The following is a 144,179-nucleotide window of genomic DNA, read 5'->3' as shown; positions in this document are numbered from 1 at the left end:
AGATCTACACGGTGAAATAATTCAGTTTGAACTGCTGTAGGTGTATCTGCATTATATGGTCTAAACCAGGCACAGGCAAACTTCAGCCTTCCAGGTGTTTTGGAATTCAACTCCCACAATTCCAAACAATACACACAATTTACTTAACAAAATATATTCAGAAGAAGATTGTCATTGCATTCTTCTAAAGCTGAGAAAGTTTGACTTGCTTGAAATCAGTCAGTGAGTCTCCATAATTGGGAGGGAATTGTTCTCTTCCAACAGTGACTGGTTTAAGAACACTTTTTAGTGTAACTGTGAAGTAGGCTAGTCTATCTATAGACACAGACAAATCTTTCAAAATCCTTAACCCATCTTCTTACAGCAACAACTCTTCTTTTTCTATTCCCTGACAGCAAACTTTACACAGAACAAAATCTTCCAACCCAGATTATTATCCTTGTGATTTTCCAAAAGTTCAGAGCCCAAGGGCTGATATGCATGATCAACTTGCTCTGGATGGCTATGTATTTTCATTGCCCAAGAGGTCTCCAAGCTCTAACTAAACAGAATGTATGACTGGTTGCCTATGGTGACTGCTTCCTTCATTCCTTTTCTCAAATATATCTTTGCTTAGCACTCTGTCAAGCCATTATTCTGGTGTCTTTATGGAACCATTATGACACCTGATATTTCTAAAAGAAAGAATGTGCAATCTTTACACTAGTGCCAAAATCTACTTGCCTTTCAAGTTGGCTCATTATGGTTTGGACATTACATTTGATGAGAGCTAGACACTGGGCTGAGAAGCTTCTAAAATATTCCCTCCTAATTTGTATCAATTGGCAAGATTTTATGGGGAGATAAAAAAGTACAATTTTCTTAAAACAAATAAAAAGGGAAACACATAGGGTGGATCTGCACTATGTGGTTAGAACAGTTTAATGCCACTTTAACTGTTGTGGTTACATCTTCAGGAATCCTAGCATATGTAATTTTGTGATGTGATCAGAAGATATCAACATACCTAAAAAAAGAACAACCAAAGATTAATTTGATTTATGTAATATAGAGAACCAGCATGGCAATGGTTTGAGTACTGGACTAGGAGTCACTGAGTGTTGTTTTTGAGTTCAGTTGTTCTTGAGTTCTCTTGTCCTTCTTTGGACCTCAGCTTTTGCACTGGTGTAGATCTTTTTCTTAGCAGAACAGTTGATGTCTCTCTGCCATGTTTGGAAGGCTTTCCTTTTCTTGTCAATTAGCTGTTGGATCTCGTCATTTTCGTCAAACCAATCTTGATGTTTCTTGGTTTGATATCCAATAGTTTCTTCGCAGGCTGTGATGATGGAGGTCTTCAGTTTGTTCTAATCTTCCTCAACATTTTTGGTGTGTTCTGTGGGTAGATGGTCCTTGAGTGCTGTTTGGAGAAGGGCTCATCTGGATGGCTCCTGAAGGGCTTGGGTGTTCATTTTGCGGTTTGTCTTTTTTACTTGGAATCTGCGCTTGGGGGCGATCCTGATAGCCATCATGGATCAGATTAGCCTGTGGTCTGTCCAGCAGTCATCAGCACTTGCCATGGCTCTTGTGAGGAGCACATCACGGCAGTCTCTGGCATGTGTGATTATGTAGTCTAAGAGGTGCCAAGGCTTTGACCGGGGGTGCTTCCATGATGTCTTGAGCTTGTTTTTCTGGCGGAAGAGCATGTTAGTGATGACAAGGTTGTGTTCTGCACATTTGGTGAGAAACAAGATGTCATTCGAGTTGTTGTTTTCAACCCTGTCTTTTCCTATGGTCCCTGGCCACAGGTCGAAGTCTCACCCGACTCTTGCATTAAAGTCCCCCAGGAGGATGATTTTGTCCTCCTTAGGTATCTCCGATAGGACAGTGTCCAGCTGACCGTAAAAACAAATTCCTTGATGTCTTCATCAGCATCTAATGTTGGTGCATAGGCACTTATGATGGTTGCCTGTTAGTTTTTGGCAAGATCAGTTCGGAGGGTTGAGAGTCGTTCGTTGATGCCAGTGGGTGCTTCGGTCAGATGTTTCACCAGATCATTTCTGATAGCAAAGCCAACTCCGTGCATTCTTTGGACTTCTTCAGGCAGCCCCTTCCAGAAGGTGTAGCCTCCTTTTTCTTCCTTCAGCTGTCCCTCTCCTGCTCTAAGGGTCTCCTGAAGTGCTGCTATGTTGATGTTAAAGCATCCCAGCTCCCTTGCAATGATGGCAGTTCTGCGTTTGGGGCGTTCACTGTTAGTGTTGTCCATCAGTGTCTGTACGTTCCATGTACCGAAGTTCATTATTCTTTTTTGGCCGCAGGGTGGTGACCCCACTGGACGCGGCACTCCAGTCAGGAATAAGAGAGGCAGACTATGTTTAGGGCACCTTTTCTAGCCCCTTCCCCATGTGGAGTGAGCAGAGTGGGTCCTAAAAAGGGCTGCTCAGTCATGGATACAGCTGCCGAACTACTCAACTGCCGTAAACCTTGAGGTAGAACAACTGAGTCCGTATCCACCGCCCATGTGCCAGTCTGTGACTAGGGGCTTCCAGATTTCACATTCCTGCCCCCGTCGCCACTCGCTGATCACCATGGGACTTTTGTTGGTTTGTTTTTATTTTCTTTGGAAGACGCCTGTGCGTGAGATTTTTTAGTGTGTGAAGGTCAGTGCACAACTGCTCAACACACAGTCTTCATAGAGTGAGGTTCCACTGGTGGTGTAGTTTAACCCAATGACCGTGGCTTCTCAATCTGTTGCAGCCTTCACAGCTGTTGTAACATGTATCATGTTATCCTCCGCCTGCACCGCCGTTGAGGTCTTTGGGTCTTCAGGCTGTGCTTGGTCTGGAACCTCCCCTGCGGCCACTCCTGGGAGTGCACGACTCCAGTAGTTGTGCCCACAGGTTCACTGGAACACGCAAGCCCCCTCACCACGACAAGGTGACAGTCCATTGAGGGGGTTTACTTACAATATAGAGTGTAATCACGTTTTATCAAGCCTTTTTGTTTGGTTTGGTATGCTGATACGACCTAAGGGCTAATCAATAAAATTTACTACTACAACAACATCTGAGTAGGTGAGGTCCTGGAGTAGGACAGCGGCTGGTAGTAGTGAATTTCTCCCTCTGAAATGACCAGAAAAAGATATAACAAGGTATAAGTTAGACCTATGTCTGTGGCTGCAATTCTGTATGTATGTAATGGGTTCACATGCAAGTAGATGCTTCTGAGATCCTATTTGCCTTCTATGAAGTATGGAGTCATCATAGGCTATTCATTAAGAGTGGGGCAAGGGAGAGAGATTTCTGTGGCTCAAGGAAGGGAATATAAAGCTTTGCAGCACCCTAAAAAGGGCATATATACATATATAAGTGAAGTGTTTCTAACAGGATGTGCCTAACATGAGGAAGTCATAGGGAGGATGGAGCAAGCTTGTTTTTTGCTGCCCTGGAGACTAGGACATGGAACAATGGCTTCAAACTACAAGAAAGGAGATTCCATCTGAACATTAGGAAGAACTTCCTGACTGTGAGAGCTGTTCAGCAGAGGAACTCTCTGCCCCGGAGTGTGGTGGAAGCTACTTCTTTGGAGGCTTTTAAACAGAGGCTAGATGGCCATCTGTCAGGGGTGCTTTGAATGTGATTTTCTTGCTTCTTGGCTGGGGGTTGGACTGGATGGCTCACGAGGTCTCTTCCAACTCTCTGATTCTATGATTCTATCAACATAAATACCAGTATTTCTTGTATAAGTCACCTCCCAATCTGCTACAACAAAAGATCATTAAAATTCTATTCCTGCAGCACAGATTTTATTTTGTTCCCCTCTTTATGAATTAGACTTGTCTCCTGACATTATTTCCTACCTCAGGAATAATCCAAGACATAGAGTGAATATTACCTGAAGAATAACTCAGTCAAGGAAGATGATTATAAGTGTGTCATGATTGGTTTCCATCAGGCTTGCACTGTAGGAGAAAAGTACAGTGGGGAAACCCCTGCAGACTATGCCCTTGAATTTCACTGTTCAAAATATGCAGTTTCTTTTTTTAAAAAACTTTTTCTTTGGAAATAGTCAAATATGCTATCATTTCTATTTTTTCCTGTCCTTTTAAAATGTTCTTACCTGCCCCATCTAAACGGCAATCAACCAGCCAGCATTTTTATTCTTGTTCTAAATCTGACGTTTTCACATTCCAGTTTTTAGAGCTTGATTGATCCAGTTTACCCTGAAGATTCCTTGGTGCAGTGAGATTAGACTTTTGCCTCTCTTTTTCTTGGTTCCATCTTTATCACAATATTATTCATAAAGATATCTTGAGGGCTGGCAAATTAATTTGATAGTGGGTTTATTCCATTCCTTCTTGGAAGATGCGGGATAAACCCACTACTTCTGGTATCTGGACTGCATAATACTACTGTCCAGAAATTATTCCCACAGCTTTCTGGGCTAAATTAGCCTGGAAAACTGTGGGAATACCAACCCCTCCCCAGAAGCTCTCCTAAACACAATAAAAAAAGCAAAGGAGCTCACCCTGGCGATGGTTGCCATTCTCCTGTTGCATGCAAATGATGTACCAGGAGAAAGAGGGGGAGAAAGGAAAATTCTCCTGCCCTCCCCTTTCCTGGCACGCTATTTGTATACACCAAGAGAACTTTGGCAGCCATCTCATGAGTTCCTTTGCTTTTTTTATTGTGTTCAGAGGGCTTCTGGGGAGGGGGTTAAGTGTCCCGGTGTTGTACTGGGAAGTCCCAATACAACATCTGGACACCCACCCCAGAAAATGCACCCTTCCTGGGGTGAGTGTGGACAGGGCCCCAGGAACATCCGCATTTTTAAAACCCGGATGCTCCCGGCATAAAGCCCTGTCTGAAAAGGCCCTAAATCAGTTCTTAACCATTTGCTTCAAGTCTCGGTCATTCACAAGTAGAAATTATAAGAGCAAAATTCATGATCTTTAAGTTATGAATATGCAACCTAGAATTGTGGATTTGTGACTGTTTCATATTCATTATTGTTATGTATTCACTGTAGTTTCACGAGGAACCATAAAAAGTCTCCTAATCCTCACTTATGAGGAAGTTGCCACTGCAATAAACAGGGCTTTTTTTCTCCTGCTGATTGGGAAGCAGTTGACTGATTTTTTTCACCCTTTTTCCAAGAGTAATCTATAGTGTAAGGGGGAATTGAGACATGGATCCACCTTCTATGAGATCACTCATAGGAGGGGGTGAAAATAGCAGCTGATTCCTGGGCATTTAAAGAACAGGATCCTGTTGCCCACAATGCCTTCTACCTAGTACCCAAGAATGTCATATAGAATAACAGCCAATGTTTTTAACTGGAGGGCAGCGGTACCTCCCCCTCTCTTTTTCATGCATTATTGATATGAAAGGCCTTCCTGGAAAAAAGTGGTCAAACCATTAGATCGTTGCTTCAGTACTAAATCTGAGCCACAAAGAAAGAAAAAGTTAAATGACAGTGGGTGTGTGACCTGAGAGGAAACACATTCTGCATTACTAGTTAGAATGTATGGACATAATAATGTTTATTGATTTATTATTCACTGTATTTATACCCTGCTCTTCTCAATCCCGAAGGGGACTCAGAGCGGCTTACAGATGATGGCAACATTCAATGCCGCATCATACAACAAATAATAAATATAACATATCAAATGATAAAACAATTAAAACATATAAATGCAATAAGTGCAACAACAAATAATAAATATAACATATCAAATGATAAAACATTTAAAACATATTAAAAATAGTTTTAACAAAGCAGATGTTCCATCAAGGGAAGAATGAGATGCCAAACCGGGGTGGCAGTGTTCACTCAAAGAGGGCTCAGGCGAATCAAGAGCCATGGCTGGAAGAAACAAATGTTAGTATCTCTGTGCTGACCCAAGGATGCTGAAAGGGAGGCAAGTCAAGATAGAGTCCAGCAGTACCAAGCAGTCCCTAGAAGCTCAGCCAGAGGCAACAGGAGAAACAAACACTGCCCCTTCCCTCAAAGCCCCTGATGATGGTACCTTCACTTCTTGCTTAGGCCTGAGGCCCTGTGGGCGTAGTTCATTTTATACCCCAGCCACTGGGGCAAGCAGGTGTTGTTGCTGGCCTTGAGCTGCAGAGTCAGGGCCTCAGTTCTGCCAGGAGTGAGTCCACGGGACTTCTTATTTTTCTTCTCGGGTTATAATTCATTTCAATCTGTAGTGTGAAACCAGTCGAAGCCTTGTGTTAACTTGAAAAGGACAGGAGGGAGGTCGCAACCCTCTCCTTCCTTGCAATTGAGTTGTTTGTGGAGAAGCCATGAGGTCAGAAAAAACCCTTAAGGAGCAACCCACTAGCTGTTATGTATTTATCATGTCAGAAGAGAATTGAGGGTACAGTTGTAATGTATTTAAAAACGCAAAGTTAAAAACTTGGTATTACACCAGATGTCTTTTGACTAGTAGCTGGCTACTTCGAGTGCCTCTGGTGTTGCTATAAGAAGGTCCTCCATTGTGCATGTGCCAGGGATCAGACTGCATTGTAGTAGGTGGTCTATGATTTGCTTTTCTCCACACTCGCATGTCTTGGACTCCACTTTGTAGCCCCATTTCTTAAGATTGGCTCTACATCTTGTGTCAGAGCATAATCTGTTCAGCACCTTCCAAGTCACCCAGTCTTCTGTGTGCCCAGGAGAGAATCTTTCATTTGGTATCAGCCATTGATTGAGGTTCTGGGTTTCAGCCTGCACTTCTGGACTCTCGCTTGCTGAGGCGTTCCTGCGAGTATCTCTTAGATCTTAGGAAGCTGCTTCTTGATTTAAGATGCTGACTGATATCCAGGATGGGCCAGAAATGTTATTGCCTTGATCTTTCATTATTGGCTGGCTGTTACTTCCTGATGGATGTCAAGTGTTGCAATGCCGGCTAAACAGTATAATTTCTCTAGTGGTGTTGGGCGTAGACATCCTATAATGATGTGGCATGTCTCATTAGAAGACACATCCACTGTTTTAGCATGGTGAGATGTGTTCCACAATGAGCATGCATATTCAGCAGCAGAGTAGCAAAGCACAAGGGGAAGATGTCTTCACTGTGTCTGGTTGTGATCCCTAGGTTGTGCCAGTCAGCTTTCATATGATATTATTTCTAGCACCCACATTTTGCTTGATAGTCATGCAGTGCTTCTTTTAAGTCAGAGCTACAGAAGAAAAGGAATATGAGGGAAAAATGCCTGATGTCCCACTTTTGTCAGTGTTAAGAATTTCATGAGTGTAATTCTCCTTCCAGGATTTTTGGATCCAAGCCATTGGTTTATAATGTATTCATGAATATGAAATCTTTGAATAATCTACAGTGGAAGTCTCTCTAACTGACTGAACTGAGAGAATTATTAAATGCAAGGGAAAACTATTTAACATCTGTCTAAGTATGGATCCTCTTAGCAGGTAATACCTAGAGTCAATCAATCAGCCAAAGGGGAAACCTGGGGATGGAAGACTCAATGTGCTACAGAAGTAGTGGAGTAGTAGAAACCTGGGATTAATGGCTCACTTCAGCTTTCATTTTTGTAAAATCTTAAAGCTAGAAGTGTCATGTTGCCGCTAAATGAGGAAGAAGAAAAGAATATATTTGTATCTATATATTTATAGGACTATGTGTTGTTGAGATGGGACAATGGACAATTGGTGGCCACCATTCTTGAGTAGAACCAAAAGAACAGGAATGGATCCATGATGGCAACTGGGATTGCTCAGTCTTATAGAAGGGTATACTGCCAGAAGTGTTCAGTGAAACTAATTATATGTGGCAGATTTTATTTGCCCAGGCATTCCATCTGATACATGTATTACACAACAGTACATTAATGGTATTTTCAGTGAGAGACAAATAGATACTCTTGAAGTGGACAGACCAATAAGCCGTATAGGGCTGTTTGAATGATAAATAATACAAGACAAAATGTTATGCCAGTTGTATTATGAACAGCCTCAAAGACCAAAGCAGCTTGTGGGGGAAATACTCATAGGAACCAAAAGAAGATATCATGCATTGTTACAAAAAACCCAGTTAGCCTTTTCATAGTTCCAAATTAAATATTTCCAATAATTTTGCAGTAGTCTACAAATAACACCTTTACAAAAATGTGTCCTTCATAAATGCAAAATGATGGATATGTATTTTTGTTTCCTTCTTTATCTCCCATCTGCAAAGAACATATGCCACCCACCACTATTCCAAAAGATCAGAACGAGGTTTAAAGTACACGTGCAATAAAATATGCAGTCTGTGTCCTTGCATAGAAAATCACATTCCCTGAACAGGGAAAGGAGAACCACTTGGCTGTTAATGAGGGTTTAATTAATTGCCAGCTTGGTTCAGTCATTTAAGGCTCTCACCTATGGCCTAAAATGTCATGGTTTTCAGGCCTACATCAGGGTCTGAACTCATTGCCAATGCTGACACTGCAGTGTTGCACTGGAGGTCCTGACCTTCATATAACAGGGTTCAGTTATAAGGTTTTTCTGGTCTCCAGTGACAACTCCAGCTGGCAGATGAAATGGGGCAGGCAGACATTTTTCAGAGAGCATATGGATGGAGCCAAGCTCTTGAAAAACCTGCCTAGTGATAATACACCAGGTTCGAATAAGAGCCAGAGCTGTGTGCCAAAACAGCACATTGTGGTGCATTGACAGCGGGTGGGATATAATATTATGTTCAGTCAGAGGATGTTCACATCCACTGCTCAGCTATGAAATGTCCCTGGATGGCTTTAAGACAAGTCAGTTTCCTAAAACTGATTCAGAGGCTATCAATCAACCTTAGTAAGCATTTTTAAATCACATAGAAGAACACTGAAAAAGAAATCTCTACAACAGCTTCCATAAACAAAATTTTCCATCCAGTTAGTGCGACCTGCTTGAAATACTGCCATCCTCCATGTGTATGCTTCTCAATTCATATAAGAAAGCATGTTGCATTAAATATAATTCAACATTCCTGTAAATATCTACTTCAATTTCTCCATCACTACCTCAAAATAATAGGGTGCACTTGATTATTACAGCCTAATGGGGAACAGAATAATAATTGTAATGATAAGAAACAGCAACACTTTTGTTTTAAAAGGGTCTTTTATATGGGATAAAATGTTGTGCCTGATGAGAGGAGCACATAAAGTGCCCCCAAAATGACCTCTAGGGCCTTGGAAAGTATTTCCACTGCATTTGGAGGCCTCTGAATCAACAAATCCATTGCCTGTACCATTTCTTCTCCAAAAAGTCCTTTTTATTGCTGATTTAGAGGAGGCTAAAGTGCCATTGATTCTTTCACCCAGCTGTGTGTGTTGTCTGCTCTGTTATGTTTTCAGCTCACAGAATTATGATCATAGGATGGCCTTCGTGTTGGACTGGATTGCCCTTGTGGTCTCTTCCAAATCCATGATTATATGAGTCACTGCTTCTATGACATATTTCGATCCCTAGGAGTCATAAAAATGGACTTTGGGGCCATGTGCTTCTGACAGACTATACTTAGCCTAATCTTGTTCTAGAGAAAAGAATTGGGCCTCAAATTCCATTTCGGAGAAACTCCTGAGAGCTCCATTTTAATGATAAGTGAGACTAAAATTCCAGCATATTCCCACCAAGTGATCTTACTTCCATAAATTAAGTCTTAGGAGAGACATTTCATCCTTTTAGAAGGGAAGGGAACTTGTACAAAATCTGGAGAGCCATGAAACTGGGATGACATGACATAATAGTTCTAAGTGCATTAGCTGCTATTGGGTTGAACACAAGAAGGCTGTTTTTAATCCAGGACCTGAGGGTTCCTATCTCATTCTTAGAGGGTCCAGGCAAATTTCACAACCTCTATAGTTTTTTGTTTTTGTTTGTTTGTTTTTGCAGGAAAGTACTAATAACAGAAATAGTGGGTGACCTTATCTGCTGTTGACTTTGGGCAAAAAAGTATGGTTTGCTGTTTTGAATGGCCTTTGCTTCTTTCCAAATGAATGACAAGCTATCATGATGATTTGTAGAGCAAAGGGATCCTGCCAACACTGCAGTCAACCTGTTCATGTTCTCCACTTAGTGAAGCTTAGCAAGGGAAGGAAGTTCTATAAAATGGATGACTAGCTACATAACATTTAGAACAACAGACAATTCTGGATGACAATACAGCAGGGGAAAAGCAGCTCTCTTGGTTTTCTGTTTATATTGGGGTAAATAAAATGCTCTGAAACTCTCTCTATAAATTAATTGGATTTATTTCTTAGATATTGCATCCTCTTTCATTAGGTATGCTGTCCCTAGTTCTCTGCTACAGTAAAGATATTGAAAAGATGCCATCCAGGTCATGAAATAATGTATACAGAATTTACGGAAGCTAGCTTCACTGTGGTGGATTTTTATTTTTCAATAAATCATCACACATCTTTAGAAAACAATTTTTACAGACTGAAAGGGATGGAGAGATAAATTTAAATCAGTGTAAAATGCCTGTGTCCATCTGTGCTCCTTTCACCCAAAGCACAACATGGTTTGGTTCTGTTGTTGTGGCTTGGAATTTGCAATTTCTGTACATGTGTATCTGATATAGGAGATCATCCCCCCCCCCCCCCGCCACCTCCCAGTGTGCCAATGAGCAGTGCTGTGTTCATTGACAAAAATTGTTTCTATCCTTCCTGGAAGCTCTCCAAGGACCAGCACTGTAACATGGACCACCACTTCAAGTGGCAGTGCATTAGAATGTGTTAATCTATATAGTAGGCTTGTGCATTTTGGCTGAATCTCAATCCGTTTCTGTTGGTCAGATTCTGGTAGACCCCCATATCTGTTTTTGTGCACCTCCCAAAATGATGCATAGCTGGATGGCCATTTTTGGACTGCAGCCAGAAAATGTGGCTAGATCCAGCCCATTGGCAGTGGGCGGGGGGGGGGGGTGCTACCTGGGCTTCCCTTCCTGTCATTTGTTTTAGGTGATGACATTGTTTATTCTTATATCGTTCAGTAAGACCTGGATTAAAAGCATTGGAGTTAAGATTCTACTCTTTCTGTGATCCTTTCCCGTTAGTCTATAGAGGAGACCTGTGTTTAAAGAAAGAGCTTAAGATACTATTCTTCCTGTGATCCAGGTCTGTAGAGAAGGCCTGGGTTTAAAGAAAGAACTTAAGATACCACTCTTTCTGCAATCCTTTCCCTTCAGTCTATAGAGGAGAGGAGACCAGGTTTAATGCTTTGTTAAAGCTTTTTCTACTCTAGAGGAGACAGGTGCTGCTCTCTCCCTGCAGCATGAAGCTTTGGCATTTTAAGAAGGCTTCCCACTTCCCAGGAAAGGAAAAGCGATTGACCCGGAGCTCTCCTACCCAAGGCTTCCTTTAAAAAGGGCTCTCTTTGCCCTTCTTTCCCTCTCATGCTTTTCCTTCTACTGGCTTCCTCCCTCCCTCCTTCCCTCCACTCAGGACAGCTACTGGGTTGCTGAGGCCAAAAAACATGGCAGCTAGCCCCTTTCTGCTATGGCCAGCTGGTCAAACTGATCAAGCCAGTTTGGCTGAAGGGAACTGACCAATCTGAACCAGTGCACAAACTGACTATATAGGCTGCCAAGAGCTTTGTTAGATGGGACTTTGGTCTAAGCTCTATGAAAGGAGATGTTCTTTAATTGAGACATGGCTTCTTCTTGTTTTATGTATACGGGTGAAAACCTGGCTATGGGGTTTGGCTTTCGACGAGTGAATCAATATTTCTGTGATCGGATAGATGACGATGAATGATGGACAACGAATTCACTATGATGACTGACCATTGTTATTATGTGATTGCATTTTGCTGTTATAACGTTTTAATTGAATATGTTATATGATGTTTTTAATGATTGTTTTGTGATTTTATTGTTGGAAACCGGCCCGAGTCCCCCGATAGAGGGGAGAAGACCGGTATACAAAATTGCTAAATAAAATAAAATAAATACTTGGTAGCATGTCCAGAGGCATGGTTTCTCTTGCAGACAGAAATAATATGGTAGAAATCAGTAGGAAAAAAGGAACTCCACAATACAGATAGATTCAATCAAGGAAGCTATGATGTTGAGTCCCCAATATCTGAGCAGGGTTATGGATGTCCGACTTGAAAGCTCATTCATAAATTCTCCATAAGTTTACTTGATGGCAATTAGCAGCAGCAGTAATAACAAAAAAGGGTTTTTTTGTCATTTCCTGGCCCTAGACTCTCAGAAGTACTAGGAGCAGGAAGCTGTGTTCTATTGTAAGCCAAGTCCATCCAGAGTTTGGAAGCAACCTTTTTATAAATAAGTAGCAATTGATTATTCCCTGATTCTTTTTTCTCCATAACAATGGCATATCATTGTAATTTACCAAAGGATAACTTTATTGCATGTTCTTTCTCACAAGGTGCAGCCTTACTAAATTGTGAAGGAAGAAAATCACATAATTCAACAGCTGGTTCATGCTGTACCATGTGCTGTCATCTTGCATTATGCTGTAGCTGCTCGGGAGATGATGAAGCAATTGGAAAGAGATTATATTTTGTACTATGGGTCAGAAACTTGTAGCATTAAGATTTCTTTTTTCTTTTAAAATATTTTTATAGGTAGAGTATCCCTAATTTGAAATGCTTGACACCAACATTTTGGGATTTTGCATATTTTTAGATTTTGAAGTGCTTGAATTCTAATGAACATACATAAGAATATATCTTGAAATATAAGCATGGCATTTGTTTATGTTGCATATATATATAACCTGAAAGTCATTTTATATGCAATACTTTTAAATAATTTTGTGCATGAAACAAAGGTTCAACCATCAGAAAACAAAGGTGTCCCTATCTCAGCCACTCAGATGAACAATTTTGAATTTTGGAGTATTTCAGAATTCCAGATAAGGGGTGCTCAACCTGTATTTCAGTTTTGAGAAATGGGAAAGCTTTATATTTAAAAATTAAACATAAAGTAGCAATAATAGTAAACTGCTTTGGGGACTTCAGAACCATAAGTAAGTAGTAATTTTCCAAGCTGCCTGAAATATAAACATCATGACATCGGTTAGTAGAGGAAGATGACTGGTTAGTAAATAATATCAGAAGTTGCACAAGAGATAAACCAAGTCACAGCTTCTATTGAAAATGGTGAGGTACTAAAAGAGAGCCACTCTTTCCTGTGATTAGGGTTGGAGGATCTATCCCAGACCTTTCAAATTTAAGCAGATCTTCCTGGGTTGTTATGCAATATATTTTTTACCAGTTGAATGCATTTAACTGGTTAAAATTATTGGATTAGGAAAGTCTGGCTATGTGTTAATCCAGCCCATAAATAATCTGGTTAATTTTCAAAAAATGTTCAAATGCCACATAATGCAATGAAGGCTGCAAATTTAAATTGGGTCTTGTATCAAGATGCTTTCTTGACTCAATGGCTTCTGGGCTGTTGTTATTGATTAAGTATTTGTTACAGTGCATCTGCTTAATGTGAAACACCCAACACCTGTTTAATGAGATGAGTATAGAGTTGCACTGCCTCATGAATTTGAACTGACTTTAACCTGGACTCGAGCCAGGCAAATTTCTATAGCAACTCTGATTCCTGACCTTACAGACTGAATTCATAGGAGCACCATTAAGAGTAGTTTTGTCCAGAAACAGACTTGAAGACCATCTGTTGAAGCAATTGATGGCATTATCTGGCTGGAGGCTATCATACTTTCCCCCTGCAACACTCCTTTGGGCAGGAGCCCATAAAAAGTAAGGATGGGTACATTTGATCCTACTGAGATGGCTGTTGACAGCAGAAACTGAAGTGCGCACTGATCAGCTCCCTGAATGAAGGAAGCATGTTTTCCCCTCAGGCTTGAATTGACAAGATAAGGCAGAGAATGCAATTAGAAAATGTCATCGTGTCATAGCTTACAATTATACTTACAAAATTCAGCATTGTAACATAAAGAAAGGAGTCTTGAAATGAAAATATGGGGAATCTAAAGAAGCTATATGTAGAGAAATAGATGTTCTTCAGAAGAAGTATTTATCTGAAGTACTGACCAGAGATTATTAGAGAGTCACCCTGCTTTAGTTATGATGAAAAAGCTGTCCAACAATGCTATTTCTTGTTATGTAGTGTACAGGCCACAATTCCTTGGATTTCCAGAGGCTTTTATATGGCATACTGCAACAATCCATCCTCCCTGTTCTCAGAATTATATGGCTTTGTTGGATATAGCCAAAGTATAAGCTCAGCCACAATGGTACAATCACCCTTTCATAGACAGCAACTTCAAAAGATGAAGAAGGATTGCGAGATCAACAGTCCCACATATAAGGGGAACTGCAGAGTATAACCCTGGAGCTTCACCCTGTTTGATGAACAGCTAGGGACTTGGTTTGCCCCATAATAAAGGCCATCCATTATTTCTATGAAGCTGTAATGTTTAGGGAAGCAGGGACATTCCTTTAAAATAAGTGTTGTCTGGCAATTGATAGTGGATGTAATGTCCAGACCTATGCTATAGAAAATAAAAGCATATAGAAAACTGAAGAATAGCATTTAAATGCCTCCAAGAGCTATTGAGTTTCTTATCTTTTATACCTTTTTCTCCATAGCCATCTGCCCTAGCTTTCTGTTTTGATGCATTTGAAATGGTTTAGCAAAAAACATGGAAACTATTTTACAAGGGTTATCCAGAAAGTAAGATTACAATATTTCTTTTAAAATTCAAAGAATGAATATATTTTAATAAAACTTGCACAGGTTGTAGCATAGGTATTATATTATTTTTCCATATAATCATAATTCAGTTCAATATATTTTGTCATCTGTGGGACAAGTTTTTGATGCCTGTGTCATAGAAGTTTCCCTCTGCCTTTTTGAGCCAGTTCGTCACTTTGATTTTCACCTCCACATCATTGGAAAAGTGTTTTCCACCAAGGTGTTCCTTCAATTTAGTGAAGAGATGATAGTCACTAAGTGTGAGATCAGGGCTGTGAGAGGGGTGGCTTAAAACATCCCAACCAAAAAAGTCAATAATTCTTGTGTGGCATGAGCGGTGTGCGGACTCGCATTGTCACGAAGGTGACAGACTTCTGCAGTCAGCATCCCACGATGTTTGTTTTGGATGACTCCACAAAGTTTCTTCATGGGCTTACAATATATTCCGTACCCATTTTGTCACATGCTGTCTTGACATTACATCCTTTCCATAAACTGAAATGATTTTGCAATGAACTGCAATAGTGTTCATGCCCTTAGCATTTAGGTAATGTATTACAGCATGAACTTCACACTTGGAAGGAAACAGAATGAGAACACTCATCTCTAACCTTCATCACCATGCCAGTTGATGAGCTACTGATGACTGGCACTGCTTGTTTGTTTCCACTGGCTTCCCGCTACACTACAGTGACACCAACTTCTCCCATGAAAATTCCCCACAAGAGCTACATATCTTGTAACTGCACTTTCTGGATAACCCTTACATTTTATATTAAAAGTAGCATCTAATTGTGCCTTTGTTGTAAGCCGCCCTGAGTCCCCTGCAGGGTTGAGAAGGACAGGATATAAATGAAGTAAATAATAAAGTGAATAACTAAAAGGATTTTTCTTAATACTGAAGGACATTTCTCTCCTTTCTAGTCCATATCAAATAATTCAGGAAAGTCACATTATCTTGTTAAATTTCCTTCAGGCACAATCCACACCCAAATTATCTGTGAGCAAAGCTTCTAAGTAACTAGATATAAATACTGAGCTATTTTTATTCATTAGCCACTAAGAGATAACTAAGCTACAACATGCAAGCAATAATCTAACATTTTCTACTAGGTAATGTAAGTACCGTATATAGGTACATGAATATTTTCTATATACAGTTACATTCAGATAACATTAGGGAATGATAGGCAGAGACGTGCGGAATGTACACCTATGTACATAACTGTAGCTATAGTTTTCAAGTAGGCTTTTACTTTCCTGTTTCTCAAAACAAACTAGAATGGTTACTTCTTTATTTAAAATCGCTGCCATGGCCTTTCTAAATGGCAAAGCAGGAATATCATGCTGTAGTAAGCAATGCCCTGTGCTAGTCTCTATGCTACTGCCAGAGGCAGCCTATTACTATGTTACTTTGTGGTGATGAATTCATGCTGTAGTCGACCAGAGCTATTCTGGATTTAACATATTTATTGAAACTATTCATGTTGCCAGACCTATTTTGGGAACTGGATGCAGCACCTTGGGTCTCTCCCATAAAACAATTAGTTAAACCTGGAGTAACTTTTTTAACACCTAGCTAGGATCCTGTACAACAAAGTCATAAAGCCACAAACCATCTCTGGCTGCTGCGTACTGTATGAATTCTAAAGTGATAGAAAAGCACATACACCGAAAGTACCTTAGTCAAGTGGTTTGAATTATTTAGCAGTGATTTTTAAGTAAAGTAGTAACCATTCTTTTTGTGTTTGAGAAATAGGAAAGTAAGGAGTTACTTGAAAATTTGAAGCATCCATAGTAACTATAATTATTTTTTTCATAACACATAAGCACAATTCTTTATCTATTATTTTCTAAGCTTATCTGAATTTGTTGTTGCTTATTTGTTCAGTTGCCTCCAACTCTTTATGACCCCATGTACCAGAGCTCCCTGTCAGCTGTGGCCACCCCTAGCTCCTCCTAAGTCAAGCCAGTCACTTCAAGGATACCATCCATCCATCTTGCCCTTCGTTGGCCCCTCTTCCTTTTTCCTTCCATTTTCCCCAGCAGCATTGTCTTCTCCAAGCTTTCCTGTCTTCCCATTATGTGGCCAAAGTACTTCATCTTTGCCTTTAATATCCTTCCCTCCAATGAACAGCCAGGTATTATTTCCTGGAGTGTGGGCTGGTTTATCTTCTTGTAGTCCAAGGCACTCTCAGAATTTTCCTCCAGCACCATAGTTCAAAAGTGTCTATCTTCCTTTGCTCAGCCTTTCTTATGGTCCAGCTCTCGCATCCATAGGTTGCAAATGCAACTAGCTTTATAGAGAAAACATTTATGCACTTTCCTTAGGAACAGAGGTGGCCCTGGGTAATTTTCAACGGTAAGCAAACAGTATTTTGGCACACCCCCCCCCCCCCAACCAATCACTAATATATATTTTCTGTTTGTCCTGGGAGTTCTGTATGCCATATTTGATTCAATTCCATCATTGGTGGAGTTCAGAATGCTCTTTGATTGTAGGTGAACTATACATCTCAGTAACTACAACTCACATATGCCAAGGTCTATTTTCCCCCAAGAGCGCCTCAAGAGCGCCCCTGGGCAAAATCAACTATACTGCAAATGCTTACTTTGTGTAATGGGTTGAGCCGCCCCTGATTAGGAAGCAACTGGGAACATCTTGGATATAAAGTATTTGCAAAGTATCACTTTTGTTCATTATTAAGTATGGAGCACATCGAAACAAACCTATATTTTATATATTCAGACTTGCTTCCTTACACTTGGCCATGCCTAAGCTGTCCACATTTACTTAAATTCTTGTGGATAGAGCTCCAAATATGGACTTTTCCAAATGCCTGTAATTCTGTAAATGCAAAACTGTAAATGCAAAACATTGTTTTGTTAAGGCATCTTTTATTTTCCCACATAGCAACTATGGTCCTTATAAGATTGTCTCTCTTCTGTAACATCTATCTATTTCTGGTCCTAGAACATAATTTTCTAATATATTATTCTATATTTATGGTCTTGTTCTTCCATTGTGATAGCAATATTCAGTATAGCATACAAAATTAATTAATGATTTTTTAAAAAAAAAACATGCAATAATCCAATTCAAACATCAGATGGAGAGAATTGTGGCAGGGAAAAAGAAAACTCATGAAAGTTAGGTCATTAAAATAAATACTTCAACCCAGCATGTTCTAATCATCCAAGAATAAAAATGGCCTAAAGAACCAGTAGATAGCAGATTAAATACATTTAGGTAGGGAAGAAATACTTCTGTCTTGATATAAACAAAGTTCTTCTTATACCCCAACTAACTCTGTGTTGGAAAATATGAAAAGTGGTAGTGAAAAGTGGTAACTATCTGAGTAATCAAATTGGCAAAGCAGCAATGCAACACCTCATACCCAGAAAGTTGGGGGGGGGGGGGGGGGATCTTGCAGAGACAGACAACAACTTAGTTCCCATTGTAAAAACATTTGGAAGTGCCTTTACTTGTTCAAATTTCAGCATAATCAAATACATGATCTAATGGAGAAGCAAGAAAAAGAGGTAAGGGGAAATGGCTGCAGATCAGGTGATGCTGAAAGACAGTGAGTGGAGATAACCAAGCACACAAGAAGACAATATAATACACGATAGCAATTAGTGAGTATATATATATGCAAAGGGTGTTAATAGAGGGCATCCACTGTTTGAAATCACAGAGAAGCCTGCAGAGGTGGGTTATACACCTCCAACTCTCCATAATTAAGCAGGAGAAAGGTTCCTCACCTATGTCAGCTAAAGAAACAGACTAGACTATCAATTTAATCTTATTTAGCCACCTCTTCTAAGGGGATGCAGGCCAGAGCATACAGAAGACATTGCTCTATCCTGCAACAAAGGCTAATGGTTGTCTCTTCCATACCATTCACTATTTGCCACTTGAAGGAACAGGAGCCACAGTGGTGCAATGGGTTAAAACATTGTGCCAGCTGGACTGCTGATCTGAAGTTTGGTAGTTCAGATCTGTGAGATGGGGTGAGCTCCCGTCTGTCAGCTCCAGCTTCCCATGCGGGGACATGAGAGAAGCTTCCCACAGGGTGGTGAAACATCTGGGCATCCCCTGGGCAACATCCTTGTGGACGGCCAATTCTCTCACACAGAAGTGACTTGCAGTTTCTCAAACTGCTTCAGACACACACAAAAACTTGAGGGAATGGCCTCTCTGCCTAATAGTATGGCTGGTTCTGCTTCCATTGAAGTTTTTTGTACATTTTTGGTCAATGAAAGAAAATCTGAAGAAATGATCATATGGTGAGCTCTGAATATAGGTGCACTGCAGCTATTTGAACTTGATCTGAATGCAAATGTCTGCTAAAAAAAATTGCTTTTAAAAACCTGCAGCAACAGAGCCCTCATGCAAAAAGATTCTTGAAATGGAACAGATTTTTGCTCTCATTAAGTCATATCTAAGGATATTTTCATAATGTACAATTATAGTGTTATACCTTGAGCTTGTTTGGAGGTTCTAGCAGGGGAGTGCAGCTATCGTAAACCCGGGACCGAAGACTGGAGACCTCGGTACACTCCTTCTATACCTGGACGTTGTCCTTTTCCACCGAGCGCACAGCTTTGGGAGGGATGCCATGGAGCGGTGAGGGAGGAAGGGGACACCCGCCTAGCCAGCCAGATCAGCCGAATCAACCCTGGCGATCAATGGGGTTACAGATGTCGCAGCCAGATTGCCCTCACATCCAGTGTTATACAATATACAACTCCACTTGACATAGGCTACCATCCTGTTCAATATCTATTACATCATAAACCAGAGTAACGATCTCATAACTTTTGGCACATTTAATAACTAAATGTGACCTCAAACAACTTCCTCTTCAGCCAAGTATCATCTCATATGAAGGGCTTTCAACATGTTGAAAAAAGAGAGCTACAATACTTTCCGGGTCATAGGGTGTTGTGTTGTTTTGCCAACCAACCTGCGATCCCATGGAGGGAAGCAAGCTGCATGCGCAGGCAACACGGGAGGCATCCCGTGTTGCCAGCTCCATGAGGGGAAGCCGCATGCACTACGCAGACACCTCACTTTCCCCCATGGGATCGCAGACTGGTTGGTGAAACAACATAACTTGAAACAAGGTGAGACAACGGCCTTCATGCCTCAACATTAAGAAGAGCACTGCCACCACTGGCCATGTGACAAGGTCCCTAGTGTTTCTGTAAGTTTGAAGTGACTGTAAGATACACAATAACAATAGTAATAGCAGCAACAGTAAATCAACACCAATAATAGATTCATAACATTGTCCAACACACATTTTAGTGCCTCAAATGTTAGACCTGTTTCTGGATGTATTTGACCTAATGATTCCAAAAAAATGGCACCAGCCAGGCATGTAGCCAGGGGGGGGGCTCGGGGGGCTTCAGCCCCCCCCGAAATTTTCATGGTGGTTCGCGAAAAGGCCTTAATGGTGCATTATTTAAACTGTTATGTTTATTCATATCATGATCTGATCACCATACTCAATATATCCCATATGCATGGGGGTATTGGGGTAACGATACAAAAGGTTTGCTAGGCTAGCCCCTCTTTCACTCAGACTCAGCCCCCCCCGAAACTCAGCCCCCCCCCGAAACCCCCCCTGAAAAAAAATTCAGCCCCCCCCGAAACGAAATCCTGGCTACGGGCCTGGCACCAGCCTTCCCTTCTCAGCTCTAGTTCTTGTAATACAGAACATATGCCATAGGATACAGCTATGGCGGTTAAAGGACCCTGGTCTTCATTTGATCACCACTAAGAAATCATGATAACCATGTGTAAGTATTAACAAAAGCTGATGCCATCTATTCAAGGCAATTTTCTGACTCAACTCCCTAAATAACCCCAGAAACAGGCCAAAAACCAAGACATAAAAATAAAATTATAAAATGTTCTGAATGAGGAATAAATGTTTGCCCCAAGCTGTTGTTATGTGCTATAGTATGCACTGCTATAAAAACAGGTCTACCCAGTCCCCAAATCTCCTGGATCTTTGTGTTATTTCTTTCAACACCATCACAAACAAAATCACACTCCCTACCATTGCTTTCAGTACTTCATAACAAAATTGTTCCAAATATGTGCTTCTAATAAAGCCAGTATGTTGACATACATGCTAAAATACAATTGGGTCAAAATATTCATTATAATACGGTATTAGGCTTCCTAAATTTAATACATCAAATAAGATTGGCAATTAGGTCTAATTTGAACGAAAAACTTAATATGCTGTGATTAATGTGTTCTCTGCATTTTTATTCAGTTAAAGTTAATGGAAATTACTTATGCTGATAAATAATTCCACGAAGAGCTCTCAGTCACACAGCATAACAGGTGTAGCCCATGTTCCTGCCATTGCTGTTGTCCTGGGGATGTGCTGTTAATTTTCCATTAGCAATTTATGCAGCATCCTCTTATCTCTGTATTATTCATTTTCTCCTTAAACATCAAGCAAGTAGTCCCCGCAGGGAAAAGATTAACGACGGATACAAGGAATGAACCCCCTACCCCTGGCGCCCCACCTTGCAGAATCCAACAAGAGAGCATGAAAGGGCACTTGTATTGATTGACAACAGTAAAGAGGGACTCCAGCCACTTGCTCAGTGCAACTTTATTCATCAATGCAATCTAATTCTGAGACTTCTCTTTTAATAGCCTAAAATCACACAATGCAACTGTTTGTAAGTGAAGCACTAAATGGTGACTAGACACAAAACTGCCATATTCACATGTGCCAGAAATGTCATTTCCAGCCTGGATTCTCCAATATAGGTTCCATATACACTGACCATTCAATGCAGTTCAAAGCTAGCTTCAAACTGTGGTGACCATACAACAAACTCCCATAACAACATGCCTTTAATATACAGCAGTGCTCTGTGACTTGTGTAATCATGAACAAAATCTGGCTACCAGTATTTTTTAAAAAAACCCTAAAATTATAACAGTAAATAAAGAACAAAACTCAAACACAAGGGAACTCCCAACAAGAAACAATCAGGAACACCTAATCACTTCTCAACAAAGGATTTTCCCAGGCAGTAACAAGCCACACCTAAAAACTGTCAGGCCATCAAATGCTAATCAAGGTGGCCAATTGAAACATTCAATTGGACCACGCTGGACCTTCCACAGATATATAAACCCACTTTTCCTAGTTTCCAACAGACCTCAAAAACTCTGAGGATGCCTGCCATAGATGCAGGTGAAATGTCAGGAGAAAATGCTTCTGCAACATGGCCATACAGCCCGTAAAACCTAAAACAACCCATTGATTCCAGCCATGAAAGCCTTTGACAATACAGCATTCATATTGATTCAGTTGGGGGTGAAAATCATTTGCAAAGCTACAAGTTATTTAAACTGAATTTTATTTTTGGTCATTTTTCATTTTTTTTAATGTCAAAGAAGATGCAGCCTGAGGCAGGTCCTGTTGGGACAAAACTGATCAATGGACTTGTTGAAGGTGCTCTCAAATGCCAGTTTATACAATATCAGTATGGATTCCTCCTACACTACTGAAAAATGTAAGCCACAGCGGGGTATAAATAAACTTAAACATAATAATAATAATAATAATAATAATAATAATAATAATAATAATATAATAAATGTTTGTGACCATTTTTCAGGGTTCATACATACATATTTGCCATAAAAACCTCACTTCTTTCTTACTGCTGACAGTATTAATGTGGCCATGGAAAATTGGCAACTGACTGGAAATGTCTGCATGACACATGAAGATATGAGACTTAAGCCCTGTCCCAGAAACTGACACAAATGAGTTTGAAATATAAAAAATGAAACCAGTAGAGGAATTTTATGAAGACACACAGTCTTTACAGAAAGAGGTTCTAATCCAATGGCATGGACAATTGGTTGGCTTTTATCTGTTGCAGCCTTCGTCCACCCTACAGCCATTGTAACACGGACCATGCTATCATTTGCCTATTTTGCCATTGAGGACTTCCTCGACTGATTCTATTTAATACAGAGAACACAATGTAGCTGTGATTTGCTGGGTGGCTGCCTCCCACTCAGTTGCCAGGAGAATATCAGCACCAAATGCAAACAGCATTGCCCCACGCGTAAAACAAATTCATGCACAGGTGTCTTCCAAGCAAACCAAAACTGACAAAAGTCCCATGGCGATCAGCCCCATCCTCAAAAGCCATCTAGTCGCCAACTGCCTTCCTAAATTAAAATACTTTTGCCAATTAGCAGAAGGACCACAGTAATGTCTCTTAGAAGAGAGTTTCAAGGCCTGGAATAGCCTCTGAGAAAAACATGTTGACCTTTCAGTACATGACAAAGACATATTTATTCCGTATAACATACTGAAGGGGGATATATGCACATCCTCAGTGCAAACATGCAATGACAATGCAACCACTAAAAATCATCTTAACTTCTGAGGAGGCAATTGTGATTCAATGCTACTGTCAGATAGGCACAAATGTCAGTGGTTGTACTCTCCACATACAAATAAGGGACCAAAACAACTTAGCACACTATCACCCCTGGACAGTAGAGCATACAGGAATCAGTGGGATCCAGTTTAATATGAGGCTTCTTTGGAAAAGGGTATTTGCCGTCTTGAATCTATAAAATTATCTAGCATTTGATCCAAGATGTCTGTTGGTAGAAAATACTCAAGCTCCAATATATAGCACCAAGTTTCATTCTTTTGGGAGATAGCAAGCCAACTTTTGTAAAACTGAATTGCCAAGTGCATTTAAGTCAGTCTTAAATATTTTCACTTTTTTAGTGTACATTGGAAATTCAAGAAAAAATAAAACACTGGAAATTCAACAAGAAATAAAACTCTCTCCCAGTACTTTCCACAGCTCTTACTGCTCTGTCATCTGAGAGTGGGAAAAGATAGTTGATAGGCATCTGATAGTCATGCTGTGAGAGGATTGGAGCCATGCAATCCAAAATTCTTCTAATTCCAGATCAACCCATTACAAAGGAGAAATTCATACAAACTTGGAGCCGGAAAGCAGTGAGATATTTTCTTTGTTTCTTTAGGAAGAAGAAGGGGGGATGTGTTACTTGTTCCTTTCTTATTCCCTTCCAAGGTTATGTAAAGGTGTTTAATACATGCTATATGGTCACTGTCAAAGCAGGAATCAAGAAGTTGAAAAGTCCTGTTGCAGGCCCGTAGCCAGGATTTCGATTCGGGGGGGGGGGGAGGGGCTAAGTTTGTTTCGGGGGGGGCTTAGTCTGAGTGAAAGAGGGTCTACCCTAGCAAACCTTTTGTATCGTTACCCCAATACCCCCATGCATATGGGATATATTGAGTATGGTGATCAGATCATGATATGAATGAACATAACAGTTTAAATAATGCACCAGTAAGGCCTTTTCATGAACCACCATGAGAATTTCGGGGGGGGGGGGGGCTGAAGCCCCTCAAGCTCCCTCCCTGGCTACATGCCTGTCCTGTTGGCATGGCTGGCACTTGTACAGCCATGTCTTCCCTTCTGATTTGCCATGGCCACTAGGTATTCAGAAGCCTGCATTTCCATTATTGATTTACCTCAGTTTGTCCTGCTTAAATCCACACAAACTGTGGTAGTTTATAATAAAAACAAGCTTAGGACCTGCATGAACACACATACCACTTCATTGCGCTCGAGAGAGAAAAATCCACTTAAAATCCATAGTTTACTGAGGCTCTTAAAGACTCCTCCCTAAACTACAAACCCCAGAATTCTTCAGGAGGCAGAAACCACATTTTAAGTGGAGTTTTTCTCTAGTGTGATGAGGACCTATAATGTATAAGATGGGAAAATGCAACTACTTAGCATAGTGCACCAGCAGGAACATGGGCACGAATTGCCATACTGCCTAGAATTGTTTTGCATGCCACAGAAAAATAAAAGAAATACAGGAAGTTTCAAAGTTATGAACAAGATAGGTTTGTAGGTTTGTTCATAAGTTGACTTTGTATGTAAGTCGGAACAGGTACTTTTTAAACTGTAACTCCAGCCTCTCTCTCTCTCTCTCTCTCTCTCTCTCTCTCTCTCTCTCTGTGCATAGCAGAGGGAAGGGTTAACATCCATGTTTGTTTTGCTGTCTGTGCCTCTGTTCAGAAGACTTCACCTTACTTTCTGTCCCTGTGATAACTGGATTTTGGGGGGAAAATGGCCCTTTCCACCATAATACCTCCTTCAGGGATGACTTTACCTTCCCAGTGGTAGATTGCTCTCACTTCCTGTTTGTCTCATCCCTCCCTTTCTTAACTACAAGTAATGTGTAAGTCATTCTTTGTAACTTGGGAACTGCCTGTAAGGAAGAAACTAGGAATGCTAGGGCTGGCATATACAGTCTTGAATTGAGAGTTCTTGCAACCAAAATAATATAACTAATAATAGTACTGTATCTCATTGGATATTTTGTGTACCTGCATACACACACACACACATTCATTCTAAGCTCTACCAAGTATATGAGTATACTGAGTGACCTTCTGTACAACGAACTGACAAGTACAGATCCCACAATTATTAACCTTTCCACTTGTTTCCATAGTTTATTGTGACAAGACAATGCAATAAGCTTGAAGGTAATCAAAAAGCAATTTTGTAGTAGTGAGCTCAAAATGACAAACCTTCTCTTTTCTAAATAAATCACCATTATTCCCACATGGCTCATGCCTGACAAGTTTGTTTCCTTAGTAACAGAGTACTTAAAACAGGGACTAGGTGCATCCGCATTATCTCTTTAGCCATGAATGCGGAAGGGGAGACAATCTGTGTAATGCACATACATAGGAACATGTATCTTGGAAGTGCAATTGATGAATCCCTCAGCCCTTAAGGACTATAAATTGGTTTAAATGGTACAAATACAACTTGAACCTAGATTTCTACTTGTGGCCTTAGCAGTATTCATGTGCTCTAAAGGCTTCTCTATGAAAACTGTTTAAAAGAAGTTTAATGTTTTACAATGTTTGTTCAATAGCTTGGCTAATATTAAGGTCGGCTGTCTTATAAATTATTAATCAGTCTTGAGGTCTATAGTATGGAATTACAAGGATAGGCACAGGGCAACGTGGAATACAAAACATGCCTCTCTCAGATTCTGTGAAGAAACATAGAATAACTGTTCACAAAATTATCATTATTTTAAACAAAACCTGCCAATTTAAGAACAAAATTAAGTCTGCTTCAAAGATAATCTCAAGTCTCCATAAAAACGGTGCTAGAAACAAAAGCTCAAGTGATAAAAAATATAGCCCACAACCAGTTCTGATGCTGTGTAAATTGTATTTGCCTAAAACATCTCCAATTCACTTTGCCGGGGTCTTTCTTGACATTCAAGGAAGGTGGAGTTTATGGGACTCCCACCATGCTGTATTTCTGGCAGTGTTATTGGTCCGAAATGTGGTGTATATTACCAAGGTGATAATGGACAACACATTTCAGGTTGTCAGTTGAGTAAGTGTGATTTTGATAAGCAACATAATTGTGTACAGTTTATAATGGTGGACTTTTTCTCAATGATTGTGACTTTTTCTAAATAAAAGGGCAGTGTATGTATGTACATTCACTTCACTTCACTTTATTTAATTAGTCATTCTCCACCAAGGTGCTCCGAGCAACTTACAATTTAAAATAGTATTTACACAATATAAAAACATTCAACATAAAAACATTCAACAGTGACTATTTGGCAAATTAGATCTGATCACTTTACTTAAATGCACAACCAAACAGCCAAGTCTTGAGCGCCTTTACAAAAGGTCGCAACTCCGACATTGCTCTAATGTATGGAGGCAATGAGTTCTGCAGAACTGGAGCATACATGTGTGGGAAGAGAGAAGGGAGTCTTCAAGTTGCCAGTTAATATATGGTAACCCCCACTAATATATGGTAACCCCCACTAATTTCATAGGGTCTTCTTAGGCAAAGAATATTCATGAGTGGTATGCCATCATCTTTCCCTGAACTAGACTACAGCCCTTGGTATTATTTGGTCCATTAAAAAACTTCAATCACTGTGTCATTAGACTGAGGGCTTCATGTTTACCTATGGTATGCAAACACTTTAGCTGGTAGTACATGGCCATCCCATTTTTTTTGTACACAGTCTACCCCAGTGGGTGACTTTTAAATGGGTTGGACTACAGTCCTCAGAAGCCCAGCTATTGGGGAGGAGGAGATTTATAGTCCAACACAACTAGATTGCTGATTTAACTAATGTTGTTTTGTTGTGTGTTTTCATGTTGTTTACAATTATGACAACTCTAAAGCAAACCTATTGTGAAGTCTCGGCCTAGTTTTTACTCCTCTGTTCATTTCCCTGTTTGCTCTCTTGGAGGTGGACTGTTCCATTTGCTTAGTTTTAGGGGAGGAGCTTAGGATCCCCCTGGAGGCCAAGCTCTGTTGGTTCAGCCCTTCTGGCTCAGAGCTTGGTGGAAGGACTTTTTCCCTCCATTCTTCTTTGGCAGCGCTTTTAGCTAGTTGAGCCAGAAAGTGTCTGGTCTGGCTTGCGATCTGAAACAGGCAATCCTAACCATGTGCATGCCATAGATAATAGATGTACATGTCATAGATAATAGCAGTATTTGTCCCTTAGATCAGAACATAGATGTACTTGCCCCATAGATGAGAGCTGTACCATCATAGAGAGTATTTACCTCATAGAATATAGTTCTGTTTTTACCTCAGAGCACATACCATCATTATACCTCATAGTCTCCTGTTATCTATACTTACCTCAGAGTTTATACTTTATATCAGTACTTCACTATTCTAATTCTATATCATTCAATAATCAAACTGCGCCTTTGTACTACTTTGTTTGATTCACCTTGATTGCTTCAGTAAACTTAATTGGTTAAATTTAATCTCGTCTCCAGAGTCTTATTTTGGGGGAATTAAAGTACATATAGGGCATACCGATGGTCACTGGGAATATAGCCGGACACATATAGTTTTCTTTTCAATTCCTGGCGTGCCATCACACCTATCACAGTGATTTCCTAGTAAGAATTATTTGCAAGAATTGTCATCATTGAGACAGAGAGACCCAAGGTCACCTAGTGGATTTCCATGGCTAAATGGGGATGTGACCTCAGAAGCCCAGCTATTGGGGGAAGGGGTATCTATATCATGCTAGTTACACTTCTGCTCATCTACAATTTGAATACTCTTCTTCATGGGGCTTTTGCTGCCTTCTAAATTGACATTCAGTTCTATAAATGTGATTTATTCAAACGCTTATACACACTGAATAGGCAGGTATTCAGACAGATTGGTTGGGGGAGGGGAGAGAATGACCATAGCACTAGCCACCAACCTTGTAGTAGCAGAATGAAGCACACCATCCCCATCGAACATATGAGTTGCCATGGACACTACATATTTCTGTATGTAGATCTTCATTAATCGAATATAGGAATGAGTGAGTTCAGCAGGTCCTGGAGCCAATTTTCTACGCTGGGAAAATGCTAAATCCACAATGACACCCTCCCCCTTATAAAATGATTCTACCAAAACAAAAACAAAAAACCTAACTGTCTGAAATCTGATTCTATGTCTGATATTTATATATATATATAAATTGCTATGCAAGAGTGCAACCGATTAAAAAGGTGAATTGCTGTTCTTAGAGCTATCAGGAGTGGTGATTCATCTTTGTTTGCCTTAAATGTGTATTGGATGATGGTAGAGTCTGAGTCACTCAGAAGATTGGTGAGGGACACAAAAATAGCCTTGGAAGACCCACAGTTCAGACTTTGCCAGTCTAAGAAATACACATAAACATTTTTATTACAGGAAGAAGTGTGGTGTAACTGATTTGTATTAATTTTCTTCCATACCAGAGCATGGACACATCAACAACTGCGTAAACAGCACCTTAATGTCCAATGGACAGGTGGTGGAAGTCTCCCAAGCAACCATCATCATTGCTACAGGTAGCTTAAAGTGACAAAATATTGCTGCTTCAATAGGATCTCAAAAACAAAAGCCCGGTATTTTACATTGCCAACAAATACCTGAATAGATTTGTGGAGTTAGTTTCCAAAAAGTACCAAATGCCCCTCCCCCACCCCCTCCCCAAAAAAGAAAAAAATTAGTTATGCACAAATCATAAAATGTATCAAATCATTTTGATACAGGGCTTGGAAAATTGCATTTTATAGCAAAACAATGCATATTGTCATCATGTTTTTATTGCTGTAAAAATTGTTCAGATGGATTTTGTACCTTTTGGAAGTAAATTCCATATTTGGATATATGAACCATTAATAAATTGCCAAGGAACATCAGAAAAGCAGAAATACTGTTCCCAGGTCTGCAGTGGAATATGAGGTTTGAATTATTGAAAAAAGTGAGAGATAAGAGTGAACCTCTCAGCTAAAATAACCAAAATGGTAAAACAAAAGCTGAACAGCCAGTTCCATCACACACACATATACAGGGTCTAACAGAGATAGAAAGAGGCTTACTTTTTTGAAAGATTTGTTCAAAGCCAAACAGATGGTCTTATAGAGGAGAGAATGAGGAAAAACTTGGCTGCAGGACAAAGTGATACAGAAAAGTGTATTATAAAGCAAACAAACATGAAATCTGCAAACATGCAAAATAGCAATTAGTGAGTGTGTGCATGCAAAGGTTGGTAACTTTAAAGCAAATGGTAGAGATCTGCTAAAAATAAGCATTAGTTTGCTCTTCTCGGTGTCTGTTGCTTTTGATGACGGGCATAATTAAAGATTCTTAAATTAAGATTCTAGCATTGTGGTGGGAAACTGGCTTGTAACACTAGTCTGAATTTGCATCTCTCCAACCCCATATGAATCACATGAGCCTTGCCCATGACTCCTGACATCACTTATTCCTGTGGATTAGAGTTTCCCATCAGTATGAGAAGTCAGTTATGTTCCTTTCTCACCTTTCCCACATAATGGAAGCAAGGCTATAAAAATTCAGCCAATGAATGTTTGGAGAAGTGGCTGAATTCCAGCTCAGATCCTATAAAACCAATTTCAGTGGCTTTACTCCCTTCTCTTCTCTTATTTCCAAGCTATGTGCAGATGCAATTGCTAGCTGAAGAAATGTAATCTACTGAGGGAAACAAGAGGAGGGTCCATCCAGACAGGCCCAAAAGCGCGTGCCCTCTTGTTTCTTCAAGTGGGGCGTCCAGTTGATGCCCCCCCCCCCAAAAAGTGACTGCATTCGGCACAAAGCAGGAAAACCCTACTTTATGAGAAGATTATTTGTTAGTGGGAAAGAAGCGGGTCTTGAAAGAGCCGCATCTTTCCTGCTTTGGGCAGGATCTGGACTGCCCGCTCAGAAGTCTTGGGACTTCTGAGGGGTCCATCCTCACAGGTCTTTTGCATTTTCCAGGCTGAATTAGGCCGGAAAATGCAAGAGGGCTCTAGCCCCCACACCAAAACCTCTTAAAAATGGGGAGGAAAATAAAATAACTTACCCAGCCATCATGAAATTGCCGCTAGTCCTCTGCAGGCATGTAGGAATGATGTGCCAGGAGAAGAGAGAGGAGGAAAATTGCTCCTTAACCCCCCCCCCCTTCTCCTGGCACATCATTCCTATGTGCCAGCAGAGGGCTGGCAGCAGTTTCATAGTGGCTGGGTAAGTTATTTTACTCTCCCCACCCCCACCTCATTTTAAGGGGTTTTGGGAGAGGGTGGGGCTGTCTTTCTGTTCTCCCAGAAGGTTCCAGGAGGGCATCTGGACACCAACACCAGAAAGCACATGCTTTCTGGGGCGTGTGCAGGCTTCAACAAGGGTGGAATCATGTTTTTAAACGCATGTTCTCTCAAATTACAAGGCTGTGTGGAACTGCCCTTAAAAATGCTTCCCTGAGAACAGTAAGATATATGATTCTGCCTCACTACATTCCAACTGAGAACAAATATGAAGGGAATAATGGAGTATTTTGCTTCCCATTTTTCTTCATAAATGGGTAACTTAAGCAGGGATAATGCATGAGAGTACAGTTTTAAAGAACAGGAACAGTTTGGAGGAAAAGGAGAATATTTACTGGTTTTATTGCAGTTTGGTCTGGACCAACAGACTGCAGGTTGTCCTCTCTGTCTTAATTTTGGTAGTTGAATTTGAAGAATCCTGCTTTACCCCCCACTTCTTCTGTTTTCAAAAATGACAAATTGGTTCTGAAACAGAGTTGAAAATAATAAGTAACCAACAATATCTAAAAGTATCAAAATCACAAATTAAAGACTCATAAAAATTACTATAATCAGTGTATCGCCAACATTACAGTGAAACAAAATAATAGAGAATGTGCACTTGAAGTCAAATACAAATCAGGTTAGAAAACATTATGCAGTTTTCTTAGTACAGCAATGTTGACAGGAACTTGTTCTAGAAACAATGTGCTAGTTTCTTTGTGTTTTCAGTATCTTCTACTATTTCTGTAAGAATGAAGAACTTTCAAGCTGTAAATTATAGCTTTAATAACATTTTGCTCAAACTTTCTTTGTATCCAATTGGGAAAGGGATCATAAATCAGATTACATTCTTCTGAAACATGTTGCAAAATAAATACAAAAAATACTGAAATGTAAAATGTTCTTCAGTCCACAGATATCTTTGAATTATATAAAAGGGTCTGGTTCCTCAACTCAATAAATCAGTGGTGTTTTGTTTTTACTTTTCTTTTCAACTTTGAACACAGCATTTTCCTCAGTCAGTTCCTACTCTTTATTCATGTATCCTTATAATGAAAAAATTAAATCCTCTTTTCAGATGAAGAAATGAGCATGGCTGATTAATGCCTGATCTCCCCACCAAGTCTAGACAGGAGCACTCATGAACTCCAGTCACAAAGAGCATGCCTCTGGTTAGAAGTTGTCAGTTTCATACTGAAGTATACAGAACTAATTTTTCAATGTGTCAGTGCTAGCTGCAGTGTGGGAAAACATACACTCTTATTATTGCTCCATATATTCAAGAGTGATGTCCTGGATCAATAACAGGTTTCAGGGCTATGAGTTTCTACACTTTATCACATGAAGCCACTATTCCATGCCAATTGTGCTATTGTTGATAGTGGATACATACCGGGATAGGCACTTTCAATATTGTACTTCTTTTCCTTTGTACAAATTCGGAAATCTATAGTTCTGTGATTGTACTTCTCCGTGTCTTCATAACCCACTTACTTTCAGTTCTGCTCTCCAAAATTGCATCTATCAAAAACCAAAAAAGGGTAAATATAACTGTAAAATATAAAATCAACAGAAAATTTGGGAATAATGAAGGAGAAGGAAGAAAGGGGGAGGGAAAGAGAATTCCACTACCTCACATCACTTTACTTCTGGTATAGAAGTAAAACAAACCCATCACACAAAGATAGCTGATGGGGCTTGTGAACTATTGTTAGGCTTTGTGATGAGTTAATCACGAGGAGGAGGCAGACCAGCAGTGAGATGCACATGATGCTATGTGATGGGGACCTTTGGAGATGACACAACTTCAATGCTAATTTGCCTGCTTCATTATTAAAGACCTCTATTCTGGGAACCTTTAGCCCTAAGCCAGGTATACTTTCACGCTAAGCAAAAAGCAACGTGCATATGGATTTTCCATTAACACTTTATACCAGAATAGTGAAGCTTTTCTCTGTCAAGGGCTGATTATCTTTGAAATAATCCACCATAAATCACATGGGAGGGTAGATCCATTGAAGAGTCCACAGATGGGTAGTCTCTGAGCCTCTTTGGGCAGAGCTACATCTTTTCCCTTCCTCCTTCCCTTCACTTCCACTCCAAGTTCCAGCATTTCTCACTTTCCCTCCATGGGATGGTGAGCTTTTTGTTGGTGAGATCTCAACTGCTTGCCCACAGAAATTAGTTTGAAAGCCATGTGTAGTCCTAAGGACTGTATTTTCTAACTTATGCTTTATCTGACTTAAACCAAGTTCTGTCATTGAGAAATATGTTCCACAATAAACAAATCAGACAGACAGAATGATGTTGTTGTTTGAATGATAGACTACAACTCTGGATACCAGAGTTTAAATCCTTGCTAAAACATGAAAACTTACTGGGTGACTTTAGATGAGTCATGCTCTCTCAGCCACAGAGGAAGGCAAACTCCTTTGAACAAATCTTGTGAAGAAACCCAATGATAGGTTTGCCTTATGTTAAGAGATGACTTGGCCTAATGCAACAACATAAATAAATTCCTGGGAAGTCCTTGTTCAAACTGAGCCTTGGTTAGCTCACACTGCATTGAGTTTCATCCTATCCACTTGAACATTAGAAAGAGCTTCCTGACTATAAGGGCTGTTCAACATTGGAACTCTTTGCCTAGAAATGTGGTGGCAGATTCTTCTTTGGAGGCTTTTAAACAAAGGCTGGATGGTCATCTGTCTTAGGTACTTTGATTGTTCTTTTCTTGCAAGGCAGGGGGTTGAGCTAGATGACCCATGTGGTCTTATCCAACTATGTTTCTATGATTCTATCATCTGTCAAACTTTTGAAATCACAGAAAGTGTTGCTATGCTATATATGCAAATTGATTTGTAGCAACATTGAGACTGATGGATTGAAAGGAGTTTGTAGCATAAGCTTTCACAAGCTGGATTTAATTCATCATATAGCTTTTCATAGTTATACAGACTAATTTATTTATTTATTTACAGCTTTTATATTCCGCCCTTCTCACCCCGCAGGGGACTCAGGGCGGATTACAGTGTACACATATATGGCAAACATTCAATACCAATTTTGACTTACTACATATACAGACTTACACAGAGGCTATTTTAACTTTTTTTCTGGCCGCCAAGGGAGCTGTTGCTTTCATCGTCCATCTGCGACGTTGATGAAGTACCTCCGCATTCCTCGCATGCTTCCCCGCTGGAGTGCTTCTTTATGGCCTCATAAATTAGTTAATTTTAGCCTCCCCACACTTTTAAGGTGGTACCTTATTTTCCTACTTGACAGATGCAACTGTCTTTTGGATTGCAAAGGTCGACAACAGGCTACACAATGGTTGGAAACCCACTCCAACCCGGGCTGGCTTCGAACTCATGACCTTTTGGTCAGAGTGATCTTAATGCAGCTGACACTCAGCCAGCTGCGCCACAATCCCGGTGCTACGTCTTTGGATACTACTGTCTGTGGTACATAGTTAAAGCTATCATCATCACCACCACCACCATTTATAAAACGGTATCAGTGTACATGATACTTTCAAGTAAAAGAACAAAAAGTCAATTCTGTCAAAAGGTGTATGGTCTAAAATATCTGCCACCTAGATACTCTCAAGGCACCAGATCCCATCTGATATTGAGACCTAAACACGGTTAGTCCTAGTTAGTACTGGGATGGTGGACCACAAACAAATACTGAAAGTTTTAGGCCAGGGCTTTTAAAACTTTTTCAACACGCAAGTCCTTTCTACCTGAGAAATGTTTTAATAGCCCCAAATATATAAAGGATGGAGAGAAGGGGAAAGAGGAGAGAGATGGGAGAGAGATTGAAAGAGAGAGATAGAGAAAGAAAGCCTGGGGGGGGGGGGAGAGAGAGAGAAGGAGGAAAGCTGAAAGAGATGTGCAAGCGAGAGAGAAGGGAAAGCAGAGAGAGACAGAGGAAGAGATCACTATTAGACTATATTTCAAAGGAAGCCACTGGAAAAATTACCTCTGAGTATTTCTCGCCTAAGATGTCACCATAAGTCAAAAGGTGGCTTGAAGGCACTTTGCACACATACATGATAGAAAGGATAATGCAAATATAAAACTATATAATACAACAGTGAATCAAATTAACACACACAGACATTCATATATATCACAACAAAATACACAAGCATGGAAGAGGATCAAGTACTGCAAGATTATAAAACAATATAAAAGTAAGATATGGTGACACTGATACCATTGTAACAGTCCAAAGTTCATGAAACTGGGTACATCTATCTGGCCTTTTACAGGCCTTGTACTATCTTATCTTTGTTTTCTTTGTTATCTCCCCCATCCCCCACCCCACACACACCCCAACCACACAGGAAATTTTAATATTGTTATTTTCTTGTCCTTATTTTTTCAGGGAAATATAGAAATAACAAAGTACCTATAAGACAGCTGAAGTTTTTCAGGAGAAAATATCTTGCAGCCATTTAATGAATCTGCTACAGTGCAAAATTTAAATGTTCCAAACCATATGTATAGCTATGATGAAGCCTTAAATTAAATGTCTTCTGAAACAAACACAATGCTTAACCAGATATTTAAGATCCACTGCAATGGCAGATGAATTAGTGTTAAGTCAATAGGAGTGTGGCAATGATGAGGGGGGTTTTTTGCACACAAAAAGCAAGTTTTCACTAAATCTATTCCTTTGTAAGTTTGCTTTTTTCTTTGTTGTTTCTCTTTTTTTTGGCAAGGAGGCAGATGGCTTGCACGAGAGAATAGCACTTTTGTTATCCTACATTGGAAAAAAGATGCTTATTAGTTTTAAGTTGAATTGGTACTTTCTCCTGCACATTTATTTACAAAAGCAAAAGTAATAAATACTGGTAACATTAAAAGGCCACAGGGAAAGAATATCACTCTGGTTTCTATGCAAACTTTCCAATTGTAACATCGACTGAAGATAATATTGTAATATTAAAGATATTTTTCTCTCTTTTGCAGAAGAAATGGGTGGGAGTCTTATGTATAAAGTATAAGAAAATCACTTTTTACAAAAAAGCATTTGAAAAATAGAGGCCAAGATCCTGGATGATTACATTGTCATAGTTTTATTGTCATAGTTATGTTTGATGCTACCACTCAAAAAAGAAGACCCCAACCAACACCTCAAGTAAAAGGTTTCTGAAATATTGCAGATCAGGGTTCTGGGAAATGATTATCCCAGTCACAAGATACATGGAGAACAGTCATCTGGGGAGATCTCTCGAGCTCCTACTACCTTACCTTTGCTTGACTCAATGCACTCTACCTAGAGCAGCACTGCAGACATACATTTCCTTCACTGCAATGTGTTGCACTACAGAAACCTTTCAACCAAGGTGTGGGTTTGGGGATAATGTGCGATTGATAAATATAAATGCCAGTAGTTACAAGATTGTTATGTCCACTGGGTTATTGTAGGTTTTTTGGGCTGTATGACCATGTTCTAGAAGCATTCTCTTCCGACGTTTCGCCTGCATCTATGGCAAGCATCCTCGGAGGTTGTGAGGTCACAACCTCTAAACTCTGGCATAGACACTGAGAACTGGGAAGCCCTGGCCCTTGAGTGCTCCAGCTGGAGGTCAGCTGTGACCAGAAGTGCTGCAGAATTTGAAGAGGCATGATTGGAGGGTGAAAGAGAGAAAAGTCCAAGAGGAAGGCGCGTCAAGCCAACCCCGACCGAGACCACCTTCCACCTGGAAATCAATGCCCTCACTGTGGGAGAAGATTAAGAATGGGGCTCCACAGTCACCTACGGACCCACCTGAATACTGTTCCTGGAAGACTATCCTACTCGGCCAACGAGGGATCATGTAAGTAAGTAAGTAAGTAAGTAAGTGAGGATGCTTGCCATAGATGCAGGTGAAATGTCAGGAGAGAATGCCACACAGGCACCCTTTTATTCCAGTTTCTTCTGCATTTTTGGGCACGTGTAGAAGGGCCCTCAGTCAATGGTCTAGCTTCTGCTCTGAAGTAGAGATCTCAAGCAGCTATTACACACTGATTTAAATTCCTTAAGACCCAGTAAATCAGTTGGAAGTTGTTGATTTGCACATTCTCTATCTCTGCCTCCACAGATACTTTACTTCCCCTTCCTTTGGGAAATGAGAATTTTATGGGCAATATTTACACAGACACCAAGCAAAAAGATACATGAAAAGAATGTGAGAGAAAAAACTTTAAAGAAACTATTTATTCTAATTAAAAATTGACTTTGGTAAAAGAGTGTTGTTTTAAATGAAGATACTTTTCTTCAAGTGTTGCTTAAAAGATAGTTACAAACTTCTTAACTGCTGAAGTTAAATTAATCTGAGATTAGAAAGCATAGCACTAACACTAACGAAACATTTCCTATTCCACTCATAATGAAGATGGATTTCTGAGTTTGAAGAGGCTGGGGAATTTTGAATGTTTTTGTTCAGTCTTGACAAAGCTATGTAAGACCCCTTCTATATTGCCATATAATCCAGATTATCAAAGTGGATAATCCAGATTATCTGATTGAACCGGATTAATATAATCAAGTTCAAAGCAAATAATCTGGATTTTATATGGCAGTGTAGATGGGGCCTAAAAGAGGTGAGGCATCTTGTTTTTCTTTGTTACTCTCTTTGTCATATGGCACCTGAAGTTCATTTATAATCTCTTTCTTAGAATTATCAAAAAAGTTGGTTGTCATCACTGGATGGTTGTCTCCCTTGAGCTCATTATTCCTCTGTGACACTGACACCAATAAATGCAACTTAAACCAATACAAGATTTACTCTTTCTTTTCCAGGAAGTGAGACTACACCCCTTGGTTGTATTGTTCAGATAATGTCTATCATCACAAACTATCAGTATCTTCTCCCAGTGAAGTTTATGAAAGGTGATCTGAAAAAAAAAAACTTTACCAACTGGGAAAAGTCCCCGCTGCTATGCTATTCTTTTGCTTCACTCTGAGCATTTTATTATGCTGGTGAGCAATAGTGTAGCAAGTGCCAGAAGGCAAGGCGGGAGAATACTGTATGGATGCAGAATTACATTAGCTCTTTTGATACCCTACAAAGGTATTGGAGTATGTTATGCCTTCAGCACTGATGGAATATTAAATGTATGATCAAGCCAGCCATCAAATGTGAAACTAAATTGGAAATAAAACTTTGGGCCTCAAAATGACTTTTAAGGGCAACACTTTCCATACCCCTATTATACTTATTTCTTCCTTTTACTTTTACATTTATCCTTCATTAATGCTATCTGGTTAACACAGATTGTTTATATTCACCCATGTCCATATTACGACCCTTGTTAGTGACTGTTTTATTATTTTGATCCATAATTTCTATTTCACAACATGCAGTAATACACTCCAGGCAGCTCATTTGAAAATGATTACTGTACTCTGTGGACTATAAACCCCACCTGGTCTTATTACACAACTGTAAGTATGCTGGGTTGGCAATTGCCCATAAATGGAATGCTGCCTATTGTGTTCGAGCACCTAATTATATTTTCTGTTTTAATTCTCCAACTCAGGAAGTGAAGGCAAACCATTTTTCTCCAGGGAGGTCATTTGGCTAATCCTTCCACCTTTTCCTTGACAAGTACTTCTTTTTATGTTGTCAGTAGAAGGTATATCTAACTAGTCTCTAGATGGGAAAGTGCTGGAAGCCACATGGCCCTAAGCAGGACCTATCATGTGTGTTCTTGGTTTGGAAGAAATTTTTTTTTGTCACTCAGTCAGCCTCAATGTCTATTTAATCACTGCTACGAAATTACCAATTAAATTAAGCAGATCTCTCTTTCCTAGTGTTGCACCCTAGAACTGGAGCACTCTTTCACCACACACTACACCACAGTCCAGTGATCTAATATAAGAATGTTTATTAATGAAATAATATAAAAAAGGAAAAAAGGGACAAATCCACCAAAGTCAGCACAGATATAAAATGCAATTCTCAAAAGAAGCTAGAGTTCAGTAATCCAAAAATGCCAGAACAGAATACAAAACCAAGGAAACCCAAAAACACAGAATTAATCCAAAGGTATATCCATGAACATGTGCTGCAGGAATAGAATTTTAATGATCTTTTGTTGTAGCAGATTGGGAGGTGACTTATACAAGAAATACTGGTATTTATGTTGGTAGAATCATAGAATCAGAGAGTTGGAAGAGACCTCGTGGGCCATCCAGTCCAACCCCCAGCCAAGAAGCAAGAAAATCACATTCAAAGCACCCCTGACAGATGGCCATCTAGCCTCTGTTTAAAAGCTTCCAAAGAAGGAGCCTCTACCACACTCTGGGGCAGAGAGTTCCACTGCTGAATGGCTCTCACAGTCAGGAAGTTCTTCCTCATGTTCAGATGGAATCTACTTTCCTGCAGTTTGAAGCCATTGTTTCGTGTCCTAGTCTCCAGGGAAGCAGAAAACAAGCTTGCTCCCTCCTCCCTGTGGCTTCCTCTCACATATTTATACATGGCTATCATATCTCCTCTCAGCCTTCTCTTCTTCAGGCTAAACATGCCCAGCTCCTTAAGCCGCTCCTCATAGGGCTTGTTCTCCAGACCCTTGATCATTTTAGTCGCCCTCCTCTGGACACATTCCAGCTTGTCAATATCTCTCTTGAATTGTGGTGCCCAGAATTGGATACAATATTCCAGGTGTGGTCTAACCAAAGCGGAATAGAGGGGTAGCATTGCTTCCCTAGATCTAGACACTATGCTCCTATTGATGCAGGCCAAAATACCATTGGTTTTTTTTGGGGGGTTTTTTTTTTTGCTGCCATGTCACATTGTTGGCTTATGTTTAACTTGTTGTCCACGAGGACTCCAAGATCTTTTTCACACGTACTGCTCTCGAGCCAGGCATTGTCCCCCATTCTGTATCTTTGCATTTCGTTTTTCCTGCCAAAGTGGAGTATCTTGCATTTGTCACTGTTGAACTTCATTTTGTTAGTTTTGGCCCATCTCTCTAATCTGTCAAGATCGTTGCGTTCTCAAGTCTAATTCTTCTCCCTGGAAAATTCCCCAGCTTCCCAAGGCCTTTTCTCAGGGGAACTTAAACTTTCATTTTCCCCCGTTGCCTGGGAACGAGTCGGAGAATCCAAAACATCAGTCTTAACTGCCTGCAATTCTCTCTGATCATTCATAGACTCCTCACTTTGAAACCCATCATCCCCCTCATCCTCTAAACATTCAGAAAAATCCTCTGATGCTTGCCAGACTGCAACACCTAGTATGAGCAAAGTGCCACTGTCTTGTTATACGCCTGGTTTGAATCTTAGAAAGAGTGGGAAAAATTGGAGCCTCATATTTCTTGTTATTTGTACAGCAAAGCTGATTTTGTTTGTGTTGGCAAAAAGAAAAAGGTACTCTCAGAGAATATTTATTTATTTTTCTATACAGTTGTATTGAGAAATGAAATTATTGTATGAAATCCAGACTTTAGCCACTGACTGACTAAGGAATGATTCTCAGGTGTATCTGGTAGTTTACTGAAGCTAAACATTTACAGCTTCCAATTAGTAGGAAATTCCTGTGAAAGTTTTGACTCTGAGAAATTGGTTTAATGCATGTAAGTTATACTTGATGGTGCATTGATCTAGCAAAAACACTTAAAAGTCTTGGTCCCTCATTTCCATCTTTCCATCATGGATTAAATCCCAGCATCATGGGAGTTGTGGTTTTACAAGGTCTTTAACCTTCTCTGTCAATGATGTCCCACCAAACTACAACTCCCATGATTCAATAACATTGGGCCACAGTAGTCTTTTTATACTGAAAAAGAGAACAATATGTTAACTATAGATTTTGGTCATTCATGTTTTCTTGTGTTAAAGTTTACAACATGTATTTCTGTTGGAGTAGTTATGATCCACACTAAAACATATAACAATTGTTAGGAAAGTTGGAGGTCAATTGTAAATTTCTTTCTTAATACTCTTTGCTGTTGTTTTTTTTAAGTTTGTTAAGGGCAAGGATGGGGTTGATGAGGCCCTCCAGGGAAATCCAATAAAAAATCTCACTCTCCCTTCTCTTAATTGACATAAAGCTAAGTTGAATAGACCCAAGTTGGCTTTGAGACAGCAGATGAACTACAACTCCCAGCATTCCTTGTCAATTGTCATTCTGGTTAATACCTCTGGGATTTGCAGTCCAACAATATTTGGAAGGCTATGATTGCTATCCAAGTGCTTGGTATGTGATGTGGCGTGAGGCATTAGCTCCCAATCTCAAATGTTTTTGCAAAAAGAAAAATGAAGAAAAGCATCCTAAATCATAGATCATGAAGACAGACACAGTGACATCAATTCAAAACAAGATAATTGTGCTCAAGCCTTCAACTTATTTTCTGGGAGCAGTAAAAGTTAGATTTTACTTGAGTTTCATAAGATTATTTTGAAAAGTGACTTTCAAATATAAGTTTATTGTGACTCTACCTTCAGTTCTGTTACTTGAATGGGACTTCAGGATTGCCTATTCTCTGGACTGGATCAGTCAAGCTATATGCTGTGCAAGAATTAAAGCACCATTTGCTACCTGGTCCTTCCCAGGTAGTGCTGATGGACAGACAAGGGTTAATAAATCTATACTTTACTTGCTTTGGTCCATTTGCCTCCATTTGTCATCCGAGTGTCAGTTTCTATTCTGGTGGCAGATTTCGAGCAAATGTAATTACAAAGGAAGATAGGCTTGCCCATGTGAAGAATGGCACAACAAAGAAATGAATTAAGTTCCTGTAATTGTACTACATTATGGTTTTCAATGTGTTCATTCAGGGGCTAAATACCATAACTATAAAGATTTATTTTCTCTCTTACTGAAGCCTTCATCAGGGATGATTTCTTCTTTAATGCCATTTTGGTCTGCTACTTGTCACGTGGACCTTGTTTATTTATCTATATATTACCTTGCACCTCATCAGTAACTCGTAAATATTCATCAGGATGATCCCTAGCTCTTTCTCTCTCTTTTGTTTGCAGATCTTTCTTGAGACAGAGATCCTATAATCTATATCTCCTCTGGTTGCTTTCCTACCATTGCCTGCATAATTGGAAAGTCAATAACATACAATTTAGAAACCCATTTCACTTAATCTACTAGAGGTTTGCTCTGGCAGATTGTGAATGTCACACTAATGGTGAGAAGAGGATTTTGCATAATTGTGAGCTCCGAAACAGCAGTGTGCTCCAAGCTTCTTCATATCTCATGTGTGTCTTTTAAAAAATAGAGATTAAAACGTTGATAGTATATCCTCAATATCAAGAATTTCTTTCAGGACTGCTTACAGAATGCTGTTAATAGCATGCTTGTTGATAGCAACTATAGAGGGTGTCTTTATACATAGGTAAACAACACAATGATGATAATATTGACATAAACCCCATCTAGGAAAAAAGCATCTGTATATTTAGCAAATAGGCTGAGCTAAACAATATTTCACATCTTGTTTCTGTATTGCTTTTGCCAAAGAAGACTTTCTGTCATTTGTGTAAGCAAAACATAGTTTTCTTCAAAGACACATTCAACAAGCCAGTAGTTTTGTTCACATGCATCATATATTAGTCTAAGACATTTATTGTCGTCAAGTCAATTTTGACTTATAGCAACTCCATGAATGAAGATCTCCAAGCCATCCTGTTATATCAGAACCCTTCTCATGTCTCGAAGACTTGAGGCTGTGGTTTCCCTGACTGAGTCTACTCATCTGTCATATGGTTGTCCTCTTTACCTGCTTCTTTCTGTCTTAACAAACATTATTGTCTTTTCTAGGGAGTTACATCTTCTGTTGATATATGTCCAAAGTATGGCAGTCTCAGTTTTGTCAGGAAGAGTTCAGTTTGATTTCCTCTTGGACCCATTTGTCTTTTTAGCAGCCCAACTATCTATAGAACTCTTCTTCTGCACCATCTTTCTGATGAGTTGATTCTCTTCCTATTAACTTTTTTCACTGTCCAGGTTTTGCATATTTATTATTATTTATTTACGACATTTATATGCCGCCCTTCTCACCCCGAAGGGGACTCAGAGCGGCTTACAAATCATAAGTACATACAACATACTACATAATACATAACTAGCATAGTACTATTACATCATTCATAACACTAGTACTACATAATATTACATTATTGCTAGGGGAGGGGCGCTGATGTCACAGGGGACAAGATGGCAATGTCCTCCCGGCTCCCCTTCTTCCATAGAAATTGGAAGTATGATAGCAGCTGGACATAGGAAGGCATAAAAAATTATTATGAGAATGCTGAAGAACTAGAGCTTTTCCAGCAGATTAAAAGGTGAAGTCTAACTCCAGATACACTACAGATCACAGAGGACTGGATAGTTAATAGCTCAATTATCCATAGGATAACCTGAAAGGTTAATTTTGCAGATTTCAACATCCAGTATCCCCCAGCTAGTATAACCAGTAGGGCTGTGCGGAATTTCATGTGTGCCTCATTTGTCATATCTATTTTATTATAAATATTAATAATAAAACTTTATTTACATTCCACCCTATTTCCCCTGGGGGACTCAGGGCGGGTTCCAACAAACAAAAAGGCAAACATTAAATGCCTCAATAACAGTAAGATTCATACATACAGCTCAATATTAAGGAATGCAAGGGGTGCCCATGCAAAAAACTTAAGATTCAAAACACTGGCCTATGACCTATGACTTTTGGAAGAATTATGTAAGATTCATAAATGGCTCTAGATCTCTGTCATAGGTACCACTTCTCCCCCGAAAGGACTGGGTTTGATTCCCCTAAAGGGCCCTGAGGAGGATAGCGAAGCCAGAATGGAGGGAGAAGGGGGCAGTGATGGAGGCCTGGGACAGGCTGTTGGGAGGGAGGGAAGGATGCCTGGCTGGATGGCCAGGCAAGGAATAAGTCTTTCTGGCATACGGCTGGCCCAGGGAGAGACAGGCAGAGACCATCACACTGAGGCTTAAATATGGAAAGTGAGCAGAATTCTGGGAAATAAAGTTTAGAGTGGGGTCTTTTGAGTTCTCTGCCAAAGGAGTCTTCACCATCTCAAACTTCATTTCCCAGAATTCCTCCCTGAAAGTTTGGGGTTCATTCTTTAAAGGGATTTCACGATAAAGGGGGATTGTTGAGAGTTGAATCAGCCCTGTGAGGTAGGCAAAGTTAAGAGGCAGTAACTCCAAAGTATACCTAGTAGGTTTCCTATTATTATTATTATTATTATTATTATTATTATTATTATTATTTCAAAGTCTGGATGAGCATCTGTTGGGGTTCTTTTAATGTGCTTTTCCTGCCTGTTAGAAGGGGATTGGACTGGATGGCCCCAGTGGAATAGTACTGTTAAATTTATGTTGGTTAATATTCCCTAAAAATCCATGGATGTCCAAACCTTTCTAAAAGTTGGGGAAGGGGAGGGGGAATGGTGCCCTAGTTATGTTGTATAATTGAAAATAGAAATTCAAGGAGATAGCTCATGTGTGTGTGTGTGTGTGTGTGTGTGTAGTTCATGAAGCATTTTAAAACTCCCATTAGTGGATGAGTGAAACATTCTGAAAGTTGGGGAGGGGGGCAAAAGGGGTAAATGTGTTCTACCATTGTAGCATGTTTGGTCTAGATAGCTCTATAAAAAAAGGGGGAGAAAGAAGCCCCCAGATGCTTGCACAATAATGAAAAAGTAACAAAAATTTCTGGGTTGTTTTTCGGGCTATATAGCCATGTTTCAGTAGCAGTCTCTACGGACGTTTTGCCTGCATCTATGACAGACATCCTCAGAGGTTTGTTGGGAGGTCTGTGAGAATGAAGCAAGTGGGTGTATACACATTGAAACATTTTTTTTCATTGATTGCACAGCCCTAATAACCAGTAGACATGCTGATTTATAATTAATGCGATTTTTTCCATTTGTTTAAACTGCTAAAGCTGCAGGATTGCTTTGGCTATCACTGTACAACAAGCTTATAGCACAACTGTAATTTTGTCTTGAAATGTTGTTCAAAATAGAACTACAGTTGTGCAAACTTGTGTATTACATCCTATGTGTAAAGTCAGTTCCTTTATATGCCTTGCCTCCTGAATAAGGCAAAGGAAATCTCTTTGTCTTCTTCAGTGGAGTGCTTTCTAGCTTTCTGTACATGCATTATTTATTACATAATTGACAATTTCATAATTTCCTGGCCATATCTCAGGTCAGTACTAAAAGAAGTATTAATGCTCACACAGTTACAGCTACTTTTTCCTCAAAAGCTATGAGTACTTTCCTTTTATAGCCCAATTAATTATTTCAGTGGAGACCAATGACAATATTGTTCATGATGTTCACCCAGAAGAAAAAAGACAAAATTCCCAATTACCCAGGATGGTAGCTCTCTTTTGTCTATATATCATTATGAACCACTTAATACAAATTTTCAAATTTCATTAGCTAAAAGCCTATTTGTCCTTAATGAGCTGCTAAAGACAAAGGGCAACATTCTGTTTTGACTTGCAGGAGCATTCTCTCATTATCCAAGGCCCTGCAAAATACAGGAGAGCAAGAAATGAGAGCAGCCCTAGACCTCCATGTTAGCATTTATATTGAAGTAGGATTGCCAAGTCAACAGCCTTTGACCTTTTGACCTCAAAAAGCAATGCCTTTACTCTTGAAAAGCATAAGAGCTTCCCTGAGATGTAAGTTGAGGGGCTCCACAAAAGGCCAGAGGAACTTCAAAGGACAAAAGTGTTGGGAATCAGCTTATGTTTGTGTTTCATGATACTCAGGATCATGATGTTCTTGATGTGGGACATGATGAGGGAAATGATGGTGCTGAGACTGAGGTGCAAGATGGAGATGGTTTGGTCAATTATTTTCATTCAGACAATGACAGAGAGTCCCCAGTGCAAAGGGCAGTTTTTGGAAAACAATCTGACACCTGGAAATTTTAATGAGCATCCAGAAAGGGAGTTGAAAAATAGGCGGCTAGAGTTCAGCCAGGATCGACAACAAACTCAATGTATTTGTTGTTGTTGTTCATTCGTTCAGTCGTCTCCGACTCTTCGTGACCTCATGGACCAGCCCATGCCAGAGCTCCCTGTCGGCCGTCACCACCCCCAGCTCCCTCAAGGTCAGTCCCGTCACTTCAAGGATGCCATCCATCCATCTTGCCCTTGGTCGGCCCCTCTTCCTTTTGCCTTCCACTTTCCCCAGCATTATTGTCTTCTCTAGGCTTTCCTGTCTCCTCATGATGTGACCAAAGTACTTCAACTTTGTCTCTAGTATCTTTCCCTCCAGTGAGCAGTCGGGCCTTATTTCCTGGAGGATGGACTGGTTGGATCTTCTCGCAGTCCAAGGCACTCTCAGAACTTTCCTCCAGCACCACAGCTCAAAAGCATCTATCTTCCTTCGCTCAGCCTTCCCTAAGGTCCAGCTCTCACATCCGTAGGTTACTACAGGGAATACCATGGCTTTGACTAGGCGGATCTTTGTTGCCAGTCTGATGTCTCTACTCTTTACTATTTTATCGAGATTGGACATTGCTCTCCTCCCAAGAAGTAAGCGTCTTCTGATTTCATGGCCACAGTCTGCATCTGCAGTAATCTTTGCACCTAGAAATACAAAGTCTGTCACGGCCTCCACGGTTTCTCCCTCTATTTTCCAGTTGTCAATGTATACATCACTCCAAAAGGCTTCATCAGATAAGAGGCAAGTGTGGGGGAAAATGAAACCAATTTTTGGTTTTTGGGATATAAGGCTTGCTTCAAGGGGAAAGCCTGTTAGATCAGGCATCGTTTGGAAATCTTGTTCATGTGCCTTGGAAATCCGGTTTAAGAGGTCTTGTTCTTATAGAGAATTTTAGCATTTTGCTGTGGTCTAGCACCTCCTGGATTATCTTTGTAACCTGTTGATTTCTGTCTGGATAAATACTGCCTTGGATTGTTTTTATATCTTTTGTGGACATTGCTTTGAATTACTGCACTTTACTTATCTTTTATATTTTGAAACTTTCCTATTTTTACAAGCATTTCTCTCTACTGGCTATTTTACTCAGCTTCAATAAAAAGGATTGGTTTTTCACTTAATGTGTGGTATGTTTTAAAGTCAGAGGGTATTGTTTCTGTTCTGGAGTGCAACAAAAAGCAACATTTGGACTAGCAATATAGATTAGGAAACAGATTAAACCACATTTTGTTCAGTGGGGCAGAAGTGGATTTGAATATTGGGCCCCTTCTACACTGCCATATAAAAACCAGATTATCTGCCTTGAATTGGATTATGCAGCAGTGAAAGACAATAATCTGGAATTTATATGGCAGTGTAGATGGGACCCTAGTCTCCTAGAAACCTGACTAACGCTCAAATCTCTACACCACAACATACCTAAGACTAATTCCATATTCAGGCATGGTGATCTTGGGTCAGTCTCCCTCATCCTTTCCCATGGACTTGTCATAAAGAGTACTTTGAATTTGTGGAGGCCAATAAATGAATTAGACCACCTTGAGATCCTTCACAGAAGGGTTCCTCAAACTTTTAAAGCTGTGGGCCACAGTCCCTCAGTCTGTTGGGGGTGGATGAGCAGACTATAGTTTGAGAAAAAGAGTATGAATTCCTATGTGCACTTCACATATCATATTTGCAGTGCAAAGAAAATATGAAAGAAAAATACAATATTTAAAATGGAGAACAATTTTAACCAACATAAACTTTCAATGGGAAGTGTAGGCCTGCTTTTGGTTGCTGAGATCGTCAAGTTAATGAGGATTGTTGTGTGTATTCAAGTCAGTGCAGACTGAGGACGATTCTAATTCTAAAGTTTTGGGCCAGCTAAATAACCTTGGAGGGTAGCATCTGGCCTGTGGGGGGGGGGGGGGGCTAGTTTGGAGACCCTGCTTTACAGAGAAGTAGGGATAGCAATGTAACTTATATCTCACAGCATCAATTCAACAAGAGGCATGAATATTCCCAGGAAAGACATCTGTGACTGAGCAATATTTCCCAGCTCACATTTGTATGCAAAGAGCTCTTGTGGCAGCTTTGAAACTAACTGTATCATATCAGTATTATGGCATCAGCATCAGAGTAAAATGCTTTGTTGCATAGGCTATACTGCTAAAATAACTGGGAACAATTTAGTCTAGGGTTTAGGTACATGCTGTGTACAATTCAAAGTATTTCCAGTACAAGGTAAAAATAATGGCAGTGATCTTGGTAAGTCAACACTGTTTTGGCTGTTCAGAAGGTCTAGTTGGGAATACCATTTGAATGTGGACCTTAGAATCTCACTGGGTACACTGTTTGGAAACTGGAAAGTACAAAAGAGTAACTTCTCAAAAATCTAGCTTTTTTGAGTTGTGGAGATAAGTGGCAAGGGAGGGAAGGCTTAAGTCACTATCTATTTATTTATCTGGCCAATCATACTGGAAGCAACATATTAACATCATCCAGTAAAGTCCTTTCTGGAAGAGAGTTGAAAAAGGAAATTACAGCAGACAGAAAAATCACTTCCCAACCCCCTAAAAGATGACAGCCAATCTAGAGAGTCCCTGCTTTCTCTATTATTTTTTATGCTTATTAAGAGATTAGGATATGAATAGGTAATAAGAGATTAGGATAAGAAGGTTTACTTGGTCAGACTCAAGTGTAATATTTTTAAAATATTCCCAGAATGTCCTCTACCCAGTAATTTTCTTCCCCTTCTTTTTTAACCGTTAATGTTATACAAAATGCATATGTCTGGAAGCAAAGATAATCAAAGGCATAGGATTGAGAGCTGAGAGAATGAAGGCAGGCAGGTGAGTTTGCTTCAACACTCGTCAATTCTGATTCACACACTAACAATTAATAATGTTAATCAAATGTATTCACACAGGGCCTGTCAAACAACTCCCCGGGGGATTTAAGCTATCAGATCCTGTTAAAAGCAGCATTAAACATTCACCTTTTCCAATGGAGACTTAATGAGAAAAGCCACACAATGTATATGTGATGTGCAAATAAACCAAGGAAGCTTTAAGCAGGAAGGTATAAATTTATAGGAAAGAATAACAAGGTCAGTGTGAATGAAAGGAAGGTCAATTATGATGTGTGTGTGCTTTTAGGTTGCTTGTTGCCTTATGGCAATCCCAAGAATTTCTTTTTTTTTTCTTGGAAAAGGAATATTCACAGGTGATTTTACCAGCACCTCCTTCTGAAATGTATGAACTGAGAATAAATTCAACTCCACTCATTCAAGAGAATAATTAAGCTTCCTATGTTTATTACTCATGCTCCAAAAACACAGAAACGGGTCTCTAAAAACTGCATTTAAAAGATACATATTCACAGAATGATTGAAACACATTTCCTTCACATAGCTGAACTTAAGTGTTTGTTTCAGAAAAAAAAAACAAAATGCTGAGAAACATAAGGGAAAACACATGAAAAGGGAGAAACTGTGGTTGGATCTACACTGCTGTATAATGCAGTTTCAGGGTGCAGATTAACTACATTAAATAGAATTATATGGCAGTGTAGACTCATATAATCCCGTTCAATGCAGTTAATCTGGATTCTGGAATTGCATGATATGGCAATGTAGATCCAGCCTGCATCTAATTTTTAAGAGGTGTGATCCATCTGATGTCATCTCATTTCTGGAAACCTGGAGCAACTTGTAGCTATCATCCAAGTAATCCATTGCAGCAGATTTCATATCAATTGAAGATACATATTCAATTTCTAATCACATCCCCTTCCTTCTTATAAACCTCCAGGAAGGACATAACTCACTTTTAGTGGGACAAAAGGCAGGCCCGTAGCCAGGATTTCGTTTCGGGGGGGGGGGGGGGCTTTATTTTTTTCAGGGGGGTTTCGAGGGGGGCTGAGTTTTGGGGGGGGGGGTTGAGTCTGAGTGAAAGAAGGTCTAGCCTAGCAAACCTTTTGTATCACTACCCCAATACCCCCATGCATATGGGATATATTGATTATGGTGATCAGATCATGATATGAATAAACATAACAGTTTAAATAATGCACCAGTAAGGCCTTTTCACGAACCACCATGAGAATTTCGGGGGGGGGGGGCTGAAGCCCCCCAAGCCACCCCCCCCCCCCCCCCGCTACATGCCTGACAAAAGGTATTGGTTCACACACACACACAACCTTGGAAGTCAACAGTCCTGTTGCCCTGTGTCCACTTGTGGAATACAAGCAGTTCCAAAATTATGAACAAGATAAGCCTGTAGGTTTGTTCTTAAGTTGAATTTGTATGTAAGTTAATATCCCTGTGGTGTTTCTTTTGCTGCCCGTGTCCCTGTTCAGAAGATTTCATTTCACTTTCTGCCCCTGTGATCATTGGATTTTGAAAAAAAAAATGGTTTGTTGAAACAATGATTGGCAAGAAAGCTGCAGCGGAGACAGCTTTTCCCCGTGATAACTCTTTCAGGAGTGAACCTCCCTTCCTAGGAGTAGATTTCTCTCACTTCCTGTTTGTCTCCTGTTCTTAACTACAAGTTGTTTGTAAGTCGAATGTTTGTTTGGGACCGTCTGTACAAGACTACAGTCTTAAGGTACAGACTTCTTTTCAGTATTTATCAAAAATAGAAAATATAGTTGCTTTCATGTGTCTCCTATATCAGCCTTAAAAAGTTGGTTACATTGTTTATCATTGCCCCATTAGATCCTGGAAGGCCTGGGTCTAATGGGTTATTGTGCTTCTGGGGACTACTCAGGGGTGAGTCCCCATTGCCATCTCACACCTTTTGGGCTCCTTTTTGCCCATCCCCTCTCCCCCACCCCAATGTACCCCTAAAAATAAAGTAAAACTTACCTGGCTGCTATAATCTTCCTCCTTGCACCATCCATGTGTGAGGAAATGATGTACCAGAAGAAGGGGAAGCTAGGAGGGATCCCCCCCCCCATCTCCTTGTGCCAGGAGGAGGAAAGTTTTGGTGGCTAGGTAAGTTTTATTTTATTTTTAGGGGGACATTGGAGGGCTTTAGGTGGCTGCATGCCATCCTGATTTTAATCAGGATGGCATGTAGTCACACCCACCCCAGGAATACCTGGGATTTGGGGGAGTGGGATGGGAATCCATGACAAAGCAGGTTTTTAAAACCCACTTTGGCAGCGGATTTTGGCACTGTCTGGAAGCACCCTAAGAGGAAGGCAACAGCAACAAAACTTGCCAAGAAAGCCCTTCGGTTTGCCTTAGGGTCACCATAAGTTAGAAAAAAACTTGAGGGCACCCAACAACAAAGGGACATGAAAATCATATTTAAAATCTAATTTCAGGTTTTTATAGAAAACCCTGTGGTTTGGCTATTTTTCCCTGATATTTTTCTTTGTCGGTGAATTTTTAAGCATTCTCATTGGGCTTTTCATCTATAGCTATTGAAATACTCCTCTGGAGCTTTTTTTTTAAGTTTTGCTATGAAGTATGGTGAAATAGATGGTTAAGACAGCATGTTTTTAGTAGTAGTATTTCAATTTCCAGAAAGCTTGCATGACTTGGAACCTTTTTATCTGTTTTTGCTTTGTTTTCAGTCCTGGGTTTTTAGTTTTCCCTGTTGATTTGTGATATGTTTGTGAAAGCTATTGCAAAAGTACAGTATGACCCTGTTTCCATAGGGGAGACATTCCAACATACACCCCAGATATCTGAAATTACAGATAATAATGAACCCCATAATCTGACTATGCTTGGGATAAAACATCATAGAATCACCCTGGAGGACCTACGGAGGCTGCCAAACATTTCTGGGAAGGAATATTTTAGGAGTGTGGGTAAGTGAAATGATGGATATTGAATCCATGGATAGGGAAGCCATACTGAAGTTTGATTTGATATTCAAATCACCACATATAGTTCTGATTTTTGAAGCCATATCAAGATTTTATTAAACTTCTGTTGCTAAGAGCCTTCACAAACTCTTTCAAGTCACTTCCCTCACCTCATTTATTTCATGTCTAGCTCTCCAAATAGATTGGAAAGCAAATTGCATAGGTGACAATGCTTTCAGTTCATTCTGTAGGTTCTAGCCATCATTTCCCAACAGGACTTTAAGATAGTTACTTTAACCATAGCCAGCTAGAAGCCTATTATTGACAAGCTAGAGATTTATAAGAGGAGAACTCAAGTATACAGCTTTAATTTATCTTGGATTACCACCCTACGTATACTCTATTCAATATTATGTCCTTTGACAAATGCATATAGACACAAAATCCCAGGGGTGGCTTTAACAAATGTTTCTATTCTTGAATTATCCTGGCAGTGCTCAAAAGTATTTCTACATTAAAGTGGATTTATATGTTTGTGATATGTGTTTTAATATTCTTTGATGTAGCTTTTATCAAGCTGGGAAGGAGATTCCATTTTATAGAATTTCATTTTCTTGCAGACATGAAGCTGGGCAATTGGGAAATATTTTTGTCATTCAACTTACAATAGCTTCTCTCAAAGGATCACACACAAATCGTGTCTGCTACACACAATCTACGATTGATCAGGACCAGAATTCATAAAATCGTTCTTTTATTTAAGGTTCATTTAATTCTTATAAGGGGGGAGGTTTATCATAATCAGAACACAATGTAGGGGATAGGAGCACAATCCCCCAAATATACTTTCAGTATTTGATTATAAGAAGTCAGGCACATTTGATACAATATTATAAAAATAGTTATCCACTTTATTTACTCTTCTGAACTGGAACTCAAGGCAACTTACACAAGACAGAAAATTATAATCAAAACACTTAATAGTTAGAAACATAGACAAGTTGGAATTAAAACAGCACTAAAGCCATTTAAAACATTACTTTAAAACAAAGAATAAAACCAGCAGAGCATCATAAGTATAAATGGCACTTCTGACAGGTAATGTGCCATTCTTTTGCAAATCAACAGCAAGCATGCTAACAATATTGCTATTTTCATGGAATTCATATTCAGTTGTCCAGATTTAGGTTATGGGTTTATTTAGAGGTGTAGTTCTTCACAAAGGCCTCATCTACCGTAATGTATAATGCATTATGAAATTGTATTATATGGTCAGCGCACATTCATGGAATGCAGTTTAACTGCAATGAGCTATATTATATGGGAGTATAGATGGTGCCAAACTTCTTCTTTGATGTAGCAATGGATAACTTCAGCAATTTTCTTTTCACTGTGAGAATCACGCAGTTTTCGTAAGACTTATTCTGTGTAAAATTTGAACATAGTTGCTTTCCACAGAAAACAACATTTTCTACACAAGAAAAAGCATTTTCTGTGTGTAAAATATTATTTCAATGATGCAATAAATCACTGCATAGAAAATATTTTGTGTGCAAAACTATATATTTGGAGATGTATTCTATGCAAAATGTGCACATAGCTATTTTGCAGAGAAAAAAACATTTTCTGTGTGGAGAAATAACATCCTCTGTGTGGAAAGTAATATTTGAATGCATGAATATTAATTCCTATGCAGGAAATGCTGGTTTCTGCACATAAAATTTAATTTTCTAGGTAAATCAAATATGAATTCTCAATTAAGGCACTTTTCTAAGCAGAAAACAAACATTTGTGTAGATATTAATATTTCCTCATTGAAACAATATTTCCTATGCAAAAAAATGTTGCTTCTTGCACAGAAAAAGCTGTTTTCTGCAGAAAACATCATTGTGCGAATTTTGAACAGATTAAGTCTCATGTTACAAAGATTCTCATGAGTCCAAGATTCTTCTTGTTAGAGTTTCCTGGCACTTGGAAGGTTTTTCAACCTTTAAAAATGTTTTTGAATCTTCTCCACCCCTAAATGTATACGTGTTATTTTGGAAGTGACCTACAGGAGACCTGAATCCAGCCCTTTTGTGACACATGCAGAAATTCTCTCAAATATTTTTTGTTATCTAAGAGTTGCCACCTGGAACAAAGCAAACACAGTAGACTTTCCCAGTTTATTCTCCCTCTTTTTCCATGTGTTCCATTGCCCAAGATAGAACTGGGAATGACCAAGGGAAAGGGAGCAGTTGGGGACAACTTTTGAAAGCAAAGATACTTAAATGGTCCCATCACAACTCCTTGGCACACCATCATTCATTGGCCAGATGGTTCTGGGTGTGCTGTACTCACCAGTGCTGCAGAAGCCATTTTACTCCATATGGCTGTCTGGATTTTAAATTGGGCTTGGGGGAATTTGTTCTTGTGGCAATGATGCCATGTTTGCAAATGTGAATACCAAGTTATGATGTCAGATGTCTAGCTTACAACAGTGTAACTGCCTTAAAGAATCTAATATGAACCAGCACACACTTCCAGAATGAGTTTGGAGAAAAAGCAAAACATGTTTAAAAAATAACCAAGGATAGTCTTGTGACAAGGATGCACTTTAGATGGGTCCTTTGTTTTGAAAAGGAACACAATATAATGGGGAAAGGAGGCATAGAGGGGCCATGAAAACAGAACCATAAGAGAAATGGAAGGAAACAATAGTGTATACATGAGACACAGAGCCATGCGTCCAGCCATCTTAATGTTTCACCCAACATAGCATTTTCCTTTTTCAATCATGACTTGTGACATTACTAAATTTTCAGAATAGTAAGAATGGGCCTCTACTGAGATGATGTCATTGTATCTGAAAGGAAATGAGACAATTTAAATGCAAGACTGTAGAGACACTGGCAAAATGTGAAAATGAAACTAAGTCAATGCATCTCCACAGGGAAGATGTTATGCTCTGCAAGAGAAATAAAACAATGTAAATGCATGTCACACTGGACTTAAAACAGTCTGTCAAGGATGTTGTCTGCACTCAAATTTGTGTGAGACATGAGCACACACCCTTCATGTAGTATATTTATTTCTGCTAGTTATCTGAGCATATATTTTAATAAAATTAACATGCAAAAATGTATGCTAATGGTTCACTGTAATTTAAGACAGAGAGACATATTCGGGGTTAATGCTAATGAGCACTGCCTATACTGGTTAATATGTAGGCCTTCGACAATGTCCCCCATGACCTTCTGGCAAACAAACTAGTCAAATGTGGGCTAGGCAAAACTACGGTTAAGTGGATCTGTAATTGGTTGAGCGAAAAAACTCAAAGGGTGCTCACCAATGCTTCCTCTTCATCCTGGAAAGAAGTGATGAGTGGAGTGCCGCAGGGTTCTGTCCTGTTCACGGTCCTGTTCAATATGTTTATTAATGACTTAGATGACGGGTTAGAGGGCATGATCATAAGGTTGCAGACGACACCAAATTGGGAGGGATAGCTAATACCCCAGAAGACAAGAACAGAATTCAAAATGATCTGAACAGATTAGAGAGATGTGCCAAAACTAACAAAATGTAGCTCAACAGTGACAAATACAAGATACTCCACTTAGGCAGAAAAAAAATGAAATGTAAAAATGCAGAATGAGGGGTGCCTGGCTTGACAGTAGTACCTGCAAAAAAGATCTTGGAGCCCTCGTGGACAACAAGTTAAACATGAGCTTCTGTGTAGCAGATATTGGAGGAACTCAAATAAAGAGATGCTCTTAAATTCAGTAGAGGTTATAGATGAGTATGAATATAAAGTGGTACAGTGTGCAAGATCAGTCCTTAGTCTGATCAGCCAGATTTTCCTATGTTCTTAATGATATCTCTGTTGTCACAGAAAGATGTTAAGAAGAGGATTGGGAATTCATACAAGAGTAAAACTATTAATGAGCCCAAGGAGTTGGCATAAGAGGAAGTGACAAGTAGTAGACTGCATAATAACCACACCTCATGTATTGGAGAGGCATGGCAGTGTGGATTTTTTAAAAAAAATAAATAAAATAAATCTAATTAGCAGCAATAAGAGAGACATGGAATATAATTAGCAGTTTTTAAGAACATTAAGAACGACCTTGAATTTTTATAATTATTACTAGCTGTGCCCTGCCACGCGTTGCTGTGGTCTATAGTAAAACTTATCAAAGTTGAGGTAGATATCTGGACTATTATGAAAGAGAGGTACCCTACCTACCTATTCCTACCCCCTTTTCCTCCCCCTTTCTCTCCTTTCTTCCTTCTCTACCTCTTTCTTTCTTTCTTTCTTTCCTTCTTTCACTACTTGGTTTCATCCTTCTCTCTTTCCTTCATTCCCTCCCCCTTTCTTCCTTTGCCTTTCTTCCCTCCCTGTTTGCTTCCTTCTTTCACTTTTTATTTCCTTTTATTTCACCACCATCATAACAATAACAATAATGGAATGCATTGCCTCTGGGACCTGACACCTCTCCCATTCCCCCTAAAAGGGTCTCATAGGAATAATAGCATAATAATAATAGAAATAATAACCTTTACCCGCCACGTGTTGCTGTGGCCAACCTTCCCTCTTTCTCTCCTTCTTTCTCTCCTTCCTTCCTTCCTTCCCTCCCATCTTTCCTTCTCCTCTTCCTTCTCTATCTCTTTCCTTCCTTCCCCCTTTTTCTTTCTCTTCTGGTCTCTTTTCTTCCTTCTCTCTTTCCTTCTTTCCTTCCCTCCCTCTTTCTCTACATCTTCCCCCTTCCTTCACTCCCTCTTTCCTTCCTTCATTCCCTTTTTTCTTTCCTTCTCTCCTTCCTTCCTTCCCCCTTTTTCTTTCTCTTCTGGTCTCTTTTCTTCCTTCTCTCTTTCCTTCTTTCCTTCCCTCCCTCTTTCTCTACATCTTCCTCCTTCCTTCACTCCCTCTTTCCTTCCTTCATTCCCCTTTTTCTTCTCTCCTTCCTTCCTTCCTTCCTTCCTTCCCCCTTTTTCTTTCTCTTCTGATCTCTTTTCTTCTCTCTTTCCTTCTTTCCTTCCCTCCCTCTTTGTCTACATCTTCGCCCTTCCTTCACTCCCTCTTTCCTTCATTCCCTTTTTCCTTTCCTTCTCTCCTTCCTTCCCCCTTTTTCTTTCCCTCCCTCTGTCTCTCATTTCTTCCTTCTCTACCTCTTTCCTTCCTTCCCCTTTTTTCTTTCTCTTCTGCTCTCTCTTTTCTTTCCTTCCATCTTTCCTTTTCTTTCCTTTTCTTCTTCCTTCTTTTTCTAACTTTCCTTCCTTCCCCCTTTTTCTTTACCTCCCTTTCTCTTTCTTCCTTCCTTCCTTCCTTCCTTCCTTCCTTCCTTTCCTGGATTTTGACAGGGCGGAAAGGGGCGGGGTGGGGTTTGGAGGTGGCGTGAAGTAAAAGGAGATAAGATTGGGGCAGGGGAGTGATGGAGCGTGGAGTTGTGTGTGTGTGTGTGTGTGGCGTCGGGGGGAGTGATGGAGCGTGGGGTTGCGTGTGTGTGTGCGGTTGCAGGGGGAGTGGGGTTGCGTGTGTGTGTGTGGCGGTGGGGGGAGTGATGGAGCGTTGGGTTGTGTATGTGTGTGCGGCAGCGGGGAGTGATGGAGCGTGGGGTTGCGTGTGTGTGTGGTGGTGGGGGGAGTGATGGAGTGTGGGGTTGTGTATGTGTGTGCGGTGGTGGGGGGAGTGGGGTTGCGTGTGTGTGCGGCAGTGGGGGGAGTGGGGTTGTGTGTGTGTGTGTGGCGGTGGGGGGAGTGATGGAGTGTGGGGTTGTGTATGTGTGTGCGGTGGTGGGGGGAGTGGGGTTGCGTGTGTGTGTGTGGTGGTGGGGGAGTGATGGAGCATGGGGTTGTTTGTGGTGGCAGGGGGAGTGGGGTTGTGTGTGTGTGTGCGGCGGCGGGGGGAGTGATGGAGCATGTGTTGTTGTGTTGTTTTTCATTTTGAGTAGATATGTTTGTACCTTGTGGGTTGTGTTATCGGCATGGGAATTTTGGTTAAGTTTCGTTGGGGGGTTTGTGAGTTTTGTTGTTTTGCCGTTTTGTGAGTGTGTTGTTGTGTTGTTTTTCATTTTGAGTAGATATGTTTGTACCTTGTGAGTTGTGTTATGGGTATGGGAATTTTGGTTAAATTTCGTTGGGGGGTTTGTGAGTTTTGTTGTTTTGCCGTTTTGTGAGTGTGTTGTTGTGTTGTTTTTCATTTTGAGTAGATATGTTTGTACCTTGTGGGCTGTGTTATGGCCATGGGAATTTTGGTTAAGTTTCGTTGGGGGGGTTGTGATTTTTGTTGTTTTGCCGTTTTGTGAGTGTGATGTTGTGTTATTTTTCATTTTGAGTAGATATGTTTGTACCTTGTGGGTTGTGTTATGGGCATGGGAATTTTGTTTAAGTTTCATTGGGGGGTTTCTGAGTTTTGTTGTTTTGCCGTTTTGTGAGTGTGTTGTTGTGTTGTTTTTCATTTTGAGTAGATATGTTTGTACCTTGTGGGTTGTGTTATGGGCATGGGAATTTTGGTTAATTTTCGTTGGGGGGTTTGTTAGTTTTGTTGTTTTGCCGTTTTGCCGTTTTGTGAGTGTGTTGTTGTGTTGTTTTTCATTTTGAGTAGATATGTTTGTACCTTGTGGGTTGTGTTATGGGCATGGGAATTTTGGTTAAGTTTCGTTGGGGGGTTGTGGAGTTTTGCTGTCCGGTTGAACCAACTTAACAGATTTATATATATAGATGAGGTTGCTCACTCCAAGTAAGAGGCATACTGTTTTGTCTTGCCACTCTACAAATTTTTCCCCTAGATATGATATTTCATTACTAAGTTGGATGGTGTTCATGCAGGCTAATACTGCTTAATTATTGCTTCAGAGTTCAACAGAAGGAAATAAAATTGTGCTGTATTTTGTCATCTCATTTGTTGGCACTGATATACTACATATTTGTTTCATGCTAACTCCTCCTTGAAAGTTAACCCACTAACTAAATGAGTCAGTAATGCACAACCAATGTGTGCCTAAGTGTGTATGTGTGTGGGGGGGGGGGGAGGGGGGAAGGGAGGGACAAGACTTTATTCCAGCAATGAAGCAATTAATTTTGTAGCCTGAGACCAGTGGCAGTTGGTGGTTCCCATTTCAATGGGAAGGTAAATCCACTCCATATTTTAGTCTGAATTTTAAAGCAGCTAAGTGCTGAACCTACTTTGGATATATCTGCTTTACCATTCATATGAGAACAGGAATTGATTCACTGTCCTACTGACACTATTATCATTGCATGAGACAAATAGGAAAATGGCACTCTCCCTGTCAAAAATGGATTAGTGCATCTAGCGACCTCTTCACATGGGCTGTTTTTTGGTGACAGCAATAGGTTTTTGGCAGTTGGAGAAGTACCTCCAGGGTGGATCCATGGCAAAACTGGCACAAAATCCCTGCCACTGCCAAAAAATTGCTGGCAACGCATGACAGAAGGTCTCCCTCATGTGATAAGGTAGGGGGGAAGGGGGGATGTTAGGGGGGAAGCTGGGATGGTATGTTCCTAGGCCTCCTAAGTTGATGCCAACTTAGTTGATGCCAACTAAGTTAATGGCAAAACTTGGCTATTCGGCGACAAGTGTGAAGACGTCCTTTGAGCAGTGAGCTGGGTGGAGTGAGCTGGGTGGAGGACAGAACATGTGGCACCAATGGCTACAACTTCCAGAAAGTGAAATGACCGCATAATGGAGAGACTCCCACCACTATTTCCATCTCCCACCTGAGGAAGCTGCCTCCAACTATCTAATACAGTGGTTCTCAACCTGTGCAACTCCCAGAAACCAGAAACAGCTGGTAAACTGGTTGGGATTTCTGGGCGTTGTAGACCAAAATACCCATGGACCCACAGGTTGAGAACCACTGGTCTAGTAGAAGGGATATTTCTGCTTTCGCTCTTTGTCCTGGTATTATTCTGCACTTGGATCCAGTACAAAGTTTTTAGTGATATTGACTGACGGTTTCTTTAGAGTGAACAACAGCTTGTTATTATTTTCTGGAGAAGACTGGTTATAGTATATTCAGAAGTGCAATGAAAGAGTGAAATACTCATAAACTTCAGCATGGTAACCCCCTCCATAACCTTTTATTTTAAACACCTAGTTTGAAATGTAAAAAATAGATTTCCAAGCAACATAAAACATTAGTTTGTGGGGTACACATCCTCATTTGTGACAGCTTCTCAGATGTGGAAATCTGGAGGGGGGGTCTTTGCCAAGGGTCTTTGAGAATTTGAAAGACTGACATTTAGGTTGGTTTTCATGGATTTTAAATGAAGCATGGAAAATGTCCTTTTTTGAATTGTAGTTCCCAGAATCCTTGGGACTGACTGGAGGACTCAATTAATTGGTTTTCTAAAGTTTTCTGGATTTTACATTATTTTATTCTGCTGTCTGAAGGATTTTGAGATAGCTTGCTCTTAGTTCAGTTGTTTTTTAAAAGCTGCATACTGCTTGGAAATGCACTGGTGAAACATGAATATTGTAATAAACAAATATTATATAGTGCAATATACAGTATTGTTAATATTGTAACTTGCTAACTAAACCAATAACGGTAACATTCACTATTCATAGTCAACTACCCTATGTAGAATGGCAAAAGGACAGGATAAAATTCTCTCTGTGTTTCCTACTACAGAAGGCACATAACAGAACACTGAGCACAATGGAGAGATTGTTATTCCTAGTGGAGCAATGCTATGCATCATTGCACCAGCAGGCTGCAGGGACTCCAAAAGGAACATTCACTGGATTAGTGGTCTCTTAAGACATATTGATAAAACTGAGCAACTATCAATATATGCTTAAAGAGCTTTCAGTCTGTGATAACCACCCTAAATGGAAAATCCTCTGCAATTGCTCTTTGAAAATATGGTGGCCCCTTGCTGAGAGAAGAAAACACTTCAATAAGCAGAGTTGTTAGTTAGTTCCCTCTCCCCCTCCCACCCCATGCAGAGATCTTTTAGAAGGAGAAAACAAACTCGGAAAAGCAGAAGAAAGAGGTTGAAGATCAAATCAGAACACAATAATCCTTGCACATCAAGAGTGAGAGAGTGGGTGCTCCAAGCAGTAGCTTGTTATTTTTTCAGTACAATAAATATAACCTTCAGTTCACTATAATGCAGTGGGGGAGTGAAAACAATCAGAAGAATCCAAAGTCTGCTTACAAGCTTTCCCAAACCACACTTGTATTCCTTTTTCATTTTAACTGAGAGGAACCCCTATACACCTGTTTCAATATTTGTACACAAGTGAAAAAATTCTAGTGCTCCAAGTAGCCTCCAAAAACTCTAGGGATGGAACCCCATGTTCACACAACAGATTAGATCCAGAAATTGTCTAAATGAAGTGTTTTTTCATTAAACCAAAGCAAATCCCGCCCCCCATCTGTTTAATTTTCCTCCCCCCTCCAAAATTAGTCTGCTGTTGTTGTTGTTGCCAGCTATTTTGTTATGTTGTTTTATGCTGTTTTATGTTGTTTTAATTGTTATTACTTTATTTTAATTGTATTATGCCTGGGCTTGGGCCCCATGTAAGCCGCCTCGAGTCCCTTCGGGGAGATGGAGGCGGGGTAGAAAAATAAGGTTCTTCTTCTTCTTCTTCTTCTTAATAAAACTGTTTACAGCAAAGTCTGAGTAACTAGCTGTTTGAGATTATCTGGGAGTCATTTTTTGGAAAGTGGTAGGGTTACACATATTTTTAAAGATCAGACCTTAGTTCAGAAATATGGTACAGCATGAGGAATGCAAGAAGCTGGATTGTTGCTGCCTTAGGTTAACCCCAAAATTGGGATAGAAAATGCTAAAGAATATTATCCCCAGTGAAGAGCCATTCTTTGTGGCAACCATCCTGTTATCATAAGAGGCTGTTACATTTTAATACATGATGATATTTTAAGTTTTTTTTAAAAAAAAAATCTGCTAAATCATAGAAGTAACAGAAAATGGAAGGGAGGAGGTAAAGGGCAATTTGGTGAATTGTGTTGGTATACATTAGATTTTGGATTAGCAATCCATCTTTCCAGTTCTAAGCTAAGGAAATCTCCACATAGGGGAGCTCTTAGGGTCCGTCACAGAAGGTTGATGGATCTGAATGGATTCCTGTTGACTCTTGGAGATTTTTCTGTCACCTCAGCAGATGATTCTGCCAAAACTCTGGCTGACCTCTGGAATGGAGAAATGGCCAGTGCAGTAGACACAACCACATTTTCCAGGGAGTTGGCAGTAATTAAGAGAGTGAGATGGAAACTAGAGCAATGTCAGAAGAAGGCTCAGTGTGAATCTTACTGAACAGGGGCGAGATCTTATTTGAGGGCCTATACCAAAGCAATGAAGGAATCAAAGAAATTGTTTTATGTTAAAAGACTGTGTATTCAGTGGTTAGAGATTTGGATGTAAGCCGCAAACATGCCAATGGCTTAGAGAAAGGAAACTTTATTTTAGGAACTCTAAGATGGGTAAATTGCTTTGGGAGTTAATTGAGACCAGCTATATCTTGGAAGGTCAAGAAAGAACTTTTGGGAAGAAGACATCTGAGAGTATCTGAGAGTATCAGACTGTATTATAGAGGGAGCAGGATAGGTTGTCAGAGATGAAGGACACCTTAGGTCATTCAAATTGTTTAACCCTATTACAAATGCTCACCACTGTGAGGCACTCTTAGTTCTTCAGTACTAAGCATTGCACTTCCAGCATTTTTGCTGCCACAATTGTTTCTGCAAAGAACTGCCCAGCAGAGGTGTTTTGAATTGTCAAAGGACTATTACACAGTGATCCTCAAGGGGAAAATGCTGACCACTCAACAGGCCACTCTGAAGAATTTTCATGACATTTTGCAGATAAAGTCACTCAGATTCCCTCCAACTTGGATACTTTTCAATTTGTGCAGCCTGAAAATGTGGACAGGCTCCTTAGACAGGTGAGAGGCACCACATGTATTCTAGATCCTTGACCTTCCTGGCTGAATGGGAGAAAAGTGTTGTCAATGCCACTGTAGAAACAGGCAGAATTGTGAGGTCTATATTTTCAAAGGCCATCCTTGAACCCCTCTGTAATGGACAATTATATGCCAGTATCCAACCTCCCATTTTTGAGCAAGGTATTGAAGAGTGTGGTGGTCTTCCAACTCCAAATGAAGGAAACACATTATGAAGATCCATTTCAATCTGTTTTCAGGCCAGGTTATAAGACAGAACTGGTTTTAGCCATCTTGCTGTATGACCTATGCAAAGAACTGGATAAGGGTGTATGTCTCTGTTGGTTCTACTGGATCCCTCGGCAGCTTTCAATACCCTCAATCATGATACTCTTCTGGACTGCCTCACTGAGCACTGTTTTACATTGGCTCCATTTCTTCTTGGAGGGGTGAACCCAAAAGATAATGTGGAGGGATTCCTGTTCAAGACCCTGGCCTTTGGCCCTTGGCATTCTGTTATTTTCCCATTCTATTTAACATATACATGAAACCTCTGGGAGAGTTTATCCAAAGTTTTGGGGTGTGGTGCCATCTATATGAAGTTGACACCCAACTCTAGTACTCCTTTCCACTCAAAGTCAATGACACTGTCCTTGTCCTAAACCAATGGCTGACATCAGTAATGGACTGAATCAGGGCAAACAGACTGAAGCTTAATCCAGACAAGACAAATGTGCCTCTTGGTCAGGGAATAGGAATTCAGTCTATGCTAGATGGGATTATACTTTGCCCTGAAGACACGGTTCCACAGTTTGGGGGGGGGGGGGCGCACTGGACTTAGTGTTGAACTTGGAGGTCCAAATTTCTGTGGTAACCAGGGTTTTTTTTAAAAAAAAAACTTCTGTATCAACTGCTCCCAATCCAGATGTCAAATCTGGCCATGGTGGTACATGCCACTTTAATGCCCTCTAAGTGGGGCAGCCTTTGAAGAGTGTTTGGAAACTTCAGCTAGTTCAAAGAGTTTTGGCCAGATTGTTAACTAGAGAGGGCTATAGGGAGTGCATGACTTCTTTGTTGCAATAGCTCCACTGCCTTTCAATTTGTTTCTAGGAACAATTCCAGACACAATTCCTATGGAAATATGAATTTTTCAGGTTCTGGTTTTTTTGTTTTGTTTTTTTGTTTTTGCATTTTGAATACTGTTGATTATCCACAAACATTTTGTGCATACTCTGCAATGCTGTACATTCAAAGTCCTTTGGGGTCAAAAATATTCTGGAAGTCACTTCCCTGCGCTCTATAAATCCACCTGGATCCAAGTTAATGCTTCTGTATTCACATGATAAAAGGATGAACCAATTTAGATCGGTGAGGTCACTGGGAAATTAGGATTAGCCCAAGGATATATATTAAATACTCATAGATCATTAAAGGAGTTAGGGTTCCACATCTACATCTTAAGAAAGCAGTAATGACAATAATTTTCAGTAATAAATTAGGCTTATATTCAAACTGGGTCTCTCTTGACTGCTATAATTAGTGCTGTAAAACTGTGCAAATGCTCTCAAAGACATCTTCAGAAATTTCAATTGGCCCAGAATGCAGCAAAACAGCTTCTATTTTGAGCTGGCTGTTGAGCATATATAGCATCGATTCTTTATAAAACCTAGTTTGTTTCTGGGTTGCTGACATTAATACATCAGTACTGCCTTTAAATTTTAAAATTTTGTATTTGATTTATTTTTAATGTGATTTCCATGTTATTATCTTAATCAGCAGCAAACCACTTTGAGAAACTGATCCCAAAGGTTCTAATGTAGTTCAACGATGGCAATTGCATATCCTCCAGGCATTGTTAACCTAAAACTCTCTGGAAGCCAAGCCAATACAGCCAATGGTGACGAATGCTTGGAACTAAAGTTCAACCATAATTGGGGGGGGCTTACCACCCAGCACAATTTGAAATTTATTTATTTATTTATTTATTTATTTATTTATTTATTTACTATGCTTCTATACCACCATTCTCAGCCCGAGGGCGACTCATGGCGGTTTACAAAACGGCACAATTCGATGCCCACAACAGTACAAAAATAATTTAAACATTGAAAACATTTAACACAGGTAAAAAAATTCATTACAATTTACATCACAATGTGGAAATTTGCTTTGACATATTTATTTACTTCATTTCTATCCTGCACTTCTCATCCCTCAGAGGACTCAGAGCGGCATACATCATACATCTACTTTTATCAATTAGTACGCACATACATATGATTGTTGTTGTAGGGGGGGGGGGGGTTCAGATATTTGAATTTCACTTCATACAGTGTTTCCCAACTATCTTCAGGAATAGATTCAGAACAAGTAATACAGTGATTCCCAAAATGAGGTCTTCCAAGTATTTTGGAGTTCAACTCCCAGAAACGCAGCTGCCTTTGCCAGTGATTAGATTTTTAAAGAGCTGAAGTCCAAAACACTCAGAAAACTAGAATTCAGGAAACATTAAACTAATGTATTTCATCACACCACCTAGATCACATATGTCAAACACAAGCCCTGTAGGCCTAATCTGGCCACCATGTCATTTTATATGGCCCGTGAGGATTTCAATGCAAGGGCAACATACCATAGTTCATTGCATAATAATTCCACTCCTCCCTCCTTTTTTCAGAAAAAAAATGGGTACCACTAGGATGCAAGAAAAAATATGTTGGGTTTTTTTTAAAAAAAATCTGTTACCTCTGAAAGGGGAGGAGGATTAGGGATGATCCAGCCTCAAACAAACAGCTCTGTATCTGATTGTTTGGTTTTCTTAAAAACTGTAGAGCCGTTTAAGACTGATTTTCTCTTTCTTCCTTCTTTTTCTGAAGGCAAGGCAGTTTAAAAACTATAAAATTGAGATTTCTAGAGCTGGACTTTCCCTTCTTCCATCCTCCTTCTTACAAAACCTGAAACATCCCCTGACCAAGATTGAACGACAATATTCCAGAAGCAACTTCCATAACAACTGTTGTTGGTGTGTGCATCCAAGTCACTGCCAACTTATGGCAATCCTATGATGAACCTATCATGGAGTTTTCTTAGCAAGATTTGTTCAGAAGTGGTTAGTCTTTCCCTTCCTCTGAGGCTGAAATGGTATGACTTGATCAAGATCACCCAGTGGGTCTGTGGCTGGAGACTTAAACACTGGTCTTCAGAATTGGAGACCAGTGCTCAAACCACTATTGCTCTGGCTCACTATTCCATAGCTACAGTATTAGAAATTTCTTACTACAGCCATTAAGCTCCAGTCTATTGAGAGTTCTAGATCCTTGCCCTTATATTGCGTGATCCTCTGATTGGCTAGGACACATTATGCAGAACGACTTCTAAATGTCTCAATGCATTGCAAAACTAAAATTTAAACCAAGCAAATCCAAGTCCCATAGTTGGGCCTAAATCCTCTCTTAGGGTTTGCTTTCAGGCCATGAATTTCCTATTTGTATGCACAAGGTTTCCAAAGGCATTCTATTTCCAAGCCATCAAAGGATAAGAGTCTCAAGGATGATTCTGATCTCTGGGTATCTGACAGTAATAAATGATATGCGTTGCTTCTATGACAGGCCGCTCACTTGGTAACTGATGAGCTGGGGTCCCCGAGAGCTGAGCCCATGTATTTAGCAAATGACAAACCTGCTATACAGATCAAATCTGTATGGACAGAAAGAAAGGCAAATATGGGTTTTTACACTAAACGTGTATGATGGATAGATTCATCTTACTGTGTGCTACTCTGACTCAAACATGCATTCATTCTGAGAATACATATGTAATTTGATGGATCTTTGTCAAAAGGTTGTTCCTAACATAACAGCACTCTCTCAGAAGTCCTGTTTTTAAAAACTGCCTCCAGACTGTAAAAATAGAAAATAATTTTAGTTCACATTTCAAATCTAGACTCCAGCACAAATATCAGTCAGTGTATATATAAGCAAAAGACTTCTCAACCAGGCAGCAACATAAATCAAAATGGGAAAAAGAAAACACATCGCATACCCTCCAACATCACAGACAAAAACAGGGATACATAGGAAACTTTCTTGATCCATTTTGTATGGTGGATTTTATCCACTTGGAAATGTGTAAGCACTGCAGAAGAGGAATTTAAGATGAGAATCTACAAATAGGAATAAGACAAAATGGTAAGCTTCACCTGTTGACTATATACCTGAATGCAAGGATTACTGGTCTGGGCCTAACTGAGGGAGACAGTTATCAGCCATATTCCATATGCAGTTATTCAGGATAAGGGGCTCCTAAAAATTTATTAATTCATTTACTATATTTGTATACCACCCTTCTCAGCCCTTAGGCAAGGAAATACAGAAAGGAAATACAGAAAAGTAGGCAGTGTTTATCAGAAAAGGTGGAGAAGAAAATGACGATATGGTAGTAAGGGGAATGGAAAATGCTAAAGTGGTAGAGGCATGAGAAAAGCCTTTGTCACTGTTATGTGACACAACTTATACCAATACTATCCTAGGGTTTTCTTGGCAAGATTTATTGGGAGCATATTTGTCATTAGCTTTCTCTATGACTGAGAAAGTGTGACTTGCTCAATGTCACCCAATGAGTTTCTATGGCTGAGCAGAGATTCAAACTCTGGTCTCACAGAGTCCAAGACCAACGCTCAAACCACTCCACCATGCAGACTTGGCTTTAGGGTATACTAATCCCAAATCACCCCACATAGGGCACATTGGCTTATAGCAGAATTTTGAATTGTGCCCAGAAAGTCTCTGGCTGTTACAAAGATTTTGAAGTCAATGGTTTTCAGAAACTGCTTTTCCACAATTCTTGCTCAAGTCTTTAGACTTTGTTTTATAACAGATTTGTGCACTGCAAATACTGTCAGCTTCCATCCATTTCCATAATCTTCTCTCCTGCTCATAGCTGTTACAGAACTTCAGTGAGCTCTGTTTTCAACAAAAAAGTCAAAATCTTTTTGTTTCATGTGTCCAACATTTTATTCGGATTGCAGGTGTAATGCTAACATTTCACAGCCGATGAAACTAGAGGGTGTCTGGAATTTCACAGAAATTTGAAGACCATTAAAAAGGTAAAAACAAGTTCATGGAGTTTGTCCCCATGTAGTCATCTGTTTGAACACATAGCACTGTGCTGAGAAGCAAAGCTTCTGTTTTTAAAAACTATTTAAAAAGCCCCAGAGAAAGATTATCTCCACGTTTTGCTCAAAGCAGACTAAGAACTAAGCTGTTGCATGACATTAATTCTGAGAGTCTAGCCGAGGCAGTCAAACTGCCATCTTGTGGTTAACAAATCTTGTTGCTGCGACTCCACTACATTTATTCTTCCTCATTTATTCCCCACACGTACAGAATAAATCTGAGGGCAGCATATTCCAGGCAGGAATAAAAAGCTTTGATTCTCTGGAGTCTAAATATCCAATATAGATCAATGTTGCTAGAGAGAGAAAGAGAAAAATTTAATTACCTCAAGCCTTAAACTGAATGCAGAAGACAGTGGGGGAAGGAAGCGTTTGAGCCGAGGCAGGGGCCACCTAAGTGCTACCTTGTTCACTGTTGCTACCTGATAATGGGGTAAACAGGTGACACGATAAGCTAGAAAGAATTACTGAGCTGGAAATCACTAAAGGATAATATTGGCAGGTATAGAAACAAATGGGAGTCTTATAGAGATACCCTAGAAATAAGTCACCAGGACAAAGCAACATTTCAACCTAACTTTTTTAATTGGGATTTTAAAAATATCATCAATTTTCTGCATATTTTTGAATACTTTTTATTAAGGACTTGGTTTTACATAAAATGTGGTAAAAGGATAAGGGGAAAGAAAGATAGGGAGTTCCTTGAGGGAAGGGGAGAGGGGGAAGGGATGTGTAAGGGGAGGGAGGAAAAATAGAGAGGAAAGGGAGGAGGGGGGGGGGAAGGGAAAGGGGGGGGGGAAGAGAGAAAGAAAAATAAAATAAAAAATAAACATAAAATAAATAGGAAAAGGGGTGGGGTGGGTGGGGTTGAAGAGTTTGACTTCCAGTCTTCTCAACTGTGGTTATCAACTTCTGTTATATCAATTTGCTCTGTTTAGAGTTTGCTTTCTCCTTTTCAGTTCTCTCATGGCGTGACATTATCTGCTAGTCAATCATCTTAAATGTCCACGTTCTTCATATTTTGAAGTTGTCTCTTGCCATTTTGAGGCGAGGAAAGTGTTGAATCTCCCAGATTAGTTGGATTGTTTCTTCTTCTTCTGGAGTACACAGAATTTTCTCATATTCTCAATGTATTTAGCATCTGCTAGCTATTCCCTAAAGCAGTGGATCCCAACCTGTGGTCCATGGACCACCAGTGGTCCGCAAGAATTAAAATATAGTCTGCAGCTTCACCATTATTACATTGTTGCCTCCAAACTACGTGGCAAAGAGAGCAATCGGGATGTTGGGAGAGGAGAGGCTGGCTATCCATGAAAGAGTACTACTATATTAGCTCTAGATTATTAAATATGATTTTCTGTGGGCGAGCAGATGGCGACTGCGAAGGAGAGTAAAGTTACTTGTCACCAATTTGCGAAGTCTCTCCCACCTCTGATACCAAATTTGCGAGGTGTGCACGCACCAGTTGTACAATTGTGCCAATTGCTAAGGTGCTGCAATTCCAACAACAGACAGGGTATAGTGTTTTTACTTTAAAGAACCCACCCCGTCACCAATTGTAAAGACTGTTCTTAAATCCTGCCACCAATTATACAGGTGTGGATGATTATGGATGTAATTAAGGTAACTGCCACCAACGTGAGGTATTGCCGATGAGAACTGGTTCCCCAGACGCAGATAAATGGAGATGACACGGTCTTCAACAAAAGTTAATAAGTTTATTTTGTACAAAGCGTATGGTTGCAGGCTGTTAAATAACTTGGATTTACTTTGAATAACTTATAGAAATTGGAATGTAACTTGATTTGCAATACAGTTCACTCTTCTCGATGATACAACTTGTGTCTGACTTTTACTGTGGTGAAGCACTTTCTTAAACAATGTTTCCTGAGGTAGATAGCCTTCCTATTTGATCCTTTCTTGATCAAATCCTAGATCTCTAGTTCTTTCCTAATTAGTGATCTAAACAAGCTTCCCTTAGTCCTAATGAAACTAACTAGGTTTCCCCCTTCAGCCTTCCTAGACTGAAGAAACCTCTGGCTATTCACACACACTGCTTCTCCACTCTCCACACTCCTCTCTCAACTACTAACTCCGACTGCTAACTCTCAACTCCTAAACTGAACTGCCTCGTTTCAAAGACGCAGATAACACTCTCTTGCTAGGCTCCGCCCACTTCTCACTCTCTTCTGCCTGGTCTCCTTGGCAACCGCACTATGGATACAACCAGTTAGCTCTAGCTTCAGCTACTGTTACCAACACGAATATATTCTAACAGTTAAACATATACACAGTTTCAATAACTTCTGCACAGCGACTCCTGGATGACATATGTTCTGTATTAGAAACTAGAACTGATGTGGTCTATTCCAGTTTTCTGCATGCAGTGATGGGGGCCAGCGGGCTCTGTGCCTCAAATGAAGCCCGAGCAGCACAATTCTGCCCATCTGATGGGGTGGGTAAGCATCCCTTACCTTTAAAAACTGTTTGAACTTTGTGAAATTGTCGTTAGTTGACAAGATAACTATAAAGTATATATATGTACAGTTATTCCTTCTGGTTCCATGTGATGCTTGGATTCTCTTTTTCATTATCCTAGGTCCCATATACACTACCATATAATTCAGTTTGAACTGCATTATAATGGTCAGTGTATAATAATATAATGCAGACTGAACCGCATTGAACTGGATAATGTGAGTCTACACTGCCATATAATCCAATGCAGTTAAAATGCATTTTGAAATAGGATTATATGGCAGTGTAGATGGGGCCATTATCATGACTGTAATATTGTCTCCTCTTTAATATAGGAAACAGGTGCCCTTCATGACTTCAATGTATCTCATACCCTAAAACTGTTCATCTCGAAGCTTTATAGTATTATTCTTTAGAGATTCCTCACCTGCCAAGAAATCTTTCCTACTTATCAGAGATTGTAAAATGAAACAGGTTTGTGAGCACCTATGTGTTGTGAAGAAGCTGGAGGATAAAATCCTCATACTATGATCTTTCAGCTCCCAGCCATTAGCTATCTTCCCCATCTTAACTTAGAGGGATTTTTTCCCTCCAAAGCTATGACAAGTCTCCCCACAGAATCTTACAAAGTCAGCATACAACAATCCATGATTTCTTCAGATGTATCTTAATTATCTAAACAATGAAAAGTGATTAAGCCACCCAACCTTGAAATCCTGATTTCTCTTTACAAAATGATGCTGCCTTTTTTGGGAAAACCAGTAATTGATTCTGGCAATCTCCTTTTTGTAAATCACTAGTTAAGAAGTGGAATGAACATGTCTTGATGTGTTGGGCTACTTTTATGAGGGAGACCACCTACTGTGCTCAAAAAACTCTCAAAAGAAATTATCTCAGTCCATTTAACTATGAAGTGAAGAACCGTTCAACACCCTCAGGTGGAATAGCCCTTACAGTGCTAGGTAACAAACAAATCAAGCTGCTAAAATGCAGCATACAATGAAGTGTTGGCAAAGAGAAAGAACGAGCCTACAGCAGTGAAATCTCCCAGCCAGCAAAAATCGGAAACCACTAAGGAGTGGACATTCGGAGTCTAAAGAAGCCTCAACAGCCACAGAGTAAAAAATTACAAAGATGAAAGAGATGTGAAAAAGTGTTGTTTTTTTGTAGTTAAACTGTCAAATGGAGCATTATTTTAGCAGTGATTCTGTCATATCTAAAACATTTTATTCTATTTTATGGATTCACAGACCATCTTTTAAACCTTCCACCCACAACCAAACACCAAAATTGTACAGGCAGTCCCCGAGTTACAAACATCCGAATTACAAATGACTTCTAGTTAGAATCATAGAATCATAGAATCAAAGAGTTGGAAGAGACCTCATGGGCCATCCAGTCCAACCCCCTGCCAAGAAGCAGGAATATTGCATTCAAATCACCCCTGACAGATGGCCATCCAGCCTCTGCTTAAAAGCTTCCAAAGAAGGAGCCTCCACCACACTCCGGGGCAGAGAGTTCCACTGCTGAACGGCTCTCACAGTCAGGAAGTTCTTCCTAATGTTCAGATGGAATCTCCTCTCTTGTAGTTTGAAGCCATTGTTCCGCGTCCTAGTCTCCAAGGAAGCAGAAAACAAGCTTGCTCCCTCCTCCCTGTGGCTTCCTCTCACATATTTATACATGGCTATCATATCTCCTCTCAGCCTTCTCTTCTTCAGGCTAAACATGCCCAGTTCCCTAAGCCGCTCCTCATAGGGCTTGTTCTCCAGACCCTTGATCATTTTAGTCGCCCTCCTCTGGACACATTCCAGCTTGTCAATATCTCTCTTGAATTGTGGTGCCCAGAATTGGACACAATATTCCAGATGTGGTCTAACCAAAGCAGAATAGAGGGGTAGCATTACTTCCTTAGATCTAGACACTATGCTCCTATTGATGCAGGCCAAAATCCCATTGGCTTTTTTTGCCGCCACATCACATTGTTGGCTCATGTTTAACTTGTTGTCCACGAGGACTCCAAGATCTTTTTCACACGTACTGCTCTCGAGCCAGGTGTCACCCATTCTGTATCTTTGCATTTCATTTTTTCTGCCAAAGTGGAGTATCTTGCATTTGTCACTGTTGAACTTCATTTTGTTAGTTTTGGCCCATCTCTCTAATCTGTCAAGATCGTTTTGAATGCTGCTCCTGTCCTCTGGACTATTGGCTATCCCTCCCAATTTAGTTAGTTAGTTATTTATCATGTCAGAAGCAAATTGAGGGTACAGTTATAATGTATTTAGAAAAACACAAACAAAGGTAAAAACTGGACATTATACTAGATTTCCTCTAACCAGAAGCTGGTCATTTGGAGTACCTCTGGTGTTTCTGTAAGAAGCCCTGCCCCACTGTGCATGCGGCAGGGCTCAGGTCACATTGTAGTAGGTGGTCTGTGGTTTGCTCTTCTCCACACTTGCATGTCATGGACTCCACTTTGTAGCCCCAATTCTTAAGATTAGCTCTGCATCTTGTGGTCCCAGAAGGCAGTCTGTTCAGCGCCTTTCAAGTCGCCCAGTCTTCTGTGTGTCCAGGAGGGAGTTTCTCATCAGATATCAGCCATGTATTGAGGTTCTGGGTTTTAACGTGCCATTTTTGGACTCTCGCTTGCTGAGGTGTTCCTGCGAGTATCTCTGTAGATCTTAGGAAGCTGTTTCTTGACTTAAGTTATTGACATGCTGGCTGATATCTGAACAGAGAATAGGCCAGAGATGTCAATGCCTTGGTCCTTTCATTATTGGCTGCTATTTCCCGATGGATGTCAAATGGTACAATACCGGCTAAATAATGTAATTTCTCCAGTGGTGTTGGGGGTAGGCATCCTGTGATAATGCGGCATGTCTCATTAAGAGCCACATTCACAGTTTTAACAGGGTGAGATATATTCCACACTGGGCATTCAGCAGCAGAGTAGCAAAGAACAAGGGCAGATGTGTCTAGTTGTGATTCCCTGGTTGTGCCAGTCAGCTTTCGTATATTATTTCTAGCAACCACTTTTTGCTTAATAGTCATGCAGTGCTTCTTATAAGTCAGAGCATGATCCAGAGAAATTCCCAGGTATTTTGGTGTGCTGCAATGTTCCAGTGGGATTCCTTACCAGGTAACCATCAGGGCTTGAGGTGCTTGTCTGTTCTTAAGATGAAATGCATGTGTCTGTGTTTTAGATAGATGAGGAATCAGCTGGTTTTCCCTGTAATAGACATTAATTGCACCTAAACCTTTAGAGAGCTTCTGTTCAACCATTTCAAGCTCCCTGCTTGAGTGGTGATGGCAGAATCACCAGCATAGATTAAACTCTCTGTCCCTTCTGGTAGTGGCTGGTAATTTGTGTAAATGTTAAACACTGATAGAGCAAGCACGCTTCCCTGAGGCAGGCCCTTCTTCTGTTTTTGCCATCTGCTTCTCTGACCCTGGAACTCAACAAAAAAGTTCCTGTTTTGTAGTATATTTCTTATGAAGCGGGTGAGGAGGTAGTCCTTGGTGATATTATAATTTTTTCTCAGGAGAAGGCAATGATTTCCAGTATCATATGCTGGTGACAGGTCTATGAAGACAGCTGTCTTCATAGACCTGACTCATAGTTAAGAATAGGGGTTAGACTAACAGCAAGTGAGAGAAACCTATCCCTCAGAAGGGAAATTCATTCTTGAAAGAGTTGTTATACGAAAACATGTCCCACTGAAGCTTTCTCACCAATCTGTGTTTCCACAACAAGCCAAAATTTTCAAACTCAAATTATTTTATCCAAAACGAATACTAATACATATACATGTACATATATACATATACATATATGGGTGGAGTTACACTTTAAAAAGGACTTGTTCTGACTTACACACAAATTCAACTTAAGAACAAACTTACAGAATCTATCTTGTTCTTAACTTGGGGACTGCCTGTACCTAAATCTTGGCTATTTAGAACATATGTTTGACACTCCTCACACAATTCTGTTCGACAACTGAGCTTCTGGCTCTATGTTACCACATCCATTGATTTCCAACTATGTCCAGGACAGCCTTTGACATGGTGCCAGAAAACATTTTATTATTTAATTTTGGATTTTCAATACAGCTTGGCATCATTTTGAAAATAAAAACCAAACTGTCACAAATCAGCTCTTTTATAAATATATATATAATTTTAATATTTAAGCGCAATCAAAAACCAACATCTGGAATGATATCTCCTGGTAGCCACTATTGTGATATTTTTCCTCGTCAGTTCCTAATAATGAACTGTAGTATTTGCAGTCACAATTCATCAACAGCAACTATTTATCACTAAAAATGTTTCTACAGCGTAGCTGATTCTTTCCTGAAAAAGTGTTGTTTCCCTTTCTGAAATGTAACAAAAAGTCTCACAAAGAAATTCTTAAGGACCCATTTTCCTAATCTCCAAACAAAACCAAACCCACAGGCATTTTACATCAATTTACATTCACTTTTGCTACAAATTTATTACAAACTCCACAGGCTTTTGTTATACTCAGCCAAACAGATTGTATAGCTTACACTACAGACTGCCAGTGAGAGGCAAATAGCATGGAATTTACTCCCCACTGATAATGTATAGTAAAAACTATGCAATTTGCTTGGGTAAAAAGTAAGATGTTCTTACCTGCCTCTACATGTAAAAGTCTCCCAATATTTTTCAAAAACAACGTTAATGCTTTCACTACAAATAGAAAATGAAGGCGCAACCAGAAGTGGTCCAAGTTTTTTACCAGTTGTCAAAGATGACCTCCTGATGTAGCATGGACAACATGCATTAAATGAAGACACCCAGCCAGGTCTAAAACAGCCAACCTTTCTTAATAAACTAAATAGAGGCAGCTATTTTCCAGGAAGTTTCGATTCTGCAGCTGAAGTTAATAAACAAACTGCAACTTACAAGTTTGTTATCTGACTCCGTCCAGTCAAGAGTGAATGCTTTCTTTTAGCCAACTCAAAGCAAATGACAGTTTAAACAGAAAACACAGTAGTTCGCTGTAAATAGACATGGCAGGCCTATCCTTCACAAGAGGCTTGCTACAAATTCCAGCACTGTTTTTAATAAAATACTGTAGTCTTACTTGGTACTGTTCATATTTACACTTCACTTAAAGCCCAGCATTTTGACACATACCCTGTTTGCTTCTAACACTTGCAGGAGCAGGTAAACAAACCATGTAGTAATAGCTTAACACTGGGCATGAAACCAGCATTGTAATTTATTGGTCTCTTAGGCAAGGACTGAAATATCAGCTCTCTTGTATCTCTCAAATAAAACATGGAGCTGGTATGAGCCATAAAGCTGAGAGGGGAAGCAGATTATTATTATTATTATTATTATTATTATTATTATTATTATTATTACTACTACTATTATATTTCTTACTCGCCTCTCCTCATGGCTCGAGGTGGGTTACAACAGTGCTAAAACACAATCAAAACACATAATCATTTTAAAATACTCCATAGAATACAAATATTAAAACATATTTCCATACAATACATATTAAAATACACAAGTTAGACATAAAGTTGAAGTTTAAAATTTGTCATTAGAACTGTCTGGGTAGGCCTGCTGGAAGAGATAGGCCTTCACTTCTATCTTCAATTCTGCCAGAACTCTACTGGCAGGTTGTTCAATAGTTGTGGGGCGGCCAATGGAAAGGTCCTCTGGGTGATGGTTACCAGTCGAATTCTGGCAGGCTGGAGTAGATGCCCTCCACAGGACATGTGTTCAGAGCAGATTGTACAGGAGAAGGCAATCCTGTAGGTAACCTGGACCCAAACCATGTAGGGCTTTAAAGGTCAATAGTAACACCTTATACTTTGCCCCGAAACTAATTGGCAGCCAGCAAAGTGACTTTAGGATAGGTATAATATGCCGACTCCTAGATGTTTCTATTACCAATCTGGCTGCTGTACTTTGAAACAGCTCGAGTTTCCAAACTTGGTACAAAGGTAACCCAATGTAAAGCACATTGCAGAAGTCCAACCTCAAGTTTATCAGTACATGCACTACCATCTTCAGATCCTCTAAATCTAGGAAGAGCGGAAGTTGGCATATCAGCCGAAGCTGATGGTAAGGACTCTTGACTGTCATGTTTACCTGGGCTGACATTTGGAGAGACAGATCCAGGAACACTTCCAAACTGTGAACACAGTCTTTCTGGGGTAATGTAATCCCATCCAGGATTGGTTGACTGGTTGACTTATCTTCACCCCCAGATTAGGATCCTCGATGGCAAGCAGCTCTGTTTTTGGCTGGATTCAGTTTCAATTTGTTTTTGTTTTTTTCTCATCCATCCCATTACCTCCTCCAGGCATTCATTCAGAGGAGATATGCCAACCTTAGCTGAAGCTGTTTTTGAACATTAACTTTGGCCAAAGGATCTATGAAGTTCCAGCTCAGCTTTCAGTCCAGCATACTCACAGTTCTAGGTAAGATAAAGCATATTTCAAGTGTCCTTATTTTATAGAACTTCAAAAGTTACAGTGGCAATGACAAAATATACATGAGCAATATCTAAAGCATATGTGGTAATCCACACCTGAGGTCTAGAACAGAATAGAATATAGTCAGAGCTTGTTTGTTGATAAGGCGTATGACACTATATGTAGCCAGAACTTCTGGTTGTTGGCCTTGGACACACAATATTTCAGTTACAACATTTCTAGCAAGCAATACAGGCCATGAGATGATGTCAGCTATTGTTAAAATGGAGGTGATCTGGCTCACTAAAATGGATCACCATACAATTCTTATTTTGCAACAACAGATATGTATAAACCAGGATATAAGATCCAACAATAACCCCCATTTTTAAAGTTTTCACAACCCTGATTGGCCTGGGCACAATAAAGTATAGTACAAGGTATGAGAGCAATGCTAATCAATCAATGCTTGTTTGTTGATTTATTTATGAGAACAGGAATACCAGAAAAAAAGGAACTGGCTACATGCCCACCAAGGTTTAATGAGCCAGGATTACTGGTTTGAAGTGACAACCCAGCACATACAGAAGCATCATGACTATTTCCATTATTTCAAATTTATTTCTCAAAGGAACATATAAAAGAGTCATAGTTGCTCACTCTGAATTTCATATTTCATGTACTACAGAAAGTAGAACATTTGCATTAATTAAAAATAAGATTCTCAACTCTTTGGCAGCTTGTTCCTTGAACATATGCAAAGAATTTGAAACATTCTTCCATTTATTTTACCTGATATTTAAGACAGAGATATTCAAGACATATGAAAAGAAAGAGAAGTCGGTTTCTCTATTGTACAAATATGCTGCCACCATATTACAGGAGTACTATGTTTGGCAGACTCCTAGTTTGGACCAAAAATGCACGAATTCTGTGGCACTTTAAAAATACTTTCCCATGTCACTGGTTTCGTAATCCAGACTAAGCTCGAATCTAAAAGGTCTGCAACAACATAAATTATAGTAATATTGCTTCAACTAGCTGTTAAAAAATCACTGAGCCATGAAAAACATTATATAAACTCCACTTCCCTCTACAGACACACACTCCTGAAATAAATTCTTCGAAAAATAGAAGACAGCATCCTCCACTCACACTCTGAAATTTACCAGACCTTCATATTTCAGGTAAGGACTCACAAATACTATTCAAATGTTATACAAAACATGCAGCTAGCTAATGGAAGACGTATAAGGACCTCCAAGAAGTAGCACTTACATCTTGTTTTTCAAAAATATGTTTATAAGATTTTTTTCTGGAAACATTTTGAGAAATTACTCTTTCATTTGGAACATACTTTCTTTCCCCTCTGCTGCCCTTGTTGCTAAAATCTTACTCTAGTAATTCACAATTGCCCCATGCCCAAAGGGATGTGGTGGCGATTGAAAGAAGGGTAAAATATAATGGGCAGAAAATTACAGCCTTCAAAGTAGAATATTCTTGACTTCAGATGCTGACTAGTAACTTATTAGGCTCAGCATTAAATATCAGATTTCAACTAGTTAAATTTCACCTTATGACATACAGATGTTTGTACACAGTAAGGTTAACTGCACAATTCTCTGGAACTGATTTAAAGTAAAGTGTTGACTCGATCTCTCTTTTTACAGTACAAAACCAAAGCATCTCAGCAGCAAGTCAAGCAATTAGGAGGCGTCCTAGCCAGCCCACTAGCCAATTTATTCCTTTCTATAACAGGCAGTGAGTTCTTCTCATTACGTTCCAAATAAGATGGACACAGCTAACTGAATTTACAGTAAACCCAGGTGGTAACAGTGGCACGGAAGACTATTTCATTCTCTGTAGAAATCAACAGATCTGTCTCCAACATCAGTCAGTGGATTAAACTTTAAATAACTTCAAGGACTGATAAGCAGTGTTACTTTCCAGCATCCCTCAGCTATTTGCATAATTTAACTGGAAGAGGCTAAGATATATCAATCTGGAAAAACAAATTGATGATTATAGCATGATCTGAAAGGATTTCTCTGTTCCTAGATCAATTTGGACAGTCAAATTATAATTTATCTGGACTGAATACCACACCAGACCTCTGTAGGCAGAATAACAGAATCTAGGTGCATCAGAGATAATCTCCCTGTTCTGCTGCTTCCACCGCCTGTACATAACAAAAAACTGTTCCAAAGGGTTGGGGAACTCCTCCAGAGCCAGTTTTCGGGCCTCTTGAAGGGCTGCAGAAAGAAGGGGAAGGAAAGGAAGTACATAAAGGTAGCACTGTGCTATTAGAGGCACTGCAGATTTAGGTGTCTCTGTTTGAGGATCTGTTATGTTGACATAAGGTGCTAACAAACATACCATATAAACAAGAGTTTTTGGATTTTGTCCTATGAAGGCAAATTGATCCAAGAAAAAGTATGCTTCTGCAAGTTTATGCTATGGTCAAATTGCACATACATATTGAGGTCTCCATACTGCAGTCACAATTCTTTGCTTTCTGTCCATTTTGCTATTTTCTGCATAAAATCAGTATATATGTCTTCACTTTGAAAATTCTTTGCCCGCTATATTTGCAGGCATCTTCTCTTTTTTCATAAAAGAAAGATTCACTTTGGTGTTGTCATGACCACGAAGAGTGACATTTGCAGCTTTCTCATCTTCCGATTCTTGAAGGAGTTGCTGCACAGTCAGTTTAAAAATAAGACGTGGATCCTGACCAGGCAACTTAGGGCAATTGCAATGTTCCCTTATTTTAATGGCCTGGAAGGGAGGAAAAGACAAACAAAACATCAGAGAACTGCCAAAGAGACAAATAACCGATTTCTAAAATGGAATATATACACTTCTAAACTATACTGTTGCCAAAAAAAGCAAAAGAAAAGCATTAGGGAAGTGTTATGAAAACAATCAATTGATGTAGATCTTAATGATAATAAGTATTCCCACTGAATAGGTAGGATTTGTATATTTACTGTACACTAAATAATTCAATTGCATATTTTTTTTTTAAAAAAAAGAACCTGGGTCTTTAAACTTATTGAGAATGTGTGTACAGAAGTAGAAGTAGCTTCAGCAGTAAACAAGACATTAGTATATAAAGGCTTTAAGTGTCAGAGATATCTATCAGAAGCAGAAGAATAATCTCCTTTAGATAAGATTCACAGCTGGTATTAACTGACAATAATTTTATCATTAGACTGTAATGCAATGATATGTTTGCAGCCTTCCGTGAGTGAAACAAAATGCCCCCAACCACCTTTCCCCATAGTAGGACTTCATGCTAGGATATTTCATAGCCCTATGAACACATTTTAAAGAACAAGGTGCTGGGGGTGGGAAGGAGAAGCACTGCTTCTTATTCCCCTGATGGAATTTGCTCTGTCACAGCAAAATAAAACCAGACAAAACTAAGCCAAGCTTGTTTCACAACTAGGATATTTACTCCGTGTTGCCTGAGCTCTTGAAGGTGACTTTATTAATGACTTTAAAGAAACAAAACTTTGACTGGTAGCACCTTTGATCCTTAAAAATTGTTTCACATCTGGAAAATAGACCTAAACTAAAATTTTGCAAAAGAAACTAAATTTTTACTGCCAACCTTGATCTTGCATGAAAATGCTTGGGATGTCAGATTTTGTCTAAATAGTAAGTTGGATCAAAATTGGTTCCTATACATACAGACTTCTCAAACTTGATGATATTTGAGGGGGCGGCATTTTTTCTTATTCTAATGCAACAGGGATGGATGCCGTATTTGTGCTCATTACCTACAATTGTTTCTTTTATTTCTGGAAGCCCATCAGGAACCAGCAGCCAATAGCTCTGGGACTGGCACCAGTCCAGAGATTACCACTTTGAGTAGCATTGGTATAGAACAGAAAATAAAAATGTAGAAAACATAAGTGCTTGTTTGGAAGGTATCCAAAGATGATGACAAGTTCAGCCCAAAGCCTTACATCAGTCTTCATTTTGCTCCTACTAGATATATCCTGTATGAAGAATGGTGTTCAAGCATAAGATGAAAATCTTACATTATAGTAGAGACTTATACATTTAAATTTAAAAATTAGAGAATGCACATGGAGGAGTGATCTGGAAATAATCTACAATAAAGAATCACAAGATTTTTATAATCTTGTACCTGGATCTTCTGCAATAATTATTTCACATGACTGAATTGTGGTACTGTGGGTTAAGTATACTTTTCTTGATAAGAAAAACCCAGTACACAGGTTACAATGAGTCCATGGATATATTTTGTGTCAGGAGTGACTTGAAAAACTGCAAGTCGCTTCTGGTGTGAGATAATCGGCCATCTACAATAATGTTGTCCAAGGGATGCCCAGATGTTTTGATGTTTTATCTTCTTTGTGGGAGGCTTATCTCAAGTCCCCGCATGGGGAGCTGGAGCTGATAGAGGGAACTCATCCATGCTCTCCCAGGATTTGAACCTCCCACCTGTCAGTCTTCAGTCCTGCCGGCATAAGGGTTTAAGCCACTGAGCCACTGGGGATTCCATGGACTTATATGAAGACATATAACCAAAAACTAAAATAAGTTTCCAATCCTATTCACATCCAGGGCCGTAGCCAGAAAATTTTTTTGGGGAGGGTTGAAAGTTTCGGGGAGGGGGGGAGTTTTGAAAATTTGAGGGGGGGTGTGTTGAAACCTGCCTCTTAGCTCACGCTGAAGCAAAGAGCACAGCAGGGGCAGAGCAGCCTTCAACAGCCTGCAGCTCCGCCCGTCAACCACCTCCACCAAGTCTGGCCTCCTTAATGAGAGCATTCAACACCACCCCCCAACTTGGTTGCTTCGCTACATCAGCTGTTCTGGAACAGCTGTTCCAGGAGCTACAGATTTATTTGCTGTGTTTACATGTTTGTGTGCTATCCCATGCTTGGGATTTTGTAGCAGGGGGTTTCCTGTTATACTTTGCATTTATAGGGTAAGCCACCTGCCAGTTATAGTTAGGTTCCCTGGTCCCGCCCCTTTTTGAGTTTTGGAGGGGAAAAAGCCATTTTGAGTTAGTTCTCTCAGAGAAGCCTTTCGCACAGGACATAGAACGAAGTGGCTCCTGTAGAAAAGCTTCGTCTTTTACAGCTTGGCCGGGGTTATACAGCCCTACGGCTTGGCCAGGAGACATACAGCCACAGCTTGGCTGAGGGACTCCAGCCAGCCATCACAGCAACCTGAACTCCTTCTTTTTCCCTGGAGGTCTACAAAGCTCTGTTGAGGCAAGGGTCACTCGCGGAAGCCAGACGCAGTTGGTACCGGGTGCAGGGGCTCCACGTCAACAGAGGCAAGTACAGACTGCCCAGATTAGAAGCTAGGATTTCCCCATCGGTTAGTTACAGTTAAGAAGACAGTGCCTGTTCCTAGTGGACAAGATTGAAAGAGCCTATAGACTGTAAAGAAAACCGTTAAAGTACCTGTTTGTTCCTTAATAAAAGAACTTTGTTGGACTTACTTTAAGCATTCTAAAGACTCTGTTTGGGGGAATCTAAGGGCCTTTATTCTGAGGCAGCCCCGGCGTCCCGTTGGGCACAGAGAATTTATGTCCTGTGTACGGTCTAATGTACAGGCCCAGTGTGCGACAGCACATCAGCTATTGCTGCAAGTGATGACAGTTTAAATAAATTGTTAATATTTGCTTGAGATAGTGCTTGCAGTTCTGGAGGAACTCTTAATTTTTTGCATCTCATACACTTAGCATGGGGATTTGGTTAAAATTCATGAGTAAACCAGGTTTATTTTTTTAACCTGAAATTTTTTTGGGGGGGAGGGGGGTTGAACCCCTAAACCCCCCCCCCCTCCACTACAGGCCTGTTCACATCCATGTGGGTTCAATATCGGTGTTGGAAAAGTAGCTTTCATCCACACTGTACAATTTTGGTATTTCAAGTAGATACAATTAAGATCCACCCCCTACTCTCCTTTGTTCTTGCTTTTTCAATTGAACAGTTGATGGTTAATAGATTTACAGATAGCTTATTCCTTACATTTTACTAAAAACCTTGACTATGTTTGACATACTACCTATTTACAAGTAATAATTTTGCTTTCAAATCACTGTACTGTAACAGTTTGTATTGTATAACTACAGAATATGAGATACAACATCTACTACAGAATATGGTTCAGTGCATCTGTTTGCTGGGAAGAGTGTTTGTGTTTCTACGTGCCTTCAAGTCACCTGTCAACCTATGTTGATCCCATGCATTTCATATTTTCTTAGGCAAGGAATACTTAGAGGTGAGGCACAAAGTAAATAATCATCTTCAAGTTTTATTTGGAGTGCTTTATATGAGCACAAATACCTTGTAGGCAGAAAAACATATGCCACACATAGCTTCATAGAAAGAAAAAAAATAAATTTGAAGTATGGTGAAGCCATGTTACTTCAAAGGAAAATCTCCCTATCTTTTCTAGTACACTAAAATAAGCCATTTTCTGGAATGAACCAAGCCAAAGGGTGGGGGGAAGTCACCAACAACTTTTTTTTAGGATGGAGGATTAAAGAAGCATTTTCTTATCCATGCTTGATACATTTCTGTTGCAATGAAATATCTAAACTTTCAGAAAGAGAAACAGTGTTAAAAGTTCCATGTGCCTCCTCTAGTATAATTATTTTTAATCATGCTTCAGTCTTTCTGTGTACTTAAAAAACCCTGCAGTTTAATTATGGTTATTTCAATACTACTCATAAAAATACACCAGAGGTGTATATCAAGCCATTTTCATTTTAGCAACCAATCAATGCCTAAGCAGGTATTTACAGTGACAAGAGTTTTCTCTTGTTCTCTCCCTGAGCATAAGCCAGTAAAAGACATTGCATTAACGTCAAAGAGTATTATGCAAGCCAAGTAGACATATAAAGATTTCATTTGTATCTTGGAAAGAGAACACGTAATCCTCTTTTAAACTAATTTGGCATTTTTAAATCTCTGGTCTTTTTGACTATATAGTGCCTATCTTTCTCTCCTCTGGTTTCACTTATCTAAAATAGTAGTGGCACCTCCACCAACAAAAAAATTAATCCATCAAGGGCCATGCGATAGCTCAGAGGAACATTTCTATCCTGTGGAGTTTTCTGCTTACTAAGTCTACATCAAGCCGCTTGAAAGAACATGAAGTGCCCGATTACACACCACACTGATTTATACACCATTATATACAAAATGGGGATCACAGAAATGATAGATTGGGCTACACTGCTTTAACCATATGCCAGTCAAAATTATATTTTGCAGCAATTTTTCCTATTGTTATGCGAAAGATTAGTTTCAATAAAGATGAACCATTTCCTAGTTTTAGTGGTTTTATTTAATGGTCATAATATCCAAACCATTGCTTTTCTATTAGTAGGCCAAGACTGTGCTATAACTTTATGTAACAAAATTTGAAAAAAATCTGTTCCTGGTTTGAAAGTGTTATTCCTGTGAAATTGTGCAGTATTTACTTTTAAAGTAGTTACTATACTCCAGAAACTTTGTTTTTGTGGCTGCCACAAACTATGTTGTATTGGTTGAGATTCAATAAGATATTCATTTAAAAACTATAGCAAAAGTTTTTGCAGTTAATGATCTCCTTCCATATTTTCATGACAGAATCAATTAGGAAATGACAATTATAACCCAAGAACAAAAAAATATGTATTACATTGTGTAATTTGTGTTGAGTTGTTGCAACAGTACTACCACTGTACACAAAAATGGTTAGCTCAATGATGGTTAGGAGTGCAACTAATGAAATGGGTTCCCAAGTATATGTTTGGATTGTAAGTCCCAGATATGAAACAGATGAAGACTATTCATAAAATCATAGAATTAGAAGGGACCACAGAGACCATCTACTCCACATTCCTGCTACACAAGAATATACAACTAAAAGATTTCTGAAAATGCCAATCCAACCTGTTTAAAAACCTCCAAAGACAAGAGACTCCATCACCACCTACGTAGTCGATTCTATTTTCCAACAGCTCTTATTATCATAGACTTTCCATATTTACAAAGACATTACTACCATAGAGATAGTTATAAGAAGATATATTTTCACTCTTGCTTTGGCTACAATCATAAATATTTTGGGCCTGATATTAATAATGACAAAATTATGGTATCATACCAGTTCAGTTCTTGTTTTTGAGATGCCTTCATATTATATAGACAATTACTAAAGTGAATGTAATATAACTAGGTGTGAAAATACATTACCCTTTTCACATCTGCCTGCCAGTAATCATCAGTACTCTGAATTTTCTGCTCATTAGTAAGTATATTCTTGTGGATTATTATTCTGTACTTGTACATCATCCTGCTTTACATATTCATCTCAGCTTGCCTGATTTAGCATTAGATTTAGAGAAGGGTAGTACAGTTTGAAACCCTTTGAATCACTTTTTGTGTGCCTTCAAGTCATTTCTGACTTATGGTAACCCTAAGGAGGAAAGATTTCTTCAGAGGAAGTTTGTATTTGCCTTTTTGTGAGTGTTTAAATTTGATTTTCAGATTCACTTTTCCCCATGGTATATGTGCTTCCGTTCACAGGACTGATCATTATGAGATGATCTTGATTTCGTTTACCTATGTTAGAGTTTTAGAATGCAAATGCCCAATTGAGAAGTTCCTGTGGGTGACAATCTACACCAGGGGTCCCCAAACTTTTTAAACAGGGGGCCAGATTACTGTCCCTCTGACCATAGGAGTGCCGGACTATAGTTTTTTTTAAAAATAAACAATGACCAAATTCCTATGCACACTGCACATGTCTTATTTTGCTACTGTTATGAATTTTAATGTAAATATCTGATATGCAGGATGTATTTTTATTGTGACAATATGAACATAAAGCATAGTGATTAATCACAAAAACAATACGTAATATACATTGTGAAATATTTATTTCTAATTACAAATAAATGAAATTTTGATTTCAAGCATGTCACAGCATGTGTAACAGTCTTAATATAACAGCAGGGAATCCATGAATGTGTTTACTGTTCAGCCCTCAGTGAGGACAAAACTACATAATTTGTTTGTAACTTGGGGACTGCCTGTACAAGTTGGGTCACAGGGGGTCACAGAGACGACTGTACAGAAGAATAATAACTGGCAAAGTCAATGAAAGATTAAATGTCTCTGACCTGGAATGCTAAGCAGGGCCAGTTCTGGTTAGTATTTGGATGGGAAGCCATAAATGAATAGCAGGTGCTCTATTTCAGAGAAAGAAACAGACAAAACTATTTTTGAGTATTTCCTCTCAAAGAAAACCCTATTAAATTCATGGGGCCGCCATAAATAAAAGCAGAACTCTACACACACCCAACCATGGGCTGCTGAAAGCAATATAGGAATACATAGAAAAAGATAGCTTTAGCATTTCTGAAAATAAAATAATTCCAATGAAAATGAGGAAAAAAATTATATTTTCTGTCGTTTTGAAAGTGGTTTTTTTAAAATATGTAAGCATGAGTCCCCTTTCAGGGGGAGAAGGGCAGGGTATAAATATAGGAAATAAATCAATATAAATAAAAATGTAATGTTCATTTGTGGGATTAAGAGAAATCAAAAACCACTGGACACTTAACAACCCAATGTATGTACTTCACTCAAAAAAATTGATTTTGACATTTGGGAGCTGTAGTTCCTGGGATTTATAATCAAAGAACATTCTGCCTCCCCCCCCCCCCCAAAAAAACGATGGAATGGAACCAAACTTGGCACACATGACCAACAGAAAATACTGGAAGGGTTTGGTGGGCAGTGTCCTTTGGTTTTGGAGTTGTAGTTTACCTACATCCAGAGATCACTGTGGACTCAAACAATGTTGGATCTGGACCAAACTTGGTCGGACCAGGCTTCTCCCTCTTTCTTTCTTTCCTTCCTTTCCTCCCCTTGCCCCTTTCTCTTCCCCTCCCCTTCCTTCCTTCCCTCCCTTTCCTTCCTTCTCCTTTCCTCTCCCTCCTTCCCTCCCTTCCTTTCCTTCCTTCTCTCCGTGGGGACACCGGGCCAGGCGCTGCCTCCGCTTGTTCTCCTGGCGTGGCTGGGAGGGAAGCAGGAGGCACCTCGTGGCCACGGAGAACAAGAGAGCGCAGCAGAAGAAGATCTGCGGCCATGAGGCACCTCCTGTTCCACTCCCAGCCACGCCAGGAGAACAAGCAGAGGCGGCGCTGGGTGGGCGTGGCCAGGCAATGCTGGCTTCCCCGGGCCGGCATCCCCACCCAGTAGGAAGGAAGGAAGGAAGAAGGAAAGGAAGGGAGGGGAGGAGGGAGGGGGAAGGAGAAGGGGAAGGGGAGAGAAAGGGGGAAGGGGAAGGAAGGAAGGAAAGAAAGAGAAGCCTGGTCCAGCACGCCCCTGCCTGAAGCTGCTCCGGAGCGAGAGAGAGAAACGGCGAGGGGCTTTGCGCCAGCCCAGGCCAGGCCACGCGGACCGGATAAATGCCCTTGGCTGGCCGCATCCGGCCCGTGGGCCTGAGTTTGGAGACCCCTGATCTACACTAATAGTCTGACACTCAAAACTATGCTGGATAATACTGATTTTATGTCCAGCATTTTATTGTTTTAGGCTAACCAACAACAGTAAAACCAGTGGCCAGTTTTCTCCCCTAGTAGATGCAGGAAGTGGCCGAGAACTGCAACATGGCAGAAACGAATGAAAAAATGACAACCGATTAAAATTGGTTTTGAAAACATTGAAACATTATAGGGGGCCCTTACTTAAAAGATGAACAGATCCTTCTAGTAGTTTCCAAGATACACAATTCACTGGGCGACAGGATAGAAAGGGGAATTTGGATGGATTAAAGGCTATAAAAACAGCCATGGGTGTGCCATGACCACACTTTGCCCACCACTGTTTAAGAATGAGGAGGAGGAGGCCATCTAGCCAAGGGGGAAAAGATCTACTCTACAAGAGTACTGACAAATAGTCTAAGGAAAGAGAAATCACAAGAATTATAGCAGCCTGACCAGGCTTTGTGGCTTTTTCACTCCTGCCTTTATGATGACACCACAATACGTTCAACATGGCATTCATGGCCTGTGTTTTGGTCAGCCATGGAACGAGACATGGCAATGTAATTTACTTAAAGTGCCTAGAGTTACCTTCAGACAAGGTTTAGCAATTACTGGACAGATGTGTATTTGGCTTTGGGCAATGTAAGTGGCAATTTTCTCTCCCACTGACATTGCATCACAAATGTACACAATTTTGAGTTCTTCAGTGGTAAGAGCCCTAGCGTTTATGAGAAGATCTCTGAGAAAGATGCAAGTGTACCGTATAAATGGTTCCTATGTAAAGTTCGACTGTCTACTATTAATTAGCACTGATATGACAAAACCTGGACATTATATTATAACCTTCGCAAAGTAGATGCCACCAACACATGTTAAAAATCACAACTAATTTTGGGATTTGCTAGTAAGTGGATATGATACTCTCCTTAAAGGCCATCATATAAGTGAATACAATGAAAAATATGGTCAAATCATAGAAACATTCAACAGCATGTAAATATCTCTCTAAACACCGAAAACCCAATTTAAAATGGAAGAAATGAAGTAAAATAACTGAATTTTAAAGAACACATACAAACAAAAACGTAATAGTTTAAGAATTTTTGCATATAGGACTTCAAATATATCCTACAATATATTCATGGTGGAAACTCCAAATGCTTTTAATATTTCTCTTATCTAAACATAAAAACACATAAACAAACTGCAGTTGGGGATATCTATCTATGGCCAATAGGTGTAGTGACATATGCAGTGATGTAGATTATTTGGATATATTAAAATGGTCATGAATATTTGAGTGCCCACTTAGAAATCCTTGAAAGATAAAGCTGAAAGTAATGCAGTTAATATAATTCTTATACCCTGGACTTTGACTCATGGGTGTGATATCAATTGAAATTCATCTCAGAAAGTACATTTATATTCTTGCTCCTCTGAATTTTGTCTTTGGTTATCCATGTGTTAAATTTCCCATCTGACTTTCTTCCTCTCCTAGACCCCCTAAAACCTAATGTTACATTTTAAATCTCTCCTCAACCATCCTAAAAGCAAATGTTCCTTCTTTCCCATGCAAAATTTAAGATCCCTTTCTATTTCATACTGCAAAACTCAAGGTAGAACTGTAATGGCATTTCTCTACATAAATGTGTCAGTGCTTTGAAAACTGTCATCTGCCAGCCTTGAAAGATTAGAAACAGGAAGAATGAATTTTATGGCTTCTCAATGTGAGAGTCAGCAGTTGCTTTTTTAATCCGGGAAAGCTCCAACAGCATAAGCTTCAAAACAGTTAAGAGTTTTCTCTACTTGCATAAATAACATTAACATATAATTTCGGCCATTTTTAGGGAACTCAGAATAAAATGACTCTCCCTATGCTGAGCACTTAGACCAGTAAATGTATTTAAACAGATAAATGCAGTTAATATATTTCATTAATGAAAGTCTTTTTGAACAATACATTTTATATGCATTGTGATTGCTAACATATGTGCACCACAATGTAAGTATTCTGAATTCTTGCATATACACTCTGAAAAAAAGATGGGCAACCCACACCCCACAGACGTGCCATTCTCAAAGGGGAAAAATACACAAGTTATGTTTCCTAGTTCCAAGAACAACTTTACCACTTCAATAATCTGAACTATTTAGACATGAGTAAGTTCACATGCTATTGAACTTATTAAACATCTAATTGGATAAGTAGATGGGAGGCCAACAATACAAAAAACCTTCAAACTCTCCAAAGGTGTGTCAACATTAGTCAATTTCTGTACCATTTCTGCCACAATGTGTATCGCTATTATTTTATAGAGGCTACCTCTAGAGAAGGGCTCTTTAAACTGTGAGTACTAACCCCAAATGGGGTCCCTTTAGCTCAATGTCGGGGTCCTGAGATATTCAGCAATAGAAAAACAGTAAAGGTTTTCTGAATGCCACCTAGTGGCTGTTTTAGACATTTACAAAAATCTGTGCAGTGCTTACAGTGGACTCTGCAGAAGATGTTTCAGCTATACTTCATAAAGAGAAAAATCTGCTTGCTTAGCAAATCTTTGCAAATGCTGATTTATTATCAGTAACTATTTGGTCCTGCTCTAAAGTGTGAAAGTGGCCATTTGCAGTTGTCAGGGGCCCGGTATTGGTCTCATTTGTTTCTTTTGTGCTTTTGTTTCATACTGTTCATTTGGATGTCATGGAACATCCCCCCCCCCCCCCCCCCATGGAAATATCAGTGAAATGAATGGTAAGTGGGAATAGTAATTGTTTGGTTGGCTGACTTTTGGCACTCGGTGCTCGACTGTAGGCCCTGGCAAGGCCTAGCAGGACCTAAAGCCAAGCATCGAGCGCCTCGGCGTACTCGGATGTAGGCCCTGCCAGGGCCTACAGCCAAGCACCTCTTACTCAGTGCTCAGCTGTAGGTCCTGGCACTTTGCCACCAATGGACCAAAATATTCGGGTTTTTTTTTTTTTTTTGGACCTTGGACAAAAAGGCTCATTTGGAAAGGCGGCCGTTTTCGAGTGAAGTGCTCAAAAATGAAAAAAAGTGCTTACAAATGAAACAAACTGGAATGGTTAGTGATTCTGTACAAATGCACAAGACTAATTTGCAATTTATTCTGAAATTCTCTTCAAAAAAAGTAAAACAGAAAACTCAAAGTCTGAAGATAAGTGTCTTGCAAAACAGCCTACTTAGCGTTTATCTGCATACAGAGCAAAATGCAGAAAACAAAGTTTTATTTATTCACTCAGTCTACTCATTTTATTTATTCAGTCATATCCCACTTAGGGAGAAAAGGTCCTTATTACAGAATAAGACAATAAGACTTTATTACAAGATGAAGGCTAGAATAGACAAAATGGTTTATGCACCATTTACAAAGTGATTGCTTTATGAGGATGAGGATCAAGACATGAAAACATGTAGGCGAGATACACTATTAAGGACTCTTTCTATGAAGACCATGCAAATGGAAAGATGCAAAAAAGGAAGTGTCAGGTTCTTTTAAATGATGCTACAAGAAAAATCAGGAATCAGATGTTCTTCTGGAAAACAAAACTCACTCTCACTTCAAGAGCAAGGAAGTGAAACTTTGGTTCAGTTTCTTTAAAAACACATTTATTATTCCACTTGACAGATAGGAAACCAAAGCTTAGGAGAGCTTCTTCACCCCAAGATATCCAACAATTTTGTGTCTGGTGTTATAGGATTTCTCAGAACCAAAACTTCAATGAATATTAACAAAGCAACAATACTGGCAAAATATACTGAATGTGCACCTAGAAAATTTTAGATCAATTGTCATTTCTCTCAGTCATAACTAAGACATAAAGATCACAATGGTATGTAATGTCAAAGACTCTAAATGAATTTATAAATGTATAAATAGATCTCCACAGAAAGTCATGTGCCTCCAGACAGGACAGGTGAAAGGGTAAAGCCCAAGGACAGAGATAAATGTCAGTATCTTTTACTTAAAGCATCTTAAGAAATAAAGATGTTCACCCAGTGCACTGGAGCAATGGATTGGTGGGAAAATGAAATCAATTCCATGTATACCACCTTGAGGAAAAACATACATGAATACAAAAGGTTGCCAGGATGTGATAAATATGTCATGAATTCAAAGAGCTATCAGCGTAATTCAGCTTTCAAGAGAAAAGAAAATCGAAAATTTCTTTAGAGTTTTATCTTACCTCTGGTATTAGTCTGTCCAAATGTTCAGCTCGATTCTCGTGTGAAGGGTGTGTAGAAAGCCATTCTGGCAATCTTGGATATCCCTGAATAGTTTCTGCTAGTTCCATTTGCTGCCAGAATACAGAACTTGCCCTTACATCTATGCAAGCCTAGAAGCAAAGCAATGGAGATATAAATAATGCCGCATAAAGAGGTCTTCAGAAATAAATCACATAGAAACCTAACAATTCATGTTAATGATCACCTGTAGCAGAGAAAACACAAATAGAGGTTCAGCATCTCTAATCTAGAAATCCAAAAAACTCTGAAATCTGAAACCTTTTGCCAATAGTTGCCCACTTTTGCTTTCTAGGTGGTGGCTATTTGTTAATTTGCAGGCTGTAAAGTATGCGGGCTTGGCTTTTAAAAATATAGACATTCAAATACAAATTAACAGATACCCTCAATCTCTCAGATTCTCAGTCTCTCTCCAGCCTCACATTTTATATACAGCACAAGTAATGTGTCAACAATTTGTGAGACTGGGGAGAGACAATAAGATGTTTAAAACAGCAGGAAATGTGAATTTGTAAAACATTTCATTGTGTATATGAAAATATACATATATAAAAATACAGGTATTCTAAAATCTGAAAGTCAAAAATCCAAAACACTTCTGGTCCCATGCATTTCAGATAAGGGCCATTCACAACCTATAACTAGAGAACTGCACCTTTGCTAGAGCTTCAATCTGCTGAAAGTTCTTTGCTTCTTGCTATATTTAGAGATTTATTTATTTCTTTTTGCATTACAGAAATAGACATCTTGCCATAGAAAATTCTTAAGTGCTCTAGCCAGCTGATAGACTTGATCAAATAAAAACCAAATTCAGGGATAACATAATATGTTCTATAGGTGTTACAATCTTCAACCTAAGTACAGCCAATACTGTGCCATGAAGCTGCTGCCAGAGTTGGGAGCAGTAAATGAAGGGGAAACAGAAGGGAGCACGATTTAAGGGGAAGCAGAACAATGACATTATCTGCCAGAGTACTAGGGTAATTGATTAAGTCACCTTGTTCTGGCAAGAGAATAAAGTGATAACAAGGCCTTGAAATTGCACAATTATTTCTGACAGGAGGAAGTCAGAGAAAGAAAGAAGTAATCAAGCAACGGATAGATTTATTTTTGGTTGAGAAAAATCTTACTCATGCTAGCACTCCAAACCAGCCTTCCACAATCAGATGTTTAAGATGAGCGCCACATAGGATTACTACAGGAATGGTGGGTCACATCTAATACCACAAACTTTCATGATCCAAATAAAAAGAATTATAGCTTTAATTAAAATTCTCCAAGATACCTCGAAAACTTGGAAAGACCACCAAGCTCAATGGTCAAAGATAACCAAGTTCTATGCCAATGGTTAAAATACGTTTTCTGAAAATTCCCATCTCAAGTTGAAGACCAATTGGGTTGCTGTGAGTTTTCCAGGCTGTGTGGCCATGTTCCATAGCATTCACTCCTGACGTTTCACCCACATCAATGGCAGGCATCCTCAGAGGTTGTGAGGGCTGTTGGAAACCAGGCAAGGGAGGTTTATATATCTATGGAATGTTCAGGGTGGGAGAAAGAACTCTTGTCATCTTCTGGCAAGTGTGAATGTTGCAATTAGCCACCTTCATTAGCACTGAATGGCCTTGCAGCCTCAAAGATTGACTGCTTCCTGCCTGGGGAAATCCTATGTTGGGAAGTGTTAGCTGCCCCTTTCTCCTTCATTCCACAGATATATAAATCACACTTGCCTAGTTTTCAACAGACCTCACAACCTTTGAGGATGCCTGCCATAGATAGGGTGAAACATCAGGAGAGAACGCTTCTAGAACATGGCCGTACAGCCTGAAAAACTCACAACAACCTAGTGATTCCAGCCATGAAAGTTTTTGACAACACATTGAAAACCAACTGTTAGTCCTAATAAGTGTAGATGGGAATATAATTTAATATAATATACATGTGTGTATAAGTGCTGATTTACCAAATCCCAAATGTATTTACTGCATTTAGGACAATTGGATTGGTGTCTATATTTAAAATTAAACAGAAAAGCTAATGCTTCCTGAATTTCAGTACTGGGTCAAACTGAAGAATAGTTACTTGGTCATAACTTGACATATGCTTGAACGCAGAGCCATTGGAGGAATGACTTATTAGTACCAAACTCACATTCCTTTAATCCTCATATAACTTTCTGAAAATAATAAGTTGTATGTGAACAGTAGCTTCAGTTGTAAGCAAAGCACCCAGTGTCTGAAAATGCAAACAGCTCTCTAAATTGAACAGGTGGCATCTGTGCACATATGTTAACGCAAGAGGAGAAGATACCAATTATGCTAATAGAAGCAAAACCATCTGGGTTAAGTTCTTGACCTTTACAGGCAAAGGAACTGCTGCAGCAATGTGGAAACAGACTTTGAAAATGCTCTAGACAGATAAACAGGGCACTGGTGGAAGGAAAGAAGGACCTTTCAGAGAAAAACAAATGTTTGCATAAAAAGCACACAATACTTCTCTGCTCGACAACAACTTCTCTGCTCAAATATCTGTTTAATATACTATTAAAATTATGCCCTATAATAACAAAACAAAGTATTTAATATTTATCCATGCAGTTATTTATGAATGCTTATACATAGTATCTAAATATTTTAAAGAGGAGTACATCAATTCTGAAACAAAACATAATATTAATATACAATATCTGTATTATGCATAAATGTAAAAGTCATGGTAAACTGGATTATTCCAGGAAGGCTCCAAAATATGTATGTTTCTAACACGAACCTAAAATAAGAATCATTGGAGCATATCTGTTATTAAGTGGAAAGTGCATGTAGCTTGACTTACTGAAATCTGGGTACAATTAATGATGTGATCAATGGATATCAATGACCAAAGAATTCACCTGAAGTTTTTCACATTAGTATTTTTCAGTGTAAAGCCATAAAATGCAGTTTAATTACATCATATGAGTCTACACTGATCATATAATGGATCTACACTGCAGTGTAGATCCAGCTTCAGTCTGGAATATCAATATGCAAAGGGATGTTGCAGCTCCTTGGAAACTGTGAAATGAAGTTGGTAGCATAAGCTTTTATATACACTTTATCTCAAAGTGGATCCTGAATGTTGAATTCCAAATTGGCTCTGGACTGGGACTGGCAGGAAGGAATCCTATCTGCCCAATGGCACTGAACCCGGTTCAACACTGCTGGACAGCCAACCTTACTATCCACCTCCTGTTATCAATAAAGTGGTGGCCCAAGGGTACAGCATTGCTAAAGCCTGTCACAATTTATCTGGAGTGTTGTTGACTAGGGTACCAGGATGACACAGGAATTGAAAAATCAGAACTTCATTCCCTCCCTCCCTTCTCCAATTTCCTTTGTCCCTTGGCCAACGTCTCTCCAGGTGACAAGTGATGGACACTAGTCATGTTGGCCCCCCACTACAACAAGAACAGGAGAAGGACAGTGAGTGCTATCCCATGTCCTCAGGTCTCCAAGACCCAGGGATGATGGGATGGTCATGTAAACAGTTGTTTCTGGTTCTCTCTTAGAACCAGCCAAACCGTTTGTTACATGGGCCAAAGATTGCTCTAGATTATTGGGGGAAATTGAGAGCGACCCACAATTTTTAATGCAGTTCAAGGCCATAATAATCCAAATCAGCTCCATGTATCATGCAGCCACCATGGAGCTGATTCCTCCCCCCCCCCCCTTAAAATACTCAGTGTAGCTGTGCCTTAGGTCTACTTCCTCAGATACATCTAAGGTGCTACAACAGTGGTTCTCAACCTGTGGGTCCCCAGATGTTTTGGCCTTCAACTCCCAGAAATCTTAACAGCTTGTAAACTGGCTGGAATTTCTGGAAGTTGTAGACCAAAACACCTAGGGACCCACAGGTTGAGAACCACTGTGCTACAAGATCCCTTTGCATAGAATCATTAAGTTGGAAGTGACCTCGTGGGCCAACCCCCAACCCCCTGCCAAGAAGCGAAATTGCATTCAACGCACCCGACAGATGGCATACTTCATCACTTATCTGGAATTCCAAAATCTAAAATACTCTGAAATCCAAAATTGTCCATGAATGGCTGAGATAGTAAGACTTTTGCTTTCTGGTGATTCAGTGTACACCAACTTTGTTGCACAAAAAATAATGTATAAAATTATCTTCAGTCTATGTAAACAATGTATATAAAACATAAACAAATTTCATGTTAAAAACCTCAGTCTCAAACTCCAAGATATTTCATTATGGGCATATATACAAATAAAGGAATTCCAAAATAGGAAAAAAATCTGAAATCCAAAATACAACTTGTCCCAAACATTTCAGATAAGAGATACTCACCTGTATTAACAGTAGGTGGCAGTAGTGATATAGTTCTCTCTCAGACACAACTATACAATGAAAATTATTTATGAGCATCACAGTATATCTAAAGGTAGGCAAAATAATCTTGTGTTGATAATATATTTATATAGCATTACCTTAGCTGCAAACTGAAGTCCAACTTTGTCAGCTTCGGCTTCTAATGTCCTGCTATAAGGTCTATGAAACAGCAACTACAAGGAAGGTGAAGAAATACACAAGAAATTGCTAAGTGCTCTCCTGCTAAAGTAACCTCATGCAAGTTAATACTGTGCTCTTCCAGAACAGTTTTAAAAAGTGTACCTCTTTGCAATAGAACTTCTTGCTAATTTGCTACCAAGTCATAACAAAAGGTTCAAAACTTTACCAAAAATATTGATAAAAATATCTATTGGTGCAAATGAGGTGCCAGAACATCTGTGGGGATTGTGTAGCTCTCCAGATTTTGCTGGTTTGGAAGTCCTACCATTCTTCTTCCTTGCCTATGCTAGTTAGACTGCTTTGGAGTTGCAGATTCAACACATGGCAGCATAACACTAAACCTAGATCAATAAATTCCATCAACCTCACTTTTCCTGGCACCTCTCCTTTAAAAAAATGGAAAAGTGGTGGCAAGATATTATCTATTTCTGTAATGCAAACAGAAAGAAAGAAACCTCCAAATGTGGCAAGAAGCAAAGAACTTGGTTTGACAACTTGTGTACTATAAAGATAAAAAATGATGCTGAACTATCATTGATCATCCTGACAGTTCTCTCAGCCGTTTTCGGGTAGGTTACTGAACTGCCTTTTTCCTACATCTCTGATTTCATTCCTGACTGGCAGGAAGTTCAAGTGTAATAAGAAATTTTGCAGGGAGAGCAAGACCATTTATACCCTTCTCTCTTTCTGGTTAATGAGCCTTGTAACACTGAGCCAAGAGAAGCCAAGTGGAAGGATCTCAAGGCATTCAAGGTTCTGGATTGTTTGGGGAGATCTATGGGGTTTTGCCAAGAACACTGAAATAGCATTGTATTGGCCCAATAATTGTAGAAGGGGAATTATATTGTATTTGAAATTGTTTTTCTGGGTGATCAAGCTAACCTTTAAAAACACAAAGGAAGAAAAAAGGAAGTTCAATCGTGCAATGCACACCATCTTTCCGAGAGTAAACACTTCTGCTGATGAATGTTACATTAGAATTTAAATTATTGATTCTAGTTAATGATACTCCACTCAGTAGTATGCCTAAGGCCAGTAGAATAAGTTCAGAAGAAGAAGAAAAATGTTATTAACTCATATCAGCAGCCAGGAAAATGTAACAGTACATTTCTTAACATTTACCCTGAGCTCATGAAAGTGTGAAGAAACACAACCTACAAACTATCTACAGATTCAACAAATGCTACGTTCAGCAAAGGACAAGAGGGATCCCCTCACCTCTGCAAGAGTCTACTGTGCAGAGGTGAGACAATCCTACACAGTGACCACCAACACAACATTGCCAAAACACAAATCAAGGAACATGAAAGGCACTGCAGACTAATTCAACCTGAGAAGTCAGCCATAGCAGAGCACCTCATGAACCAACCTGGACATAGCATATTATCCGAGAACACAGAAATGCTGGACCACTCCAACAACCATCATATCTGACTACAGAGAGAAGTCACTGAAATCCACAAGAATGTGAAAATTTTCAAGAGAAAGGAGGAAACCATGAAAAGAAACAAAATCTGGCCACCAGTAATTTTAAAAGCTCCAAAATCAGGGCAGTAAATAAAAACAACACTCAGAAAAAAGGGAATTCCAGACAGGAAACAATCAGGGCCAGCTAACACCTCCCAACAAAGGATTCACCCAGGAAGGAAGCAGCCAGGCTTTGAAGCTGCAAGGCTAGTCAAGACTAATCAAGCTAGCCAATTGCGACATTCACACTTGCCTCAAACAGACAAGAGTTCTTTTCCCCTCCCTGGACATGCCATAGATATATAAACTCCACTTGACTATTTTCCAACAGACCACACAACTTCTGAGGATGCCTGCCATAGATGGCAAAACGTCAGGAGAGAATGCTTCTGAAACATGGCCATGCAGCCCAGAAAACTCCCAGCAACCCAAATACTGACTCTTTAACTTATATGCAGTGTCCTTTTTAAATTGAAAGAGATGGATCTCAGTAACCTCTCTCCCCAAGGGAAAAAGGCATACCACAGGGCTTGCAATGTGCCATTCACCAAGGTTAATATGCAATTTATATCATTCTACCCTGTAAAATTAATGCAATTTGACACTTTCAATGCCACAGCTCATTGCTATGGAATACTGGGAGTTGCTAAACAAGTTTGTTAGTCTTCTATGCACTACAACTCCCATGACTCCATAGCATTGATCTATGGCAGTTTAAATGGTGTCAAATTGCATTAATTCTACATTGTAGATGCACCCTACAATGTAGAATGCAGTTTTAACAAACCTAAGACTGGTTTAACATACAGACTTTCTGCAACAGAAGGGTGAATATTTTCCCAAGGATGTTTTTGTGGACCTTGACACTTGAAGAATCTACTGACCAAGCTTTTCTGGTCAGAACCTGCCACAAAAAGAAGAGTAAATTGCTGTTTGTGGAAGCCTTTTAGATGGGTTAAATGGGTTCACGTACTGCTTGCCATAAAACCCCATAAATTTTTAAGAACTAGAACTCAACATTTGATGGGGGGAGTTGTTTTATTTTGCAGCAGTTAATTTACTAGAGCCTAGATAATCTATAGCACCAGATCCTATTTGATGAAGAAAGCTAAGCAGGGTCAGCCTCAGTTACTATTTGGATTGGAGATTGTCAACAGAAACCAGGTACTCTATTTAAGAGGATGGAACTGGCAAAATCATCTCTAAGTATTCCTTGCTTATGAAAACCCTCTGAAATTCATGGGGCTGCCATAAGTCAAGAGGTGACCTGAAGGCCTATAGACACAGAAACTCTCCATGTGGAGCCCCACATGGAGCATAAAAGTGACATCTGAACCTCCTACAGTGGCCCATTCCAGATTGGCAGGATTTCAGGAGTTGGCCATATGGTGCTAGGATTTTTGGGAGCTACAAGCCAAACTGAATTTTTTTTCAGGGCTCATCAATGAGCAGCATATACAGTGACATAGAACCTCCTAGATGACACGATAACAAATGGAAATCAGATGGTCCAAGATAAAACACAAAAATATGATGATCTTACCTCCTGAAACCTGGCCTGGATCCACTGGCCTATAATTGCCAAACTGTCTCGAGGACACACAGCCCATATCATTGTGAGAAGAATGAGTACCAGAAAATCCAAGAAGTGCTCCAGACTTGCTTTCTCTGCCTTAAAATAGGAAAAATGTGTTTGTTTGTCTGAACATATTTGTGCGTGTGTGTTCTCCTAATCTAAGGCATACTTTCTGTATGTAATTTTTTTAAAAAATTAACAGTATACTTAACAATACATTTAACAACCAGCTAAAGAAACTACAAGGGAAAAAAAGTTAAAAGCTTTTTCCCCTCGGCAACGTGAAATGTAACTGCACTTTTTCCCAGATAAAAGATACTGAATAAGAGACCCACCAAGGCACCTAAAAATTAAGGTCATGCATTATTTAACCTTGCTAAAAGGGTGAGGGAAAGCTGTGTTCCTGAAAACTTTTATGTCTAGGATCATGCACACTACATTTAGAACACTGTGTCTGAGAGCATTAAGGTTCAGTGATTACAGTAATCTCTCCACATTTGATATTTTGTCTGTTATGGATTTGATTACACGTGGATTTGATTGAAAGTGTCATCTCCGGGAATCTTTAGTCCTTCAGTGTGTGGTCAATTTCCTCCAATGATACTAGAGCAGCGGTTCTCAAACTATGCTCTGTAGGGGGCCTTCATCCCTCAGCTCCCCCTGACTAGGCCTGAGGGGCCTTCCCTCTGCCAGTGGGAAGATCTTTCAAGTGGCAGGAGGCCCCACAGATTGCGCTGCTGGTGGGAAAGAACCACAGGTTGCACCAGTGGTAGGGAGGCCTTCCTGCCATTGCTCTGACTGTGCTTTTACTGCATGGGAGAAACAGGTTGGACTGGGTAGCCCCTGAAGTTGCTCCTATTATTATTATTATTATTAACAAGATCTGTGCAGTGTGCATAGGAACTAAATTTTTTCCAATTAGTTCACACAAACATTCTCCATCCATCTGCCACTGGCCCGGCCTATCTGTCAAATTTTAAAATGCAATGTGAGCCCTGTGCCCAAAGGTTTCTTGTGGCTCCACAAGAAACTTTCCTTCAAAAAGAGTTCAGTAGCTTTAAAAATGTGAGAATCTCTGTACTAAAAGATCCAAAGATTTCTAAAGAAAACACCTTTCTGTGAATCCCCAGGGCTTCCAATATGATTTAAACACAATTTAGCTTTATGGAAGCATTTAAACATTTATGTAAACAGAATATACTTACAGCATGTCCCAGAACAGCATGAGCAATTTCATGGGCCAAAATGAAAGACAGCTGATTGATATCCAACACAGCCTTTAACATACCGGTGAAAACAAAAATTTGACCATTCTATGTGGAAAAAAGAGAAACCACAAACACTCAGTTTTAATTGTTTCTTTTATAGATAAGAGTTTTATAGCATATCCTTTGTCAGGCAAAGTTACTTACTGGAAGTACAAAAGCATTAACATCTGGTTCGTCCACTACATGGACGGTCCACCTGATTTCAGAGAACTGTGGGACATCATGGTTGCTTTCTGACAGGTGAGCCACAACTTTTTTTACCACCTCATAACGGGGGTCTGTTTCTGGCAATATTTTGTTTTTAAACTCTTTTAGCCACTGGAAAAAATGGATGGGGAGGGTTACAATATATTGATTTTTAGACAATTACATCAGCAACTAATACATGACACAACACATAAATACCCATGGAAGAAAATATGGTATGACAAAGATATGAGGCAATCTAATTCCAAGAAGGAAATGATCCACAACATGTTACAGTTTCTTGAGATGAGTAATATTTTATAGAAGAAATTACAGGATCTGCTTGAGCAAACTGCTTAACTCAGGAAGTTGAACTCATTAAAAAAGCAATGCACAATATTTTTCTTTATGGAACAGGCAATAAAGTATAATAAAGCAGAAATTAACAAACTCAATACTGATCTCATTCCTTTAACTAAAGTCAAGTTTCTTACAACTCCATTCAGGCAAAAGTTCAGGTAAATTGGAACACAATCTGAGAATGGCTAGATTTTATTTTCAAAAATTGGGTATTAGCCAACAAATACCTGTTTTTTCTAAGCAGTTGGAGGTGACAACCAAGCCCTTTTCTGGCATTGAATAAGTGGACTAAATATGTAAGGAGAGGGAGGATGCTGCCCCTTTTATATCATGGAAAAGGACCTCCTGTAGACATGGAAGTTTTCCACAAGATTCTTCAGAACCTTCACTTTCACGTATAATGAATAGCAGAAACAGGCCAAGCAATCTTCCTTTCTGAAATATTTATTCTACACACTTTGCTAACGACTGAAAAGGGCTCTCTCTATAAGAGCTTAATCCCTTTTAGTTTGCTTGACTTCAACATCAGGTTATCCAATCCTCCTATTTTGTAACATCTTACCTCATAAAGAGATTTGGAAAACTTGCCCAGAGTTTTGTGCATATAACTCTCAGTCAATCCATTACCTTATCATAGATTGGACATATTTCTTACCAAATAATATAGTTTACTTTGTTTTATGTCACATAAAGAATTAAAATTAATAGAACATGTAATTTTAACAAAAACACCAATATATGAATACACTAGAAAACCTCATATATAGAATTCTGAAGCTTTCCAAAGAAGGAAACCATAAGATGTGAATAATGTTAGTTTGAGCATGTACTTGCAGAGAGAGATTTTTTTTTTTCAAAAAATGATCTCTTTGCCTTTCCAAAAAAACCCCGTATGAGCCAGAATGATGCTTAAATTACTCCTGAAAGTTTTAATCGCACTTAGTAAGTGGCCTTACCATTTCACACTCATTAAGTTAAATGGGACTTATACTCAAGAAAGTATCCTTATGATTTCACCAGTTTGTTAGAGTTTATTTCTTAAGTCACAAGTAGTAAGTGATGTAAGAATCAAGGCAGCAGGGAGTGTGAGCCAAACCACCTGGCTAACATTGTGTGGTTGCAGCCAGGGTGGGACAGCTGCTAGGGGAATAAAGGAGAAAAAGTACTACTCCTTGAAGTGGGTTGTTGGAGGAGTCTGGTTGTATTGGAAGGAGACTGGAGTTCTGGAAGGCTTGCAGCTTAAAGAGAAACTCTGCTAAAAGACAAACGAGTGAGCTTACTCTTTGGTCAAAGGGAAAAGGTCTCTGCAACTGTGTGTGTGTACACATTCATCACCATCATGACAAGTTTTTCCATTTCTGTGGGGGATGTAAAGTGTGGTTACATTCCTAGTTAGGGCTGCCAGGTGGAATACAGACCAAGGCTTCTTAGGAAATCGTGGAGCAGGACAAGTTACTTTCAAGTTCCATCAAACCAGACAGAGGTAAGGGTCCTCTTTCACCTTTTGCACTCTTGCTGCTAACATCTCCATGCTCTTTCTTCCCTCTGCTGCTTTTGGGAAAGAAACAGCCATTTTGGGCTTCTGTTGGGAACAAAGCTGGAATTTGGAAGGTGGGACAGTTACCGTTGTTTAGTTTAATGGAGCTTTACAATGACTTGTCCTGCTCTACAGTCTGTTCAGGATCCAACTTGGCAACTGTATTCACAAGTAGCCAAAGGGTGGTATGAACCATGTTTTGCAAGCATCACAGGCTGCAAAATCTGTATTAGGGTAGCCAAACACAAAAGAGGACTGGGCTTCTGCATCTGCAATAATTATGTAAAGGAAAAGGGTAACTGGTGTAGTTTACATGATTCGCTAGGCCTACTGATACTTTTTTTCAAAGTAACTATTGAAGCTGCAGGAACCCGTCTTCTCTCCCCCCCCCCATCTTCATATCAGTTTCTATTGTTCTGATTAGCCAGAAAACCTGGGTGTAAGACAGGATGTGCCCCACCTCTGTCTGGTTTCCAGGAAGTTGTAAAACAATCATATGTCTTGGCATATTCAGTAGGGGAAAGTAAGATAGGTAGTTTTTGCATGAGTTTCATTAAGAATACCCCTAGGGCAGGGACATAAAGTCTGCTAAATGTAGTCTGACTGCTACTCCCAGAGTAAACAGTGATGGGGAGTTTTGGAAGCTGCTATCTGTCAAGGGTTATATGATTTCCAACCCCTGCCCTAAGGCAGAGTCAACTGCACTGCTACAGGAGATTTTCTACACTTCACAGATACTTCTCCATAGCTTAAGAGAACAAGATGATAAAACCTGCCTTCTTTGGCCAGGCTCTTTCTCCCACGCAACCCATCAGATAACCATCTTGACAGCTGAGCAGTCCAGGTACAATGTCCAGGCTGAGAGTTTGTTATTCATTTTCAGATGTTAATTATAGGGAACTCACACTATGCATGGCACAGCCCAGCTTTTCAATTCATAGCAACTCATCCTGCTGGTTTGGCAAGCTTTCTTTTCAAAAGCCTTGAATGAATGAGATGTATACCACAAAAGGAAAAAATGAAGAATGAAGCCTCCTCTGAAGTGTGCTGTGCATTTAGACAACAGTTCCAGGTTCAAGAGCAGAGTCTTACAAAGCAAGGTTTTTCATTATCATTCTGTATCTGAGAAATTCTGCTAGAACAAGAAAGGGGTAAAGTTTAATTATCTTCTAACAAAATGTTTACAATGATCACTTACCATGTCATACTCAAACTGAGACAATTCAGCAAAATGTTCCTTCCCAAACACCAGAAGCCGAGCACGTCCAGTGATTGGCGTCTCCTCCAAATGGGTAAAATAAAACATGATAAATATAATTCCAAAGCCACATAGTCCAAAGGCAATCTTCCACTTATTTCTTCTTGCACTTTCCTTAAATAATTCCTTCTTGTTTGGTGGAAGAGCACGCCACCATTTTCTTATACTCCTGTAAAGCACAAAGACTGGGAAAGTTAAGGAAGCCAAGAGGAAAAAAACAGTATTGGCTCAACATGTTTTGCAGTCAATGGTACAATCGTCCAACATAAGTTCATTTTAACTCAAATCAGCCATATTATTTGGAAGTATGAGAAATAAAATATTTGCTTCTGTTGTACCGTTTGACCTATAAGACAATGCCACAGCACTAAGAGTTTCAAGTATATCCCCCATACCCACATCCCAAAAAGTGGAACACAAGAGTACAAAATAAACATATTTGAATGCAAACAATGTTTGTCACGTTGAAATAAGCTGAAAGAAGCATTAAAAAGAGTCTGAAATGACACACAAAAGCACATTTATACAACAAGCTTTGAGGTGACAATAAATTATCCTTTGATATACCAGTAAAATGATATGCTACCTGCTGATGCACTGGCTGCAAAAACAGAGAGAAAACAGGAGACACAGACACACTGTGGATTTGCAGAAAACCTGGCCCTTTGAAGAAAACTATTCTTTTTTCATTTAAAAACAACACTAAAATAGGTTAGTCATATATTGTGAAGTCTCAGAGATAGGAACAATATAACGAGAAGAAAACCTGAGTAAACTGAAAATTTTGAAAGATGAGCAGGAATCCAAGCAAACACAAGTTACTCCTCTTTTTAATCTTCAAACTGCTAGCTTCAAAAAATCATTGACACCAAAAAGTATACAAGACAGGAAAAAAAATAACTACAGGTATAGCTCAGTTCACAGATCCTCTGACAAAGAAGCATTTTTATAATAATAAATAAAAAGAATTTATTTATATTCTGCCCTATCTCCCCAAAGGACTCGGGGTGGTTTCCAATCACAAAAAGGCAAACATTCAATGCCTGAATACAACAACCAATTCATACATAATAGCAAAAAATAACGCAACATATAAAACAAATTATAACTTAACATCTAAAATAACCTATCAAATAAATTATATCAACATAAAACAAAGCATCAAACAGAAGCCTCAATTTGCCAGAGATACTTCTGCCAAGATACTACAAAACTGCCTGGTCCACTCTCTAGCTAAAGATTTGCATCATCACTGTCATCATTATTTTGCATCATGGGCTTTGAGGAAATTGCAAAGAAGGGCTGGAGTTGTTTACACTAGCCCAAAGTACCTGGATAATACAGACTTTTGAGAAAGCTCTGGAGTAGCCAGCAACTTTAAGTAATGAGGGTCAAGTCCATGTTACACCAGATGAGCTTCATACCTGTTGTTATGGCCACAGAGCAGAGCCAGTGCCCATCACAGTGAACTAGTCAAAACACAGTCCTTAGATTCCTGGGGAGAACATTTCAATCAAATCAGTAAATAATAAAATTTGCAAAAGACCATCCTGCAAGTGTAGAGGGCCAACTGAACTTCATTAACTTAAATATACCTCTATTGTGTATGAGCTTTCAAGTCACCTACTAATTTCAGTGACCCCATGATTTATCATAGGTTTTCTTTAACAAAGAATATTCAGTAGTGGGTTTGCTAATTCTTTCCTCTGAAAAATAGTCTACAGTACCTGGTACTGGTCTCTCATCCAAGTACTAACCAACTCTGACCCTTATCTTCCAAGACCACTATTAAAATAACTAAAAGCTATATTTCTAACAGTAAGTTAAAGCAAAATAAAAATTGAGATCTGTTTCACATACTTTATTCTATGTACTCTTCTTTTATATATAACTTATATTTAATAGAAAGTTGCACAGATATTCTTGAACATCTAGAAGGTAAATGCAGAAATCTTAGTGTAAATATACAGTTTATGGATAAGATCCCCACAAAATATAAAGCTAGTTCTAAGACTCCAGGAGGGTCTTAGACTTATTTTTGTGCAAACAGTAATTCTCTCTCCATGCAACAAGCCATTTTATTTTCAAAACTTAATACTTTCAAAACAAATTTGACATCAAAGCATTGGGTCAGAAAGAAGTAGTCAATCCTTCAAAGTCAAAAAGTCCCCGAACTAGGCCACTAATAGTTTTGCTTAAGCATAAACTGTGTTTTGAACCCTACCCATTTTAATTGGAAAACATGTTCAAGATCAATATATTTTAAAGCCTGTTTACATAAACTCCAATCCGGAACACCACATACAAAGTGAAACAAAGGACATCATTTCTGTTTACAAAACAAAGCGCAATGCAAACATCACACAACGCCATAGATTTCTATAACCTTTATATTTCTTTTATGAGATAGAAGATCAAAGGAACTGTGCATGACCACTGTATGCTGATATTGTGCATTATGGTGCATTAGCAACATAAGGTCACAACAAAGGGTAAAAACATGAAGATAAGCACTTCCCTCTCCACATAGATTCTATCAAAACTAGAGACTGGCTGAACTGTGCCTGCTGTTAATTAAGCAATTTTTTTTAAAACTAAAGACATGGTGCATTTCTAAAATCTAGTTGACTGTATACAAGCTCTCCAAACCACATTCTATAAACCAAGAACGAGAATGAATGGAGTCATTAACAACTGGGAGAAATAAACACTCAACGATAACTCTAACAGTGAAGACTTACAATGTTTCCCAACAACAGAAGAGAAAGAATAATTACATACATTTTAATGTTTGGTTATAAACAAATATACAACTTATCATTTAAAAGAAAGATACATTGCCTTGAGAGCACAGAACCAAAAACGCAGAAAGAACATCCAGCATCTAAGGCTTCTAAGCCACAAAAGGAGTATGATTTTACATGCATAATGTTTAGGGCATATTTCTTCCTTTTGTTTCTATATTCACAAAGTGATCAGCAATGGGGCACACTTGAATTTAGCTCTATGAAACTTTTTAAACACCAGGCACTTAAAGCCCCAAATGAAGGAAATGGCCAGACTTCCTGGAAAGCTTGACTTATGTTTGAATCGGAATCATAGCGTTGGAAGAGACCCAAGGCCATGCAGTCCAACCCCCTGCCATGCAGAAACACAAAATCAAAGCCATCCTGATAGATGATCACTGAGGCCCCATCTACACTACCTACAATGCAGTTTCAGAATGCAGATCAATTGCACTGAACTGGATTATATGGCAGTGTAGACTTATATAATTACATAATTATAATCCAGTTCAATCTGCATTATATACGTCTACACTGACCATTATAATGCAGTTCAAACCACATTATATGGTAGTATAGATGGGCCTGAGCATCTGCTTAAAACCCTCCAGAGAAGGAGATTTCACTACACTCCAAGGTATCATATTCCACTCTTAAGCCCACATGGCCCTTTTGGATGTACTGTTTCATCAGCAGTCTCAAGCAAAGGGGAAGGAGTGTGGGGCAGCTTGTGATGCTCCGCATGCCCTCCCTCCTTCCTCCATCATACTGTGAGGATGGGACAGGGTGCATTGGCACCCTGTCACTATCCTCATCAGATGGAAGAAAGGGTGGCAACGCATGGCAACGTGCATTGCCTCGTCACCCTTTCCTCCATCATATGGGGAAAAGGAGAGCAAAACACACTATCCTCCCTGTAGTGCTGGAGGAAGTTCCTTTTGGCGCTTCCCCTCCACTGTGGGAAGACTGTGGGCAGGGCCTGCCATGCGTTGTGTGATGACGCGTGACATGCCTGCCCTTGCCGTTAATAAAAGCAACAAAACAGTGCTAAAATGCCCTGTGTGATGAAGTCTTTATGCCGCTTTTACTGTCCTAATGTTCCTAATGTTTATGTAGAATCTCTTTTCCTGCAATTTGAATCCATTGCTATATGTGCTAATCTCTAGAGAAGTGGTTCCCAGCCTGTGGGTCCCCAGATGTTTTGGCCTTCAACTCCTAAAAATCCTAACAGCTGCTAAACTGGCTTGGATTTCTGGGAGTCGTAGGCCAAAATACCTGTGGACCCACTGGTTGAGAGCCACTGCTCTAGAGTGTCAGAAACATGACAATCCATGTCATCAGGATTGCTCTGAAAATATAAAGCCATGGGGACCCAACATTAAAAAGAGGAGAAATTTGCCACTGGCCTTTCCTTAGCCAAGAATAATCTGGTTGTACAACAAATAAATGAGCAGGTTTTACTCTTTCCTTCCTACAAGTTTTTGTCAATCCCCTTTTAAAGAATTAACTATCACTTGATTATCTGTGTGTCTTTTGAGGAAAGAGACATAGACCCAAAATTGGAAGGAAAGAGATATAGTGAAATACTATTCTGTCATCTTTTGCTGGGGAAAACAGAGGGTATTCCTATGGGGAATAGTGCTAGACCATAACTCTCATGATCCCTCTCAAATGGCTATTCTGGTTAGAACTGATAGAAATGGCAATCCATGACTGTGTGGAAAGACACACAATCTTCACTCCTGTTATAGTGCTTTTTCCAATTTAGGAAACGTCTTTAGAATGCCATCTAAGAAGAGGATCATATACAATGCCAAACGATCTCACCAAGCTTGAAAAAAGCTAGGAAAAAGATGACGAATGATAATACTAACGAGCTTTCACATTGGAAACCTCATAAGAAGACCACAAACTTCACAAACAGCTTTTCCTATAACATCCAAATACCAGGTTGTACATCTAAAGCAATATCAGTATTTACCTCCCAAGGATGATAGCGAAGAGTTTCTGAACTGGCTTCAAAAGGACCCACAGGAGTGGGACGGGAGCTGCCCTCAGTGCTGATGTCCCATGAAAAGGCCTGAAGATCTGGACATCCTGAACTGCAGCAATGTGATTCAACTTCTGAGAGGGAAATCTTCCCAACAATACTTCTTTTTTTCTTGCCTGTTGCTGAAGGAAAGGACAGGGCCTCCCAGAACAGACGTGTGCAACTCTGTGTAGTCCTTCATTCTTAGTGTTCAGAAAACACCCTTGGCTATTATTAATGACATTTCTATAAATACTGGAGTTATCAGTCATTAAGTAGCATCTTGGGCTATTGTTTTTATTCCATCTCTGGCCTTTGGTTACTTGATATTGGTGTCCATTCAAGGCTTCACTAGAAAACGCGTAAGGATGAATGCACTTGCGCCAACTGGCCAAAGAAGTCAGACGGGTTAAAACACAGTTCCTTGATGCACTGAAGACAGCCATCTCTCTTCCTTTCTGTCATAGGTTCAGTTTCGTTTCCTAAATCAGGATCATTAAAATATAGAGCAAAACATTACTGCAAAAGCTAGTAATATATTTAGTGGTAGCCATGTTGGTAATGAAGCAAAACACAACAAAATACCAAAAAAAGATATATGGTTACTATGACAATTAAATGCTCAAAATACACCATGTACGTTTCTGAAGCTTCCCTGGCTTGTGCCATTGGGCAAAGATTTTAAAACAAATGCAAGCGTTCTTGGCCGCAGGAGGACTAGAGGCAAAGAGAAGTAAAACAGGTGATAAAATATGAACTCCTTTAGCTAAAACAACCTTTAAAGATATGCAACATTATGTACTCAAATTAAAAAGTTGGTCAAGCTGCCACAAAACAGTAGCACACTTTATGCTATTATTACAGGCCTCCTAATTTAAGAGGAAGAGAGCAATGAGAAGGGGTCCTTCCACACAGCCCTATATCCCAGAATAGCAAGGCAGAAAATAATAATAATATTATTATATTGTGAGTGCTAGTCTGACCCCACACTATCTTATTTGAACTAGGCTATCTGAGTCCACACTGCCAAATATTCCAGTTCAAAGCAGATAATGTGGGATTTCATTCAGCTGTGAGGAAGAGGCCTAGAACAGAGCTCTCGTATACTTTCACGAAAACCTTCCTTTCTTGGCTGTATTAAGCCACTTCGTCTTTTGAATCACAAAATCTGGCTCAATGGCAGTTCACCAGTAAACACTTCATCATTAACAATACATTTATGTTTCATGAAAAGGAACTAAAATTCCCATAATACTCCTCACGATTAATTGCCATAAAAGAGCTCTTTGGGTGAGGATGCTACAAATTTAATATCCCCTATTGGGGAATCTGAAATCCTCCCAAATTGTTCACATGGGAGCCTGCAATGGTGACAGCTGTGTTTTCTAATGAACACTCACAACATTACTAAAAATAGGAGCCCCCGGTGGCGCAGTGGGTTAAACCCCTGTGCCGGCAGGACTGAAGACCGACAGGTCGCAGGTTCGAATCCGGGGAGAGGCGGATGAGCTCCCTCTGTCAGCTCCAGCTCCTCATGCGGGGACATGAGAGAAGCCACCCACAGGGATGATAAAAACATCAAATCATCCAGTCGTCCCCTGAGCAACGTCCTTGCAGACGGCCAATTCTCTCACACCAGGAGTCACTCCTGACACGAAAAAAAATTACTAAAAATATTGGATATAAAATTACTATCCTGCAAATTACCTCCAGGCTATGTGTATATATGAAGCATAATGAATTTTGGGTTGCTGTACGTTTTCTGGGCTATATGGCCATATTCCAGAAGCATTCTCTTCTGACATTTCACCCACATCAATAACAGACATCCTCAAAGGTTGTGAAATTTGTTGGAGACTAGGCAAGTGAGGTTTATATATCTGTGGAATGCCCAGAGTGGAAGAAATAACTCTTGTCTGTTTGAAGCAGGTGTGAATGTAGCAATTGATCAGCTTGATTAGCATTGAATCACCTTGAAATTTCAGAGCTTAGACATTTCTTCTCACCTTTGCAGGAGTCTACAGTATACCATGCAACTGTGGACAAGCCTACATTGGGACCACTAAATGCAGCATTGCCCAAACACAAATCAAGGAACACGAAAAGCACTGCAGACTGCTTCAACCTGAGAAGTCAGTCATAGCAGAACATCTGATGAACCACCCTGGAAACAGCATATTATTTGAGAACACAGAAATGCTGGACCACTCTCACAACCGCCATGTCAGGCTACACAGAGAAGCCACTGAAATCCATAAGCAAGTGGACAATTTCAACAGAAAGGAGGAATCCATAAAATGAACAAAATCTGGTTACCAGTATTTAAAAAACCTCTAAAATCAGAACAGAAAGTAAAGTGGAACACTTAAAAACAGGAATTCCAGACAAGAAACAATCAAGGCCAACTAATCACCTACCAACAAAGGACTGGAGCCCCTGGTGGCGCAATGGGTTAAAACCTTGTGCCAGCAGGACCGCTGACCGATAGGGAATATGAGCGAAGCCTCTCACAAGGATGGTAAAACATCAAACATCCGGGTGGCACCTGGGGCAGCGTCCTTGCAGATGGTCAATTATCTCACACCAGAAGTGACTTGCAGTTTCTCAAGTTGCTCCTGACACGAAAAAACAACATTTTAAAAAAAAAAAGAAATGCTTTCCCCCAGGCAGGAAGCAGCCAAGCTTTGAAGCTGTAAGGCTATTCAATGCTAATCAAGGTGATAAAATGCAACATTCGCACTTGCCTCAAGCAGACAAGAGTTCTTTCTCCCACCCTGGACATGCCACAGATATATAAATCCCACTTGATTAGTTTCCAACAAGCCTCACAACCTCTGAGGATGCCTGCCACAGATGTGGGCAAAATGTCAGGAGAGAATGCTTCTGGAACATAGCCATACAGCTCAGAAAACTCACAGCAACACAGTGCTTCCAGACGTCGACAACAAATAATGAATTTTATGTTTAGACTGGGTTCCCATGTCCAAGATATCTCATACATCTGTATGTATTATATTTCAAAATATGGGGGGTGGGAGAGAAAGAGAGACCAAAACACTCAAAATAAAGTGCAAAGAAAAAAAAGGCACAATATTGATTTGGATGTCACTTAATGCTACGGAGTTGTGGGAGTTGACAGAGCCTTTAGCCCATTGGTTCTCGATCTGTGGGTCCCCAGGTGTTTTAGCCTACAACTCCCAGAAATCCCAGCTAGTTTACCTGCTGTTGAGGATTTCTGGGAGTTGAAGGCCTAAACATCTGGGGACACAGGTTGAGAACCACTGGTTTAGCCTTTCTCTGGCAAAGAGTGCTGGAGGCTCACCAAACTACCATTCCTAGGATTCCATAGCCTTGAGCCATGGCAATCATAGTGGTGTCGAGCTCCATTAATTCCAGTGTAAACGCAAGGCAAGAAACTCCACTAAGCCTATTCATTCATAGGCGAACAATAAAATAGTATAATTTAGAGCTCTGAATACATCAGGTTAAGAAGGGAGGATTGGGTGGAGATACCGTATAGCAAGCATGGGCCCTCCAGGTATTTTGGACTGCAACTCCCACAATTCCTAACAGCCTACCGGCTGTTAGGAATTGTGGGAGTTGAAGTCCAAAACACCTGGAGGGCCCAAGTTTGCCCATGCCTGCACTATAGGATACAGTTTGGCACTGCTTTCACTGACATGGTTCAAGGCGATGGGATCCTGGGATTGGTAGTTTGGTGAGCCCCCAGCCCTCTTTGTCTTTGCCTTGCAAAACTACAACTCCCATGATTCCGTAGCTGTTTAAATTGTTCTAGATCCGCATTCATCCTGCAACCCAAGACCATCTGGCAGTCCCATCCATTAGGAAGCAGGAGCGTCCAGGCCCTGAACGTGGGAAGCGCCCAAGCAACACGCGTCCAGGCCCTGAACGTGGGAAACGCGCAACCCAGGTGAATCAAGGCCGAAGGTAGGAGCAACCACTCAAAGGAAGGGCTGCGTGGGTTTTCCCTGCATTCCTCCACCTACCAGCAAGCAGGGAATAAATAAACAAACCAACCCGGAAAAGGAATGTGGCAAGATTACAGCCAGAGGAGGCGTGGGGAGGAGTTCATGGCATTGGGATTTCCAGTCCTTCTCCAAAATGCGGAAACCCGGCTGGGGATCCCTTTCCGCGGGTGGAAGGAAAGGAAGGGGAAGGGACAGGCGGGATCCTTCCCCAGCCACGTCAAGGCCTTTCGGTGCAGGAAGAGCGGGGAGAAGCAGGCGCTTGGCTCTGCTGGCCCTTTAAGAGCCTTTGGAGGCACTGCTGCTCGATTGGACCGCTTCCTTTCCGAGGGACCAATCCCTGGCTGCGTCACGCTCAGTTTGGGCTGCGAGCCCACAAGGCGGTGGCTCTTTCCCGTCTCAGGCCAGCCAGCCAGCCAGCCCTGGCTTTGCTTTCTGAGCCACAGAAGGCGCCTCTCTACACTGGCTCAAGGCTAGGGAACCCTTGCCTTTGCTATGCTCCCCTTAGCCTTCTCTGCCAAAGAGCGCTGCTGCTTCTTTAAATCACAAGGATTCCATAGCATTGAGCCACGGCAATGTCAAACTGAGCCAAGGGGTGTCAAACTGCATTCATTCCACAGTGTAGAGAGGCACCCAGAGCTACCAAATCTGACACCCTGGCAAAGGAACCCTGAGAAATTTGTGCAGCGGGTTAAACTGCTGAGCTGATAAACTTGTTGACTGAAAGGTCACAGGTTCGAATCTAGGGAGCGGTGTGAGCTTCCGCTGCCAGCCCCAGCTTCTGCCAACCTAGCAGTTCGAAAACATGCAAATGTGAGTAGATCAATAGGTACTGCTCCAGGGGGAAGGTAACGGCGATCGGTAACAATATGATAGCTGGGTCCGGAAGCTCCAAGCGCATCACTCCTTCGGAAGCACTGTTTGTGAAAGAGAGACTCAGCTGATGTAAGCCAGGCTGGAGACAGATAATATAGAAGGAATGCAAGAGTTCTTTAATGGTGAAACTCTAACCCTGAACCTACCGTAAGACTAACCCTAACCCCTTACCCTAACCTACGCTAACACAACCCAAGCCCTAAAACTTGCCCTAACCCTTATCCTAACCGTAACCCTTACCCTAACTGTAGCCCAAACCCTAAACCTTACCCTAACCCTTACACAAACCCAAGGCCTAAACCTTGCCCTAACCCTTATCCCAACCATAACCTATACTCTAACTGTAGTCCTAAAGCAAACCCTAAACCTTACCAAAATCCTAACCGAAACCCAAACCCTAAACGTTACCCTAACCCTTATAATAACCCAAACCCTAAACCTTACCCTAACTTTAACCGAAGCCCCAACCCTAAACATTACCCTAACCCTTAGACGAACCCAAACCCTAACCATAACCCTTACCCTAACCCTTAAGCTAACCCAAACGCTAACTCTTACACTAACCCAAGCCCTAAACCTTACCCTAACCCTTACGTTAACCCAAACCCTTGCCCTAACCCTTACACTAACCCAAACCCTAAACCTTGCCCTAACCCTTAGCTAACTCTTACCTAAATGTAACCCTTACCCTAACTGTAACCCTAACTCAAACCCTAAACCTTACGCTAACCCTTACGCTAACCCAAACCCTTACCTTAACCCTTACCATAACCCTTACCATAACCCTTACGCTAACCCAAACCCTAAACCTTGCCCAAACCCTTACGCTAACCCTCATAAAAGTGTATCAAACCTACCTCAACAACCAATAACCAGGAATATGGTGGGCATGATCAGATTTGAGAGGGCAGGGCATGGGCTTGTGCCAAAAGCAAACTATAGGGCTGAGGGTAAGGTGCTGAATACAACCTTATTGGTAAATTAGGGTTGAGCATTTATGAACATTTAACAAGTATGTTGATGCTGAAATCCTACACATAGTTTCCTGTAAGTAATTCTATAGAATTCAATACCTCTTTGTCAACATGTACAGAAATGCTCTGCATATTTCCACACTTGTAAGTGATATGGCAGAGAGAGAATGGATGCATCTACAAAGCAGAATTGATGCAGAGAGAGTGCCGCATGCCTATTGTGGCACACATGCCATAGGTTTGCCACCACTGATGTAGGATAGGACTTGAATTCTAGGGGGCTGCATATGTCCTCCAATACACCTGCACCCCCACACAGCTCCCCCCCCCCCCACACACACACACACACAAACACACTTGTTCCTGCAAATAAAATATATTGCTTCGAAATGCCTCCTATGGGGCACAGAGACCTACAATAGTTTGCAATCTTCTGAGCGTTCTGAGAGTATTCTTTGTCTTGAAGTCTCATTGAGGTCCAAAGATAGGGAGAAGCCCTCCATAACACCACCAAGATAATTTTTGGTCATTTTGGAGCAATTCTTTTAATCCCTGAGAGTTCCCCAAAACAACCCCTGGGGTAAATGTGGCTGATGAACTACACATTGCCCACCTCTGAACACGAACATCAGCATTGCCAAAATATATATCCTCACTATCTCCCCGAGTATTAGGAGAGCAAGAAGGATTACAGTGGTGTTGAATTGATCTCTCACTCCAGGCAAAGATACTTTCCTGTGGAATTACTTGCAGGTAGAGATTCAATCAATAAATCAGCTATCAGAATTTAAGATACAACTGAAGACCTATCTCTTCCAGCAGGCCTACCCAGTCAATTTTAACTTGTGGATTTTAACTTGCATTTTACCTCTAGTATATAAATTTAAATAGTGTTGTGTTCTATCTGTTTTAATCATGTTGTATCCTGCCACAAGCTGCAAAGCAGGTAATACTATTATTATCATTATTACTACTCCTACTACTACTACCCTCACAAGAGATTGGTTAATCTGGTCTCCAACTACCTGCCTTAGCCAGTTTGAGCTGGGAGGAAATGGTGAACAATTTTGTTCATTCTACATTCTCACCTCAATTTAAAATTGTTTTACCATAAACTGCTTTTATTTTGTATCATACATTCCCTGCTTTTTGTCAATTCAAGCCTCCACTGAATATGTTTCCATTCACTCCAAGTAGTGTTATCCACTCTTTTTTCAACATTAAAAAAATTAACCCAATCCTTTTCTGTCTGACACATTCTTCATTGTAATAGCTTACTGAAAGAATATGAATGGACACAGTCTTTAACAAAACATGATATGTATGCCTTACCTTCATTATATATACTGTATATACTTGAGTATAGACAGAGTTTTTCAGGCCTTTTTTAGGCTGAAAAAGCCCTCCTTGGCTTATACTGGAGTTAAAATTATTTATCATGTTACTCTATTATTATTATTATTATTATTATATGTATTATTTTACTCTATTATTACTTTTATTATTTTACTCTTATTTACTATTATTATTACATTTATTTTCCTCTTATTACTTTGTTGTTTTATTCTATTATTTTATTACATTTATTCTTTTACTGTATTTATTATTATTCTATTTATTATTTTACTCTATTATTATTATTGTTACATTTATTCTTTTACTCTATTATTACTGTTATTATTACATTTCCATTATTTTACTCGATTATTATTTTTATTACTTTTATTCTTTTATTCTATTATTGGAAGGATACGTAAGCACATTTACATTGAAAAAGGTTAGAATGATGGTTTAATCAGATTTGGACAGTCCTATCATAAATTACAGTTTTATGTCCCGAAACATTTAACTTAATGATGCCTCAATTGATGTAATTTTATTGGTATCTATTTTATTTTGAAATTTACCAGTAGCTGCTGCATTTCCCACCCTCGGCTTATACTCAAGTCAATACGTTTTCCCTGTTGTTGGTTTTTTGTGGTAAAATTCGGTGCTTCGGCTTATACTCAAGTATATGCAATATATATATATGTGTGTGTGTATATATATATATTAAAACAAGTGTTTCCCTTCTAATGAATACTTGCTCATATTTGGCTTTCTGCATTAGTAAATTAAGTCTGTTTAAAGATCCCCGGAGTGCTGAGAGGGTTAATGCTAGGAAATTTTCACCACTGCTGCTTTGGAGATTTCTTCCTCATAAACAGTTTACTAGAAATATCCAATTATTATACAGATGCTAGGCTTTGTTCTCCTCCTGAAAGTCTAGGGGAAACCTCCCTCCTCCTCCGCACGCATACCCCAAACCTTGTGGGGACAGACATTTATTCCAAATAAAAAATGTCTGAGAAATAATGGGAGCAAATGTCACCAGTTCTTTGGGGGTCCATCTCTAAGGAGGATTACAAATCCATTCTCATTCTGCCTCTCATTTAGATAACAACCATGTGTTCCCCCATAATTGTTTCCTAGGTAGTGAAGTGCGCTGGAGTAGGATTCGAAAGTGTATTGTCCCTCAGGGAGCAAAGACCTTCATGAAAATGAAATGAGGATCTTGTCAGCTTATTCAGTGTGTGCAAAATTTTAATGAGGCAGAAACTGTGGCATAAGGAATTCTGCTTTCTGGCTGCCAAATATATATATATATATTTTGCAAAAAAAAAAAAAAAAAACATCCTGGAAAAGTCAAGTCTTTCCTGCTCTGATAGGCAATTGTAACATCTCAAGATTAATTTTAGCATTAAAATGAGGTAATTGCGACACTTAGAAATTTATCAAAACCCCGAGGCAGATCAATGGGAAGGCTGTGAAAAGGGTAATTGTACCTGCATGGGAAAGATTATTGCTGTAATACTATTAACAATCCCAATTAAGGAGTAGGGAATTGAGGGGCAATTTGTTAATACTACAATCACCCGTCTGAAGAAGTGGTTAAAAATCTAAGAGATAAATGACTTTGTTTTTTTTAAATCGCTATTATATCATGATTATTTAATTGCTGAAGCCATTCTAAGTGATTTTCATAAAGTACTTGTGGTTTTATATATGTGTCTTTCTCCAAGGCATATCTAAGGACAAGAAATCAATTTCGAATGTAGTGAGATCACTCTGAATGATAAACAGCACAATTATTCTAAAATAACAAGAGTTTTCTTGCACCTCAGCAATAACACATTTAATGTAGCATAAGCATTTGTGAGCCAGAATCCACTTCATCAAATCCATAAAGACAAATCTTATTCTAACTTGAGTCCTAATTTCTGCTTAAGTCCCAATTTTGTAAGAAAGGCAGGGTACAAATAAATAAATATGAGAACGATTATTATTATTATTAGTGATGATTATCATGAATATTTGTGTTAATCTGCAGAATACTTCAAGACCCTTGGTTCTTGTCATAGTAACAGCAAACTAACTTGGTTACTCTTTGGGAACATGATTATGCAGAAATTCTAGTTTAATTGCCCCCCAAAATAATGTTTATCCTTCCTCACTGGTATATTAACAACCACTGGACTTTCGTCCCTTTGTAGATTTTCTGTCCATATTGCAAGGAGATGGAATGTGAAGTATATTCTCGGGTAAAAGGAGTTAATTTCCTTTTTCAGATCCAATTCACATTACCACACAACAGTCAGTAATATATTGTTGCACAACTTGATCTCTTGTTAGTTGGTCAGGCTCCATGATATGCATTTTTTAACAAGTTAAAGTCTGTGAAGCCTTTTTACTATAAGACTGAAGTTTGATGAGGCAATAAAAGTTGTAGTTCAAAATATCTCAAGAACATCAAGCTAGAGAAAATAAAATTAAGGTCATACAGTCCAAAGAATTAGAAGTCTCTGTGTTACTTGAAAAATACTTAAAGAACCTGCACATGCTACTTGTCAATCAGTGGCACATGAGTTGGATGAAGCTACTGCATACATGGGTTCCACTTTTGACATCCCAAAGAAGTGTTCAATAAGTAGCATTTGAAATGGTATGATAAAAGCTGAACTGTGTTCTCAGAAGTTATTGTACATATGTTGGAGGTTTGCACAATCCAACATGTATGGACACATTAGCTATCAACACCATTGTGAATTAAAAATATTACAGTAGATCAAAAGTGAGAAGTTGGAATTTTGACCTCACTGTAAAAGAAATTCAAGGAGTAGAGTTTGCCATGTAGTAGGACTTGTTGAGCCACAAAAGATTGCTCAAGATGAGGAATTGGGAAAATCTGGAATTACATGCAAAAAAGTCTATCTTCCACTATGTTATTCTTCTTGGTTATCCACCAGCATGCCTGCTTGTCAAAGTAAACACAGTAGGTGATTTTTCTAAGGCTTGGGGAAATTATTTGCTCAGATAATACATTATGGGTTGACCCCATTTTAAAATTGAATATTACTACTGAGAGAACATCTTTACATGTATATCTAGATTGCTGGTCAATCATCATGAACCTGATCCAATTGTGTGGCGATAATTTAGGTCAATACCACACAATGTAGTGATTCATTGACAGTTGCCTGTTCCTGAGCCATCTGCTGCCATTCTCTGGAGACCTCTCAGGAAAGAAACAACTGTAGCTAAAGGGCATAAATATGGTGTCAGTGGACGGCACATTGGAGGAATGGGAATTTTGTTCACAGTCATTGTCTTTTTCCCCTCATGTAATTTCTGAGATGAAAAGAACTCTCTTTTTGTGTAAAACACAGGTAGCACATGTATTTGTTGTTGATAATGTTATCTGCCTTCAAGCTGACTTCGCCTTATAGCAGTGGTTCTCAACCTATGGGTCCCCAGGTGTTTTGGCCTACAACTCACAGGAATCTCAGCCAGTTTACCAGCTGTTAGGATTTCTGGGAGTTGAAGGCCAAAACACCTGGGGACTCACAGGTTGAGAACCATTGCCTTATAGCAATCCTACAGATGAGAGATCTCCAAGTTGCCCTATTCCCAACTGTCCTGTTCAGATTTTGCAGAGTCAGAGACTGAATCTATCTAAATGAGATCTTCCTCCTTTTCCTACCTTCCACCTTAACAAGTACGATTCTCTTTACAAATGACAAATGTTTTCTTATGTCCAAAGAATAAGAGCTTCAGTTTAGTCATTGTGGCTTCTGGGAAGAGTTATGGCCTGATTTGATCCATATGTGTAGCTAAAGGAAGAAAAGTTTCGAGAGAGCAGAAAAAGAAGTCAATTGCTTTTTGGAAGTCCATAGAATTTGTTCATGTTATTCCTGGTCTTTCTTTTAGAATGACAAGCAGTCAGAAATGTTTTCTGTGTTTTCTTGGTGCAATTAATCTTACTCTTCTTTTGATTAATTGCTGACATATTCTGAATTCCTCCTCATTTCTGACCTCAGTCTTCTCTGTCCCTTAGCAGTGAACACAACATGTTTTTGATGACATACATAAAAATACCGTGAGCCATCCTTGAAAGGTTAATGAATTACATTAATTAACAATATCTAGCATATTCTTTTTTTTTATTCTCAAACATTTTATCAATATTTTGGGCCAGTTTTTTGTCACATAGTTTTGATTACCATACACACTGAATCCACTGCCTGCCCTTTCTCATAATACATGCTAATAATAGGATAGTAGCAGCCCACGGGATGGGAAACAGTATCTTTCATTCCTAACGTATTTCACATAAAACTACAGTATTTCTAAGCGAGGCGATGTTTTTAAAGTGAGTAATTGTGCCCCACTTTCTTGAAGCTCAATGGGACTTCTAAGGATATATTTATTTTAAAAATCTGATTTGCCTTTCAAAATACAACCTTACAGTGTAATACACCAAATTTTCAGCATGTACAAAAGTGCACTCTGAAACAGCAAGATGTGTTCAGCAACCATACTTTTAGTCACAAAGAAAGAAAAGGAATACAATCTTCGCATCTCTTCTGGTGAGAAAGCAGACTTTTCCAAAATGGATTCAAATGCTGTTACTGCTTGAAACACATCATATATATTCATGAGGGAGAAGATGTAATCATTGTCCCAGTGTGTACAGCCAATTTCTTTTGAAAAAGAGGATTTTAAAAACTCAAAATATGAAAAAACATGTTCTGTTTACTCACACAGCTATTGATGATGTTTACCTGAATAATTTTGTAGCTGTTTAAACCATTTTAGTTATATTCAATTCAAGTGAACAGAATTGAGTTATGCTAACAAATATCCTAGATAACTCTAGTTGTCTTGAGCATAATCTTGTGGGATTTACAGAAATCAAAGTAACTCTTCTCTCCATCCAAAACAAACCAGCAAAATAGCAAAATTGAAGCTTGGATAGACAGAGTGAAAAGAGGACTGGCTCTCTATATCATTAATATAGTTGAATCGTTCCTCCAACTGTACAAGGAGATGCATCTGATGATCCTAGTACCATAAAGCAGTACGTGATGCAAACACGTCTCACCCATCCAGTCCCTTGACTGCTTGTGCTGAAGTAACTCACAATTACATTCCTCCTTCCACTGCAAATAAATGATTATCAATGGAAAATAAATCCCAGTGAAAGTAATCTGAAGCACCTAATTTCAGGGGGAAATCCCACACAGATAAAGTCAATTACAGAGACTACATATCTATTGCAAAGATCTTACAGCTATATTTTTAAATCGACACAAGCAACATTCACCATGTTCATACCCACTAGGCTTGTACAATCCGGGTAAACCACAATCCATTTTGGTGTCCTGGATTTCGGTGGGGGTCCTGATCTGTTTGTTTTTTTTAAGCCTCCCAAATTCGGGAGGACAGAAATCAGTTTTTGATCCAAGAAGCCGAAAGATTCATTTTCTATCTGGCTCATGGGCATGACTTCCCAGGCTCCCCTTCCCATCATTTTAGTTATTGCTTGTTCTTATATCCTTCATTAAAACCAGGATTAAAAGCATTAGAGTTAAGATACCACTCTTTCTGCAATCCTTTCCCTCTGTCTGTAGAGGAGATCTGAGTTTAATAAAGGGCTTAAGAAACCTCACTTCCTGGGACCCTTTCCCTTCTGTCAGTAGGGGAGACCTGAGTTTCACAAAGGGCATAAGAAATCTCGGTTCCTGGGATCCTTTTCCTGACAGCGGCTGCCCCCATCCCTGCATTTAACGTGTAACCGAAAGAAACCGAAAGCAGACGGTTTTCGACGACAACTGTTCTGTCAAAAAATGGCGATGGAGCCCATGCCATTACGGGCTTCCAAACAAGCTGAAGACAAATGTCAAAAAATAAATCTGTGCGTAAGCCTAATACTCACATTAAAATGCTGTATTTTCAACATATGGGAAATTTTGCTGCTCCACCAGTTCTGTATAGCAATGCAACTCAAGGTGGTGGTCCCTGGACAAGAAGTGGTCTGAATGCCATTGCTTCCAGGAAACTGAATATAAGAACAACATGGCACAAATGTGATAGATACAGATCCCTGGAGCATGGGGAGAGGGGAATTGCTCATCTTTTGGTCACATCAAATAGCTTGAGAAGCACTGCTCTACAGGATGATCTTATGCAAAAAAAAAAAAGGGGGGGGGGGGGGACAGGACAGGTCTGTTGTAACTTTAGCAATTGTTGAAAAGAGACTATTTCAACAGGTATAACTTGCATGCCAATTTATGCCACCTGACCTCAGCTCTTTTACGTAGCTATGTCCTGTCCTTTTTTGCATCCAATAAGGCACCTTATTTCAATATTAAAAAATCCCAGGGACACTACTTGATTTACTATTGTTTTCCTAATGGGAAAGTCTTCTACAAAAAAAGTTCCTACAGATTAATTTGCCCCTCATCTTCATGATAATAAGCCACAGAAATGCACAACCATTGATGGGAAGGCAATGGTTGGGCTAGTTTGCAATATTCATCGCAGTTTGTAACAATAGCTTGTACTGACTTATAGCTTTGATGGGAGAAGACAATTACACCTCACTGCATACACAGGGAACTTTTCGACCATCAGATTTTTGGCCTGTAATTTCCATCAGCATCACTTAGCAAGGCCAATGTTAAATGGCAAAAACCCTGAAAAACCAAAGGTTTCCTCTTTCCTACTCATAGTGTGGCAGTGACCGACTTTATTCTGCCTATTTGGGGTTAAGATAGCTTTTAATGAGAGAAAATGAATACCACAGCATGTCCTAAAATGTGGGCATAAACCCTTGCAGAGCTATTGACCAAACAGAGGACTCCCCCCCCCCTCCCCCAATCAACTGTGAGAGAAAGATTGCTAAGCCTTTCCACGAAAGAACTACTGTGATTTCTTGATTTAATCATCCAATTTGGATGCTGAGCACTTCATATCATAACATTCAATACATTGTTGGGGTGTCTGTTGCATTATACTTGGAAATAGCAGACATAAAAGTCAGTCCATACACTAAATAACCCAGATGGTACTAAGCACTGTTGTCTGTTTGATCTATACTAGGAGAGAATATTCTTAATAACAGCATGAGATTTAGCAACAGTCTAATTCTAAGAAAAAACCTACTTCAGGAAGGTTGCTTTTTATACATAGAGACATATGTGTACATGTTCCATGACGGGTTCCCAAAAGGAAGTATTATTATTATTATTATTATTGATTAGTAGTAGTCATAGTAGTACAGTAGTACCATCACTACTATAGTTACATGGTTTTAGTTAAGGGATGGAAACTCTGATTTTTAAATAGTAGAAGGAATGCCTTTCTGCAAATCAGCCACTCCATCAAAGATAACAATTTTTAATCAGTTTCATAAGTACAGTACAAAGAGGACACATACAATTAAGTAACAAGGGCCAACAGGCACTGAAACATGCTACAGATATACACACAAAACAGATGCAGACACATAGTCAATATAAATTAAGCTAACTATGTAGCTATAGAACAACTTTTATTTTTCAAAAAAAACAAACAAACACCTAACTATAAAACAGGACAATATCAGGGGAGAGATATACATAGGGAGCTTTTTCTCTAAGACACATAGACTAAACTGTATTAAAATACAGGGTTAGTCAAAATGAATAGACCAATTCGGCTACAATTAATTTTCTTATTGGCCTATTCATTTTGACTAACCCTGTATTTTCAATATTCATTATTGCTTACAGATAATTATGTAAAATTGATGCTTTTCTCTTTCACTTTTTAAACAAAAAGCTACACCCCTTTCCTCCTTCAAAAGCACAGGGTGATCTTGCTATCTACTTTCTATTTTCTCAAATATCAAACCAGCTACGCATTTTCTTCTCTCTTCATTTCTCCCATCTCCTTAATCTCCACCTTTTCATACTTTCCAGTCTTCCGCCGTCTGTTAAATACAAATATAGTAATCCCAGTAATAAAGGCCAAAACTACTACAACCACCACTGCAATAATGCCTGGTGTCAGCTGCTTCATAGAGAACTCTGGTGGCTTTTCATCAATATAGTAGATTAGGATCTCTTCGATATCTAGAGGTTCCCCGCTGACAGAGAGATTAAATGCATTACTGAAATGAAAAAGAGAAGTACGTTTGATGTCTTTTTCAAAGTAATAGGCAACATCTGCAATATCAACATCTCGGTAAGTCTTCTGCATGAGGTCCTGTTTCAATTCAACTTGAATGAATGGGTAGTCATACTTGACAGCTGGGATGAAATGTTGACGGAGCTGGTACCGCTTCTGAATGAATTGCCGGAGACTGTTTTCCACCTCAGCCTCAAGGAAGGGATCTTCTCGTTCTTTTTGTTTTAATTCAATTAAGATCCAGTTCGTTCTGACAAGTTCACTGCACCTCATATTGTCGTCGCCCTTGTCAGTTCTCCTAACTCCAGCACTGTTCACACACCAACAAGTGTCAGTCTTGTTGCACTGCCTGGCTTTGAAGTTCCCATTGGCATCACAGTCAGGGTCATAAAGTCCATCATTGTCCAAAAAGGCATGTTTAGATTTTGGAAAATGCCTGGGTGTTCTGTCCATTTCTGCCTTCATGAGGAGACATTTTGAAGTCAGTGTTGAACAGTTCACCCTCTGGTTTGAACCAAGCACCCTGCATATGCAGCTACCAGACTCCATTTCACAAGTTGTCCGTATATTCATTGGACAAATGCAACCATCCTGGGCTGCTGATGCTGTCACAAGCATCAAAAACAGCACAGCCCCATAAGCAGACTCCATCAGTTTGGAGAAGATACGCAGAAGAAGATTTTAGGGAATTATAGCAGCATGAAGTAAAGACGCATCCACATCAAGAGCCTTCCAGTTTCTGTGCGACTGGATGCACCTGCTCCTGCTCTTGCTCTTTCTAAACTAATATCCCCTTTGCCCAACCAGTTTGGCCAGTGATTCATTAACAAAATCAGCCTATGGTGACACAGAAAACCCACGAAAGATCAAGAACAATGCACTGTCTTTAGCTAGGGAGTGGTAGCAATTCTCTGCTGCCTTGCCTACCTTTCTGTCCTCCCACTAAATGAGGAAGTACAACTTGCCAGGAACACAGAAACCAATATAGTAATAGTGTGAGTTCCTTGCAAACAGAAACGTGTCTACCTCATGGCTGAGCCATAAGTGGTAGCTTGGAAGCTAATGGGCAACCAACCCCATCCACCCTCTTTCCCCTTGGCCAACTCCACATGCACAACCTCATGACTGACTTCTGTGCACTGGCCAAGCTGGGAAGAAAAATACTGGCTCTACACGGTATAGAAAAGAGGAGCGTGTAAATAAAACAACCCTTTTCATTCCTAATATTGTTGAAGGATTCACTGATTCAAAGTGAACTGCTGAAACATTTCAAGTCATCAGAGAATACCCAATTCTTTGAGAAAAACATTACACCTCAAATGTGGGTTGTGCTGAAGGCTCACACCAGGCACAGCCATACTTATTTATTTCATGTAATATGGAATTGCCTTCTCTTCCTTGCCGTCAAAGATGTATCACACTACATTTTTGAGTGAATATTTTTGTTGCAAGTCTAAAAAATGGACACCTAAACATTTCAAATATAAATTTTGCAAACACAGCACATTCAATAATGTTTTCCTGTGTATACTGAACAGCAAACTGGGCTTTGCCTCTGTGTGATGGTTAAAACTGAATTCCTGGTCAAATGGTATTTGGGAAATGTTGTTCCTAATAACATTAGCCTCTGCTCTTGCTCTTCATTAACAGGCACTGCCTACTTAGTTAATTTATATCTTGTCTTTCTTCTATTATGAAATCCAAAGTTGGTAATTATTTAATTGCATATAGGGGAAAGAAACTTTTTAAAAGTCCTTCAAAGATTTGCCATTTCACACCATGGATCGATTTGTTTGTCAGATAAATTGTTTGTCAGATAAAGATGCACAACCAACTCCTCTTCTGATGTGTCCCAACATGAATTTAAATCTACAGAATATACTGCATTTTTAATACTTACATAGATTGATTGATGTTGTCCTGAATGCTTGGGGAGGTATTTTGCTCCCAGTAAATATATTAAATGGAGCCTCCAGTGGTGCAGTGGGTTAAACCACTGAGCTGATGAACTTGCCGACTGAAAGATTGCTGGTTCAAATCCGAGGAGCGGGGTGAGCTCCCGCTGTTAGGTCCAGCTTCTGCCAATATAGCTGTTCGAAAACATGCAAATGTGAGTAGATCAATAAGTACTGCTCCAGCGAGAAGGTAACGGTGCTCCATGCAGTCATGCCGGCCACATGACCTTGGAGGTGTCTACAGAGAACGCCGGCTCTTCGGTTTAGAAATGGAGATAAGCACAAACCCCCAGAGTCAGACATGACTCGATTTAATGTGAGGGGAAAACCTTAAGTATATTATCTGTGCTTTTCTAACAGATCCAAGCTGTAGTGTTGTCTATATTACAGACAGATTGAATAGTCATTTCCTGGGTCCTGGAAAATCATGAGTCCTATGACTTGAAGACATCTAAAACAAATGGGGGAAATACTTCTGTTAAATTGGGTTTCCTTCAGCTTCTAGATATATTGCATTTTCTGGGTACTCAGGTATAGAACAGAATTAAAGAGGTTCATATTGCTGTGTGCACTGAAAATTTCCAAGACCTTCTTGAAAAGTTTCGCCAAATTGCTCTTTCATAAAGCTTGGGAAAATGCAACGTTTGCATTTTCTACCAGTGGGGTTGACTACTTCGGGTTCTAAATTCTCAAGCTACACAACCTCCTCCCTTTAAGAAATGTTACTAATTTTTCATAAAGATTTGTTCAGAGGTTGTTTGCCATTGCCCTCCTCTGAGGACAAGAGAACATGAACTGAATGCCCTAATTCATTTTGTCCTAATTCAAAATGCAAACCACTATATCATGCTAGCTCTCTGAAAGTCTGTCATACTGAGATGAAGGAGACTTGTTCTGTATTGCTAGAAACAATGAATGGCACTTGCAGGAAACAAATTTGGGCTAAATATTAGCAGAGGAACAGACTGCCTTGAGAGGTGGGAGGTACTTCTTCATTGAAGGAATTAAAGTAGAAGAGCCTACACTGATCATTAGACAGGACTAGTAGATCTTCAAAATTTATTCCAATCGTATGATTATATGTGAAGGAGGCAGTTTAAAAGAAGCTAATATTGTCAATGGTGCAGAATAATGGCAGCCACACAATAGTGAAGATAGCAGTAACTACTAGGCCTGGGCGGTTTCGTTTCGTTAATTCGTAATTCGTTAATAATTAGTTAATTTTTTCAATTACAAAACAATAACGAACCATTCTGGAGCAATTATTTAAAAAAACGAATTTTTAAATATGTTTTGTAAATGCTTCGTATTTCGTTATTGTGTTCGTTTCGTTATTGTTTTGAGGTCGTTTCGTTATTATTTCCGCATGTCTGGGCCAGTTTTATGGTTTAATTAGTGAAAAAAAAATATAATATCACACCAACAGTCAAGAACAGAGGGAGAGGGAAGCTTCAGAAGTTTTTGGAGGTTTTTTAGCATATTTCGCGGTTGCGTCCTCCATTAACGAATCGATTCGTTATTGTTTCGGAAATCGATTCGTTAATTTTTTACCATTTACGAAATTTCGTAAATATCGAACTTTTTAAGGGAAAATTTTGTAATTATTTTAAATATCGAAACAAAAAAAAAACCCCCAAATACAAATCGATTTTAGAAACAAATTTCTCCGTTGTTACCCAGGCCTAGTAACTACTTATATGCATAAGAAATACACACGTTACAATGGCAGCCAGTACCCCATTTATTTGGGAGTAGATATACATTTTTGAGAAGACATGTCTAGGAGTGCATTGTAGGAAACCTGTCTTTCAATGACTGCTATTGCCACACACTAAATATTTATAGTTGCCTAAGCTCTGCACAGCTTAGTATGTCCTAAACAGTCTATAGAGTGCTTTCTACTACATACTAAAAACTCTCTAATGAAATATGAGCATAAAACATTTTAATTATTCCTAATACGGACTTTGGCATTGGTTTGCCACATTGTTGTTTTATGCTTTCAAGTCATTTCCAACATATTATAATAACAATAACAACAACAATAATAATTCTTTTTTATATCCTGCTTTGCTCCCTCACGGGTCTCAAAGCAGCTTACAACATATTTAAAACATGTAAACAACAATTCATATACATCAATAAGTATAAAACATCATAAAATAAGCAGTTCAAAACAACAATAATATACATCCACATTCTTGTGGCATCATTTCAGTTTATATTGCACTTTGTTCCAGTCAATAACATGGTGTTTCTTATCACTACAGCTTAGTTTCCTTCACTAAAGGCCTGTCTAAACAGTAAAGTTTTAAATTGGTTCTTGAAAGAAGGGAGGGAGCTGTTTTAATTTCATTTGATACAATGTTCTATAGAATCGGGTGGCCACCGAAAATGCCCTCTCCCTCATCAATGTCAGCCACATTTGTGATGGTGTGGAAGTGAGAGTAGGGTCTCACCAGAAGATCTTAAAGAGTGGGCCAGTTGGTATGAAGAGATGTGGTCAGATAAGTAAGTTGAACCGTTTAGGGCTTTAAAGGTCAAAAACAGCATCTTGAATTGGGTTCAGAAACAAAGTGGCAGCCAGTGCAGGACTGCTCTCTGAGTCTAGCACCTGTAAATAACTTGGCTGCAGCTCTTTGAACTAACTGAAGTTTCCGGGCACTCTTCATGTGCAGCCCCATGTAGAGCCTGTTACAGTAATCTAAGTGGGATATAACCAAAGTGTGGACCACCATGACCAAGTCTGGCTTCTCAAGTTACAAGCACAGTTGGCGCATAAGTTTTAATTGTGCAAAGGCCCTCCTGATCACTGCCCCCACCTGGGCCAGGCTTAGCGATGAGTCCAGAAGGACACCCAAACTGCAGACTTGAGTCTTCAGAGGTAGTGTAACCCCATCTAACACAGGTTGCCACCCTATACCTTGATCTGCCCTACAACTGACGTGGAGGGCCTCTGTCTTGCTGGATTCATTTTCAATTTGTTTGACCTCATCTAGTTTATTACAGCTGCCAGACACCATTTCAGGGTCTGAGCAGCTTCCTTGACTTTTGGTGGAAATGAGAAATATATAGGGCAATCCTATCACAAGTTTTCCTTAGCAAGATTTGTTCAGAGCAAGTTTGCAATTACCTTATCCAGAGATTGAGATTCCAGTTGGTTTCCATTGCTGAGTGGATATTTGAACTCTAGTCTAGCACACAAACCACTACGGTGCATTTTGTCTGTACTACTATATCTGAAACTACCTTTTAAATCTCCTCTCTAGTCTATGCATAGATCAAGTATTGGTTGAACTTCTAGAAGTGGGAATATTTGAATATGTGCTGATGCTTTACCTTCCATCACTTCTTTCACTTCTCCGTTTCCCTTGTCTGGTGAAGAATTCTGATCATCTCAAAAACTGCCGTACAGTTCTGTGTTCTTGAGCAGCCTAATAAGGTATTGTAATATCAAGTCTTACCAGAGCAAAAACATACCATGTTTGTTTGTATCACAAGTAATTATTAAACAAGTGGGCAGAGAAATTGAGGTGGGGCTTGGAAATGCCAGGAAAATACCAAACAAAGTTGTAAGTGTTCTGAGTGGGAAGGCTGGCGTGTCCAAGAAATAACTTGGGACACACCAAGTCGTTGCTGGGAAGAGGAATAACCAGAAAGAGCAGTAACAGATCTTGAAAGCAGAACAGGATAATTCCCAACTTGTTCAGTGATAATATCAGAAGTGACCTGGATACAGGCCTATTCTGCTTAATTATATTTAAGAGATTAGAGCACCAAGGTGGCTGAACAAAGTAAATATAGCCTATAGTCCCTTAGTAGTCTCCCATCCAAATATTGATCAGAACTAACCCTGCTTCACTTTCAAGATCAAATGGGATCTGGCATCTTTAGAGTATTGAGGCCAATTGAGAAAGGTTTAAGTAATTTGCTTATACAGGAAGTCCCTGAGTTATAATCATCCTACTTACAAATAATTCATAGTTAAGAACAAGGGCGAGACAACAAAAGTGGGGAAAATTTACCCCTAGGAAGGTAAATTTACTCCTGGAAGAGTTCTCATGGGTAAAGGGGTCTCCAATGAAGCTTTCTCACCAAGCCTTGTTTCCACAACAAGCTAAATTTTCCAGTTATCACAAAGACAGAAAGTGTGGTGAAATCACAGACTGTTAACCCTTCCCTATGCTATCCAAAGCTTATATGCATACATACATGCACATACATGGCTGGAGTTACACTTTAAAAATGTACCTTTTCTGACTTACATGCAAACTCAATTGAAGAACAAATCTACAGCAACTATCTCGTTTGTAGCTCGGGAACTGCCTGTAGGAGAAGATAATAGTTTCAGTGTTTTCAAAGACAAGTAGGGAAAAGAAATAGTCTTAAAACGAACTCTTAGTCCCCAGTAGAATAGATGTATTATATCAATGAGAAATGAATAAGTCAACAGTTATTTAAATTGTATGATTTCATGGATCTACTCTAATAATATTAACTATTGAATATAGGCCAGGCTCTTTTCACATTTCTTCAATTAATTACGAATACCCCAGCTTCTCTGTCTTTTAAACAATATTTGGGCAGCATGGACTTTAACTGAATCAAGTCTTACTATAAATGATTGCCTAATTCAAGAGGAAGCTAGGAGTATTATCACCATGTGCACCTATCCTAATAAATTATCCTGTATGAATCAAACTTTGTCTGTTTTTAAGAACATGGATGGATCTACACCTGAACTAGACAGTTTGGCAGCCTTTACTGCTTTTTTTTCATATTTCCTTTTGCATGCCACTCAGGCCACTTCTACACATCTGTATAAAATCCATATTATCTGCTTTGAACTGGATTATTTGTCGGTGTAGACTAAGATAATCAAGCTCAAATCAGATAATGTGAATGTTTTACTTTGCTAACACAGATTATCTGGCAGTGTAGAAGGGGTGATAACAACTAGTAAAGCCCACTATTTGTTAGAAAAAGCAACTGGTGACTGAGGACTCTAACTTCACATGCATTTGCATTCACACCATGTGCTCTGTCTAGATACCAAACTCATATTTCCATCATCTTTCTTTTCCTTGTCAAAGTAGGATGCATAAAAGACATTCAGTTTGAATGTCTTTTATTTATACATTTATACATCTTGAAACCTACCTAAAGATATGACTTAGTTAAAATACCACACAAATTCCTAAATATAGTATTGTTTCATTAACAAAAAAATTGATACAATTTTTTCTATCATTTTGTGGGTGGGGGGGGGGGGGACACAATTCAACATGTTTCAACAGACTTTTTACTGAAATCTAACAATGAAATAAACAGGTGTAGCTTGCATAAGCAAACAAAAACATTCTGTGCCTTCCAGAAACTATGCTCCCAGAGATCAGACTATTACCAAAATGTACCTACAGGTGATCTTTGACTTTAATCTGCCTCTGGTTTTCTAAGGATTCCCATTATGGTGGCCTATACTATATATCTATTATTTCTTAACTTGCTGAACATAGCTGGTAAGAGAAGCTTATCTGCTTATTGTTTATTCAGGTTGCAGCTGCTGTTTACCTTGTCTGTTGTAGGCAAGCAGACACAACTATAGTATAGCAGCTAGAAAACGATCCCATTATTTTTGTGCTCCAACTCTATTACTTTGTTTGCTGCAAACATGCTACTCAGCACAGAAAGTCATTCTTTCTCCAGGAAATAAAGAAGTGTGATTGTTAGAGGCTGAGACAATCCTCTATCTAGTTCTTTCTGAGACAGTGAGATGACCTTTCTCCTCCCTCTTGTTATCAGGTCTTGCCTACCATTTCCGATCATAACAGCATTTAGTCTTCTCTTCCCTATCTACAAACAGTACCTTTGAACCACCTTGCTCGCCTCCTCACCCTTTTCCTGTTTCTCACCTGCTTCAGACCACAGCTTTTAAAGTGAGTCATGGCATTCCACATAAATATATGCTCACATCCTATGGCCTACATCCAAGTGACAGTTCTTACTACAGTAGACCCACTGAATCAATTGCTGGATACTATGTCAGCACATATATTAATTCCACTGGCTCAATGGGCCCACTTTCTTTCAGACTACTTTATGCCTATATCTCTTCCAGTCTCCTCCTCTCTGATACACAGAAACCAAGCTTACAGGAGCCTTTTGCATTATTAGAACAGTTAAAAATAAAATACTAGGGTACCACCCACATAGATACTATACTGCATAGGAAAACACGAACATTGCATATTTGGTCAACTACGTTACTATGAATGACAAACTCATCACTGAGCAACTGAATCCTGAATAGAGAAGAAAACATGCATGTAGTTTGAAGGCTGTTCTTCCAAACCAGGGGTTCTCAATCTCTGAGTCCCCAAGTGTTTGGGCCTACAACTCCCAGAAATCCCAGCTAATTTACCAGTTGTTAGGATTTTTGGGAGTTGAAGGCCAAAACATCTGGGGACCCACATGTTGAGAACCACTGTTGCAAACCAATGTGGACTCTCATGTGTTTCTGTTTCAGGTAGTGCATGTGGGCCCCAAAAGGTTGTAGGAACTGAAAAATGGCCTTCGGACCACTGCAGTTGCCCACCTCTATTGTAATGCTTCCAATAAGACCACAACATCTGGAAGATCTCAGTTTCCAACTCCTAGTCCAGGTGCCACATACTTCCAAATACCTCTTAATCAAGTCACCTCTGTCCCTATAAGACTTCTGTGTACAAATCAATTTCTGTAAATGTCCAAACTAGACCTCAAGTAAGAAAATACTAGCTTGAAACTGAAGCAGGAAGGCTGACTGAAATGTACAACAGGAGACAATGTTTTGAAATTTTCAATAGGCATGGCACCTATTTCAAATTATGAGAGTAAAGCTATTGCATATTTTCAATAAGTAAACATAATAATCGCTATGCCCTGTTGAGCATAAACATTCAGGTGACTAAGCATATTTCCATAAATTAAACTGAACAAATTTTCTTTGAAAGAAGTGCTTCAAGCAACATAATGTACACTAATAGAGGGCAATCCAGAGCCAATGTAATTTTAAGTAATGTCAACATATTCACTGACCATCAAAGTGACTACTTTGGGAAATGTTCATCACTATCAAATGAAATGAAGAAGGTATTTGACCAGAGTGGAACAGGAGAATTTGAAGCAAACTTTATTCTTAAGCTACAATGTAATTTTTTGTCAGAAATGACTTGATAGCTATGCCAAAGTAAGTTTGATGATGATGATGTAATAATGAATGCAGGAGCAAATGTTCTGTAGTGATTTACTGTGATTCACCTATCTCAATGGAAAAGGCTATTGACTAAAAACCACATCACAGTAATGCAGGTCAGTGGAGGGATTCACCACACAGCATGGTGGAAATTGGTGCCCCGAACCCTGCATTGCCTGTTGCACCTCTTAACTCATGGGGGGAGGGGTCCCTCCATTCTTCTTTATGGAACACGGGAAGACTCCCATGTTCTCAGGGACATCTCCTAGCACTCTGCTGGGACACTTCTTATACAGTGCTCTGCTAGAAGTTGCCTTATGTTGTGTGATGGCATCAGAGGTGTCAGCATTTTAGCAGCGTGCTAGAATGCTCATTTTCCCTGTGTGATGAGGTTGTATGTGAAGCTTTAAGGATTTCCTCAAGATGGACAAGAGGCAGTCCCCAAGTTACAGGCATCCGACTTACACATGACTCATAGTTAAAACTGGGGGTGAGACACAAGAAATTAGAGAAATCTACCCCAAGGATAGGAAAGTCATTCCTGTAAGAGTTATCAGAGGAAAAGAGGGTCTCCACTGAAGCTTTATCAACAATCCTTGTTTCCACAACAACCAAAAATTTCAAAATCCAATTATCACAGGGTCAGAAAGCGAGGTGAAGTCTTCTGAACAGGGTCAGATAGCCAAACCAACACCACAGGGGTGTTAAACCCTTTCCTATGCTATCCAAAGCGCTCACGCTCTCTCTCTCTCTCTATATATATATATTCTGGCAGGAGTTACATACAAATTCAACTTAAAAACAAACCTACAGGACATATTTGTTTGTAACTCGGGAAAAGTGTAGAGGAAAAGTGAACTTCCAATCATTCACATTTCTGGTTCTCTGAAATCAGTTTTTACCTGGTTTGTGGCTTAATAGAGGCAGCATTTCATTTCCTAAAAAATAGAAAGGCTGCACTATAAGACTTCTAGAATATCAACGGATTTTCTCTAAGGAGGGGCCATTATTCTAGATTACTTGTCACACAGCTCCCTCTGCTGGCTCTCCATGTCTCATAACAGAATGATACTATTAGAAAGTGATCTACAGGAATTCCAAAATCCTCTGAAGGAAAACAAATATTTGTTTGGCATTGCCACAATGACCTGAAAGAGTTTAAAATATGTATATCATGTTTCATTGGCCTGAAACTTTCCTAAATATAAATATCAAATTATTTATTCTGTTTTGTGATAAAATCCTAATGGAAAGTGACAGACTGCAAAGGTTTTGTTTGTTTGTTTGTTTGTTTGTTTTCACATGCTCCAGGTGGTAAATAAATACTTTAACAATGCAGCATTTGCTAATAACGGATAAGTCCATTTGGCTTTTGGTTCTAAACTTCCAATATGTGCAGTTAAGCAGCTTCTGCCTATCAGAACTTCAAAAAGTAGCTTTTTTTTTTTGGACTCAAACTTCTACATTCATATCACAGAACCATTCTGGAAACTGTAGTCCAAAAAAATAATTTTTCCAAAACATAATGATTTTGAGATTGGCTAGGTAATTTATCTGTTTAATTGCACCACAAGATTTTTGGTCCTAGTACATCATAAAAATGAATCAAGTCACAGTACACAAGACGGCTGATTTACTCCCCCCCTCTCCAACTGGAAAAGGTCCCCCTTTGTGACACATTTAAAATAATTAGAAACATGGAGGATGTTTCAAACAAATATTTACAGAGTTTATTGAATGGTGAGTGGTTTCAAGAAACATTTCTTCCCAATATTTTAGTTATATTATCCATCAAACATATCACAGCCAAGTATCTGTATACAGGCAGTCCCTGAGTTACAAACATCCAACTTACAAACAACTCATAGTTAAGGATGGGGGTGAGAAAACAGGAAGTGAGAGAAATCTACTCCTCGGAAGGAAATTCACTCCTGAAAGAGTTATCATGGGGGAAAGAGGTCTCCACTGAAGCTTTATTACAAATTCTTGTTTCCATAGCAAGCCATTTTTTTTTCAAAATCCAATTCTCACATGGACAGAAAGCAAGGTGGAATTTTCTGAAGAGGGTCACAAACAGCAAAACAAACATCACAGGGGTGTTAAGCCCTCCCTATGCTACCTAAAGAGTGTGTGTGTATAAAGGTAAAGGTTTTTCCCTGACATTATGCCCAGTCGTGTCCAACTCTGGGTGCTCATCTCCATTTCTAAGCCAAATATCCGGCATTGTCCAAGGTCATGTGGCTGCCATGACAGCATGGAGTGCTGTTACCTTCCCATTGGTGCAGTACCTATTGATCTACTCACATTTCAGGGTTTTCAAACTGCTAGGTTGACAGAAGCTGGGGCTAACAGCGAGAGCTCACGCCGCTCCCTGGATTAGAATCTGCAACCTTTTGGTCAGCAAGTTCAGCATCTCAGTGCTGAACTATATATGTGTGGGGAGGGGGCTGGTATTACACTTCACATGTATGTGTTCCAACTTACAAAAAAAATCAACTTAAGAACAAACCAACAGAACCTTTCTTGTTTGTAACTTGGGGACTGCCTGTACAGCTTTGCCATAGAAATCAAATAGATCAGTAATTTATTTCTGTACAATAGTACAGTATTTACAACACTGTCACTCACGTTTGCAATACAGATGTTAAGGGTTTTATGAAAAAGAAAAGCACCAGAAGATAATTATGACAATTCTCCAAAATAAAAGGCACAGTTACATGATGGAACATACTGAACATTTCAAAAGAAACAAACTATAGCTAATATAGTAATGACCTATACAGTTCCGGCCCAGCTTATCTGTCTGAACGTATCTCCCTCTACGCCCCACCTCGTAGCTTAAGATCGTGCAGGGAGGCCCTGCTCTCGGTCCCGCCAGCCTCACAAGTGCGCTTGACGGGGATGAGGGGCAGGGCCTTCTCGGCAGTAGTCCCACGCCTGTGGAACCCACTCCCCAGCAAGATCAGGTCAGCTTCTTCCCTCCTTTCTTTTAGGAAGAAGGTTAAATCATGGCTCTGGGATCAGGCCTTTGGACAGCAAGCATGATAGCACCTTGGATGTTGAACTGGGCTAGGCTGAAATTGGCTATATGGTTGATGACAATGTTTTTAACGTGTTTTTAACATAATGATTTATTTAATGCTTTAAACTGTTGCTATTTATGTTTAGATTTGTATTATATTGAGGCTTCGAATTGTGGCCAGTTTGTAAGCCACTCTGAGTCCCCCCTCGGGGGTTGAGAATGGCAGGAGAAAAATACTGGAAATAAATAAATAAATGTACAACAGTGATGAGAAAATAAGGAAAATGCTCCAAAAGCCATTTTCAAGCCTCCCTACTGCTTTCCACGCTCCCAAATCTATAGCAGTCCAATTCATAGTCTATGAATTTTAGGGGTTGTTACTGGTGGCCAGGAGATCAATCTTAGTTGTATTTGTTTAGTGTTTTGATAACTAAATAACCACATTCTATTCTATAACATACCATACTGTCTACATCTGTACAACCCCATTTATGATATGATGATCTGCTTAGTCCAATCTTATTTTGCTTTATAACTGTTTGTGTTGGAACAGATGGACACATATCAACAAGTGAGACACTCAGGACTGAGATTCTTCATAGAAATACAGAGACTACTGTTGTCAAAGTAATTTCCCTTTCTTTCAGCTCTCAGCAATATGCAATACAGCTCAGTTTATCAACTGTATGAGCATGCTTCCGGAACCCAGACTACTTGACATTGGAAATACACTGCTTGAGTGACACCTAAATGGCAAACAACCTGAGTAGTTCAACACTTGGTCCAAGCGGTATTGCTTCAGTTATGTTCAGAAACCAATATGATGCAGTGGTCGTATCCAAGTGGTGGGCCTCTAAATAGTTCATTCATCTCTCTGCCGTGCAATCATAATTTTCGAAAATGCGAAGTTATGTCAGAGATCAGATAGTTGATAGTAACAATCAGTTTCTTGAGCCACACTATAGTGATGCTGTCAGTCTCAAACATGGGAGCTTTGTTACAAAGTGAGCAATTACTCTTTTCAATACCACCATGTCAGCAGATCATTTGAACACATGCTATTTTCCTCAGTAGTATCATTCCACTCTTCATTACTGCACTTTTTGTAGATAGTAGCACTGTTTAAATAAATGGGTTTTCTAGCTGTTTCATGAGTTCTTCAGCAAGGAGACTATCAGCTATAATCCCCAAAGCCATCCTCCTAACCTCAAATAGCTAGTCTGAAATCTGAAATAGAAAAGTAAATGAACAAAAAAGCACTACTTACATGAGACGTGGGGGGAAATACAACCAGAAATCAATTGCAACTCTTTCAGTTTAAAAAAAATCATCTCTTTCAGACACACACATGCTAGAGATAACAAAAGTATGTGATGTCACACGACCAATACCTGTTGAAACTGGGGAAACTTTCAAAAGCAGCTGCAGCTATGCACTGGGGAGCTGTGGCGTACCGAAAACATTCTTGCTAAATCAACATTTCATTTACACATTTTAATTGAGCAGAAGCTACATCTTAAATCATTTGTTAACATTTTTAAATAAGCTGTCAAACAGATACAGGAAAGCCACTTGAGCCTAACCAAAATAATTCAAAGTATGTAACATTTGGACTAGTACACTGCAACCCCTGTACCCATGGGAGAAGTAACAATGTTTTTACATATGGACATGATTTTACATATGGATTTTACGTATGGGGAGAGTGCTGATGAGCTCTCTCTGTTAGCTCCAGCTCCCCATGTGGGGACATGAGAGAAGCATCCCATAAGGATGGTAAAACATCAAAACATCTGGGCATCCCCTGGGCAACGTCTTTGCAGATAGCCAATTCTCTCACACCAGAAGCGGCTTGCAGTTTCTCAAGTCACTCCTGACACAAAGAAAAAATCAGAATGGTTACCTGGCAAGCCTCTGTGATCACAAAGCTTGGTTTTCCAAGGCTCGTCAATGCACTCTAGGTGTGCTGACCCCTTCAGTTCCCCCAAATGTGGAACCTGATTGCATAATTAGGGCTCACCATTATCCACACTTTCATGTTTCTGTGGTAAGTTCAGAATTGATAATACAAGAACTCCAGAAAGGTATGGGAAACTCAATATTATTTTTTTTTAAAAAAAAAAATTGACCAAAAACTGCACAGTGAATTAATGCCATACAGTAAGACTCAAATCTGATGCTTTTAGGAAATCTCATGCCACAGCGTGGGAAAATCCATGAGATAAGTTTCAACTGCTGGTTCTCTGCATATTTCTCTGACAATAAACCTCACTGAACACAGAGAGATATTTGCACTTGTATAAACATCCACATATTTACTATTCTGACATTATTTCTGTATATATCACAGGGGAGAAGTGAAGCAATGCAAAACACACTGCCTGCCTGGCTATCAGCAAAATGCAATTTATTTAATGTGTACAGAAGACCCTAATATTGCTTACTTTTCTCTTTCTAATATGGTATTTCTACCTATTTTCCTTCTTGAGTTTCAGCTCCTTGACATCCATTTGATTTTTCTCTTCCATGATGTCGGAAGGATGAAAAATAATGCTCCAGTTAGTAAAATCTTTGCAAGGCTCTCGACCACAATACCAACCAATATGAAAGGTCCTACTCTTCAGATTCACTGACTTCAGAGGTGCATGACTGCTATCTTCAAAGCATAAAACTGCAAGTCTCTGGTGCCTCAAATCTACTTTCACTGAAACTCAAAAATAATATAACATTGGAAAGAATATCAATTATTCCATGCCAATTAACTCTCTGCCAATGCAGGAAATTCAGTGTAAATGTAAATCAAATACAGTGTCTGCTAAAGAAAAAGAAAAATGTATTGTCAAAGGCTTTCATGGCTGGAATCACTGGGTTGTTGTAGGTTTTTCAGGCTATATGGCCATGATCTAGAAGCATTCTCTCCTGACATTTTGCCTGCATCTATGGCAAGCACCCTCAGAGGTTGTGAGGTCCTCACAGCCTCTTAGGATGCTTGCCATGGATGCAGGCGAAAAAAATCAGGAGAGAATGCTTCTAGAACATGGCCATATAGCCCGAAAAACCTACAACAACCCAAAAGAAAAATGCCTTCCAAGTACACAACTCTTACCATTATGAAGTTCTTCATAATGCTCAGTTGAAATCCCCTTTCTTGTTATCTGAACTCAGTGATTCTAGTCCTGTACTTTGGAGGAGAAAAAAACAAACAAATGTGTATCATCTTCTACGCAGGAGCACTTAAAACATGGCTATCAATGACCATCTATCAATTGTTTTGTCTCCATTGTGAAACACACCCAGATTTTTCAAAGGGCTTGGCTCCCCGACTCTTTATCTTTATCACATTCCGCTGGACATATTCCAATTTGTCAATATATTTCTTAAACTGGGATGCCCAGAAACTAGATGCAGTATCTCTGATAAAGTCTGACCTCACTAAATATGTGTATTACTGTTTTTTATTGTGTCAGAAGCAACTTGAGAAACTGCAAGTCGCTTCTTGTGTGAGAGAATTGGCTGTCTGCAGGGACGTTGCCCAGGGGGCGCCCTGAAGTTTTACCATCCTTCTCTCATGTCCCCACATGGGAAGTTGGAGCTGACAGATGGGAGCTCATCCCACTCTCCAGATTCGAACCGCCGATCTTCAGGTCAGCAGTTCAGCTGGCACAAAGGTTTAACCCATTACATCACCACGGCTCCTTATACCGTAGGATATCACTATGCATATGAAATGTGTTCCTTTTTAAATAGAACATGAAAAGCATGAAATAAAATCAGTGCAAGAAATCAGTGATGATTGCAATTCTTTTAACAATTCCCAACATGTAAAATAGCAAACATATATTTTACATATGAATTTATACTTCTAAAGGTATGAAACATAGATTCCTGGAGCACATTAGCACATGTATCTTACCCTTCGGGCAAACCTTTTAGCAGATTTTGTCCTACTTATTATGACGTTACGACATCCCAATTTCAATCAGCAAATTACATCTTCCATTTAATAAATGTTACCTTTTTGTTCACTTTTTAAAACTTTCCTTCACTTCATGACACATTTTTTTTCTAGAAATGACTTGTTAAACAAACAGGATCTGGAATGTAATAAGGATCTTAAATAGCTTGATTAATGAGGCTTCTGCACACCAATATTTTCATAATTAATGACTTCTTGCATTAAAAATCACACCACAACGAATGACTGGTTATGTTAAGTACATAATAGGGGTGTGCAAAACTTCATTTTTAATTAGCAAGTCATATCTAATTTCTAAGTTTCACATATTCAAATGGATATTAAAAAATACAAGGGAGCGGGAACACAAAAATCAAAACTCACCCAATGCTCTTTCGTTTGAATTCTGTAATGCTCAGAAGCCTATCAAACTCAGTTTCATTTTTCGTACAAGAGAGGCAAAGCCAAAAAAGGCTGCCATCCTATTTAAATTAATGGCCTCTTGCCATTAGGATAGAAAAGCAGTAGAGCGGGACAAGCTGAGTGAGCTGGGAAAGAGACTGAGAGAGCACAGAATTCTGAGAAACATAGTTTGGGAAGGCGAGGAGCCCTAGGGCAGAGGATTTAAAAGGCCCTGCCCTAAACTACATTTCCCAGAATTCGGCTCACCATCAGATAGCTCCAATTCGGATAGGGAAGAGATTTTTCCCTCCTAATAGAGTTCCAATAAATGGTTGAATCTGCAAAGAGGAGGACTGACTGATACTTCAATACAAGTAGATCAGTGCTGGGTTGGGAAGAAATCCCCAAATTGAAATTCTATTAGTTAATATGGGATACATTCAATGAGATAGCTGTGGCTTAAAAAAAAGAAAACCAAACGTTTTTGTCAAAACTTTTTTAAAATTTCCCAAAAATCAGTAGATGAATATTTCTGAAACTTGGGGGGAATTATCTCCTGTTATCTTGTGTCCATGTATAGAAAATTCAAGGAGATAGCTCTTTGTGGGTTTTTTTAAATGTTTGTAAAACCTTTGAAAATTTCCCAAAAATCTGTGGATGAGTGAAACATTCTGAAACCTGATGTGCTAACCATGGTAAATGTGTTCTATAATTGTAGCAAGTTTCATGCGAATATCTCTAACAATGAGAAAGAAAGGTGCCCCTGAAGTTTCCCATTGTCACAATTAATTACTTAATGAAAAATAACAAAAAAGTAGCTAACTCCTTATAATTACAATAAAGATCCCATCCAATTTCAAAAACACGTTAGAAACAATTTTCCCCACCCCCTAATTTCATAATGAGTATTGAAAAAAAATTATTGATCACACAGGCCTATTACATAATCCACTATCCTACATATAGCATGTTTCAAAAAGATGGACCTAGGACTTCGTCCCATTAGGAGGGAAGCGAGGAAAATCAGGGGGAACCGTTTTCTTTAGCATTACATTTCATGCATTTCTGTGTTGCTTACAACCAGATAATTACTGCCTCCCTCAGCAAATGTGCTACTCCTATTGTTTTAACAGCAATTACCTGTTCCATTTGTCTTCATAAAGTACAGTACAACAGAGACATCCGATGACAGTTGCCATCACACCGTCACATACTCACCTTTCACCGCTTCCAAACAAATTGAGTGTTCTGGAGTCAATAGTTAAATATGCCAAAAATGCTTGTTTCTAGACATTTTAAAACCAGAGACCCACGGACAACCCCCAGAAGTAGTCTTGTGTCATTTGATGAGCTCCGCGAGGCTCCATTTTTAAAGTTTGTAAAACCTGGGTTGATGAGGTCCCTAATTTGAAATCAGTATAACTCTACCACCACAATCCACCCACAAATGAAACTCTTACCACTTAAAAGGGTGGGACATAGAGTTTCAAATGATTACTGCTAGATGTCCCTTCCAGTGCACAAACAACCCCTGGACTCAATCATTTACAAGATGGTATCTCCACAAAGCAAGGCCTAATGCAGAGTTATTTTTAAGATTTGTTTCTGGATCAAAATGTTTAGTAAATCTTGATAACCCATTTAATTGTTTGTAACTTTTTGTATTAATTGTAATATGTTGCTATTGTGAAATATATTGCTTTGAAATATATTGCTTTTGAAACACCTTGTAGAATCTTGAGTTTTAATACTATTGACCTCAATCTAATTGTTCATCCCAAACCATCAAGACTTTATGAATGAATGGAACTCTTGTTGACAGAGCAAGTTCTCATTAATTTTATATAGTTGGGACTAACAGTCGGACTAAGCCCTTATTTTGTATACGATTGTTAAGAAACAACTCTTTTTTTTAAAAACTGCAGCTTAGAATTGATACCAGTTGTACAAATTTTCGTAAAGTCCTTCTAGCAGATGTTGATCAAAGAGTCACACTTGAAGATTAGAGGTTCATAGAGATAGTATTTTAATCAAATCTGCAAATAATCAAACCCACAAAAGTCAAACCCACAAATATGGAGGGCTGACGGTAATTACAACAGTTATTTAGAAAGAAGAAAGTAGCACCCGAAGTAAGAATTAGGGTTCAGAGATTGACAGTCATTTTTAGGCATTACCAGTAATGAGTGGCATTTAAGAGTCTGAATTAACCAGGAGTGGGTTGTGTAAGAGTGTGAGCTGTGTCCCAAATGTATTAAATAATTATGGTGTTTTTCTATTTGATAAATATTGTTTTTGTATTATATTATATTATAATTTAGATTTATACTCCATTTCCACTCTACAAAAGAGATTCAAAGTGGCATACAGAAAAACCAAATGAAATATAATTTGAAACCAAAAAATATACATAATAATACAATAATAATATGCTTTATTTATATTCCACCCTTCTCCCCTAGGGGACTCAGAGCGGATTACAGCATTTACATACATAGGCAGACATTCAATGCCTTTACAATGATATACAATGGGACACACAAACACAAACAAAGGCAGAGGCTTCACCTTTCATTTCCGACTTTTGTAGGTGGTGCTCATCTCTGCATCTAGGAGGTGCTTTCTCCATTTTCAAGCCTTTTCCTGCTGAAGCAATACCTATTTATCTACTCACATTTGCATGTTTTCAAACTGCTAGGTTGGCAGGAGCTGGAGCTAACAGATGGGAACTCACCCCATCTTGCAAATGCAAACATTCAGGTCAGCAGTTCAGCCAACCTTCAAGTCAGCAGCACAAGGGTTTAACCCATTGCACCACAAAGGAAATTGTTAAAATTCTTAAAAACTAATTAAAACTTATTCAAGACAATGTTTTTATGAGCCAATGCAGAGTAGGCAAATGGCTGCCCTTAAGCCACATACAGTTTGCCAAGCTGTTTTTGCAGCACTGTCCCTTCTCAAACTTTTCACTCTGAAAGAATTCTTGAAATCCTCTTCATGTATTAGGAAATCTATGCATAAAAAGTATAGCTGCAACTCAAAGAATTATTTCAATCATGATCTCCTGCAAAACCCATAGCAAACTCTCACAGAATCCTGGTTGAAAAACACTAGCACATAAACACACCCATGCTCTCCTGTTTCAAGCAAAAGGAAGTCTGGTAGTTGCCAGGAGCAGTAATTCTCTTTTAAAAATTAGGTTGAAGTACCCTCTTATAAAATGCCAGTTTTGTTTAGCTTTTATAGTATATTAAGCCACAAAACCCTCAGAGGGGGTCGGAGAAATAGAAAACTGGCCTCAGTGAACTTGACAACTCCAATACAATTCTTCAATGCATAAAGCAAATATAGATGGCAATTACTCAAATTATAAATAGTCTGGTGTTTTGAAGTAAGTGGTTCATTTACATAAGATTTACTTACTTCTCCCAACAAAGGATTCCCCCAGGCAAGAAGCAACCAGGCTTTGAAGCTGCAAGGCTATTCAGTGCTAATCAAGGTGGCCAACTGCAATATTTGCACTTTCCTCAAACAGACAAGAGTTCTTTCTCCTGCCCTAGACATTCCACAGATATATAAACCCCACTTGCTTAGTTTCCAACAGACCTCACAACTTCTGAGGATGCCTGCCATAGATGCAGGTGAAACATCAGGAGAGAATGCTTTTGGAACATCGCCATACAGCCCAGAAAACTCACAGCAACCCATAAGACAAATGGTTTATTATTAACATACACATAAAAGACACTTGATATTTAAAATTTGTGAGTCCTGCAATAATCAATGATACATTCGATTTAACTTATTAGATCACTGCAAATTGTTTGGGAAAATCAGGAAACACTCCTACCAGTTCACTCTCACTCCTTATGTGAAGGACTATACTAGTCCTCAGGCCTGTAGCGAGGGGGTGGTTTTAGGGGTTCAAACCCCTCCCGAAATGTTTCAGATTTTTTTTTAAAAAAAACCTGGTTTACTCATGAATTTTAAGTGGTTAACCAAATCCCCATGCTAAGTCTATGAGATGCAAAAAATTAAGAGTCCCTCCAGAATTGCAAGCACTATTTCAAGCAAATAGTGACAATTTATTTACACTGTCATTACTTGCAGCAATAGGCGATGTAGTGAAGCAACCAAGTTGGGTGTGTGTGTGTTGAATGCTCTCATTAAGGAGGCCAGACTTGGTGGAGGTGGTTGACAGGGTCAGAGCTACAGGCTATGGAAGGCTGCATTGCCCCCTGCTGTGCTCTTTGCTTCAGCGTGAGCTAGGAGGCAGGTTTCACCCTCCCCCCCTGAAATTTTCAACCCTCCCCGAAATTTTCAAACTCCCCCCCCTGAAATTGT

General features: G+C 39.4%; 2 protein-coding genes across 5 annotated transcripts; both read right to left on the bottom strand.

Annotated features, from left to right (window-relative positions):
• Positions 1-76,589: 76,589 nt before the first annotated feature.
• OMA1 (OMA1 zinc metallopeptidase) lies at positions 76,590-112,230 on the bottom strand. 4 transcript variants are annotated; one of them, XM_067467864.1, is made up of 10 exons: positions 111,981-112,230; positions 110,360-110,557; positions 107,895-108,424; positions 103,068-103,296; positions 99,931-100,104; positions 99,724-99,831; positions 98,486-98,614; positions 95,394-95,468; positions 90,855-91,004; positions 76,590-78,901 (listed from the first exon to the last, which is right to left on the bottom strand). In XM_067467864.1, the coding sequence occupies exons 3-10, from the start codon at positions 108,386-108,388 to the stop codon at positions 78,683-78,685; spliced, it is 1,578 nt and encodes a 525-aa protein (XP_067323965.1). In that variant the 5' UTR covers positions 108,389-108,424; positions 110,360-110,557; positions 111,981-112,230; the 3' UTR covers positions 76,590-78,682. The 4 variants fall into 4 exon arrangements, with proteins under 4 accessions (XP_067323965.1, XP_067323966.1, XP_060629578.2 ...); XM_067467865.1 differs by lacking the exon at positions 110,360-110,557 and having other exon boundaries at positions 111,950-112,230; XM_060773595.2 differs by lacking the exon at positions 110,360-110,557.
• Positions 112,231-122,481: 10,251 nt separating this feature from the next.
• TACSTD2 (tumor associated calcium signal transducer 2) lies at positions 122,482-124,264 on the bottom strand. The gene has a single exon (XM_060773596.2). It carries the CDS (start codon positions 123,916-123,918, stop codon positions 122,995-122,997), a length of 924 nt encoding a protein of 307 aa, XP_060629579.1. The 5' UTR covers positions 123,919-124,264; the 3' UTR covers positions 122,482-122,994.
• Between the last annotated feature and the right edge of the window lie 19,915 nt (positions 124,265-144,179).

This window comes from Anolis sagrei, chromosome 4, assembly GCF_037176765.1.
Source record: "Anolis sagrei isolate rAnoSag1 chromosome 4, rAnoSag1.mat, whole genome shotgun sequence".
NCBI lineage: Eukaryota > Metazoa > Chordata > Lepidosauria > Squamata > Dactyloidae > Anolis > Anolis sagrei.
This window is presented reverse-complemented; position numbering and strand designations above follow the sequence as displayed.

Bases quoted from the DNA above. Each gene is read 5' to 3' on its own strand.
- OMA1 (XM_067467865.1), bottom strand. From the start codon at position 108,388: ATGGCTGTCTTCAGTGCATCAAGGAACTGTGTTTTAACCCGTCTGACT. The intron at 98,615-99,723 runs GTAAGTATATTC...TCCTATTTTAAG, and splicing joins ATGCTGTTCTGGGACATGCT to GCAGAGAAAGCAAGTCTGGA. The intron at 91,005-95,393 runs GTAATGCTATAT...CTTTGCTTCTAG, and splicing joins GACTTCAGTTTGCAGCTAAG to GCTTGCATAGATGTAAGGGC.
- TACSTD2 (XM_060773596.2), bottom strand. From the start codon at position 123,918: ATGGAGTCTGCTTATGGGGCTGTGCTGTTTTTGATGCTTGTGACAGCA.